General features: G+C 35.2%; 9 protein-coding genes and 2 long non-coding RNA genes across 13 annotated transcripts; 10 read left to right on the top strand and 1 right to left on the bottom strand.

Annotated features, from left to right (window-relative positions):
* Window positions 1-2,142: 2,142 nt before the first annotated feature.
* LOC109055461 ((Lyso)-N-acylphosphatidylethanolamine lipase-like) lies at window positions 2,143-8,136 on the bottom strand. 3 transcript variants are annotated; one of them, XM_019072679.2, is made up of 8 exons: window positions 7,977-8,136; window positions 6,709-6,797; window positions 6,412-6,516; window positions 6,045-6,333; window positions 5,407-5,591; window positions 4,162-4,273; window positions 3,901-4,087; window positions 2,143-3,803 (listed from the first exon to the last, which is right to left on the bottom strand). In XM_019072679.2, exons 1-8 carry the CDS (start codon window positions 8,009-8,011, stop codon window positions 3,714-3,716), a joined length of 1,092 nt encoding a protein of 363 aa, XP_018928224.1. In that variant the 5' UTR covers window positions 8,012-8,136; the 3' UTR covers window positions 2,143-3,713. The 3 variants fall into 3 exon arrangements, with proteins under 3 accessions (XP_018928224.1, XP_042568298.1, XP_042568284.1); XM_042712364.1 differs by having other exon boundaries at window positions 6,045-6,330; XM_042712350.1 differs by having other exon boundaries at window positions 6,045-6,516.
* Window positions 8,137-8,476: 340 nt separating this feature from the next.
* On the top strand, window positions 8,477-12,354 carry LOC109055462 (dolichyl-diphosphooligosaccharide--protein glycosyltransferase subunit dad1-like). Its single transcript, XM_019072680.2, has 3 exons — window positions 8,477-8,777; window positions 9,343-9,475; window positions 12,165-12,354. The coding sequence occupies exons 1-2, from the start codon at window positions 8,567-8,569 to the stop codon at window positions 9,471-9,473; spliced, it is 342 nt and encodes a 113-aa protein (XP_018928225.1). The 5' UTR covers window positions 8,477-8,566; the 3' UTR covers window positions 9,474-9,475; window positions 12,165-12,354.
* Window positions 12,355-24,999: 12,645 nt separating this feature from the next.
* Window positions 25,000-26,253, top strand: LOC122134980. Its single transcript, XR_006153230.1, has 2 exons — window positions 25,000-25,836; window positions 25,920-26,253. It is a non-coding gene; the product is annotated as an uncharacterized LOC122134980 (long non-coding RNA).
* A 1,579-nt stretch (window positions 26,254-27,832) lies between these two features.
* On the top strand, window positions 27,833-30,918 carry LOC109055463 (polymeric immunoglobulin receptor-like). The gene is made up of 7 exons (XM_019072681.2): window positions 27,833-28,105; window positions 28,268-28,582; window positions 28,672-28,996; window positions 29,427-29,512; window positions 29,666-29,718; window positions 30,460-30,519; window positions 30,602-30,918. The coding sequence occupies exons 1-7, from the start codon at window positions 28,045-28,047 to the stop codon at window positions 30,722-30,724; spliced, it is 1,023 nt and encodes a 340-aa protein (XP_018928226.1). The 5' UTR covers window positions 27,833-28,044; the 3' UTR covers window positions 30,725-30,918.
* Window positions 30,919-36,201: 5,283 nt separating this feature from the next.
* On the top strand, window positions 36,202-37,401 carry LOC122134981. The gene is made up of 2 exons (XR_006153231.1): window positions 36,202-36,341; window positions 36,742-37,401. It is a non-coding gene; the product is annotated as an uncharacterized LOC122134981 (long non-coding RNA).
* A 160-nt stretch (window positions 37,402-37,561) lies between these two features.
* On the top strand, window positions 37,562-41,061 carry LOC109106584 (polymeric immunoglobulin receptor-like). The gene is made up of 8 exons (XM_042712301.1): window positions 37,562-37,847; window positions 39,449-39,784; window positions 39,910-40,206; window positions 40,307-40,342; window positions 40,418-40,451; window positions 40,656-40,669; window positions 40,753-40,789; window positions 40,932-41,061. Exons 1-8 carry the CDS (start codon window positions 37,757-37,759, stop codon window positions 40,969-40,971), a joined length of 885 nt encoding a protein of 294 aa, XP_042568235.1. The 5' UTR covers window positions 37,562-37,756; the 3' UTR covers window positions 40,972-41,061.
* A 13,478-nt stretch (window positions 41,062-54,539) lies between these two features.
* On the top strand, window positions 54,540-57,368 carry LOC109106080 (polymeric immunoglobulin receptor-like). Its single transcript, XM_019119396.2, has 5 exons — window positions 54,540-55,301; window positions 55,470-55,781; window positions 55,915-56,223; window positions 56,311-56,329; window positions 57,162-57,368. Exons 1-5 carry the CDS (start codon window positions 55,241-55,243, stop codon window positions 57,196-57,198), a joined length of 738 nt encoding a protein of 245 aa, XP_018974941.1. The 5' UTR covers window positions 54,540-55,240; the 3' UTR covers window positions 57,199-57,368.
* A 3,112-nt stretch (window positions 57,369-60,480) lies between these two features.
* On the top strand, window positions 60,481-76,673 carry LOC109063157 (polymeric immunoglobulin receptor-like). Its single transcript, XM_042712313.1, has 4 exons — window positions 60,481-60,597; window positions 60,781-60,931; window positions 75,294-75,460; window positions 76,137-76,673. The coding sequence occupies exons 1-4, from the start codon at window positions 60,540-60,542 to the stop codon at window positions 76,448-76,450; spliced, it is 690 nt and encodes a 229-aa protein (XP_042568247.1). The 5' UTR covers window positions 60,481-60,539; the 3' UTR covers window positions 76,451-76,673.
* A 3,799-nt stretch (window positions 76,674-80,472) lies between these two features.
* Window positions 80,473-83,407, top strand: LOC122134962 (polymeric immunoglobulin receptor-like). The gene is made up of 5 exons (XM_042712305.1): window positions 80,473-80,616; window positions 81,842-82,159; window positions 82,312-82,620; window positions 82,717-82,735; window positions 83,127-83,407. The coding sequence occupies exons 1-5, from the start codon at window positions 80,547-80,549 to the stop codon at window positions 83,161-83,163; spliced, it is 753 nt and encodes a 250-aa protein (XP_042568239.1). The 5' UTR covers window positions 80,473-80,546; the 3' UTR covers window positions 83,164-83,407.
* A 1,464-nt stretch (window positions 83,408-84,871) lies between these two features.
* Window positions 84,872-88,803, top strand: LOC109110556 (CMRF35-like molecule 1). Its single transcript, XM_042712289.1, has 9 exons — window positions 84,872-84,979; window positions 85,149-85,466; window positions 85,574-85,882; window positions 85,972-85,990; window positions 86,152-86,211; window positions 86,677-86,774; window positions 86,904-86,956; window positions 87,602-87,661; window positions 88,081-88,803. The coding sequence occupies exons 1-9, from the start codon at window positions 84,922-84,924 to the stop codon at window positions 88,198-88,200; spliced, it is 1,095 nt and encodes a 364-aa protein (XP_042568223.1). The 5' UTR covers window positions 84,872-84,921; the 3' UTR covers window positions 88,201-88,803.
* Window positions 88,804-91,405: 2,602 nt separating this feature from the next.
* On the top strand, window positions 91,406-104,337 carry LOC109058158 (polymeric immunoglobulin receptor-like). The gene is made up of 23 exons (XM_042768242.1): window positions 91,406-91,558; window positions 91,744-92,055; window positions 92,905-93,213; window positions 93,298-93,346; window positions 93,653-93,690; window positions 93,962-93,995; window positions 94,101-94,178; window positions 94,320-94,420; window positions 94,844-94,890; window positions 95,007-95,054; window positions 95,333-95,397; window positions 97,523-97,526; window positions 97,656-98,034; window positions 98,142-98,318; window positions 98,419-98,504; window positions 100,671-100,791; window positions 101,400-101,720; window positions 101,803-102,117; window positions 102,266-102,293; window positions 102,459-102,619; window positions 102,845-102,885; window positions 103,396-103,476; window positions 103,684-104,337. The coding sequence occupies exons 1-23, from the start codon at window positions 91,489-91,491 to the stop codon at window positions 103,735-103,737; spliced, it is 2,919 nt and encodes a 972-aa protein (XP_042624176.1). The 5' UTR covers window positions 91,406-91,488; the 3' UTR covers window positions 103,738-104,337.
* The last annotated feature ends 814 nt before the right edge of the window (window positions 104,338-105,151 follow it).

Raw genomic sequence — 105,151 nt, 5'->3', positions numbered from 1 at the left:
CACTTAATTTTGCTATTACAAAGACTGTATACTAACACTATGTCTGTGCACTTCAACTATAAAAGCGTATGAAGTAGGGGTGTGCGATATATATATAGTGTATGATAATATTGTAATTGTTGTTAAAATGATATGCAATTTGACAGTATCAAGTATATCGCAAAAACACACCCAAGAAAGTGCACACTATGAGATGCAGGTTAGACTACTGCATGAGCACATTTAAAGTTCACACTATCACTGCGTGATTTAGTGTATTAATATACATTTAGAATTTTCCCAAAATTCAAGACAAGCGGGCAAATGACTTTTACATGTCTTTTATATTTATATTAGCTGATACAGTTAATATCACAGAGTACAGTTTTTTTTTTCTCCAAATATCAGTATGATTACTAATGTGATATTGATTTGATAAAACAGTCCAATAAACAAGAAGTTAATATTAATTAATGGTTTTTGCTCTATTTCATCAATGAAAATATTTTTTTGTCTCTGAGCAAAGCAACAGTGTTTTTTTTTTTGTGTTTTTTTTAACTGAATCAATCAGCCGTTTGAACGAATCGGTTGAATTAATGACTCACTCGTGCAGTGATTTTAGGTGTATATTTAAAGTATATTTTCCCTTTTCCCCCAGAATCATTTCATATATAAACAACTAACGTTTTGTTTTTAAAACATCAAAACATTATTTATGCATTTGTAACTGCAGGTTAAATGCATTCATGTCCTGCATTAAAGAGTCTGTAAAAATACATCTAAATGCCACTTCAGATGCAGATTCTGTGCCTTGCATTGCAAACACAAATTTTGTTGATATGGATTTCATTTGATTGCTAACAGCCCTATAGTGTCTTATAATTTGAATTTGTTGATTAAATATAAGAATTTGACACAAATGATTAAGCATACATTTAATTAGGTTAGAAAAAAATGCCTTACAAAAGTACAAATGCACATAAAAGGTAAAAATCAATGTAAACGTATGAAAAGTTAATTTCTTGCAGACTAACCACCTCACAGAATATGAAGCTTTGGGAGTCAGCTGTCCACGGTAGTCCTAAATCTGCCAGAATACCAGCACAATAACATGCTGGGCAAAATATACCCAAAATATAGCTATCAAAAAAAACCCAAAAAAAAAAAACACATCAAATTATTGTCATTATCGCACACCCCTAATATAAAGACACTAACACTTTATGGTATATTAGGTTTTTTATGAAGGAGATAAAAGTATAAAAGTAGTTTAAGTATGTTTGGAGATAAAAGGAGATAAAAGTAGTTTAAGTATGTTTGAATTATTTATGTAGTTTTTTATTTTTTTTTTAAACTGCATTTCTTTAACACCATATTCTATTTTCTGTTGTAGTTTTTTGATCATGTTTCTTTTGCCTGCTTGACAAGATTTTTTTTTTATTTGGAAAGAAGTAAAACACTCCCTTAATTGTGTTTGAATTGTAATTTATGCCATCTATGATTAAATGAATTCATTTTCAAATCAATTGATTCATACACAGATAGTTTTAGGTATATATATATATATATATATATATATATATATATATATATATGTATATGTATATGTATATGTATATATGCATATGCATATGTATATGTATATATATATATATATATATATATATATATATATATATATATATATATATATATATATATATATATATATATATATATATGTAATATATATATATATTATATATATATATATATATATATATATATATATATATATGTATATATATATATATATATAAGTATATATATGTATATATATATAATATATATATATATATATATATATATATATATATATATATATGTATGTATATATATATGTATGTATGTATATGTATATATATATATATATATATATATATATATATGTGTGTGTATATATATATATATATATATATATATATATATATATATATATATATATATATATATATATGTGTGTGTGTGTGTGTGTGTGTGTATATATGTATATATGTATATGTATATGGATTTTTAAAATCATGAACCATTTTATATTAATTAGACCGCCATGCTGGCACACAATTCTTTTGAGATACAAAACAATCATATTTGTGGTGTAGTAAAGCCATGCTACTAGTATAGTATAGTTCTGTTTGAAACATTTATTATTGCATACTGCATACTCTTTCATTTGCCATTTTAACAATATCAGGAATTATACTTAATCATTCTCTGATGAAATCAGTTGCATTCTTACCTCAAAAAGCAAAATGGTGCATCCAGCGCCTCATAGTGTCACTTAATTGTAATCACAACATGAATGAGTAAAGCTCCCAGAAACAAAATAACACCCACTGCTATGATTGGCTAACAGTTGCAGAGGCGGGCTTTCGCGGCACTATTACGTCATAAAATGGCACATTACAAAAGCACTCGTTTTCTGAGCTTGGTTTCAATAAAAGCTGTTTTTAAACTAACAAGAAAGTTTTGAGTTTTGAAACTTACAGGATGCTTTTATAGTACAATGACCTCTTATACGTCAAAAGATCAAGGGAAATTTGATTTCTCAGTTCATGACCCCTTTAAGACAAGCTCAAGATACGTTCACCTTTATTCTACAACATAATATACATCAGTGATACTCTATCCCTTATGTTTTTAAGCTTTTCAGCGTCTTTAAAAAGGTGGTTGCTGGTGACTAATTTGAACTGCAGAGACAAGCCGAACAGATAAACTCATCTACTCAGTAGTCGCTTTTACAACCTCATTTGTGTTTATAATCACACTCTTGCAAACTTTTCTAAATGTTTTTAAATAAAGAATGAAAGAGGTTTCGGAAACGTAATGGTTGTGACGTTGAAGTCATGTGACTGTGGTGCAGTTCCTTTAGCTAATTTTGCATTTAGGCTTCAGGATTGATAAAAGTTGTGTTAATTTTTAAAGATTATCATGATAAACAAAACCTGTAAGAATCACAAACTTGGATCAGGGTGATGCCGCACTGATGTGTAAATAATTATATAAATAAAAAGCTTAAATAAATATACAGTACACATAAAAATAATCACTCCAGCAGTATAAAAAGTCTGTAAAGACAAACAAATGCAGACACCTCTCATTAAAGGTACAGCAATAAACTGAGATCTGGACATTCTAAAAACAGACAATCGTTTATAATGCTGAATGAATTATTAACATCTTTTCTTTTAGTCAATATGACTGTCCAAACACTGTCAATGAATTCATGACACAGGTTTAACAGCATGACTTTTTCAGTGCATGACTGAAAAGAAATCTGAATGAAACATCCACCTTATTTTTTCCCCAAGAGCCGACGTGGCCATTTGTGAATTTTATGAGTCTGGTTTCCGGTCTTATCTGCGTCCAGCTATTTTCAGCTGTGCAAAACAGCTTGTTTTACCGTTTACTGCACGTTGTTGTTCTTCTGGTTATTTCCCTACAGCAGCTAATGCTTACTTCCACACTGAAGAATAAGATGGATAGGTTAGATAATACAAACACAACCAGTTTCCATTGAATCCTGTAGTACAATCACAGAGCCTTTCCACAAAAAGTAAAATCAGAATATGAAGCGACAAGTTCTGAGAACAGCTTAGCTTTTAAATTATTCTATCAACCTGATCCCACAAACACGGGACAGACCTCTTTCAAAAATACAGATACATGCACCTACAGACCAATGTGCATCATATTTAGTCTACTGTATTACAAATACTCTCAACTACTCGGTTGAACTCTTCTGGCTGATCGGCGTAGACGTGATGGGAAGCATCTTTGATCAGCTGTAGAGAGAAAAGCCAGTGATTCTATGTCATTTGTCATATTTCCAACCAATGAATTTAAAAAGTGTCCTGCATTGCAAACGCATTCATTTCTCACCGTGATGCTGGTGGGGCTTTTGCCTCTGATCTGAACGACTGTCTTTCCAGTGGATGGGTCCACCCAGGACAGCGTGCCGTACAATATGCTGACGGGCATCGACGGGGGCAGCAGATGAACACGCTGAACCATCGGCCTCTTGGCCCAGCCCATCGACTCAAACATGGCTTTGAAACCCACCTCACCGCTGAGAGGAAAAGACAATTCAATATACAGTTTCTTCTGCATCTTCAGGAGAATGCATGTATAGAACGGCTGTACCTCGGGTTCTGAGCGTTACAGTGGTAAATGTATTGTGTCATGGTGTCGTCATCAAACAGATTCTCAAACTTCCTCTTGAAGTCGGGACGGAATCGGTTCACCAGCCCTGGACCTGCATGAACACATGTGACGTGATGATGTCTTGAATAATATCACCTTCAATCAAAGCAAATCTTCAATTGCTCATCTGCTCATGTCTCCCAAAACCTAGTAAGCTGCCAACACAGACATTATTTTAATACATTAAATTAAGAGAAAAGTAGCATTAGATACCCAGTCTAAGGCATAATCACATATGATTCATGAAGAAGTCAATCCCATAATGCACTGTGATGAGCACAGTAAAAAATTCAAGGTGGCTACTAAATTTTAATTACAAATCAGACTATTTTAATATTTTTAAGTTATGCATTTTTATGATTATTATAGAGCAGTGGTTCTCAATATATATTTAAATTTTAAATATAATTAAAATAAAGCAGCTAGAGCTCTTACTAGAACCAGGAAGTACGACCACATTAACCCGGTTCTGTCAACACTGCACTGGCTCCCTAATAAACATGTACATGTTAAAATCTTGCTTGTTACTTATAAAACTCTGAATGGTTTAGCTTCTCAAGCACCCTTACGTTAAGCTCTAAAATACTGTATTAGGTAGAAAATGCTGCTTGTAAGTAAAATAAATAAATAAATAAATTTAATCACAAACTAGAAAACACTATTTAAAGTAGTAAACCATATTATTTTAGTTAATTTTAATTGTTTTATAATGAATAATTATTATGAAAAATTATGAAACTATTTACATATTTCTAAAACTTAAATGTTTTATCAGGTAGAAAATGCTATTTATGAGTTATTAACACTAAATAATTAACACTAATCACATACAAAATAAAAAGTGTATATCATAAAGAACACTCCATTATTAGATTTACGGAATTTATTATTTATAATTATTTTATTTTATTATTTTGCAATACTGACACTCCTAGTTTTTGTAAAAAAAAAAAATTAAATAAAAAATTAATAGCATAAGTATCAGAAATCTAGGGTTTTTTCATTTATTGTCTTTGACAATGTAGCTTATCAAAGTCTATTGAAATCAGTAGTGAGTTGCATATCCTGTGGAGCTTATGAATATTATTGCAGTTATTATTTCAGTTAGTATGCTAGTTAGTGAACAGTAACACAGCTTACTAGGTTTTGGAACAGAGTCGCTGTCATCATGGTGCTGCTACTCACCCCAGGGTCCGGCTGCTCTGAAGAAGGCCAGCGGGTTGAAGAGGCTGAACACTGACGTCAAAGCTTTCCCCCAGCGAGACGGTGAGAGCCTTTTGACCTCTGACCCTTGACCTCCTGACCCCTCTAACTGAGGCTGAGGTCGCTCAGGGAAACCCCACGCGTCCACCAGGATGAGGTGACTGACTCTAGTGGACAAAAACACAACCGCCGTCAAGATCGTGTCTTCATTATATTAACAATTATAACATGGTCCACAAAGTCTGACAACCAAAAAATGTCCCAAGACTATTTGTCTTCATTTTGAATAATTTATTTGTTGTTTCATATTATCCCTTATATTTATAAATTTTTAATTGTGGCCTAAGTGTCCAAATACATTTCAAGGCAAATATATATATATATATTTTTTTTATTTTTTTTTCAGAAACTATATATATATTTATAAACACATTTTTTTTTACATTTATTGACATACAATTAAACAAATATTTTAAAAGGATCAGTAAACATTCTGCATAATATCATTTGTGTTCCATGAAATTATTTTAAAATGAAGTAAGGCTGAGTAGATGACAGCTATTGTTAGAAACTAATGCTATTATTGCACTATAATTTACTCCATAGGCTTTTTTAGATACCTTTCTGGATATTGGATTGTATAGGATGTTGCTAGGTAACCACCCAAGCTGTGTCCCAATAGGATCATGCGCTCCAGCCCCAGTGATTGTCTCCACTGCTCTATGGAAGTAACAAACTGCTCCTCAGCCAATGAGGCGTCAGACGGGAACGACGGGTGAGAGCTGCGACCGAAGCCCAGCAGGTCAAAGGCGTAGACGGGTCGAGAACGACTCAAAGCATCCAGGTTACGGATCCAGAGACCCACACCTCCTCCAAACCCGTGGATCATCACTAGGGGCGTCTGAGCACCTATAGAGAGGGAGGGAGGCATGTTTAAGTGTGCAAAACTCTTACGCAGCCACTGCACAAGAAGATTAGAGACTCTACCTTCGTCTTTGTGTTTACGTGCTGATTTATTGGTGACTTTAAGGGTCCATATTCTGTTTTGATTTGGCAAAGTCACAAATCTGGACCAAACGTCATTTTGGATATCTGAACAACAGGCGGAATTGGGAAAACTTAAGATAAAATACAATAAAATTAAATATTATTATAGAATAAAATATAATAATAGGACAAAAAATAGATATATTTTAATAAAATATAATCTCAGTTATATTCTGAATAAAATATTATAATAGGATACAATTTCTAAATATCAAAAAGGGACAGTGAGGATCTTACAGGCAAGAATTTTGGCTTCGGCACTTTTCAATAATGTCATGGATGTTGGTCTCCAAGAGGGCCACCAAGACCAGTTCCCAGAGGTCTGCCTGAAGAAAGAGATCATTATAAAGTCAGTGAATGGAAGGACTATGAGACTGTCCATGTCACCCGTCTGTGAACATACAGAGCTACTTCATCTGCCTTTATACACAGAACAAGCCTGTCACCAGCTGCCAATAAAACCAGTATTAATAATGCTTTGAGGGCATAATTCATACACAAGCACAAAAAATAATAAATGTTTTAAACAAAGATTTAAGCAATGTTAGGAGCCTCACTTTAATATATATATCTATATATATATATATATATATATATATATATATATATATATATATATATATATATATACATACTATATATATATATATACTATATATATATATATATATACATACTATATATATACATATATATATATATATATATACATATATTATATATATATATATATATATATATATATATATATATATATATATATATATATATATATATATATATATATATATATACATATATATATATATATATATATATATATATATATATATATATATATATATATAGACACATACACATACATACATACATAGATACATACATATATATATGTATATATATATATATATAAAGTACATATATATATATATATATATATGTATGTATATATATATATATATATATATATATATATATATATATATATATATATATATAACATTCATATGCTCTGTACTGTACATCATATTAATAAGAGGTGCCATTGACATTCAAATTAAAACTTTAATCTTAATTTTAAAGATGGATATTCCTATAAGCAATAATTAGACAGAAAGGTTAAGATGTAAATTATGTTAGGAGCATTGGTTTATTATAATTTTCTATTTATGGACTGTACTGTATACCATATGAAAGGAAAATTTAGTCTTAAATTTACAAATTATCAGTCCTATAAGGAATAATAACACATAAAGGTTAATCTGTAAATTATTGTAATTGTTATTTAGTTAAAAAAAAAAAAACGAGCCATAACTACAGTGATGTAACAGCTCAGAATGACTTTGTCATAATAGAGCATGTATGAATTCAGTTCAATCATTCACTGCAGAGATTTTGAAGTAGTCGCATGTTCAACAGTGTGCTTCATAATAAAAGGAATCTTCGTGTCACATGAGCGATGTGTGTATCGTTATTATGATTGTAAATTCAGATTCAGTACTCACTCTGTGTCAGTCTCGTCTTTCATTGCAGGAGACATGAGTATAAAACATAATACAATAAAAATCCACAACGACAGACTCGTGATACTTTAGATTCGTGTATTCGCTACCGGATCTGTCACACAGAAAGTCACTTTAAAGGCCCGTGTTTGTGTTTTGTAACACTGACGTCAGCGTCTTTAAAGGAGCCGCGCAACAAAAATAAAAGAAATGGGTGCAATGTCACGAAACAACTCTTATCTTAATTTGTAAGCATATTTATATTGAAATATTAATGTTCCAAACCGTCAGTGTACTAATAAGATTATTGTTATATTATATTATTGGGTAATTATGTTTTTTTTTTAAACAATACTTATTTTGTTTCACAATTGTCTCTGGTCGTTCTGAGTGAATTTTACACTGGGAAAATTAAATTGGTGTATTTCATTTATTTGCATTAAACCAAAAGTAACGCTGCACGACTCACGAGCACCGGAACTAAAATTCACTTGCTGTTCCAGTGGGGAACTTTTAGAGGACGCACATCTGTCTCTCTTTTACACGTCATTCATTTCCTCGCTGGGTTTCTGTGCACATTTCCCGCAGAAATCATGTCTAATTCCGTGTTTTCAGTCATATCGCGTTTTGTGGAGGAGTACAGGAGCAGCACACCGAATAAGCTGAAGATGATCGACGCGTATCTGCTGTACATTTTGCTGACCGGAGTGTTCCAGTTCCTGTACTGTGTGTTGGTGGGAACGTTTCCCTTCAACAGCTTCTTATCCGGATTCATTTCGTGCGTGGGATCCTTCATTCTGGCTGGTATGCACACTTACTTAATCATATAAAACAAGTATTCAAACATTATATATGTATTTTATGTTATGTATGTAATATATGTGTGTTTGTTTGTTTGGAATGTATGCAAGTTGTGTGTATAACATCATATTTAAATGTTTTTCAGAATATAATATCACTGTATCTTTAATTTTTCTCTCTCTGTTAGTGTGTGTGTGTGTACACACAATTGTGTTTTATATATATATATATATATATATATATATATATATATATAAATATATATATATATATATATATATATAACAATTATGAATATTTATATAAACATGCATTTTTTTTATTATTTTATACTATATAATATTTGCAATATAGCTAGTTGTTTATTTATTTGAATATTATGTCAAAAGCAGATATAAAACCATTAAAAACTGCATTTGTGCATATATTTGTTTATCAGAAAGCTAAATATTAATTGGTATGGGTCAAACATTATAACAAGCATTGTTCACCAACTTCACCAAACAATGTTCATATTTCCAGGTCTTGTTTGTTGATCATTTGTGTCTCTATGTTCTTCTATCTTCAGTCTGTCTTCGCATCCAGATCAACCCTCAGAATAAAAGAGATTTCCTGACCGTCTCTCCTGAGAGAGCCTTCGCTGATTTCCTCTTTGCTCACACCGTTCTGCATCTAGTGGTCGTCAATTTTGTTGGCTGAAGGTGAGCATCTACAGCAGGTGGATGTGTGTCAGTAATACCTAATCAGTGTTTTAACTTCACTTTCATGTGTCTGATGTTCATGTTCACACAATAGCATGACATCAGTAATTTACTGATTATGTTACAACTTCTCACACTGGAGAATTGCCAGAACGGTTTAATGGTATGTTTTGAAAAAGTCCTGTTCACACTTCACACATGATCTTTTAACTGTAATTTACCAGTTAAGACTGTGTGTGTCAAAGAGGATCATGTCTCATAGTTCAGGCAACAAAAAAAGAAAAGAAAGCCCCAAAATAGCAGATATATGTATCATGCCCGGATCCTTTAAAACAACAACAAAAACAACAATAACTGCTTGCTCAGTATAAACTAGGGCTGTCCAAAAAAAATTAGAATTTCGAATATTAGTCGAATTTAAAATAAAAATCCACATTGCAGAATTTAAGGCGTGCGTTAAGGAGTCAGCCTTATCAGTGGTGCACGAGACGTGATGACGATGTAAGTGTCATTGCATTTTAGTGTTTTTGTTAGCCTGTCCAGTTGAAGCCACTAGATGTGGCACTGCTGCTTTGTTGATTACAAATATTGCGGGAAAAGAGAACATCAATGCGGAGAAGATCTTTTTTTACATCAAAACTGAAACCTAGCCGTTCACACAGAATGCATATTTCGCACATTTTCTAGAGGGACATCTATCACCGTTGCGCTTGCGTCATGCACAAAAGAGCCACATGTTTAGAAAGCCATGTAAAATTAAATTCAACTTTGAAAAAGCATATCTCCGAGACTTAATTGGGTTTTTTTTCCCCCTGATCCCACTGCAACTCTGTTTTTAAATGAAAATGTACTCTGTGATTGGCTTTCGGCCCTTTGCATTAAACTATGAATACATGCATGATGCTGTTTTGTTAACAGTTGTTTAAGCAACTTAATTAATTATAATTGGTTTATAAACATTATTTTAAACATAATGCACTTTTTTTCACTGATAGTCATGTTCTTATGCTCAATGCGCCCTCTTGTGGCCTCAGGAGTAAAGCCAAAAGCTTTTCTTTACCCTAACTGAAATTATGCATTTTAAATTCGAATATAATTCGAATTTTAATAATATTTAAGCACAAAATTCGAATTTAGTTTTTCAGCCATTTTGACAGCCCTAGTATTAACTAATTTTTTGAGAAGCTCTCTAACTGACAGATAATAAACACTCAGCTGCCTAATATAGAAAAGTGATCTGTTACAGTAGTACGTACTTCCTCCTTTGTGTCATATTCATTTTTGAAAATGAAATATGCAGCTGCACAGAATTGCCTGAGGTTAAAGGGTCAGTTCACCCAAAAATGAAAATGATGCACCGCCGAGGCATCCTAGGTGTATATGATAGTGTATATTTTTCGGTGAACTAAACCTTTAACATTCATTGCTTTATTCTGCATTTTGTGTTCATGTTCCTTCAAGATTGAAGGCTTTCAGTTGCCATTCATTTAGAGATTTGTACATCTGATGTAAAGTCATTATAATCATCAAACTGCCAATAAGCTCTTCGATCCCTGCGAAAGACACATATTTGCATAATCAGAGGTGGACTGATGCAAATCGCCAATGCTTATATATATAGTGTGTGTGTGTGTGTGTATGTGTATGTGTATGTATGTGTCAAGCCTGCATTTATTTGATCGAAAATACAGTAATATTGTGAAATATTATTACAACTTAAAATAATAGTTTTCTATTTGAATATACTTTAAAAAAAAAAAAATTATTCCTCTGATACAAAGCTGAATTTTCAGCATCATTACTCCAGCCTTCAGTGTCACATGTAACATCCAGTCTATCACATGATCATTTAGAAATCATTCTAATATTCTGATTTATTAAGAGTGTTGGAAACAGTTCTGCTGTCTAATATATCTGATGAATAAAAGGTTAAAAAAGAACTGCATTTATTCAAAATAAAAAAAAAATTCTAATAATATATATTCTAATAATATATTTTCTTTACTATCACTTTTTATCAATTTAACACATCCTTGCTGAATAAAAGTATTGATTTTATTTAAAAAAAAAGAGAAAAAAAAAAATTACTGACCCCAAATTACTGACCAGTAGTGTATATTGTTATTACAAAATATTTATATTTTAAAAACATAGCTTCTTTTTTTTTTTTTTTTTTTTACTTTTTATTCATCAAAGTATCCTAAAAAAGTATCACATGTTCTGAAAATATATTAAGCAGCAGACTGTTTCCAACTTTGATAATGAATCATCATATTAGAATGATTTCTAAAGGATCATGTGATAATGATCCTAAAAATTCAGCTTTGCATCACAGAAATAAATGATAATTTAAAGTATAATAAATTTAAAAACAATTTTTTTAAATTGTAATAATATATCACAATATTACATTTTTTTCTGTATTTTTGATCAAATAAATGCAGGCTTGATGAGCAGAAGAAACTTCTTTCAAAAACATTAAAAATAGTAATGTTTCCAAAGGGGGCTGCTGTGGCCTAATGGTATATATATATATATATATATATATATATATATTATTGGCCTTGGCCAGTTCATTTTTCTGTTGGGCCGATAAGTGTCGGAGACAGCTTTTATTTTGATAGCGACTTTTATTCTGGCAACAAAATATGTTTGAGCAGCTCTGATGATTCATGTTTGTTTTTCACAGATATGAAGACTAAACGCAGCTCAAGTACAGAACAGCTACAAACAACAGCTGTCTGCAGATCTCTCAATGTTAATATATGTTCTGACACAATTGTCATTTGTGATAAGTTCTTGTCTTGTTCCTTCATTTTTCTACTTTTGTAAAATTCTCTGGAAGATGTTGAAACAAATTAAATGCCTTCAAACATTCAGTGATCCTGTGGTGTTTTATTCTATGTAACAAATCTAGGTAATCACATCTGAAGTAAATCTTTGTGTTTGAGATACTGTTAATTAATATACAAATAAACTGATCCCGTCCTATCTCGTTTCCACCAAAGTTTTCTCAGTCCTCCAGAAGTGTTCACGGCCGTGGGAAGAAAAGGCACAACAGACACAAAATCTGAGTATATCTTCACTTCAAATCTTTATTGTCTTACACAGGGTATATATAAGGATAAAATGAGGGTGGTACAGCCCTTTCAACCAATAGGATACAGATTACATATGGGTTGAGTATGAGCCAAAACAACAAGTTATATAAGTTATACATATGTTCAGGAACTCCTGGCCATATAAGGAATAATGCTGGCAGGGGGACTCTTCAACTTTCAGTAAAGGACAACCTAAACCTGGTAACCTGGGCCCACAAAGGTCCCCCACCATTCTTCACCGATTGAACCCTATGCATCAACTGCGCATGCGGGTATACATTGAGGTAAAGAAATATAGGAATAGAAAAGAACAGAGAGAGCACATAGATGGGAGGAGGGAGAAAACCTAGGGGAAAGAAAGGGAGGGTAGGAGCAAGGCAGCAGATAAGATCTCATATAATAGAAAACATCTGGAAGGGAGTGTATTTTTTCTAACAGATACATTACAAAAATATAATTTGTAATAAATGTAACACTTTTATGAGTGTAAATGAAACCAGAAGCAGAGTTTTGTATAACTCTAAAGGCCACAGTCTCTATATTTAATAGCACTGAACACAATTGCAGTATGGTGCACACATGGTTAAAAACACCCTCCCACATCTGGACATAGTTTAGGCAGAAGGAAGTGGGAGTGAATGCAGAAATCTCCTTCTCACAACAGCGGTCTTTAGGAAAGAGGGCCATATCACACTCAACCTCAGCAATGACTCTTCTTCTTCTAATCGTTCTTGCTCTTGGTGATCTGCCAGGTGAGCTTTACTCATTCCTTTCGCAAAAACAGTTTCTGAAAAACAACTTTGGCTGTTTGAGGACATTTTCCAAGGCTGTGTTTATGGGAGTTTAGAAAGACATTCTGAAGCTAAAATTGGTTATGCGTTAAAAGTTCCTGCTCTGAACATTACATTTGAACAGTTTGCAGTTTTAAAAGCCAGGATGGAAATGTTTCTAACAGAAGCTAGATGAGTTTTCATATGAAGGAAAACACTGTGACCCAAATTTCTCAAAGCATTTTAGAGTGCCGTCTATTAACTTCCAAACGTGTAATGTTTTTCATTTTCAAGATAATTTTTATTTTTGTTATTTGCCTTTTTTGCTTGACTTGTTTAAATGGAAGTTTGATGACCAACAACTGATGTATTTCATTAGTTAAATGAAAAACTGAAAGTAAATAAACTGGCAGTGAAGAGCAGGCCTGTTGGCCACAGTAACACAATCGGCCATTTCTGCCACAAACACATTGTTTAATTATCAATAATTTAAAGTTGCTTAAAGCAAAACACCTGAGTGTTTTAGCTTTTAAAGATAGTTTATTCTACTCTGCAGTACAATGAGGAACACATTATAATTTGATCAGACTTTATTTATTTTTTTTTTTTTTTTGCTCTTATGAGTGTAAATGAAACCAGAAGCATTTTGCCATCATGATTAATGTTATAATAAACAAATGTATTTTTTTAAGCCAGTTTGTAATCTTCCAATGCCAAACATATACAAAATTACATAACCTTCTAAATAATAATAATAAAGTTATTATAATATGCAGTCATTTAGCAGATGCTTTTTCCAAAGTGACTTACAAATGAGGATAATAGAAGCAACCAAAACTAACAAAAGAGCAACAATACATATACAAGGTGTATATATATATATATATATATATAGACACACACACATGTGCTCACATACACACTTAATTAGCTGTTTTGAGTTAATTAGCTGATTAGGGTGTTGCACCAGGGGTGTATTCCAGAAAGCAGGGTTAACTTACCGTGAACTAAACCCTGAACTCTCGGTTGATTAACCCCAAACCTTGCTTACTCGAGGTATGTGGTTCCAAAAATGCGTCCGGGAGTAAGTTCATTCAACTCAGACAGAGTATGTTCCTAGTTAAGACCATAGACTGTAAAAAAATATGGACGTAGTGTCCGTGACGTCACCCATACTGTGCGTTCACACCGCCAGCGTCGAGAGCGTCAAAGTGGCCGGAAGTCATTCATTTTCAATGAGAGCCGGCGTCGAGCAGCGGCGAGGAGCGTCGTGGCGCGACTTCGCCGTTGAGAGCGTCGAGGAGAGTTGAAATCAGGGCAACTTTATGGTAATGAGCTATGACGCGGTTCGGGCAGCAACCAATCAGAACGTAGAAGTCCACCGCTTGAGAGGATTCCAGAGAACGCAGCTCCGAACACATTAGTTCTCAAAATAAAAGGTTGATTATTGCTGTGGCGGGTTTGCAGTAGTCTATGATGTGTCCCTGTTTGCGTACAGGGACATAAAAAAATAAATAAATTAAAAATGATACGTGGACCAAGGTGTCTGAAATTGTTAATTATTCTGGTGAGTTGCTGATGTGCAGTAACGATATAAGAATAATAATCTAATGATATCATAAATAATAGTACAGTAGTCCCAGTTTACTTTTAAACAATTTCCGTGATTATACTTACATTAAGTAATGTTTATACTTGATTATATTTACTTAAGTAACATTTTCAATGCAGGACTTTTAATTGCATCAAAGTATTTTTAGAGTGCTTTATACATTATTAAGTAAAGGATCTTAACACTTCGTCCACAACAATATTTAATGAGGTTAACTTATAACGTTACCCTCATTGTGGTTAGTCTGCACAAGACCAACAAAATTGTTTGCTTTGCGGCCGCATTAAATACAAGATAAGCATTCGATCTACGTCAGAGCGCTCACGAATCTTTCTGCAGCGTTGTGTGCAGAGCGGCCAGAGCGATTTTTGACGCTCCCGACGCAGGCGGTGTGAACGCACAGATAGACTCCTCAATAGCGGTTTTGAAGCTCAAAGTGTGCAGAGCGGGCCGTCGCCATCTTGGCAGCGCGTCACCGCGCGACTCTCCCGGAAAATCGAAAATGGGCAAAAAGGCGGGAGCTGGTTGCTGAAGCCACGCCCACCTAGCGCAACAGCATTGTCAGCAGCGGCAATCCACCTGTCACTCAAGTGGCCACGCCCTTAATTATGCGGAACTTTAAGGCTTAATATAATTTAAACGGATGAGTTAAAAAAAAATTCACCCCCCTCACAGTTGTCATGAAGGGCAAAATTAGCTATATAGACCAAAATCATTTTTTGAACCAGGCTGTAAACATGTTTTTTTCTGCTGTAAAGTTGGGCATTTTAACATGGGGAGTCTATGGGACTGACTCCCTTTTGCAGCCAGCCTCAAGCGGCCAGTCGATGAATTGCAGTTTTAGTCACTTCCTTATTGGCTTCACGAGAGAGAGCGCGAGGTTGCCGCTCGGTTAAGACTCAAGACATTCTCAACAGAGCGACGAATCGACGAGTCACTATGGAAACGGACGCTAAGAAAAAGCGCGCCAAGCTGTTTCTTTCTTCTTCTTTTATTCATTAGTTGTTTACATGGTTAGTGCATATCGCCACCTAATTGATGACCGTGATTTTTTTTCCATGTAATCTTTAATCCTTGAGAATGTGAATTATATTTTTTGTTTTATGCTAATTATATATTAAGTCATATCAGATATGTATTTTGATTTAGAATTTAGACATTATAGAAAATCCATGTGTGAGATAATATAAACATGTAATAAATAAAAATAAATAAATATTTATAAGTTAAACATTACCTTGTCATAATGTTTTATAATTTATACAGATAACTCTTATATATGGCAATAAAAGAAATAATCATATTAGAATAATGTTACCTTATTTATTACTTATATTAGTGCTTCCTCATTAACATATCAAAAAAAAAAAAAAAAAAAAAAATATATATATATATATATATTATATATATATATATACATATATATACATATATATATATATATTAAGCTATATTACATATTGTAATATTATATAATGCTGTGCGCTATCTGTCACGCCCACTGAAGGCTCGCTAAAGTGAACTAACCCTGGAACATAACCTGCTCCGGAGCAGGTTAAGTTCAGAGAGTGGAGTTGCTATGACTACTAACATACCCTGAAAGTTACCTCCATTTTTGGAACCGAAAGTTGAGGTTATCCACTTACTTACTCTTAAACATACCCGGGTATGTCACATAACCTGCTTTCTGGAATACCCCCCAGGTGTCTTCAATATTAAACCTTTTCACAATATTCTAATTTTCTGAGATACTGAATTTGGGCTTTTCCTTAGTTGTCAGTTATAATCATCAAAATTAAAAGAAATAAAGATTTGAAATGTATCGGTCTGTGTGTAATGAATGAATATAATATACAAGTTTCACTTTTTGAATGGAATTAGTGAAATAAATCAACTTTTTGATGATATTCTAATTATATGACCAGAACCTGTATTTGAAAGCTGCAGATCTGATTACTATTGGTACACTTTATTGCTGTATAGGCTTATAATATTATTGCTATTCATTAAATCTAGACTAGAGTATGTATTGAACTGTTCAGGATTATCTTGTCGTGTCGCTCTTTTTAGGTTCTCTCTGCACAGTGAGCACTGTAGGAGATCCGTCTGTGCTGGAGGGTCAGTCTGTCACTGTCCCGTGTCACTATAACCTGGGGCGCTGTAAAGGGGGGGTAGACGATGACGATTCTTGGGGCCCATGACTAAGAGGGGGCCCAGTGAAGCCCCCAATAAAATTGTGGTGCTAAAAAAAATATATATTTGATAGTAAAAATTATTAACTTTAAATTATTCTATTTGCTGTTTCCTGGTGTCAAAATTTTTTATTTGTTTAGGAAACACAAACGTCCGTGGGGCCCTCTCCCCCTCTCGATTATCATAAAATGGTTCAGTCCGCCCAAATTGTATCCAGTAACCAAGGCAACACAAACAGCTTGACTTCACTTATAGCACCGGCAGATTCAACTTGACAGAGGATGTGAAAATGCCTCAAAAATCTGGAAGTCAAAAACGGAAAGAGAAAATAATAAGAGAAGTGAAAGAGGCAAAGAGTCGACAGTATGTTACCGAATATTTCACAAGAAAAGGTGGGTTTGTAAGTAGGCCTAAATTGTTAGTGGACCGCCCGTGACAATGATCGTAGCCTACGGCACTTTTCTGTGCGTACGCACGCTTTGTACATGAGGCCCTAGGTCTCTACAGTAGGATTTTTCGATAAGTTAGAAAGTTTCGATTGAGCAGGGTGCAGCGGGTGCACGGCTTTGCCTCACATGCAGCCGGTGTAGTGCCGAAATTTGCACCCTGCCAGATTATGCACCCCCTGGTATTGGTAGGTTTAGGACCAATCAGGTAGTGAGTTGAACAAAGGTGGGGTGGGGTTGGGATTAGGCAATCAGGTAGCGACTTCAACGAGGGGATGCAGAATCTGGCAGGGGTGAAGAATTCGGCACAACACCGGTGTCAGCATCTTTGTACGAGGCGGCGCCCACTTTCAGCACCCTGCTGCGGTCCACGCTGTTGCACCTGTCTTGCAAGCAGTCTAACTTCATGAACTCTGATAAAAATCCTCTGCCAGCTACTGTACAAACTACTATCAGCTGTTTGTGAGGTTTCAGTGCATCTCTTGAAGATGATGTGGAGTTGTATTACTACAATGTCCCCTATATTATCAAATACAGCATGATTCATCTCTGCCAACCATCTTCACATAATACTTTCACATTATCTGATCCAGACCGTCGGCAAAACTGAATTTAAAAAGCGCAAAATGACTGCCTGTGGACGTTATAGGTAGAAATTATTATATTTCTGTTTTTATTCACACAATAAATATTTAAACTAGTTTTAATGAAAATTCATGTAGTTTTTAGGAAAAGTCAGGCAGCAGCAAGGATTTGTGATTTATTTAGACAAAGTTATTGACTATGCAAATTTCAAAACGGTCAAAATGATGCCTTGTTCATTCTAGTGTTAAAGATAATTACCATAAGTTTAAATGTTGCGGTTAAAATGACTGCTGGTGGCCATTCTAGTGTTAAAAGTGCATGATAAGGGAACTCAATTTTCTCCCCCATGTTAGGTCAAGAAAACGCTGGAAAAAATAACAATACACAGTTTTAGTTAAACGTTCAATGCAGTCAAACGCACTTTGTCAAAATCATGCCTCGTTCCAAACAGAGTCAAATGAACCAGCAGCAGCAACTGGTCCGGCTGTCTCCCAACCCCTAACTCCAGCATCCCCTGAATCAGCCTCACACAAAGATGATTGAGTCTGTTCTTTGTGAGCATGGGATTGACATCAGTGATTGCAGAGGACAGGGATATGACAATGGGGCAAATATGTCAGGGAAGGTAAAGGGAGTCCAAGCTGAAATACTGAGGAAAAACAAGCTAGCTACTTATTCACCTTGTGCCTCTCATACATTAAATCTTGTTGGCGTACATGCTGCACAATCAAGTCCAGATGTATACACCTTTTTTGACTGCATAAATCGCCTGTACACATTTGTAAGTAGCAGCCCAGAGCGCTGGGCAGTCTACAAAGAGCAAACAGGTTCCTCATTGCATCAGCTATCTGATACCCGCTGGAGTGCAAGGACTGAGGCTGTTAAACCTGTGGCAAAGCACCTACCTTCTGTCATCAATGCACTTGATAGCATACTAATGACTTGCAGTCTCACCAATGAAGCAAGATCAGATGCTAATGGTCTCAGAAAATACTTCATGTCATTTGATGCTATTCTTCTTCTCACCATCTGGCTGAAAAGTACTGCAAAGCATTGATGACAGGAATGTTATTCTCCAGTCAGGGAAAATCTCACTTGACATAGAGGCAGCCAATATCAGAGCCTTGACAGAAGAGATGCAGTCTCTGAGAGATGCATGGGGGTCATGGGGGTCCTAGCTGAAGCAAAGTTGATAGCTAGAGAAGCTCATGTTACTCCTCAGTTAAGCAAGGAGTGCAGTCGCAAGAAGAAAAGAAAGAGATTCCATGATGAAACCTGTGAAGAGGAGACAACTCAGGAAGATTCAGAAACAGAGTTTCGGAATACTGTGTTTTACACTGCTATGTATAGTATCATCAGTGACTTAGACACTGGGTTCCAGAGAATTGCTGATATTGTGAACGAGTTTTTGCGGTTCTGAAAGTTGGGCAGATTAGTGAGGAAAAAATCTCTTCTGTGTGCCAACCACTGATCACTAAGTATTCCAGTGATCTAACTCCTGATTTTGAAAATCAAGTAAGACACCTAAACCGTGTATATGCTTCCAACTTCCCCCCTAACCTGTCACCTCTTGAACTCCTAAATGCTATTTGTAAGCTGCAAAGCATCTTTGAAGAAGTGTGCATTGCTTTGCGTTTATTTAGCACACTGCCAGTGACTGTTGCTGGTGGGGAGAGGGCATTCAGCAAATTAAAACTGATTAAAAACTACTTGAGGTTTCCAATGTCGCAAGAAAGGCTTTGCAGTCTTGCTATGCTTTCCATTGAGAGCGAGTTGGCTAGAGAGCTCGACTTCAAAGATTTGATTAATGATTTTGCAGCTGAAAAGGTCAGACGTTGGACTTTTGTTTAGAAATGTTGAGCAAGTACAAGAGATTAGAAATGATGTGGAAAGAGTAACTCAGACTCATCTATGTTATACCTTGGCCATTCTTTGATATAGTATATTATGCAAGTTCTGCTTAAATTATTAGAAATTTTATATGGCCATTTTGTTTTATGGTGGTGTTTTCTTGCTGAGATTTTTTTTTCACCACAGATTGTAATTCCTGTTTTTTTAAATTGAAGAGTTTTATTTTGAAATTTCAGTATCAGTGAAGCAAATAAATATAAATACATTTCATTGCATTAAGAGTGCTCAGTGTTTCCGTTACATTTCAACTGTCATGTTAAAAATATTAGGTTAGATTAGATTAACTTTATTGTCATTGCCAGTGTACAGTACAAATATGTACAGTATATTCATACAAATATAAATATATGTGAATACACTATATGACACATGTACAGCTATGCACAGTATATACATTATACAGTACTGAAGTAGTGCAGTATTACAGAGGACAAAATTACGGGTGTGGACATGGGATGGAGTTCAATTGTCTGATTGACTTAAATATATGAGAATGATAGTCAAAAATACCATAAAAGCGCATGATTTTATGTAAATTAATATGAAAAAACTCTCAGCTGTGTTGAGGGCCCTGTCAAGATTCTTTTCATGGGGCCCAAAATCCTTAGCAGCGCCCCTGGTCATGAGTGAAGTGCATTTAGCCACTGTGAATGTCAATGGTGCAAGAGATTCAAGAAAAAGAACAACAATATATGAAGTAATTAAACAGAAAAATATTGATGTTGCTTTTTTACAAGAAACCCACAGTGATGTGAAAAATGCTGTTGACTGGTTAAGAGAGTTTGATGGCACTGCTGTGCTAAGCCACAATACTTCTGTCAGTGGGGGAGTGGCCATTTTATTTGCAAAGAATTTTAGTCCTGTTTCTTACGTAGTTGATGTAATTGTTAAAGGTAGGCTCTTGAAAGTTCGAGCAGTTTTTGAAAATTATGTGTTGATCTTTATTTGTGTGTATGTTTCAGCTGTACCAGTTGAAAGATTGTTTTTTTAGACACACTATGTTCGACTTTGCAAAACTGTTGCACTGAAGATTTTTTGTTTCTAGGTGGTGATTTTAATTGTACTGAGCTCAATTTAGATAGGAATCACATTGAGCCTCATTTATCTTCACGTAGCCATCTTATATTATTAAGAAATATGAATTATGTGATATCTGGAGATCTTTGAATGGTAGTGAAAGGCAGTACACTTGGGTTCACACATGTGATAATGCTATATATTTGGCCAGACTGGATAGACTTTACAGTTTTTTAATATCATCTTAACATTTTTAGTATGTGTTATATTACGCCAGTAAGTTTTTTAGATCACAGCATGGTGCAATGTAAGTTTATTCTAAATTCAATTAAACACAAAAGTGCATATTGGCATTTTAACACTAAGCTGCTAAATGATAATTTTTTTAAGGAATCTTTCAAGTCTTTTTGGGAAGTTTATAAAACAATGAAGTGTTCTTTTCATTCATTACAGCAATGGTGGGACTTTGGTAAGATCCAGATAAAGCAGTTTACACAACAGTACACTCACAACGTCAACTAAGGAGTTGACTCGGTCCTTAGAACTTTTGGAAAGAGAGATACTTGAATCTCAGAATTTGGCTCACTCTACTGGTGAAGTTCGACACATGGAAGATTGCTCTAAGAAGAAAGCACAGTTAGCAGATCTACTGGGGTATAAAACGCAAGGGGCTCTGGTTTGTTCACACGTTCAAAGCATTGATCAGATGGATGCACCTTCCAAATACTTTTTCAACTTGGAAAAAAAGAATGGGCAGAGGCGTTTTATTTATGCACTGCATTCTGAAAATGTCTTTTTGTTGTCTGACCCTGCTGATATTCGGAGGAGAGCAGTTCTTTTTTATCAAAATCTGTACAGAAGCGAGCTTGAATCAAGGTGTTGTGTGGAAAGTGTCTTCTTTGAAAGCTTACCTAAAGTCTCTGAGGAGGCTAATGTGGATCTTTCAGGAGTGTTGACCCTGGGAGAACTTTTTAAGGCCCTTCAAAGCATGGAGTCTGGGAGGGCACCAGGAGTGGATGGCCTCCCAGTTGACTTTTATAAGACTTTTTGGTTGGAACTGGGAGAGGATCTGCTTGAGGTACTCAGTGCCAGCTTGTTAGAGGGTAGGTTGCCGCTGAGTTGCCGGAGGGCAGTTATCACCCTTATTCCAAAAAAGGAGACCTTACTGACATTAAGAACTGGCGCCCTGTCTCGCTTCTTTGCAGTGACTACAAACTGCTTTCCAAGGTTTTGGCTAATAGATTGGCTGGAGTGTTGGATCAGGTCATCCGGCCGGGCCGGACCAGATGTATTGTATCCCTGGTAGATCTATTTATGATACTGTTTCTTTAATTCGAGATATTTTTCATGTTTCTAAATTGTTAAATCTAGATTGTGGCTTGTTATTGCTGGATCAGGAGAAGGCTTTCGATCGAGTTGAGCATTCTTATTTGTGGAACACTTTAACTGCTTTTGGTTTTTTTCTGTAAAAAAATTGTAGATATGATCAAAGTACTCTATTGTGACGTTGAGAGTGCACTGAAAATTAATGGTGGCTTATGTGCTCCTTTTCGGGTTCTTAGGGGTATCAGACAAGGTTGTTCCTTGTCTGGAATGTTGTACTCTTTGGCTATTGAGCCACTTCTTCAACAGATAAGAATACATTTAAGTGGTTTGTGTTTACCAAATTGTAATAACAATATTCATTTGTCAGCTTATGCTGATGATGTTGTGGTGTTGATTCATAAACAAAGTGATGTACACTCTTTACTTAACTTAATCAAAGATTTTAAAAATTTGTCTTCTGCTAAGGTTAACTGGCAAAAAAAAGTAATGCTTTATTGTTGGGTCAGTGGTCTAATGGGATACCTTGTCTGCCTGATGGGTTGTGTTGGGGCAGGGGAGGCTTAAAATATTTAGGAGTCTATTTGGGAGATGATAGTGTTTTTTTACAGAAAAATTGGGAGGGGGTATTGGAAAAAGTCAAAGGGCGCTTGGATAAATGGAAATGGTTACTTCCAAATATGTCCTACAGAGGGCGGGCTCTTATTGTCAACAATCTAGTCGCTTCCTCACTTTGGCATAGATTGGCTTGTGTAGACCCTTCTTCACAGTTTTTATCTGAAGTTCAAGCCACTCTTGTGAATTTTTATTGGGTTCCCCAGAGTATTTTATACCTCCCCAAAGAAGAAGGTGGACAAGGTTTAATTCATTTACAAAGTAGAGTTGCTGCTTTTCGTTTACAGTTTGTACAAAGATTTTTGGATGGTTCAACAAATTGTAGCTGGTGTTCTGCTACCTGCACAATTCTGCGTACAGTTGGAGGTTCGGGACTGGATAAATCACTCTTTTTAATGGATCCCACAAAGTTGGATTTATCGTAACTGCCTATTTTTTATCAGAATCTCTTCAAAGTGTGGAGTTTTTTTTGTGTCCGTCAGACTGAGAATTTTTTCTCTCTTCACTGGTTATTACTGGAGCCATTGATTCTCGGGGCCCGTTTGGACATTACTGCACGAAGTAACCTACAAGGATTTAGCACCTCTCTTCGGCAATCCAGGATTTTCACTTTGGGACACTTATTGACTATAACTTGGGCCTCACTTTGAACAGGTGGAGGCAACTTCCAAGCGGTTGGGTATTAGATCTATCCGCTTGCTCGCACAGTTTTTAACAAAGTTAAGACTCTGTTTTACAGTTGAAGAAGACCAGATGTTGAAGGATTTTTTTGCAGGGATTAGTGTTCCTGATCCGGAGGATCCCTTTCCCTGTTTATTCGTGCAACCCATTCTTGATGAGAATATAGGCTTTAGTTTTCTTTTAAAATCACATGAATCTTTGGTTTTAGATTTCTTATCATGTGAAGGTAAAAAACTGTATAGAACTTGTGTTTTGGTCTTTATCAAGAAGTCTTTGGTTAGCAGAATCGATACACCATGGCATTCAGTTTTCAGTTTGAAAAATGATGTAAAACCCGAATGGAGATCTTTGTATAAGCCACCATTGTCAAAGAGGGTAGGTGATATACAATGGAGGGTTTTGCATGGTGCCATTGCTGTTAATTCTTTTATCTCAGTGATGAACCCAGAAGTTGATCCTGGATTCCCTTTTTGTCTTCAAAGAGAGACTATTTTTCACATGTTCATGCACTGTTTTAGATTACAGCCTTTATTTGTGAAGCTTAAGGAATTGTTTGGTAGGTTCAATTAAAATTTTTCAACTGAGACTTTTATTATGGGTTCTAAATATTTCCAGAAAAAACGTTTTGTTTGTAAATTGTTGAATTTCATTTTAGGACAAGCAAAGCTGGCTGTGTATATTAGGTGGAAAAATAACATTCAGCAAAGGTCTAGCAATGATGTTTATGTGTGTTTTCTGGCTTTGGTCAAATCGAGGGTATTGATCGACTTTAATTTTTATAGAGCCATGGAAGATCTTTTAACTTTTGAACAAATTTGGTGTAGTCATGGTGCTTTGTGCACAATATCCGAAAATGAGTTCGTGTTTTTCTTATAATCCCATAGTGTTATCTTTTCTTTAATGTGCTTGCTGTATGTTTTAAGTCATTTGTGCAGTGTGTTTTGAGCATTTGTAAATAAAGCTTTTTTCAAAATCAAAAAATCTCTCAAAATCAAATAAAAAATAAACTAACAATTAAACATTTAAACTTTGTGTGCTTTAATCGCTTTCACAGTTCTGTCAAATTAATGGAAGATATAGTAAAAATTTGCACAATCAGTCGCAGTAAATGGAGAAAGTCATCTGCTCAGCCTTAATTATGTCATTCTTAAACATTTTGAGTAAATGTTGTATTAAATTAAAGTAGAGAACCTATTGATCCATATTATACCACTATATTCACAAATCAAATTAGAAACCATAAGTAAAATTTTGATTTGTTGTTGTGATGTGTTAGGTTGCTAGCTGCAAAGTGGCTACTTTGCTCACTTGCTAATGTTGATGTGGTTTAAGGCTATATTTCTGCTCTTCCTCTGAAACAGGAAGAAGCAGAGACACTGCAAGAAGTGACCAGATCCTGTCATGCACATGCACTCTGCTGTAGACATGATTTACCCTCTGATTCTCTCTGGAATTTTACTTCACATCACAGGTCAACTTCTGACAGCCGATGAAAATGGTTGAATATGTAAAATATATTTTTATATCTCAAAATCAACTTATTGTATAACTGATACAACTAGTTTCTCAAAAAGTGAAATGATCATACATAATCTTCTCAAGCAAAGAGAGAAAGAGCTCTAGTGAGCATCAGTGTCAAAATATGCTAATTTGTGATTGATAAAACTTAATACACTTGCCACCCAGATCCCGTTATTAGTGGAACAGAGATGTAAATAAAAGTGTGATGTAACTTAAAGAAGTGTGGAAGTGCATCAGTTACTAACTTTGTGTGTTAAAATGCAGTTATTGTGATTGGTTTGCTCAGTAAACTTTGCTGCTGTCTGGTTGACCAAGGCTTCAACTCTAATGAAACACACCTGAACAAGCTAATCAAGGTCTGAAGGGTTACTAGAAAGCTACAGGCAGGTGAGATTAAATTAAGGTTGGAGTTGAACTCTGCAGGGCTGTGGCTCTCCAGGACCGGAGTTCACGGTTAGTTTATTTAATGAGTGATATGTTGCTTTCTTTATATTTTTTTTCTGTATTGTTTGTGCATAAAATGCAGATCTACTCTAAACCTGAAGATCCACCGATATACAGCACTATAAATGATGAAAACCCAAATGTAAGTAGACCAGACATGCACTGATGTGATGAAATTTCAGACATGAATATATCATGTTTATTATGCAATCCCTTTTTCTACAGGATCTCAACAAGGACATAATCTACTACAGTACTATTGATGATGTTCCTGGGAGTGAAGCAGTGAGGCCTCCAGCAGGCGGAGCGATATACAGCATAATATACAGCACTGTGGATCCACACTGACTGCAACAGTGAAGAACTCAGGAACAGAACCTTCTGACCATGAGAAACAAAATCAGGATCAGAGGACTGTCATCACAACTTTTTTGTAGTTTTTTGTATTATCTGCTTATAATTTCTTCACTGTAAGTTTACTTGTACAGTTTTATGTTGTTTGCATTAATACAAACAAGCATGGGCCTATTTATGATGAAATAAAAGTATTTTGCAGTTGTATGTGTCTTGGTTTCAGGTTGTCCTATCTCTTGTTTTCTAATAAGTATACACATGCAGCCCTGGAAGTATTTTGCAATTTTACTTGTGGATTTAGTATACACACTAATTTTGAATGTCCGTCACCAAAGATGGTCTGCTCATACTGTACATATATATATATATGAAAAAAAGTGAAGGTCCAGTGAAAGTGACATGACATACAGCCAAGTATGGTGACCCATACTCAGAATTCGTGCTTTGAATTTAACCCATCCAAAGTGCACACACACACACAGCAGTGAACACACACACACCCAGAACAGTGGGCAGCCATTTATGCTGCGGCGCCCGGGGAGCAGTTGGGGGTTCGGTGCCTTGCTCAAGGGCACTTCATTCGTGGTATTGCTGGCCAGAGACTCAAACCCACAACCTTAGGGTTAGGAGTCAAACTCTCTAACCATTAGGCCACGACTTCCCCTGTCGTCACACACTTTTAGCACACACTTTGTGGTCAGTGCATATATGTGTGTTTCGGCCTGTGAACAGCACTGTAAGTAGAGCAGAAGTCAGTGTTTCTGCTTGAATGTTTAAGCACTGCTTCTATACTTATGTTTTTGATTTCGGTCCAACACCCACAGTGCAGATTCTCACATTATTTTGTTTTTTGTTCAGCAGTTCAGCACACTCATTACAGAAACCAATGCAACTTTGCTTAAAGAAATCTCTCTCTCTTTCTCTCTCTCGCTCTTTCTTTCTGATATACAGAGAAGAAATGTAGCCTGCATATGCCAAAAAATAAATAGTGGCAAACATGGTATCTACCAACAAACATTTTATTACAAAAACACCTGACATAACTGCATTCACAAAAAAATATAGTTCACTTAGTAACTGCACAAACATATTCATATAGCTTTATAAGAGGAGAGAATAAATCATATATTTTAAAATTTCTGGTGAAAGTTTCCCCATCCATTATTTACTGTCAAATCAATGGGGATTATTTTAATGAAAAAATTTATACTTTTATGTTAGATATTTTTAGATTTTGAACATGCATTTTTATTTTTAAATCAAATTTAGCCTTTTTTTTTAAATCATTTATACCAACACCCACGAACCCCTTCCCTCAACTCCACCCCATTTGAAACATTTTAATTAAAAAATGTAAACAAAATAAAAAATATTTATTTTGTTGTAAAAGAGCTCAAATTATTACATTTGTTGAACAATAATAAAAAATAAACTAACAATTAAACATTTAAACTTTGTGTGCTTTAATCACTTTCACAGTTCTGTCAAATTAGTGGAAGATATAGTAAAAATTTGCACAATCAGTCGCAGTAAATGGAGAAAGTCATCTGCTCAGCCTTAATTATGTCATTCTTAAACATTTTGAGTAAATGTTGTATCAAATTGAAGAAGAGAACCTATTGTTCCTCGAGGACAAATAAGTGTCCGTCTTTTCTATATTCAAAGTATTCCCAAACTGACAACTAACTTGTATTTCGACGTGGGATAGAGATTAGAGATAATGGCCTTTGTCTCTGATGTTGTCTCCGCTGTATGTGTGGGTGGAGCAAGAGAACAGTTAAGTGGAAAGTTGTTGCCTAGGCGCAGGTGAGAGCTGCAGCATTTATTTTCTCCCAATACCATAGATAAGCAAATGTACATGGTATGATAACCGTACATGTTTATATCGTAACAGCCCTAGTGGCGCAATACGTTTTAGTGCTATATGAGAGGAAACAAGGGAAGTTACTACAAACACAGTTAAAACAGCTCAGATACGGGAAGAGAAACTTGCACAATGGTCACATATGAAAAGACAAAAGTATTCTACATTTCAGTAGGGTTTTGGCTTATTTTAGGTGAGTTTTAAATGTGATACTCTGTTTTTAATCAATCCTGTTTATCATTTTGTAATGATATTTTTTTGTGCTTAGTTGTTCATCTCGCTTTTAATGTGTTCTTGTGAAGACAACTTATTGTAAACTCTGAACATTACAACAGTGTGTGTGTGTTGTGTTTAGGTGTTGAATGCTACAGCAGTGGGTCATATAATAGATTAACTGTTAAGACTGGAGGATCTGTCACCATCCCATGTTATTATGACGAGAAATACACACAGCAGAAGAAATACTGGCGTTCAGAAACTGATAACTCCAGAACATACACAAACACAACAGAGGAGAATCTGTCAGTAATTGATCATCCTGATCAGAATCTCTTTACTTTGACTATGAGAAACCTGAAGAACACAAAACATGATGGACGCTATCATTGTGCTGTGAAGATTGAAGGAAAACCGACTGTCATATATGATATTTATCTCCAGGTTCAGTCTGGTATGAGATTTTGTAGTTATTTTAATCAATTATAATGTCAAATATGTGTTTAATCAAATCAAATGATGTGTGTGTGTGTGTGTGTTCAGTTCCTGATGTGTCTGTGGTGAGCAGCAGTGTATCTGGACATGAAGGTGGTGATATCAGTGTTCAGTGTTTCTACACGCTTAGATATAAGAATAACGTCAAGCAGTGGTGCAGATATAAAGATAAGAGGTGTTACACAGTGGGGAGGACTAACACATCCCAGAATTCATCAGTACAGATCAGTGATGATGGGAGAGGATCCTTCACTGTGCTGATGACTGGACTGAGACTCACTGATTCTGGCTGGTACTACTGTTCTGCTGGAGAGGCACTGAATCCTGTTCAACTCACTGTAATCAAGGCAGAACCAGACAAAGAGAAAGACACGTTAGTATTCAAACATTTCTCATTGACATTTCTCAAAATCATCTTCCTAGAATTATTCTAGATTTGTCTGCGTTTTGTTGTCATGCACTATTTCCTCGATTTATTTAGCCTTTTACTCTAACAATCATTTCCTCATTGCCTTTGTGATATTTCTTTTAAAGTTTTTGTGAAACAGGAGATCACAAGAATAATAATGCAACTGAAATCATTGACAAAAAAACAAAAGTACCTCATTATTTAAAAAAAAAAAAATAATCTTAAACCAATTCTTCGGCTATTAGGCTGAAATATATTAACAGAGCTCTGGTGAACATTTATTTCAGATACGGCTCATTTTCTGGTCTCTTTTATGCAGATGAATTAGTCCCACATCTTTTTTTTGGAGCTCTTTAAATAAAAAGATTTCAGAATGTTTCTGTATTTCCCACAGAAATAATGAACTCCTGACTGTGTGGCTTCCGGTTTCAGCTGTACTTCTGCTGTTATTGATTCTGATCAGTGTTTTCTGCTGGAGATGTCAGTTCAACCTACATTTTTATTTGTTTGAAAATTCATTTCATTCAATGTCATGTTATAATTTATTTAATCAGCACAGATTGTACAATTGTACAATTCTGTTAGTCATTAATTATTGTTTCTCTCTCTTTTTTTTTCTTTTTTTAAATGAAGATCAAGACAAACAGCAAATCAGAGAGATAAACGGCAGCAGAACCACTGACATGGTAAGTCATTAGTTTATGAGAATCTATATATGAACATGTTTGTTTGACAGTTTCTTTGGCTTTTATTTTGAAACTTTCTCTAACATCTCTATCATTCTCTAAACTGTAAGTGTAATTTTCTGATCAGTTTTATGAGACTTCAACACTCTGTGCCATGTCTGCATCATGTCTGAAAATGTAGTAACTCACCCAAAACATTTAATTCAGACTTCAAAACTTAGTTATTGTGTCAGTAAATTGGCCAGTGCTCCAAAGTTTATTTGTCATTGTGTGAGCTGCACTGGTCAAAAGCAGACATAATTCACATTCCATGTCATAGATATTTATGAAATATACGTGTAAGTCTGACTGATTTTGATTCCTGAACAAATCATGCTGCATTGGGAATCAAGCAAGCAAATGTGCATTTAGTTGTTGTACAAATTGTAGTAAGTCCAAATTACCCTGTGCACACATGTGCTAAAACGTGTATTTTTCTTAAATGAATAAGAATTTTAAATCTGGTGTGAACAAGAAATGTATTCTCATTCAGCAAGTGCTAAGATCCACCTAGAGAGGTTTCATCATCAAAACCAATCAAAAAAGATTTTAGGTCAAAATAAGACAAGAAAATGCATTTGTTGTTTTTTTCTCCTTACTTCTCATATGCATTAGTTTGGCCATGAAACCTGTAGTTTATTTAATGAGTCATATGTTGATTTCTTGATATTTTTTTCTGTATTGTTTGTGCATAAAATGCAGATCTACTCTAAACCTGAAGATCCTCCGATATACAGCACTATAAATGATGAAAACCCAAATGTAAGTAGACCAGACATGCACTAATGTGATGAAATTTCAGACATGAATATATCATTTTTATTATGCAATCCCTTTTCTACAGGATCTCAACAAGGACATAATCTACTACAGTACTATTGATTTTGTTCCTGGGAGTGAAGCGGTGAGGCCTCCAGCAGGCGGAGCGATATACAGCATAATATACAGCACTGTGGATCCACACTGACTGCAACAGTGAAGAACTCAGGAACAGACCTTCTGACCAAAAGAAACAAAATCAGCAGCAGAGGACTGTCATCACAGCTTTTTTGTTGTTGTTGTTGTATTATATCTGCTTAATTTCTTCACTGTAAGTTTACTTGTACAGTTTTATGTTGTTTGCATTAATACAAACAAGCATATTAAAATGATATAAAAGTATTTTGCAGTTGTATGTGTCTTGGTTTCAGGTTCCTATCCTTGTCCTATGCCTTGTTTTCTAATAAGTATACACACGCAGCCCTGGCAGTATTTTGCGGTTTTACTTGCGGATTTAGTATACACACTAATTTTGAATGTCCGTCAACAAAGATGGTCTGCTCATACTGTATATGCATCACACACTTTGTGGTCGGCTCATATATGTTTCGGCCTGCACTCTGTGGTCTGCTGCTGATCGGCAGTGAATAGTATACATGTTTTTATTTCATCACGTTTAAACTATTGTAATTCTCTCTATTTTGGTGTCAACCAGGCCTCTCTCTAACGCTTGCAGTTAGTGCAAAATGCAGCAGCTCGACTTTTAACACAAACACGTAAACGGGAACGTATTTTGCCTATATCATCATCACTACATTGGCTTCCGGTTCGTTTTAGGATTGATTTTAAGGTTTTACTGTTTGCTTATAAATCCTTAAATGGCCTAGCACCAACTTACCTTTCTGACCTTTTACAATTGCACGTCCTATTAAGGTCTCTGAGGTCTGCTGATCATATGCTGCTGACAGTCCCTAGAGTAAGACTGAAGCACAGGGGTGATCGTGCTTTTGCAGTAGCTGCCCCTAATCTCTGGAACTCACTACCTTTTGTCTGTGAGAATGGCCCCAAATTTAACTGCTTTTAAAACTAGTCTTAAAAACATATTTTTATTCTTTGCCGTTTAATACAGTCTGAGAGCTGTGGGGTTTTTGTTTTTGTTTGTTTTCTGATTTGTAATGTTTTGTATATTACCCCTTTTATTGTTGTTGTTTGTTTTATGACCATTTTATATGTACAGCACTTTGGTCGACTACTGTTGTTTTTAAATGTGCTTTAGAAATGAATTAAACTTGAAACTTGAAACAGCACTGTATTCGGAGCAGAATACCTTTGGATGATATTATGCACTGTAGATGATGATGATAACTTCAATCTCTTTGCAATTTTTCTCTGAGAAACTCCTTTCTGATATTGCTCCACTATTTTTCGCCGCAGCATTGGGGGAATTGGTGATCCTCTGCCCATCTTGACTTCTGAGACACACTGCCACTCTGAGAGGCTCTTTTTATACCCAATCATGTTGCCAATTGACCTACATATACAAACCCGATTCCAAAAAAGTTGGGGCAAATTGTGAGTAAAAAAGGAATGGAATAATTTACAAATCTCATGAACTTATATTTTATTCACAATAGAATATAGATAACTTATATAATGTTGAAAGTAAGACATTTTGAAATGTCATGCCAAATATTGGCTCATTTTGGATTTCAGGAGTGCTACACATTCCAAAAAAGTTGGGACAGGTAGCAATGAGAGGCCGGAAAAGTTAAATGTACATATAAGGAACAGCTGGAGGACCAATTTGCAACTTATTAGGTCAATTGGCAACATGATTGGGTATAAAAAGAGCCTCTCAGAGAAGAGAACCTACTGATCCATATTATACCACCATATTCACAAATCAAATTAGAACCCATAAGTAAAATTTTGATTCGTTGTTGTGATGTGTTAGGTTGCTGGCTGCAAAGTGGCTACTTTGCTCACTTGGTAATGTTGATGTGGTTTAAGCCGATATTTCTGCTCTTCCTCTGAAACAGGAAGAAGCAGAGACACTGCAAGAAGTGCCCAGATCCTGTCATGCACATACACTCTGCTGTAGACATGATTTACCCTCTGATTCTCTCTGGGATTTTACTTCACATCACAGGTAAACAAATATAATACTCTATAAATAGCATTATTAAATTACTATTTTATGATCTTTTTTAACATCTATTGTTAGAATAGTTTAACATGAATTCCTTAAGCTAGTAAATGTTTACTATTGCAACTTTTCCATAATGTGCAGTTTATGGATGTTTACATTTTTCCCTTCACTTAATCTTGTCTACAGATGGTGCATGTGAAATCTGGATCACCTGGCATTATTACATGTCTGTATGATAAAAAACATAAAGAAACATAAATACTGGGTGTGGGGTCACACTGGGTCTCTTGCAGTATATTGGCATATGCATGAAAATATTCCCTCACTGATTATCCAGCCCAGAGTATTTTTACAGTGCAATGGAAGAATATAAAGACCTCAGACTCTGGATATTACTGGTGTGCTGTGGAGATCAGTGACTATAATGCTGCCTTCATGTGCTGTCGGAAATGTGGAGGGCGTTCATGTGCAGTTTTTACCTAGAAAACTCGTATTTGCTCTCCAGTGTTGTACTGTTTTTGTTCATTTTTCCTGTTTTTTTGTTTTGTTTTGTTTCTCAAACATGAGCAGTTTTACCAGGCTTGAACTGCTGAACACACTACAAAATCTTCTACCGGATTTAATTATTCAAACGTTTTGCTGAACGTTGTAGTGGCGGGAGTAGCGGCGCTGATCAAATGCTTCAGGTCACTCAGATGGGGGAAGTGAGCCAGGTGTAACGAAGAAACATGCTACCTATCAGATTGTGCTACCAAAAATATATTTGCATTATTTTAAGGGAAAAGTTTAGGGTATGGGTAAGTTTGGACACAAGAATAAGATGCTGGTATCACTGGACTTGTGTGTGTGTAGGTGATGTAAAAACAGGCATTTGGACCGAAGCACTGTGAGGCAAGTGAGGGGGAGACTCAAAATGTTTCTAAACATAAAAAGCATTTTTCTCCGTTTGTGTTGTTTTACTACTTACACAATTATTTAAAGTATAAAACATTTTTATTAACAATGCACCGTGTGGTACCATTTTTCACTATGGATTTGTGCTACCTATAATTTAATGGGAGGTAGCACAATCTGAGCGGGTAGCACAAATCGTCAGAACACCGGTGCGCTCATGAAGCTCAGACAGCGGAGATTTCGAACACTGTTGCCTAGCATCCATCTGGTGAATCTCCGTTCTCTACCCAACAAAACGGTCAAACTTCTTCTGCTCTCCCAGACAAACAAGGATTTTTTAAACTCTGCTGCTCTGTGTTTCACGGAAACCTGGCTGAATGACGCCATCCCAGACAGCGCGCTAAATCTGTCGGGCGTTAAGCTGTTCACATCGGAACGCGACGCAGAATCAACGGGGAAATTGCGAAGCGGCGGGACATGTTTTTACATCAATGAAAGGTGGTGTACAGACGCAACAGTGCTAAAGAAAACGTACTGTTCTGATCTAGAAGTGCTCTTCATAAACTGAAAACCATTCTATTGGGAAAGTGGACAGAGTCTTGTATAAACAGTTTAAATACACACTGGAAAAGGAGATCAAAGAGCAATTATTCTGGAAAGCTATGGAACCAGTTCTCTTCCAGTGACCCTGCTTCAATGTGGAAAGGTCTGAAAGACATCACCAATTACAAGACTGTGGAGAATCAACAACTGGCACACGATCTGAATGAATTTTATTGCAGGTTTGAAAAAACACCATTCACACCTCCTGCAACCCCCCCTCTCCCCACCTCCTGCACTTCAGATCAGTGAAGATGATGTGCGTCAGGTCTTCAGAAAGAACAAGAGATAAAAGGCACCAGGCCCAGACGGCGTGGCACCAACCTATCTGAAAACCTGCTCTGACCAGCTGGCCCCCATCTTCACACATATCTTCAACACATCACTGGAGCTGTGCGAAGTCCCTTCATGCTTCAAACGCTCCACCAAAGAAACCCAAAATTACTAATGACTACAAACCTGTGGCTCTAAAATCTGTGGCCATAAAATCATTTGAAAGACTGGTTTTGGCTTATCTGAAGGACATCACTGGACCCTTACTGGACCCCCTGCAGTTTGCCTACTGAGCAAACAGGTCTGAGGATGATGCAATCAACATGTGACTGCACTATATTCTGCAACATCTAGACAGACCAGGGTTTTATGTGAGGATCCTGTTTGTGGATTTTAGCTCGGCTTTCAACACCATCATTCCAAACCTCCTCCTGTCCAAACTAATTCAGCTAACTCAGATATCTGTCAGTGGATCACCAGCTTCCTGAAAGACAGGCAGCAGCCAATAAAGCTAGGAAAATTCTCATCCAGCACCCGTACGATCAGCAATCCCAGGGTTGCGTCCTCTCCCCACTGCTCTTCTCCCTCTACACCAGTGACTGCACATCTAAAGACCCCTCTGTCAAGCTCCTGAAGTTTGCAGATGACACTACAGTCATCAGCCTTATCCAGGATGAAGATGAGTCTGCCTACAGACAGGAGGTTAACGAGCTGGCTGTCTGGTGCAGTCTTAACAACCTGGAGCTGAACACGCTCAAAACAGTGGAGATGATAGTGGACTTCAGGAGGAACCCCCTGCTCTCCCCCCAATCACCATCATGAACAGCACTGTAACAACAGTGGAGACATTCAGGTTCCTGGGCACCACAATCTCTCAGGACCTGAAGTGGGACACTCACATTGAGTCTATTGTTTAAAAGGCCCAGCAGAGGTTGTACTTCCTTCACCAGCTGAGGAGGTTCAGCCTGCCAGAGGAGCTGCTGAAACAGTTCTACGTAGAACACACAACACTATTATACATTTATTTATTTAACACACATACTTTTTTACATTTCAAATTTGCACATATCATACCTGTACATACATAATTGTCTATATTATAAATTGTGTTTTTGTACATTGTATATTTTGTATATTATTCTTTTTATTATCTGTGTCCTGTCTTGTCACTATCATTCTGTTGCACTGTGGAGCTTCTGTCACTAAAACAAATTCCTTGTATGTGTAAACATACCTGGCAATAAATTCTGATTCTTATTCTGATTATAGCTGACATCCATACTACAAAAACGTACTTACTCTGTAGAAACGCGAGTGTTGATTACTGATGCCAAAAAAAAGAGAAACCTATTGAAATGGGTTGCTTGTGGCACATTGCTATGTAGTTTCCGCCACGCTGCATCACTGATCTTTTGCATAAAAACATAAAACAACAGTCAGGGATCCATCTGTAATAAACTCAAATGACCCTCACAGGTGACCTCCTGCTCTACACCAGCACTTTCCTGTGTAATTCCTCATGGTTGTGTTCTTGGTATTTGACGAACACATCATGTCTGTTCAGGCGTCCTGTTTGGGAGTCTCCTCTAGTGGTGTGTGGGGTCGTACTGCTGGTCCTGACTGTGTTTTCAGCACTTTGGAAGTTGTGGCAGCTATGAAATAAGTTTCCAAGGTTATTTTTTATTTATTTATTTTTGTGTGTGTGTGTGTCTGTGTGTGTGTGTGTTTGTTTTCTGTCTTATAAATTAATTAAATTAAAAATCATTTGTTTTTCTTAATTTAACCAAATTTGATTTAGAATAAAAAGGATGCATTCTAATGTTTCTGGGCATTTTTTATTTCTTTGTTTCATTTTGCAGAGAAAAAGTAGAAACATCAAGGGGCAAATGAAATGAATGATGATCTCACAGTCAGTGCAGTTATCTTACCATCAACATTAAATCAAAAAAGACCCCATTTACATTCTTAATGTACTGTATGTTCCTCTTCTTTAGTGGAAGTATTATCTGTGTACATTATTCCAAAAACAAAAAAATGTTTATTGAAAGATGATCATTCTTCACTTGGAAATAATGAGAAACGTTAAGCTATCTATGCAATGTAGTGGAATAAAAAGTGAGAAATTATGCTTTTGAATATAATGAAGTAAAAGTTTACTTTTCCCAGAATGAAAATACACTGATGCAATTTACAGATCATTTTTTCCTGACTAAATGTTGTAAAACTGATGCTTCAAAGAAAAAAACAGTACATACAGTTGCTTTAATAAGAAATGACATAATGGAGTGCAATGAAAATCTTTACTGCAGATCCACAACTCATGATGATGGTGTGACTGGTGTCCAAATGGGACGAAATGTTTTCTGCTGAGCTGTTCCAGCTCAGGCCCAGATGCTCAAACAAAGGAGCCTTGTGATGGGAAACACCAAACTCATGGACATTCATGATGAAGAAGATCATAAAGTGAACTGATGGACACTTTAACTCTTTAAGTGTCTTTATGAAGTCTAAGAGAGTCCTGCAGACTGGAGAAACTCAAGACTGGTGTAATATTTGACATTCCTTCACATTTAACAGGAAGATCATATTTCATTGTAATGCATTTTTCATGTCATGTATTTCACATTTATCTGTCTGTAAGTAAGCACAAGCCTTTTGAGTGAATTGTGCTGTGTGAAGATGTTTTTACCATGAGCAGTAATTCTCAGCTAACAGAAACTGTGTGAGAGAAATGTGAATGTTTTAAAAAAAAACATACAGAAGCACCCATATCTCACTGTTTGCCATAATAGAGACAATTTTATCTCTTGTTCTGTGTTTTATCAGCATATAAATGATGAAAAGCTTTTGTCAACTATTAATCTCTGTACAGAAATAGTGCTTCATTCACATCCTGTTTCAAGTCCTATTAAAATTTTTATTTGAAGTTGTTTGTCATGTACTGCATATAAATAAATGTAAGAAACTCACTTCAGCAGTGACCTCTTCTAGTAGTTCTATAATTGTAAAATGAGAACTAGAGAACGAAGTTATACCCAGAAGCCTCAGAGGAAAACACTTTGATATCAACTGCATTGCAAGTAAAATAATTTTTTTTTTTTTTATCAGAATAATCTTACATGCCTCGACCAAGTGATGCATTTGTAACTTGTGATTTTTGCAACATTTGCAATCAAGCATTATGACATTTTATTGTAAATTAAGTTTTTGTGACATAAGCAACTGAAGAGCACAGATGCAGGAAGTGAGAGACTGAGACTGTGAGAACTTAAGATCATATACTTCTCCTTGAGACATAAGCTGTTTCTGTAGCATTATCACACGATGAAGAGGCAGGGAGAAGAAACATTGCAACGATGTAACAAAAGGAATAACAATTTGAAGTTCATTGTGTTTTTCCTTTGGCTCATAACAGGCAAGTGTTCTGTATTTGTAATTTAGTTTATTCATAACATTAGTTGACGTTCTCTGTCTAATTCTTTTATAATTAGACTTTTATTAACAGAGAAATTTATTTGTCATATCACTGGATTATTTAATGTGTTATTATTTAGTGTTGTGGTATTTTTGACTAATTAATTTTGTTGAGGATTTCTTTTTCTTGAAAATGCTAGTTAATGTTATTGCATTGGAACAAACTTATCTACAAGTAATACTTTTTCACTCAAAAACTGGGGGTGGAATTAATTCCAAAATGAAACCTGTGCTAACTGAAAGAAAACAATCTGACAAAACTGATTGAATTTAAGATTTGATGATAATGTAGCTTACTGAAATATTTCAGCAGTATTTAAAAGGCAGTATTTAACACTCTGGGCTTCTTCGGTCAAAAAAAAAAAAAAAAAAAAAAAAAAAAAAAAATAAAAACAAATAAGCAGAAAGGACGGTGGCAAACAGAAAAAAAACCACCAAAACAACAAAAAACAAACACAAAAACAGCAGGTGCTGCAAATGCCAACACGTTTCTTTGTTGTGTTGTGAGCATTTGCAAATGCTCACAACGCAACCAAATAAAGAATTTTATTTGCAGTGTGTTTCTTTATTTGGTTGTGTTGTGAGCATTTACAGCGCATGTGTTGTCAAATTAATGAAGTTGTTTTCTTAATTTGCAGGTGCTTTTTCTATTTGCAGCACGTTTAGCTCTCTCAGCCACCTTAAGAATGTCTTAAAGGTCTACGAACTTTATTTAATATTTGTTTAATGCATCAGATGGCACATAAAAAAATTATTTTAAATGCTTTCATTCTGTTTTAATGTGAAATATTGAATTTATAAAAAAAGTAATAAATAAATAATTAAATAAAAATATATTCATTCTAATGGAAAAATAGCTTATTAAAATTGTATAAATATTGCATAGTATAATAAAATCCCCTCAAAATTCTAAATAATAATCATAAAATATTATTGAACAAAATGTATTACATAGATTTTCCTGAAAAAAAGAAAAAAAGAAAGAAAGAAAAAAATTACATTTCAAGGCTTCGTGAACTTTTGACAGCGAAGGAGCCAAGTGTGTCTTCTAAACGAAGAGGCCCAGAGGGTTAAAAGGCAGTATTTAAAAGGCTGGTAATGTTTTTTGTTGTTGTTGTATGTTTGTTTGTTTTTTACCTCAAATTAGTTACAGGATTTCCAGCTCAGTACAAGGGTTAAGATGAACCTAGTGAAGGTAGAAAAGTGGTTAAAAGGCAAGAATGAATGAATGAATAAATAAATAAATAAATAAAACATTGAAGGAAATAGTGATCAGTCACAGTACACAAAATAATGCATGTTACCTTATACATTCAAATTAATTTTAATCTAAAATCTTGATTTAAAAAAGGTCAAATTATGTGATTTGCATTAGCTACCTGTAAGCTATAAACTTAAATACTAAAAGAAAAACTTTAATTAATTGTGCTAAAAAAAAGTGTAGCATGTATACATGCATCTAAATAAGATTGTTCTATCATTAACACTGACAAAAAACTCAAACTCAAAAGTTGATCTTTTTTTTTTTTTTAATTTATCCAGGTCCTGAATGCAAAACCGTTTCAGCAAGCAGACTGTTAACGGTTCAGACTGGAGGATCGCTCATTATTCCATGTTATTATGACAGAAAATACACTGAACACAAAAAATACTGGTGCTTTGATGCCGGGGAAGCATTCAATTACTGCAGTATTCTGGCATATGCTAACGAAACCAAAGGAAAAGTGTCAGTAATTGATCATCCAGATCAGAGTTTCTTTACTGTGACTATGAGAAACCTGCAGCATGAAGACACTGGAGGTTATTGGTGTGTTGTGGAGATCGGAGGAATATTTCAACCAGATGAGAAAGAGCAGCTTTATCTGACAGTTCAATCAGGTATGAGGCGTGTTTCACATTCAATTGAAAAATTCTACTAATTCCTCAGAAATCACAATCCTAAATGAATGGTGTGTGTGTGTGTGTGTGTGTGTGTGTGTGTGTGTGTGTGTGTGTGTGTTCAGTTCCTGATGTGTCTGTGGTGAGCAGCAGTGTATCTGGACATGAAGGTGGTGATATCAGTGTTCAGTGTTTCTACAGTTCTGGATATAAGAATAAACTCAAACAGTGGTGTAGATATAAAGATCAGAGATGTTACAAAGAGAAGAAGACTGACACATCCCAGGATTCATCAGTTCAGATCAGTGGTGATGGGAAAGGATCCTTCACTGTGCTGATGACTGGACTGAGACTCACTGATTCTGGCTGGTACTACTGTTCTGTAGGAAAACAGGAGGCTCCTGTTCAACTCTATGTCTCTGGTAAAACTCAGTCACTAATCAGATCCACACAGCATTTCTTGATTGAAGAAAAAATACAAAATAAACTAAAATATTGTTTCATCTTTTCCTGTGTCTCTAGAAAATTCACAGGTTTCTGTCACTGAACCAAAACCAGGTAATACAGACTCTTACTGGAGTTTATGACAATTATAATAAATCATTTTAATATCTTCTTAACTTTATTTGACAGAAGTTGTTACCTCTGAAGGATTTGTGAGAAATAGGTTAGTACCTTTTTTAAATGTAAGTAAGATTTAAATTTTCTGTCATGGGATTTATTAGATTTTTATATTTGTTCTGCATTACAGAGTTGAAATTATTGTCTTTCAGATTATTTATTTATTTATTTATTTTGTATTTTTGCATGTGGTGCTGTCTTTGCTTATTTATTTAATAATTTATTTATTTATTCATTTATTTATTTTTAGTTCTCCAAAACCAGGTAATTCAAACTGAATGCATAACATATTTAATATAATTTTGCTTAATTCCCTTTTATTAAAAATAATTTCCCTTTCCTTACAGCAACTGTGAGCACAGACACCAGCACTGAGAAGAACATGTTAGTATTAAGATGGTTTCATTATTCAGATTCTTTTTTTTTTTTAACACTGCGTCCTAAATCTAAATTATGTGACTTGTTCAACACTCATATTTGTATCTTTGTTCTGTTGTCGTATCTTTCTACCTATTCTGTCTTTCAGATGGCACAAAGAGGAGCGTTTCTGTCTGTCACAGAATTAGAGATCGCAGGCTCTTCTCACACTGACCTGGAGGAATTTTGAGTGTCTATAAATAAAAGAGAGATAGTGCTAAACTCACATGAGATTTGAATTTGCTTGATTGGAAGTGACTGTCTGATTGACATGTAAACCAACCAATTTGTTTTCAAAGTCTGTTTAGGGGCGGGATTATCTGAAATCAGTTACTGTGATAATAGAGACCAATGAAGAAAGAATAATTCAAATAGTGGCGCGACAGACTCACATCATAAAAACATCAAAGCACTGATTATTTCACAGACAGACTGGTGGAATATAGAGTTCTGCTTGAGGAGGACGACTAGTTTACTGACTCCAGCTAAACTGCAGTCGTCTGAGACTGAACTCCATCCACCTTATTTTGCAATGTGTAAGTAAACTATTTTCTGTTAATGTGTGAGACTCCTGAATCATTAGCTGCTATACTGTAGGTAAATAACTAGAGGAATAGCAAAGTGCAGTAAACCATAAGACTATTTGTGATACAATCCAGTGTGTTTATGATTATGATAGTAGATTAAAATTATGATAAAAAAAAATACCAGTTTGTCATTTCTCCTAATAAATCCCAATATCAGTCTCTGTGTAAGGACTAGGAGCAGTAGATGAAATGTCAGTATTTGGAGAGTTTTCTTATTGTCCTTTTATGGTCATAGTTCCTGTTTCCTGTTTGGTTGTTAAATTATCATGTGATCACCCATATCTCTCCTTTTGGGTTCTAGGTCTTAAGTTGTGTCAGTGGCATCATTAATTGAATAAGCATAAATCATTTGATAATTAACTTAGCAAAACTGTATAAAAATTAGTTTTTTAGTTGATAGAATTCGTTTGACATAATACCCAAAAAAATATTTTACTTGAAAACACATAAAACAGGGTTCATTATAATTAGTTAATGCATTACTTCAAGTATGCTCAACTTACAATTAATATTTTTTTTTAGTCTATTGTTTTTTTGTTTTTTTTTTATCTTAATGTGTACATTCGCAGAAAATAAGGTACAGAACTGTCACTGAGGCAGTACCCTTTGAAAAACTGTTAATATGTACCATTTAAATTAGATTTAAATAAGGTACAAAGATGTAACTTGTAGATCTTCTGTACCTAAGGTTACCACCCCAGTGACAGCTTTGTACTTTTCTTAGAGTGTTAATATACTGTTCATTGTTAATGTTTGTGTGTAATACATTAATGTTATTTTATACATGCTGTGTATTAGTATATGCAGATTAACCTATAGATGTAGATAACAGTAGTGTTCATCCTTAGTTCATGACACCTGAAGCATTGACTAATGCTAACAAATAGAAACTTTAATACTTTTGATGACTGAACACCCAAATAATGGAAGAAATATTTATTCATATTTTTTTATGAATATGTCTATACACCCCTTAGCCAGAGCATGCAAGATGTGTAAGAGCACTGAGAACAAAACAAAAAACAGAAGTTGGCTAGTTGTGCCACACTATTGCAGTGAAAAACTCATGCAGGAAACATAAGCAAGAGCAAGTGCAATGGCCTCAAAAATATGAAAAAAACAAAACTATTCTACTTTTCAGTCAGGTTTTCGCTTCGCTTAGGGAATGTGAAGATAGAACAAATTAAGAAGTGTTTTATTGATAATCCTGGACATAGTAAAGGTTTTTTTGGTGTTTGTTTACGTGTTGAATGTGATGTCAGTAGGTCAAATCATATTTTAACTATTCAGACTGGAGGATCTGTCACCATCCAGGGGTGGATCTAGAAAATGATGTTTAGGATGGCAAGGGATCATTAGGGTCCAAGCACCAATGGCCCATGATTAGAGATCTAACTGAAATGAATCTCATGATGTGGTTTTTAAAGGAAAGTCCAACCTGAATCTTCACTAAAAGTTAGGGTTTGATGAAACAGATTACATCAACATGCCGTCAAAAGGGCAACTGACTTTCAAAATGAATCGCTCCCTCTTACTATTTAAAGGAGAAGTCAGAAATAACCTTTAAAACATGCTCACTGTCATAAGCTATGAGATCATAATATATGTGTGGACTTCTATTCAATATTTTATTTTTAGACAAACTGCATGTCATAGGATGTCAATTTCATCAGATGGCTCCCTGAAGACCGCGTGGGGCTGCAGAAAAGTTTATTGCTCTTAAATATTTGATAATTCCACCTTTTCATAGTGTGGTATCCGAAGTTACAAAAATACATCAAAAAACATGCAATCAGTGAAATGCCAAAAAACACTTTTATTGTTAGATTTTGAAAAATAAGTAGATGTTGTGAATAATTGTGATTAACTTTACTGGCCAAGCTCAGTGTTTGATACAGGTGGCCAGTTGATTGTCTGTGGTATACGCAGAAGTAGAATTTTCGTCATTCAGTGTAATGTTTTTGTCATTTGATGTCATGGAAATTCTCTGTTACACCAATGACAGTATCACAGTTTAAATAACAATTTCAGCATCTTATTTTATATCACAGATAAATGAGGAATGTTAAACATTGAAAAATGTGTTAAACAATAAATATTAATATTTGAATGCATTTTTGTATTGAGTAATTTGTGTTATTGATTAAATTAAGATGCCCATGAACATAGAGAGCTGCTAGGCACTGTTAAAAGGAAAAGACAAAAAGAGCAAGGAAAAGAGAAAGTTATTGAGGATTGCAATCGTCAGAATAATAGCTTGCCAATATTTCTGAACAGAGTCCCCCCTTAATATCTATCTGTCTGTCTGTCTGTCTATCTCTCTCTCTCTATCTATCTATCTATCATCGTTCTGTCTGTCTGTCTGTCTGTCTGTCTGTCTCTCTCTCTCTCTCTCTCTCTATCTATCTATCTATCTATCTATCTATCTATCTATCATCGTTCTGTCTGTCTGTCTGTCTCTCTATCTATCTATCTATCTATTTAGCTGTCTGTTTTATTTGAGACATTGTATGCATTTTCCATAAAACTCTGCTTTATTGGAATTAATTTATAAAATTCTTCTAATAAATCTCAAATACATCTGTCGCTGTGTAAAGATTAGCAGCAGTCCAAATGCATGAATGGTCAAAATTTATGGTCATTTGTTCCTTTCCTAGACCCCCCACATCTTTCAGTTTGGGTCCTAGATTTGTAAGCTAAGCTGGGTTGTGTAATGTCATGTAAATAAGTAGCAGAGATTTACTAAAAACTAAACTATAAGTTCACCGCTAATTAATGCATTATATATGATAAACTTACAATGACCAACATTTTTTTTTTTTTTTTTATTCCTTAATCTATGCTTATATTAATTTTTAAATATTTTAGGCTCCAAACCCATACTGGACTGAGACGGAGTGATGAATCCTGATTATCTCACGGTCATGTTAGTATTAACAAATTCCCATTACTGAGATTGTTTAGCAAAAATGAAATTTGATATGTTTTAAATGTTACATAATATATTGCTTTGTAAGTTTTATTTTATGAAATATGTGAAGAAAAATATTTTTGTGGCTTTGAACATCAAAAATATACATGATGTGACATCTTCTTGATGGTGTGCTATTGTATTTTATCTTTCAGATGGCATTTCTGTCTATCACAGAACTAGAGGAGGGTCAAATTATTGGAAAAGTGTTGATAATAAGCCTTATATTTTGTAGTTGTTTGACACTTTTGTAACCGATAGATGCTCTCTAACAATAGTGTGATTTCATTATAACTTTTGACCTTAACAGACTAGCAATCTTTATGTCAAATGTTAACGACTTGTAAAATTTTGTTCTGTTAATTATTTAAAAACATCAGTTTACAATACATTTCAAAACAACAGCATGTGAGATGGCAACTATTTATAGGTGCTTTCCAAACACTGCATTGTGAAGCTTTGAAACCTTTGTGAATCATTTGTTTCAAACTAGTGATTCAGACCACAATATATTCAGATCAAAATGCCAAAGTCACAAGATTTCAGTAAATGAGCATTCATTACATCATATTGTTTTTCCATGGGCCCATCCAACTTGTGGTTTTTGCACTTGACCACTGGTCTACTTATATGACGTACTTCCTGTATTTGTCCCAAGTGTTCAGACCTCAAATGTGTGCAGAACTTTTAATAACCAGATGGGACACACTTGTTGTGTTGTAAAAATGCAAGTGTACAGAGGGCTATTTTATTTTGATTTTCAACACTTTGCAGTTCAGAGGTGGAAAGAGTACAAAAATATTCTACTCAAGTAAACGTACCATTACATTAATGAAATTTTACTTAAGTACAAGTAAAAGTACCAGTCTAAAAATCTACTCAAGTAAAAGTAAAAAGTAGCTCATTTAAAATTTACTCAGAGTAAAAGTTACTTAGTTACATTTTAACAGTGGAAGGGAGGTCTCAGTTCCTGGAGGGCCACAGTCCTGCACAGTTTAGATATAACCCTAATTAAACACACCTGATCCAGTTAAATTCTGCAGGGCTATGGCCCTCCAGGAACTGAGTTTGACACCCCTGGGATAGGCCTATTAATCTCAAACTAGTTGTTTTTAATTAAAGGAATCAGTTATTTAGAATAATAAGACATTTGGGCTGTTTCCAGGCAAATCAGTATCAACAAACTCATCTTTTCAATGCAGAGGAAACGCAGAAGCTTCATCGGACATGGCATCGGACATGGCATGTATTTACACACTGTTTAGTGCAGGACAAGAATGCATTTAACCTGCTGTTAGAAATGCATGAATAATGTTTTGATTTACAAGACATAAAATGTTGAATACTCATTTGAAATAAGAAATTAATTATTAAAAAAAAAAAAAAAAGATACTTTAAATGTGAAATTAAAATGGCCAGTATGTGTCAGCAAGTGAGTCATTGCGATTGAACCGAATCATTTAAACGGTTGATTCATTCAGGAACGAAACACTGTCATGTTGCTCAGAGACGCAAAACTGTGCTATGATGGCTGTGTTTGGGATTATTTTTTGTTGTATAAACAGAGCAAAAACAGGCAATATGGTGTCTAAAACGCAAGTCTAACTAGGTAACTTAGTGTACACTTGTTTTTCTGCTTTTCTGCCCCTATTCCCATTTTTTTACTTCAAATAACTGAGGAAAAACAGTGATATGTCCTGGAGTACTCCGTTCTGTGATTCTCCAGATCACACTTGGAGTGGCCATCCTGGGCGCACTGGTAAGCTCATGCTTTGCGAAGGGTTGAATCTATTGTCGAGATTTTATAAGCAGTTTGGTCTCCAAGGAGCACGCTTAATATGGCAGATTCTGTTCCCTCTTTTCTTGCGGTTCAGGCCTTGTTTGTAAAAAATGATATTATTAATGACTAATGACTGACTCACCTGTTGTAAAAAATATAAGATAGCTGTGCTGGATATTATTATATGCGTCACTTTGACATCAAATGACCAGGGGGCAAGGAAGTCGACCGGAAGTTGAAGTCGGCCGCGTGCCGCCATCTTGTAGCAGAACTTCACTTGATAAAGCACCCCATTAACTACAAATAAACTACAATTCACAAAGACATCCAATAACTTTACATCTGAGGCGTTTAAAGACTCCATTTGTCCATTATTTATTTCTAAAGATACACGACAATGTATAAAGGGCTCCATTACCTTCTATGTTACATTATGGCCCCGTATAAACACAGTTTTTGTAAAAATAGGCTAACGATTGCGTCATAACCACTCGACTCTCTGTCGCACAGTAGAGAAATTACCGTACAGACAGGAGGAGAAGCTCGCAGGCAATCGGGGAGACGTCAAGAGATATGGCGTACTGGCGTTACATTTTAAAATACTATACAAAATAATTAATCAGAATACTTACTCCTGCTCACTCACGCCAAAGAACTCCCCGCTCAAGCTCGCCGTCTCTGCAAGATTAACGATGGCAGTTTGCAGGCACAGCTACTAGAAGATTTACATCTGTCAGACAGGTTACTGACGTCATCAAGCTTAGTTTGAGTCTGCGCGTCAGAAACGGAAGTGCTAAAAATCGCTAAAAATGGGCTTCACTTGTCTCAATTGAGTTCCAATGGGGTCGCTGTGTCCATTTCTTTTACTGTCTATGCTCAAAGTGTGCAGAGCGGGCCGTCGCCATCTTGGCAGCGCGTCACCGCGCGACTCTCCCGGATAATCGAAAATGGGCAAAAAGGCGGGAGCTGGTTGCTGAAGCCACGCCCACCTAGCGCAACGGCATTGTCAGCAGCGGCAATCCACCTGTCACTCAAGAGGCCACGCCCTTAATTATGCAGAACTTTAAGGCTTAATATAATTTAAACGGATGAGTTATAAAAAAATTCACCCCCCTCACAGTTGTCATGAAGGGCAAAATTAGCAATGTAGACCAAAATAATTTTTTTGAACCAGGCTGTAAACATGTTTTATTCTGCTGTAAAGTTGGGCATTTTAACATGGGGAGTCTATGGGACTGACTCCCTTTTGCAGCCAGCCTCAAGCGGCCAGTCGATGAATTGCAGTTTTAGTCACTTCCTTATTGGCTTCACAAGTGAGAGCGCGAGGTTGCCGCTCGGTCTGCATCTTTCTTGTGATTTTAGCGCCAGTTTGCCCTGCTGCCCATTATTTACTGACGTAGTTTCCAGGGAGCGATTTTTTTTTTTTTTTTTTTTTTTTTTTTTTTACTCAGTAATTAATGTGTTTTAAAATATAGCGAAGTACAATACTTCAAACAAAATATACTTAAGTAAAAGTAAAATTACAGATTTAAAAAAATACTTAAAAAAGCAGAAGTACACAAAAAAGCTACTCAATTACAGTAACGCGAGTAAATGTAATTCGTTACTTTCCACCTCTGTTGCAGTTTAAAATAAGCTTCTAAATGTCTGTTCAGTAGTCCCTATGTAACAAGATGACACAATTTAGTAATTGTGGAGCTTCTAATTAAGTGGTAAAAAGCAGATGCAAATGTTGTACAAAATACACAATCATCTTGCACAGAATAAAATTTGCAACATGTTTTGTTTTACTACCCAATTATGTGTAATATCTAATTTATATAACTTAGAGTGGAAATTTTTCCTCACCATTTCAAAATTTCAGGGCAAATGAGTTCCTGAACATGATGCATGATGGGATACACTTAGCTCCTGTGATTTAAGGGCACAGAGGTTTGGCATTTTTCTGACCTGGGACAATCTTGGGCACTTCCTGTTTTGTGCACACAGCCTCAAGTGACCAGGACCACAAATGTGGGTATTGTGACAGGCCCAGTGAACTCATAAACCAGTGTCTATGGTTTTTACCATACTTTACTCAGATCAGTTTTATACTTTCATTGCCAATTTATTGACACTTGTAAAATAATGAGTAGTAGTTAGTTAATAGTCTCTTGTTAGCCTGTTTAGCCAAGGTGTTTTTATGCATGTTTGGCCTTTGTTTTTGTTGCATTTAGTTTTTTCCAGCAGGAATCACCAGCATGTGGCATTCTGAGCACTTTGAAACAGTGAATCATTTTGTGAAACAGTTGGTTCAAATGATTCAAAAAAGGTTTTGAAAATGTTTTATTTTTCACATCACTAATGGCATTGCTCATATGACCATAAGTTTCATAGGCTATGTTTACATGGACACCTTGTTTCAACTGGAATGAAATCATTCTGATTGATGAATCTGAATATAGTGTTTATATGAACGCTAAATAAAGTGATCGGGTTGATTTGTACATTTAAATGTCACAAGCTTCAAATCGTATTTAATCTTTTGACAGGCACACACTGCACGAATATACAGTTCCCTTTCAGTCTGTCACGTTCAACGTTACGTGGAGCTGACGAATGGGGTCTCATTTGTCAGTCTCTTTCTGACGTAACGTCTCCATTCCCTCCTTCAGGGAACGAAGGTTACATATGTAACCTAGACGTTACTACACTTTACTAACTTTGCTTGAAATCTAGAGCAGGGTTTCTCAACTCTGGCCCTTGAGGTCCACTTTCCTGCAGAGTTTACTGTAGCTCCAATCTCACCTGCCTGTAACTTTCTAGTAATCCCGAAGACCTTGATTAGCTTGTTAATGTGTGATCTGTGAATCCCTGATCTAGAGTCTATCTTCAGCTTTTAGCCAGGTGGTGCAATACGTTTAAGTGCTATATGAGAGGAAAAAAGGGAAGTGCTGGAGTTACTACAAACACAGTTAAAACAGCTCAGATGCGGAAAGAGAAACTTGCACAATGGTCACACATAAAAATAAAGAAATATTATACTTTTTAATTGGGTTGTGGCTTATTTTAGGTGAGTATTAAATGTTAGACTCTGTTTTTAATCAATCCTGTTTATGATTTTGTAATGATACTTTTTATGCTTAGTTGTTCATGTATTTTTTAATGTGTTTTTTGAAGACTATTTATTGTTAACTCTGAACATGACAACGGTGTGTGTGTGTGTGTGTGTGTATGTGTGTGTGTGTGTGTGTGTGTGTGTGTGTGTGTGTGTGTGTGTGTGTGTGTGTGTGTGTGTGTGTGTTGAATGCTACAGCAGTGGGTCATATAATTTAACTGTTAAGACTGGAGGATCTGTCATTATGATGGGAAATACACACATCAGAAGAAATACTGGCTTTCAGAAATTGATAAGTCCAGTCCATACACAAACAAAACAGAGAAGAATCTGTCAGTAATTGATCATCCTGATCAGAATCTCTTTACTGTGACTATAAGAAACCTGCAGAGCACAAAACATAATAGACGCTATCATTGTGCTGTGAAGATTGAAGGAAAAGTGACAATGGTCACATATGATCTTTATCTGCAGGTTCAATCTGGTATGAGATTTTGTAGTTATTTAATCAATTCTAATGTCAAATATGTGTTTAATCAAATCAAATGGTTGGTGTGTGTGTGTGTTAAGATCCTGATGTATCTGTGGTGAGCAGCAGTGTATCTGGACACAAAGGTGGTGATATCAGTGTTCAGTGTTTCTACAGTCCTAGATATCAGCATAAACTCAAGCAGTGGTGCAGATATGAAGATAAGATGTGTTACACAGTGGGGAGTACTAACACATCCCAGAATTCACTCACTGATTCTGGCTGGTACCTCTGTTCTGCTGGAGAGCCACTGAATCCTGTTCAACTCACTGTAATCAAGGCAGAACCAGACAAAGAGAAAGACACGTTAGTATTCAAACATTTCTCATTGACGATTGTCAAAATCATCTTCCTCAAATTATTCTGTATTTGTCTGCGTTTTGTCATCATGCACTATTTCCTCGATTTATTTAGCCTTTTACTCTAACAATCATTTCCTCATTGCCTTTGTGATATTTCTTTAAAAAAATGTTTTTAGCCTTTGCAGAAGTGAAACAGGACATCAGAAGAATAATAATCCAACTGAAATCACTGACGAAAAAAAAAAAGTACTACATTGTTTGGAAAAAAAAAAAAATCTTAAACCAATTCTTTGACTATTAGGCTGAAATATATTAACAGAGTTCTGGTGAACATTTATTTCAGATATGACTCATTTTTCTGGTGCCTTTTATGCAGCTGAATTAGTCCCACATCTTTTTTGGAGCTTTTTAAATGAAAAGATTTCAGAATGTTTCTGTATTTCCCACAGAAATTATAAACTCCTGACTGTGTGGCTTCCGGGTTCAGCAGCACTTCTGCTGTTATTGATTCTGATCAGTGTTTTCACCTGGAGAGGAGACAGTCAGTTCAACCTACATTTTTATTTGTTCGAAAATTCATTTCATTCAATGCCATGTTATAATTCATTTAATCAGCAAAGATTGTATGTACAGTTCTGTTAGTCATAAATTATTGTTTCTCGTTTTTTTAAATGAAGAGCAAGACAAACAGCAAATCAGAGATATAAACGGCAGCAGAACCACTGACGTCCATTAGTTTATGAGAATCTATATATGAACATGTTTTTTACAGTTGCTTTGGCTTATATTTTGAAACTTTCTCTAACATTTCTATCATTCTCTAAACTGTAAATGTAATTTTCTGATCAGTTTTATGAGACTTCAACACTCTGTGCCGTATCTATATCCAAACTTCCAAAAAAAGTGTTCCCATACTGCCAATTTTAATTTATATTTTGATGTGGGATAGAGATTAGAGATAACGGTCTTTGTCTCTGATGTTGTCTCTGTTGTATGTGTGGGTGGAGTAAGAGAACAGTTGAGTCATTCCACAAAACCTGTACGATTTGGACGTACACCTTTTTAGAATTTTTACCAAAATGTATTACTTTTCTTAACACCCCACAACATTAATGACATTTAACTTCCAGAAAAACACATTTTCCCACCTCAGGCATCAAATCCCTATCATTATTATTATTGGTCCATATTTTACGATATGGACACTATTAGTCTTCAACCCCATTATGAACACTATGGGAGCTCTCTGAGTATGTTTATAAAATGTATTTGTAATGAAATCAACATTCTCCTATTAATAAGATGTCCCTCACAGTCATTCAGTATTTGCAAATATGAAACTTACATAAAATCTCACACTTTTGCTATACTAAAGGCTGAAATTGGCAATTTTTGTGACAGCAACCTCATTATTTTTTACCAAAAAAGTGGCTCAACTTCAGAATTTGAACTAAAATCTATATTCTTATGATTGCTCTGAACATTTCAGACTGAATTTAACAAACATTAAATAGCTTTTTCATAAACCTAAAAAAAGTAAATATTAAAAATGTAGTTTTGACGGGGTTGAGACTAAGGTAATGGGGTTAAAGATGGTGACGGGGTTGAAGAGACAAATACATCTTAACATATACATATTTGTTTTTTACTCATTCACAGTAAGATTTTCTATAAACACTGTATTTCTTTATGTAACCAAAAAAAAAAAAAAAAAAAAAAAAAACTGATATATATTGCAATTGAATAGAGTTTTATTAACCTGACTGCAGGAAAAACAACAATAATATATTATACATCAGGAAAGTATTCACAGCACTTTACTTTTTTTCACATTTTATGTTATAGCCTCAGGGCTCCAAACAAAAAAATCGAGTAAGGAGCCATTGGCTCCTATAAGATAAAAACTTAGGAGCCAAATCATTTTTTTAGGTGCCACAGAATAAACATGTTTTATTTATTTTACTATTATTATTATTTATTTATTTACATTTTAACATTTCAATCATACTGTTATGTGTTTGTCTCATATTTTCTTGACTTTATCAGCATTTTAATCCATCTTGTAGATGACTTGGGAACTAAGGTTCACTTAAAGAAGGAACTAAATGTATTTTCCAACTTGAAATATACAGTCACAAAGAATTGTTTATTACTCAGAATCTGTACCAATATTATGGACCATAAGCATCACTTGGCCACTGAGTGTAGTTTGGGCTCCTCCTCAATGCATCCTGTAAATGTTGTCATACACTCTTACAAAATAAAGTTGCTTCATAATGCAGAAGAACCTTTTTTTGTCTAAATGGTATCATAAAGAACCTTTAACATCTGAAGAACCTTTACATGTCACAAAAGGTTCTTTGTGGTGAAAGAAGGTTCTTCAGATTATAAAACATTGAGAAAGAGATGGACTCAAGGACACTCAAGGACATTCACAGAGTTGTCCCGTACCCATTCCTTTGTTATCTTGGCTGTGTGCTTAGGGTTGTTATCCTGTTGGAAGGTGAACCTTCTGCCCAGTCTGAGGTTCTGAATGCTCTGGACTGGGTTTTATTAAGGCTATCTCTATATGCTCTGTTGAGCTTTCCTTCCTCTCCGATGAGTCCCTCAGTCCCTGCCGCTGAAAAACAACCCCTCAGCATGAGGCTGCTACCAGCACACTTTACTGTTTGGATGTTATTCTGCCAGTGATGAGCAGTGCTTGTTTTCCTCCAAACATGATGCTTGGTATTGAGGTTCATCAGACCAGATAATCTTGTTTCTCCCAATCTGCGGATACTTTAAGTGCTTTTTTGCAAATTCCAAGTGTGTTTTAATGTGTCTTCACTGAGGAGAGGATTGAGTTTTGGCCACACCGGCATAAAGCACAGATCGGTGGAGTGTTGCAGTGGTGTTTGTCCTTCTGTAGGTTTCTCCCATCTGCATATATGATCATGGAGATCAGCTAGAGTGACCATCAGCTTCTTGGTCACCACTCTAACCAAACCCCTTCTTCATCAATTGTTCCATTTGGCCAGGAGGCCATCAGATCTAGGAAGAGTCCTGGGCTGTGTTTCCCAAAAGCATTGTAAACTTAAGTACATTGTAGATGCTTCTGCAAACCTTTAATGCAGCAGAATGTTTTCTGTGTCCTTCCCCAGATCTGTGCCTTGATACAATCTTGTCTCGGAGGTCTACAGACAATTAATTGGACTTCATGGCTTGGTTTGTGTTCTGACATGCACTGTTAAGTGTGGGACCTTATATAGACAGGTGTGTGCCTTTCCAAATCATGTCCAATTAACTGAATGGATTGGAGATGGGCTAAATTTTGAGTGTCATGGCAAAGGCTGTGAATACTTATGTACATGTGATTCCCTCCCCTCAACGTTTTTATTTTTATTTTTAATAACTTTGCAAAGGTTTCAAACAAACTTCTTTCACTTTGTCATTATGGGGTATTGTTTGTAGAATTTTGAGGAAAATAATTAATTTAATCCATTTTGGAATAAGGCTGTAACGCAACAAAATGTGGAAAAATGTGCAGCGCTGTGAATACTTTCCGGAAGCACTGTAGATGGTTTTGAAAAAAGGAATCTGTTTGATGGCTGCCAAAATAGCGAGCAGCCATCAATCGGAGGGTTTTTCAGTCAGTAAACTATCACATACAACCTAAACAACTAATAGAACTTATATTAACTACACTTTTAATTTTCTAACACTTTCTAACACTCAGCCTAGTCATTTTCTTACACTCTTAACTGCTCATTGCTCTACCTTGAAGATCCTGGATATGGATATTGCTCTGGGGAATGATCTGGACTTTGTGGAGGAGTGGTTAAAGGGATACTCCACCCCAAAATTTAAATTTTGTCATTAATCAGTTACCCCCGTGTCGTTCCAAACCGAGTAAACCGAGTTTGGTTCTGTTTGTCTTCTGAACACAATTTAGTTAACACTGAGATGTGAAAGTCTAGGCAGAACAGGTGCACACACACACACACACAGCTTTAACATGGACATTACTACATTTAACATATGCATGTGCTATAAGACACTTGATCAAATATAATAATTAATTTAAATTGCTGGATAACTTCGGAACCAAAGTGTTAAAACACAACCCCATCACAATCTCACAACCCCGTTATGATGAAATACGTAACAGGGTTGAGTGTGACGGGGGTGTGATTCTTTTTCTCAAAATGGCCACTGATCTAAATGTAGTCAATAACAGGAGAGAACATGGCGTGCATGATATTAAGAAATCATGTATATTGTTGAAATAACAAAGATAATTTTCACAAGTAATAGATTTGTATCTTTATTTGATGTTACAGGGTTGAGTCGTTAAGCTTGACAACCACAATATCACAATATTAATAAGTTATAGTTATAAAAGAAGGTGGCAACTTGCCTGTGTCGACTCACAGTGTTGTTCAGAACTTAAATGATGTAACTTCCTGTTAATGATGTCACATAAGGATCGGTTAATTATTTTTATGGGGGGAGAATGATTTGTGTACAGGGGTTAAAGGGGTTACTGAGGTATGGAACTAAATATGATTTCAATGAATAATCATGAATTTACTTAGGAAAAAAAACATTACTAGCAAAAAAGCACAGATAGATATTTATGAGAATGGCAAAATGGATGGACTTATTTCAAATTTTATTATTTATATCCCAAGTACACTTTCATAGAAGGCCATGAGTTACATGACAAAATAGGTGGTGTCAACTGAAAAAAACAATATCATGTCTTATATAAAGATAAAATGTATGTCATGTTTTTAAACCTTAAGGAAACATTTCAATTAATACAAAAAGCTTTTAAAGATAGATTTTGGTGACCCAATAGATAAAATACACTTAAAAAGGTCAGCGGGACTCAAATCGTACTGGTTTTGTGAAATGACTCAGTTCAGTGGAAAGTTGTTGCCTAGGCGCAGGTGAGATTCTGCATCTTTTATTTTCTTCCAATACTGTAGATAAGCAAATGTACACGATATGATAATCAGTTGTACGTGTTTATATCGTGGTATATCGTCATACCGATATATCGTTACAACCCTAATGGCGCAATATGTTTTAGTGCTATATGAGAGGAAAAAAGGGAAGTTACTACAAACACAGTTAAAACAGCTCAGATACGGGAAGAGAAACTTGCACAATGATCACATACGAAAAGAAAGAAATATTTTACTTTTTAATAGGGTTTTGGCTTATTTTAGGTGAGTATTAAATGTTAGACTCTGTCTTAATCAGTCCTGTTTATCATTTTATAATGATACTTTTTATGCTTGGTTGTTCATCTCGCTTTTAATGTGTTTTTGTGAAGACTATTTATTGTTAACGCTGAACATGAAAAAAGTTGGTGTGTGTGTGTGTTGTGTGTTTAGGTGTTGAATGCTACAGCAGTGGGTCATATAATTTAACTGTTAAGACTGGAGGATCTGTCACCATCCCATGTTATTACGACGGGAAATACACACATCAGAAGAAATACTGGTTCTCAGAAGCTGATAAGTCCAGTACATACACAAACACAACAGAGGAGAATCTGTCAGTAATTGATCATCCTGATCAGAATCTCTTTACTGTGACTATGAGAAACCTGCAGAGCACAAAACATGATGGACGCTATTATTGTGCTGTGAAGGTTGAAGGAAATGTGACTGTCACATATGGTCTTTATCTGCAGGTTCAATCTGGTATGAGATTTTGTAGTCATTTTAACCAATTCTTATGTCAAATATGTGTTTAATAAAATCAAATGACGTGTGTGTGTGTGTGTGTGTGTGTGTGTGTGTGTGTGTGTGTGTGTGTGTGTGTGTGTGTGTCCAGCTCCTGATGTGTCTGTGGTGAACAGCAGTGTATCTGGACATGAAGGTGATGATATCAGTGTTCAGTGTCTCTACAATTCTGGATATAAGAATAAAACCAAGCAGTGGTGCAGATATAAAGATAAGAGGTGTTACACAGTGGGGAGGACTGACACATCCCAGAATTCATCAGTCCAGATCAGTGATGATGGGAGAAGATCCTTCACTGTGCTGATGACTGGACTGAGACTCACTGATTCTGGCTGGTACTACTGTTCTGCTGGAGAGGCACTGAATCCTGTTCAACTCACTGTAAATGAGGGAAAACAAGGTTCCTTTTTTTATTATTCATAAATATTTTGCTACTACATATGAAGTAAAACACAACTAAACTTTATTTTTTTTACTTTGTCCACAGGCACTGTCAATGACAAAGTGTAAGTACTTAATCTGTTCTCTGTAAATGGCTTTCCTTTCATAATCATCTTTGTGGAATTATTCTGTATTTGTATCTGTTTCTGTATATTTCATGACTAACAGTCATTTCCTCATTGCGCTGGTGAAATTCTTCCTTCGCACCCCCTTTTTTGTCTTTGCAGAAATTAAACTGTAAATAAGAAGAAGAAGAATGAAACCGATTTAGAGGAACCATAAAAATACTGTATTGTTTAAAATAAAATAGCCTGATTAAGGCTTGATCTAATTCAAAAAAAGTTTAGGCTGAAAATACATTAACAGAAGGTCTTTTAACACTTAATATTCAATCCGCAGACGGAGTCAATCTAAATCCCGGGTGAACTGAATCCTGGGTTATCTTGTTTCACGTTTCACACTGTTCATAATTTAAAATCAGTAAATTATGAGCAGTGTGAAACGTGAAACAACATTTTACACTCTATGCTACATGATTCTTAAACCAAGGACGAATGCAGCACGTGACCTGTTTATGTAATGTCTCTAGCATTGTGTGTGCTATCAAGTTTTTCCTGTATGGTCTTTTCAGTGGATTATAAAGGTCCAAATAAAACCATCTCTTCACTCCAGTTCATGTGCTTTCTGTCAGCATTTGACATTTTTCCTCTCAAACGCTGAAACCACTTTTTATATACGCCTTTTCATAATTTAGTGTAAAAACCATTCTGAACATGCTTTTAAATCTGAAACGTAGCCTATTTCTTCAATGGTTTTTAAACGTATCCAAAATATATGTGATGTGTATGTGTGACATATTTGTCTGTTGATGGTGTGCACTTCTGTTTTATTTTTCAGATGGTACATGGAGCATTTCTGTTTGTCACAGAACTAGAGGAATTTTCTCCACATCGACCTGAAGGATCAAATGATTATAAAAGTGTTGATAATAAGCTTTATATTCTGCATTTGCTTTGTTTATTCAACAGACTACACTTAAAGGGATACTAATCACTAACGTCATTAATCACTTACCCCCATGTCGTTCCAATCCCGTAAAAGCTCTGTTTGTCTTTTGAACACAATTTAAGATCATTTGGATGAAAACCAGGAGGCCTGTGACCGTCCCATAGACTGCCAAGTAAATAAAAGGTTCAATGTCCATAAAAGGTATGAAAGTCAATATCAGAGTATCATCCAGGCCACAAGGAGTTCTTTTTTTTTTTTAAATCAAAGCTAAATACACGTAGAAACAGCGCATCCTTGTGGCTCCAATGATACAGAAGCGCATAAACCGCATACAGTGATATGGAGAGACACAGAGGAGACTGTTGACAAAGGAATTGTTGAATAAAGTCATTATTTTTGTTTTCTTCGCTTATAACAAGTGTTCCCATCGCTTCATATAACCCAGATTGCACATCTGATGGCAGATGGAGTATTCTGACGACGACTTTCATACCTTTTATGCACCTTGACACTGTTATTTACTTGGCAGTCTTTGGGACAGTCACAGGCCTCCCGGTTTTCATCCAAAATATCTTAAATTGTGTTCCGAAGACAAACAGAGCTTTTACGGGTTTGGGACGACATGGGGGTAAGTGATTTATGACAAATTTTTAATTTTGGGGTGGAGTATCCCTTTTAAGGTATCTGTGTGTGGAAGCCATTAGAAATCTGTGTTTGCTAAATGATTAATTTTTTTTTTTTAACGTCATTCCTAATAAAAAGTTTAGAGTCTCTCTCTCTCTCTCTCTCTCTCTCTCTCTAGAATCTATTCTGCTGAGGTTGTCCATTATTATGCACTTTAAATGTGTTATTAAATCAAACTTAAAGGTGCTGTATACAACACTCTCAGAAAAAAAAAGGACAAAAGCTGTCACTAGGACGGGAGACCATCCTTTCAAATGGAACTTGTTTGTACTCTGTATACTCCTAAAGACTGCACCTAAAGTGTACATAGACTAACAGAAATGGTAAATATAAGTACACGGTAAAATGTAACTGATGATCTTACTAATAAAATTAAGTGACGTTTACTTATTTTGAATAAGTTTGTAGACCTTACTAAGTTTAACCAAGTAATCTCAACGTTTTAGCTCATAAAGTTATTAACCTAAATAGATTCAAGTAAGCTGTACTTAAAATAATGAGTATTTTTAATGTTTTCGAGGGGTCATGCACAGTTCCACCAAGAAGTGGAGTCGATCTGCAACATAATTCTGACAGGAGAAGCACATGGAAAGCCATTTTTTAATTGCTCAATTATTATACATAAATCGATCGTATAATAATTAGATTAAACATGGAAGAGATGCACAGCTACATTGGATGTGATGTTATTTTAATCCAATTGTAGGATTGTCTTGGACTGTGCTAATCGAAATCAACAGTCTGGCATCACTGGTCTTTGATGGCAAGTTTTTAATCAATGAAAATTTTTGTTTTATTCATATTTTCTTAATATTTGCTTTACATCTGCTCTCTACCCCCTTTTTTCATGTATAAGGGAGAATTTACTGATATGTTGTAATGTTATTTTGAATGTGTTATACAGGCACTGTTATAATCTATATATTTTAACTTTTAGATTACTTAAGATTAAATGTTTGAACCACACAATGATTTGGAAATAAAAAGATATATAATAAGAGTATAGTTTTCTTTATTTGCAGAGTTTATTGTGAAATTAGTCATGCAATGGAAATGTAAGTATTGGATTTTGTATTTATTTATTTATTTAGCCAAAAGAGAGGTCTCCTTTTGAAGCATTATGAAATTCTTGAGCAAGTTAAATATGTGTTAAGCTTCGATGCTTCTTTCTTAAACTAAACTGTTTTACTGTCATATTAACTAATATATTAACTACTTTGATATTTCATTTCAACATTTTTTCAGAGCACTGTCATTGCATTTTTAAAATACATTTATTCAGACTAATTTGACATTTCATTCTGTGTTTTAACTTTTCTTTCCAGAGCACAGCAGTTCTTCATGGCCTTCCTCTCAGAGAAGAAACCTTTGACGTTTTTCAAAACAATGTTGGCAAGTACCTTTTTCTGTTTCATTCAAAAATCCCACACACATCACATATAGGCTATCAATTACACTTAATTCAACTCTTATCTTGCACCAGATTAGCAACCTCTGATTTTTTTTTTTTTTTTTACATAAGGGTTGTACATTTTGTTATATGCATGTTCTGCCATTATTGTACTATTAATTTTGTCTAAATTTCTACACAGTACTTAATGACCATTGTTTGTCTCTGTTAGTTGTGCATAGAGCATAAGCAAATGGTCGAAATTCTTTTAAATTACATGTACATTTGTGAGATTATTTGAAATGTAACATGAATTGTAATCTTGCTGTTGTTTTTTTAGGACTGTGAGTGTGACAAACCCCAGATTTCCATTGGATTCTGTTGGCAGAAGACAGCCAGGAATCTCCATTTGGATGTTTTTTTTACAGCTCAAGTACAACTTTGATTTTATTCAACTTTGAGTCTTTCTTTCCATTGAACACAAATCTCTGAAACCAAAACTATCTTCACAAAAAAATATGCTGATGATGAAAGTCAAGGCTGTTTGAGATTTAGAAAACCTAAAAATGTTAATTCTGTCATTTTGCACACCCTCATGTCATTCCAAGCCCATAAGAATTTGGTTTGGTTGGACTTTTTGGTCTTTGAAACACAAATCAAGTAATTTGTAATGAAATCTGAGAGGTTTCTGTCCTTTTGTTGACAGTCCAGGTAACCAAAATGTAAAATATATTAAAAAGGTCATTTAAGGTGAAACAAATCATATCCACTCAATTAAAATCTGAAGAAATTAAAATAGTTCAGGTTGTTGCTTTTTGTCTTTACTTAATGTTTTTAGTTCAGCTTACTTGCTAATTTTAAGGCAGTCGGTTTCCTAATATTTCCCAAGTAATGTGAACACTAATAAGAAGTTAACACAACTAATTATTTGAAGTCAACAGTACTTAAGTATACAGAGCTTTATTAACAAGTTTTCTGTAGAAACTGTTTTAAGTTATGCAAACTTAAAATTAACACACTGATCGCTTTCCTCACTTTTTCTAAGTAAAGTCAGCTTATTACATTTTACAGTGTTTTAAAACGTCCCGCCCCGGTGACCGCTTTTATTCGGTTGAAAAATGTTATATGAGGGTAAGAGGGAAGTCAAAATACTCAAGAACAGAACAACTTCAAGATACAGGAAGAGAAACATAATGACCGCATTTGCAAAGAATACATTCTACATTTCAATTGGGTTTGGGCTCATTTTAGGTTAGAGTAGTACATGTATTCCTGTGTTCATTTCTAATAGATTCATAAAATCATTATACAAATACACAAATAAATCTCATCTGATCATCATCTTTTCAATTTGTTTTTAATGTGTTTTATGTGAGGATAGAACAAATTAAGAAGTGACTTAATGTTGGACATATTGGACTGTGTTTTGTTTAGGTGTTGAATGCTACAGTGGTTGGTCAAACCATGAATTAACTATTCAGACTGGAGGATCTGTCACCACCCCATGTCATTATGATGAGAAATACACACAGCAGAAGAAATATAAAATAAAATTCTGGTTCTCAGAAATTGATAGATGTAATACATACAAACTCAACAGAGGAGAATCTGTCAGTAATTGATCATCCTGATCAGAGTCTCTTTACTATGACTATAAGAAACCTGCAGAACAAAGACACTGGTAATTATTATTGTGTTGTTGTAAGGAGTGAAATTATTTCCTTATGAAATGAATTCCTTGTGAAGCCAGAACTCAGGAACTCACACGAAACAGATGCCATGCAACAAAACCTAATCTGGAGAAGGGATCTCCAAAGATAGCAAACAACACCCCTCTCCTTGCTCATTTATGACCCCCTTCTTCCCCCTGCCCTCTCTGCTTCTCCCTTTTTTCCCCAAAAGGTTTCACTCAAAGTTTATTGAGAATATGTTTATACCACATATCATGTATCCTGTGAATCTATTGTTTTTCCCCTTCATGTTTGGTATTGTTCTAAAGGTCTTTGTGTGATTGGTAAATTGGTCTCAATTCCACAGTAGTCACTTATATTATGAGAAAGATTGAACATTTTTATTTTTTAGTATTGTGTTCTTCTGAGGAGGGGGTGTGTTCCCCTTTAGGGGTCTGTGGGAATGTTTATCTATCTCAAACCAGGTGCGACCCTGGAGCACAAGAAACACACACACACAAAAAAAAGGTTAATTTATGTTTGTAAAACTGATTTAAAGATTTCTTTATTTTTGTTCTGGTAGTATTTAAGGGAAAGTTGCAAATCAGTTATGGCGATTCTGTAGCCAGATCAGTAGCCGGTAGTGTAGAGTGTATTTCATATGATCCACACTATGTATCTCTCTGCTGTCAAGAATACACTTCATCTTTTATTTAAAAGTGTAATTGTTCAACACATTGTGCCCATAGAGCACACTGTATAGTGGTTTGTGCTACTAAATGTGCACATAGCCTTGTTAAGTTTATTCTCTAAAACACATGATTGCTTTGCAGTAAGTATTCTTTGAAATACTTAGGTAAAAGTTATCAGTGCTATGCATTTTAGACCGCGTGTCTTAAATTAGGATAACTGTTACGTGTGACTGTTAAATTTGTTTGTCTCCTACAGTACGTGGATCACTTTGCTATTCCCCATATAGCTACAGTGTCTATGTACATGAGCAGGGTTGCCATATGGCTACAATGTGATTCACAATTGCATTATCTTTTCCTAATTGGCTTCTAATTGTATCATTATGTAATTGGCATGATACAATTTTACCTGACAAATAATAAATTGTTATATTTGATTTATTCTAATCTCTTCTGAAATCATTTTTCAAGTAGATTATTGTGTAGTGTAATTTCTGCAAATCTGCGTCCAGGGCAGATCATACAGATCATACCAGGCAGTGGTTAAAGTGGGATTTGGCAGGTGGGGGAACCCTCAAATTTTGTGTAGGTGCAACAGGGAAAAATTACTCGCCGTGGGACAACATATTGAGTATCGTGGTATAGAAATAATTTTTGGGACAAGAGTGTCACTGTGGCACCAAGTATCACAATACTTATTTACTTGATAATTTTCTTCCTGATCTGTTTAGGTAGCATTTCCAGACCAATTCTTACCCTTGGAAATAATCAGTGATCCTTCGTTTGCATCCTCTCTTATTTTCATCCTCCTCCATCTATAAGAATCAAGGTATGAAGAAATTAACATTACCAATAGTGCTGCAAGATTAATCGCGATAAATCGCCAATAAACTGCATGTGATTTGGCAAAGGCTGCATTTTTATTTATGCACAGCTTGTCAGTGCAGTATGGCTCTGTGATCAGTAGTAAATGCTCCGTTTGAAAGCCAGAGGGCGCTCTGGCGCAGAAACTCCAAATATGCCTTGCCGCAGAAGAAGATAATGCACATCACTGCAGGAAATATGGGCATCATACTATTGCTGTGACTGAATAAATAGGAGATTAAAACACTTTGATTGATTAAACATGACTAATAAACACAGACTGCCTTATTCTGTGTAATTAATATTCATGGACATTTTTGTCTCTTTCAATATTGACAAGCTGGAGTGCCAGCCAACCACCTTGCAGTTAACCTTACGTTTGTCACAAGGTTATGATAGTTTTGCATTTTTAAATTAGTTTTTATTTAAATATCGTTTTCAATTTTGTTTTAAATTTCAGTTTAGTTTTAGTTAGTTTCATCAATGGTTTTGTTAGTTTTAGTTTATTTTTTATTTTGCAAACACATTTCTATATAGTTTTTATTTTATTTTATTTAGTTTTAGTTTCAGTTTTAGTAATTATATTATGTTATTTTATTAGTAATTATAGTTTAGCAGAGCAAACAGAACACTTCCAGTGAAGACCAAAGCAAGACATTTAATTTCATCAAAGGCGATTTTTGCAAAACTCATCGGTCTAAAAAGCGAGTTGTGCTCTGATTGGCCAGCTATCCAGTGCATTGTGATTGGCCGAATGCCTCAAGCGTGTGACGGATATGTTACGCCTCTTAACATATGCCGTGTCCTAGGCCAGCAGCACGAGACTCAGTCCAGCTGCTCTGCTCATGTACATCCCACTATCGATTCTCTTTTAGCAGTTTAGTCAATGTACTGTTAGGAGTTACTGAATAACTCGGAACATTGGAGGGAGTGTAAGGCACGTTTATAAACCAAATAACTTAAATAATTTGGAGATTAGTGAGTACTTGAGACGTGAACCATTTTAAACGATTCAGTTCGATTTGGTGAAATGGTTCAACTGGTTCACAAAAACCCCTTTCACACTGTATGTTGGACCCGGAAAATTGCCAGAACATTGCCGGGTCACCTTCTGTGTGAACGCAAACACATCCCGGGATTGATCCTGGGTTGGGGACCTAGTAACATCGCCGTTTTCAGTCCCGGAATGAACTCTGTGTGAACAAAAGCCAGAACTAATGCCGTAAAGGGTGTGTCGTTCGCGACGAAAAAAAATATGTGCAAACTGTAACGAAGCAGAGATCAGGTAGTTCCTCACTTTCCGCGCTGAAGCTGAGATCGTTCGCCAGCTTAAGTGAAAGTTAACGTGCCTAGCGCTTTCGACTCGTACATTACACGTCACACCCTGATGTCACATGTCTTCACGGGACCTTTACGGGTTGTGTGTGAACTCATGCACATATTCCGGATAATCACTAGCAGTGTGAAAGGGGCAAAATCTAGCAACCCGGGAACAATTGCTGGGACAGATTACCCGTGTATTTTCTGGAATCACAGTGTGAAAGGGGCTTAAGAAGATCCGGTTAAATAGAAAGATTCGTTCGCGATCTGGACATCACTAGATGAGGCAAAACAAATAAACCCCATTAGGAACGAGGCATTTGTTGCATCCAGTGGGGACATAATTACTTATTATAATGACTTATACTGTCTTTTTACGTGTTGCGTTGCATATCGCGCTGCATAAACATAAAACCATGTCTGCATTTGTGATCTGAGAAACAACAAGCCTACTCTACTGCTCAAAACTCGCGTTTGAATCATCATTAGCAAATTATTTAAATATAAAAAACGTACCTACCGGCTACTAGTCAGAATTGCCAGACTGTCCTTGGAAAGTTTGAACTGCCCAACTTTATAGAAACACCCTTTGTGCCACAGACGCATTGCAGGCTACTGGTTCAGGAAACTGTCCTCATCCTCCATAAAATGTGCAGCACATATCTGAATATTTGGGTTGAACTGTTCTGGAACAGTGTTGAAATACAACTTAACCACTGATTTCTTGTCATGTCCTCTTTTGGAAGGCCAAACAAAGTTTCACTTCAACGATACACACAGAGACTCCACAACATGACAGCTGCGGCAACCGAGAGAATAATGGCTTCTTTCTTTGCATGAACGTTTGGGCGGCGTTATGCAAATCTTCCCACATAGTGACGTAGAGATTTGGAAGTGTGTTAGAACGAGCCGTTTCGGGGGGTGTGGTTGACCCTTAACTTCTATAAAGAATATCTCTTTGGATTTTGTCTTTGCAACTTCACAGATCTTCTTTATTCACCAAGAGCTTGTAACACTCCAAAGAGAAAGGAAAAATTTCAATCGCATCATATGATCCCTTTAAGTACCAATGAGCAGAGCAGGGGGCTCTCCATTAGGGATCTTCTGATTTCTGTCTGTCACTGGCTTAATAAGTTGCAATTTTCGTGATTATAGAAAAAAAATACACTTTTTGTTATTTTCTAGCAGGGTGCAGCACTTAAATTTACTATAATCGCCCTGTATCCTCTGAGTAAGTTCCAGAACTGGTGATTTTGTGTCCATGCGTTCACTGTTGGCCGAGTGAATTTCTGAGCAATGTTGGGTCCTTAATAAACGAAGAATTGAAAGAATGGGATTTCCAGAATACTCAAATATCTAAATTAATATACAATCGATATTTGTGATCATTAAATTTAGGCAATATTTATAATTTAAAACTGATCACGTGAAAAGGGAGTCAGATTGAACACGGAGCTAGACTAAAATTGAAACTAAATCCTGATAAATTCAAATGCACAAGTAAAAGACCGAATACGCATAAACCTTCAATCAGGCTGCTGGATGGCCAGCAGGTGGATAAATGATTCACGTTTAAGATATGCCTAACAAGATTTTTTGGTATATAAATATTGTTACATTGAATGACATTTCAAGGGTGTCTTCTGTAAATCATAGTAATAAATGCATGATAGTTGTTTTTTGTTGTTGTTGTTTAGAAAAAAATGTAAAGCTGAATTTCACTTTTATTTATTTTTTTGAAACACCCTTTTTGACCTGTGTATATATATATATATATATATATATATATATATATATATATATAGCCATTTTGCTACTTTAAAAAGCATTTTAAAAACATATTTGATGGCATAAGCTCTGTGGTGGTGTGAATTTCCGAGCTGCACTCCACAGCTATATGTGTATGTAATGTAAACTGTGTCATAAGGGATACCAATTTGATGTGCAGAGAAGAAACATTATCACAACGCTTTCACAAAGGATCATCACCGCCATGCAGTTAATTTAGTTTTTTCTTTGGCTCATAATAGGCAAGTGTTCATTTTTTATTCATTCATCTACATCACAAATGTGTAGGGTTTCAGAGATATAATCATAGACAGATGTTCATCATCCTGTCATCATCTTTGCCAAATAAAATAAAATAAAGGTTACGGGTTACTCTATACTATAATCTTCTTATAGGTTCTGAGTGGCAAACAGGATCAGCAGACAGTGTTTATGGTTCATACTGAAGGACCGCTTGTTATTCCCTGTTATTATGTCAGGAAATACATTGCTCACAGAAAATACTGATGCTTTGTTTTAATACGAGCATACTACTCTTGTTCTATTTTGGCATATGCTAATAAAACGAAAGGAAAAGTGTCAGTAATTGATCATCCAGATCAGAGTTTCTTTACTCTGACAATGAGAAACCTGCAGCATGAAGACACTGGGGCCTATTGGTGTGTTGTGGAGATTGGAGGAATATTTCAGCCGGATGTGAAAGATTAGCTTCATCTCACAGTTCAATCAGGTATGAGATGTGTTTCACATTCAAATCAAAAATCATCCTAATCCCTGATAAATCTGTGTGTGTTCAGTTACTGCTGCTCTGTAGGAGCTCAAAGGGCTTTTGTTAACTCACAGTCACTTGTAATACTCATTAATCAGATTTACACAGGTTCTCCTGCTAGATAATTAAGATAAATTATCCGTACTGACATTTGGCACAGGTTTTATGCTGGATTGGTAATATAGTTCCTATCTCAAAAATAAATATTTTTTGTATTTAACAGCAGCTATGAGCACAGACTCAGACACTGAGAAGGACACATTAGTATTAACACAGTTTGATTGAGATATATAAAGATACAGTATGAGTAACATATTACAAAATCTTTTTACAATCTACAGTACATCTAAAGTGATTTTTCAAGACTCAAATTTGCATTTTTCTGCTGTTCATTCAGTTATTGATTTTCTCTTTCAGATGGCAAGTGATGGAGCATTTCTTTCTACAGAGAAGTGTAATGTCTACAGAGAATAGCAGACAGGTTCTGCAAAGCTCATGATTTATTTATTTTAGACATTTTATGTATTTTTCATAAATCTCTTTTCATACAATTACAAAATTCTTCTAATAAATCCTTATCTCAAATACATCTGTCTCTGTGTAAAGATTAGCAGCAGTCCAAATGCATGAATGGTCACAATTTATGGTCATTTGTTCCTGTTCTAGACACCCCACATCTTTCAGTTTGCTTTCCAAACACTGCTTTATGAAGCTTTGAAACCTTTGTGAATCATTTGTTTCAAACTAGTGATTCAGAGCGCAATATATTCAGATCAGACTGCCAAAGTCACAAGATTTCAGTAAATTTGATTCATTACGTCATATTGTTTCTCCATGGGCCCATCTTAACACCCACACTTGACCACTTGTCTACTTACATGATGTATTTGGCCCAAGTGTTCAAACCTCAAATGTGTGCAAAACTTTCAATAACTAGATGGGACACACTTGTTGTGTTGTAAAAATGCAAGTGTACAGAGCACTATTTTGATTTTCAACACTAAAACTATAAGCTTCTAAATGTCTGTTCAGTAGTCCCTTTGTAACAAGATGACACAATTAAGTAACTGTGGCGCTTCTAATTAAAGGGATATTCCACCCCAAAATTAAAATTTTGTCATCATTCACTGATTCAGTGATTCAACCATTATGAAGCGCTGAGAATACTTTTTGTACACGAAGAAAACAAAAATAACAACTTATTCAACAATTCCTCTCCTCTGTGTCTCTCCAAATCAGCATAGTGCCATTTTGGCAATTCTGAGCAGTTACGGTTGAATCACTGATGGCAGATGGAGTATTATGACGATGCTTTTCATACTTTCCTGGACCATGACACTTATTTATTTTATTTATCTGGCAGTCTATGGGACAGTCTCAAGCTGGTTTTCATCCAAAATATCTGAAATTGTGTTCTGTAGACAAATAAAGCTTTAATGGGTTTGCAACGACATGGGGGTAAGTGATTAATGACAAAATTTTCATTTAGGGATGGAGTATCCCTTTAAGTGGCAAAAAGCATTTGCAAATGTTTTGTTTTACTACCCAATTATGTGTAATATCTAATTAATATAACTTACAGTGAAATTGTTTTCTCAACATTTTAAGATTTCTGGGTAAATGAGTTCCTGAACGTGATGCATGATGGGATACGCTTAGCTTTTTAAGGGCACTGCAGGTTTGGCATTTTTCAGACCTGGGACAATCTTTGGCACTTCCTGTTTTGTGCACACAGCCTCAAGTGACCAGGACCACAAATGTGGGTATTGTGACAGGCCCAGTGAACTCAAAAACCAGTGTCTATGGTTTTTACCATACTTTACTCAGATCAGTTTTATACTTCCGTGGCCAGTTTATTGACACTTGTAAAAAGGATGAGTAGTACTTAGTTAATAGTGTCTTGTTAACCTGTTTAGCCAAGGTGTTTTTATGCATGTTGGCCATGTTTTTGTTGCATTTAGTGTTTTCCAGCAGGAGTCACCAGCATGTGGCGTTCTGAGCACTTTGAAACAGTGAATCTTTTTATGAAGCAGTTGGTTCAATTGATTCAAAGTTTTGAAAATTGGAATGAAATTATTCTGATTGATGAATCTGAATGTAGTGTTTACATGAACGCTAAATAAAGTGATCGGGTTGATTTGTATGTTTATATGTCACAAGATTCAAATCGTATTTAATATTTTGACATGCACATACTGCACAAATATATAGTTTCCTGTTGTTTGCACATACTATTCTCCTATCATCACATATTTTCTTTGTTTTAAAGAGCAGACTTAGAATTTATCAATTTATGGTCCTAATTAGGAGATCTAGAGCACCTAGATCAGACTGAAAGGGCATTTTTGCTTTGGCGCTAGGAACATCAAAACTTCTGAGAGCAGATGAAAAATGTTGAATATGTATAATATATTTTTATATCTCAAAATCTACTTATTGTATAACTGATACAACTAGTTCCTCAAAAAGTGAAATGATCACACATCATCTTCTCAAGCAAAGAGAGAAAGAGCTCTAATGAGCATGTGCTGATAGTGTCAAAATATGCTTATTTGTGATTGATAAAACTTAATACACTTGCCCCTAGATCCTGTTACTAGTGAAATAGAGATGTAAATAAAAGTGTGTAAATGAAAGAAGTGTGGAAGTGCATCAGTTACTAACTTTGCTTGAAATCTAGAGCAGGGTTTCTCAACTCCGGCCCTTAAGGTCCACTTGCCTGCAGAGTTTACTGTAGCTCCAATCTCATCTGCCTGTAACTTTCTAGTAATCCCGAAGACCTTGTTTAGCTTGTTCACTTGTGATCTGTGAATCCCTGATCTAGAGTCTATCCTCAGCTTTTAGCCAGGTGGCGCAATAAGTTTTAGTGCTATGAGAGGAAAAATGGTAAGGTCGGGAGTTACTACAAACACAGGGCACTGTTTTTTTTTTTTTTCTAGGCTTGATTGTGTTTATGGGGTGCAATAAAACATGTGTTAATGCTTTGTTAAAAAAAAAACAACAAAACATTATTTTTCACATAATTTACCTATATTCCACAATCCACACCTCTCTGTCCATTCTCTGAGAAATGCGCATAGACAGTAAAAGAAATGGACACAGCGACCCCATTGGAACTCAACTGAGACAAGTGAAGCCCGTTTTTAGCGATTTTTAGCACTTCCGTTTCTGACGCGCAGATTCAAACTAAGCTTGATGACGTCAGCAACCTGTCTGACAGATGTAAATCTTCTAGTAGCTGTGCGTGCAAACTGCCATCGTTAATCTTGCAGAGACGGCGAGCTTGAGCGGGGAGTTCTTTGGCGTGAGTGAGCAGGAGTAAGTATTCTGATTAATTATTTTGTATAGTATTTTAAAATGTAACGCCAGTACGCCATATCTCTCGACGTCTCCCCGATTGCCTGCGAGCTTCTCCTCCTGTCTGTACGGTAATTACTCTACTGTGCGACAGAGAGTCAAAAGGTTATGACGCAATCGTTAGCCTATTTTTACAAAAACTGTTTCTACGGGGCCATAATGTAAAATAGAAGGTAATGGAGCCCTTTATACATTGTCGTGTATATTTAGAAATAAATAATGGACAAATGGAGTCTTTAAACACCTCAGGTTTAAAGTTATTCGCTGTCAAAGTGACGCCAAAATGAATGGGAGTCAATGGGATGCTAACGCAAGTGAAGTTCTGCTACAAGATGGCGGCACGCGGCTGACTTCAACTTCCGGTCGACTTCCTTCCCGCCTGGAAATGCGCTGATCATTTCCTCCTTTTATGAAGCCCCTCCCTTGAAATAGGCGATGGGCTCTGATTGGTTAACTAGCCCAGTGTGTTGTGATTGGCTAAACAGCCTCTAGTGCGCATCTTAACGTCCCGCCCCTCACCTCAGCCGCATGTGCTCTGGTTGTATTGTAAACAATGGCGTCGTTAATATCGCTTGTAAGTTTGAGAGCGATTGAGAAGCAGAGGATATTATTGAAGAGCATCATGCAGAACTTGTACAAGCACAGCTTTTAATGGTAGGCCTATGTTTTTTGGTTTGTTGTTGTCTCGTACACTCTTAGAAAAAAAGGTTCTTTGGGAAACTTTATAGAACCCTCGGGTTCTTTGCTCAACCCCAAAGAACCCTTTATGCCAAAAAGGTTCTATATAAGGAGAAAGAACCATTTTTGGCACAAAAGGGTTCTTTGGGCTAAACCAGGTTTTATGTATTTTTACACACTAGGCTATTTAAAAATAGTATACTACATTATATTTGTTTTTATTTCAATTTTACTTTGACACACCTTTATTCTGAAGAAAATAAACTTAAAATTTACATCTGCACTGTCAAGTTTAATAGAAAATAATTGCCATGAGTTCCTGTGCACTGAAAAAAGGCCAAACATCTAAATTAACTGGATTAATATCACTGAATCAACCTATTAATTTATACCAACAAACTGATCGGGTAGAAATACATATGTATAAGCACTGTATAGCAATCTGGACAGTTTTATCTATTTAATAATAGATAGGCCTACACGCTACAGTCTGCTATTTAATCAGCACACTTACATTATTGTAAGTTAGTTATCATGCCATGTAAGATGCCATACAGCTCTTTTATTGACGAGCACCATGCTCATATTGTATGGAGTTTGAAGTTTCAGTGTTTCATTTAGATTCTAAAAGGCTCTTATAACTCACCCCTCCAAACAGATGCACACAATGATCTCTGACAAAACGGCAAACAACTTGAACGTGTATCTATGAGCTGATCAGTTTTGTCCCGTCTGCACATATTTATCGCATTGTCCAGGCCTGCGCAGTTCTCCGCCGGGAGGTTTGCCATTTTAACATGAATATCTTGATAAAAACTGTTGTGAATTGATCAATAATGCTGGCGAGAGTTCATGTTATATCCTAATATTTTTTTGCCCTGTAGATTGTATTGGACCTATACGTATAGGAAAAGATGAAACAAAGTTTCGGTCAAATCACCGTCAGACAGCCTTTATAAACATGAATTCAAATGAGAGAAGCTGATGGAGATGTTTCTATTTTTTCTGGGGATAACTGTGAGTATTTGGTGTTTGTAGTTATAGTATAGTAAATTATTTGTTTTGCTAAAGTAATTGTATATTATTCTAAACTCTCTCAGAGAGCACTTTTAAAGTTTTACAAACACCTTATCAGTTTGCTGAAAAGTGGAAGTCAGAGGAAACATGACCAACTTGCTACAACACAACACAAAAGGTAGATTATTTAGTTTTCCTCACAGTACCAACTTTGGGAAACTTGTCAATCAGCTAATCAGATATCTTTTTTCTTCTACTTTCCACAATTTATCATGCAGTTTCTTATGAGTGACTGATAAATAAATAAAAATGTTGCACTGTCACTGCAGGTCTGGACTGTGGAGTACAGCATTACTTGTTTGGTCATCTACATTCAGATGAAAACACCACACTCCTCTCTAATTCAATAAGTTTTAAGATTTGATTTAATTGTGAGAGATTCCTTTCTTTTTCCTGTTGTACTGTACTTTCAATAGGTCTAATAAATGTTTCTTGTATCCCCATCTTAGGATGTCAAGCCTACTCATCGCAAGGAGAGTTAGCATCAAAATGGATGTGTCACGTAAGGGATAATGTACATCCAGCTGGTTGTTCTCGCAGAATAAACCCTGACAGGGTGATCAGGACGTGGAGGGGTCTTGATCAGCCTGAAGGTGTTTATTCTGCGAGAACAACCGGCTGGATGTAAATTATCCTGCTTATTACACGGCTACTTGCCACATAAGTAAATAATTAGATGCAAAATATTGATTTGAGTAGAAATATTTGAACGCAAAGCTTCCGTGAAAACAGCAGTTGCGAGCAAGCGGCAAATTTAAACTAAATGGACATGTAAGGGAAATGGTGCAGTCAAACCATGTATTACACAACATTTCACCACAAATGAGCCTGTGTTATTAGCTATTGCAGGTTGTTATCCAGGGATAACATACCTTGGAATGTCGCAACTGACCAATCAGAATCAAGTATTCAAGAGAGCCGTGTAATAATGACCAATAACACAGAGATGCCAAAAGTATCTGTTTGCTGTCTACATTTTATTCAGTACTATGGAGCATCCAAAAGCCATCACTCAGTTAATTTCAATCAGCACTATTTAGCCCTTCCCAGTGCTGAAATTGTCATGGGCCCTTTGTTTTTATTGTTTAAATCTGAATGGAAAATTAACATTTAATGCTTATACATTTAAAAAAAAAATACTACTAGTTAGTCTTTTAGCTCCCTTTTAAGAAACATGTGGTTCACCATCTCTAATGGGTTGCAGAATTGGCAAAAGTTGCAGTATATAAAAAAGTTAGACTACTTGGTTTATAGGAGAATGTGAAGTAAATACTTGACATTTATTTAAGGTAAAGGGTAATGACCTGGTGGTGAGATGCAAAATAAGACTGTCATTAATATACTATTTGACAAACTTTTCACAGTCTCATTTTAATTATTTATTTTTAATTATTTTTGCAAGTTGACTTTCAATTTATTTATTTGTGCAAATTAACATTCAATTGTTGTTGTTTTTGTGGACTCTAGCAATCAACATATATTTGTGACTGACATGCTGGATGGGTGATAAGGTGAAGGGGGTTGAAAAAACAATATTTCTAAAATGGAGAGTGCTATTCTAGAGAGGTAAAAAAGAAAAAGTATGAATAGATAAAGAAAAAATGATTTATCTTAATCCCTGTAACTGTTGCACTGTGAATTGCTGTGTTATATATTGCTTGTCATTGTAAATGCTAATAAAAGTGTCTTTAATGATCACACAGCACCTTGATGTGTTATGCTTATTGTTATTTCAGTTTTTAGTGATAAAATAGCTATATGAGCTGTTTAAGTCTTAAAAATTAATTAAAATAAAACAAAAAATTTAATCCAAAGAATGATCCCATGATGGGAACCCCTAATATAGAACCCTTTTCCTGCCTACAAAGAACCCTAAAGGGTTCTTTTGATTGAACCCTTAAAAGGGTTCTATATGGAACCTTTTAGGGGTTCCATATGGAACCTTTTAGGGGTTCCATATGGAACCTTTTAGGGGTTCCATATATGAAACGCCTGATAGAACCTTTTATGGTTGTATATAGAACCTTTTCTTCTAAGAGTGTACTTTTAGATACGCTGTTATTTGTAAATGCTACTGCTTATGTTAGCTTTTAATATACAGTTTTATCTTGATTAAAGTGTTAATACAGTGTGGCATCTGCACGCTCGTCCATGTTTAACGCTTCTCATAGCTATGTGAAAATAAGTGTATAATTGTAACAGTTTATTGCTGTAGCTGAGCTGAATGAGAGAGAGAGATGCAGAGTGTGTGCAGAGCAGGGGGACGTGAGGAACAGTATAAAGAACCTCTGCTTTAGAACATTGATTTTGAAACTTGTGAATCCATTAGAATCGTTAGAAGACATATATGAATAGATTTTAACGTGCACCTTTAGTTTTCTCTTCCTCTTCTCTAAAGCAGCACAGCATGGCCTCGCCCCCTTTGCTGCCTTTTTCTGGGGGCGGGGTTTATCTGGGTTTGTTATGTCACAAACCCGGGAAGCAACTTGTTGTAGTCCCTACGAGCCGTTTTTGTAGGCATTAAACTGCCATAATTTTAAAAGACAATATCTCTGTTTGCATTGAACTTTCAGCTTCGTAACTTTGTAGATTTTGTTAATGCTCAAACAGCAACATTACACACTAACTAACGTTAAAAAAGTGAAATTGCAACCACCCCTTTAAAACGGGAAGAAAAACTTACACAATGGTCACATATGAAAAGACAGAAATATTCTACTTCCAATTGGGTTTTGGCTTATTTTAGGTGAGTATTATGTGCTAGACTCTTTTTAATCAATCCTGTTTATCATTTTGTAATGATACTTTTTATGCTTAGTTGTTCATGTCGCTTTTAATGTGTTTTTGTGAAGACAATTTATTGTTAACTCTGAACATGACAACGGTGTGTGTGTTGTGTGTTTAGGTGTTGAATGCTACAGCAGTGGGTCACATAACAGATTAACTGTTAAAGGGTTCATATGATGCTTCTAAAAAGAACATTATTTTGTGTATTTGGTGTAATGAAATGTGTTTATGCGGTTTAAGGTTTAAAAAAACACATTATTTTCCACATACTGTACATTATTGTTTCTCCTCCATGCCCCGCCTTCTGAAACACGTCGATTTTTACAAAGCTCATCGGTCTGAAAAGCGAGGTGTGCTCTAATTGGCCAGCTATCCAGTGCCTTGTTACAACCATTAACTTATTGTGATGCCCTGTCCTGCCAGAGCGACGAAACATAAACATAACATAACCATTACAAATGTGATATAAACATGATTTCTAGTTGTGTCCTCTTTTGGAAGGCAAAAACAAAGTAGTTTCGCGTTCTCAACAAAACAGCATCACACACCACTGCCTTGAGTGAGCGGAGACCAGAGGCCTAGAGTGAGCCGCGGTCTAGAGTGAGCGAAGGCGGGGGTGGGCTTGAGAACGGCGCGGCAGGTGGATTCGACGAAGGAGCTTGCTGCAACCACATGTGACGACCCCAGGCTGGAAAGCCGATCCGGCGATCCACAGTGCAAAGTTGATGTATTTCCTCAGCGACCAGCACGGATCAGCTCCAGGCATGACGAAGCGGATATCGTCCTCTTTTGGAAGGCCAATCAAAGTAGTTTCTCTTTCAAAGTGAAACACACAGCGTCTATACGACATGGCGGCGGCGGCAACAAGAATACTACAACGAGAATAAAAGGTACGCCTTCTTACTTTGCTTGAACATCTGGGCGGCGTTATGCAAATACATACACATACACAAACACAACAGAGGAGAATCTGTCAGTAATTGATCATCATGATCAGAATCTCTTTACTATGACTATAAGAACCCTGCAGAGCACAAAACATGATGGATGCTATTATTGTGCTGTGAAGATTGAAGGAAATGTGACACATATGGTCTTTATCCCTAGGTTCAATCTTGTATAAGATTTTGTAGTTATTTTAATCAATTCTAATGTCAAATATGTGTTTTATCGAATCAAATGACTGGTGTGTGTGTTCAGCTTGTGACACTGTACAAAGACATGTTTTTACCGCTCAATATATATTAAGATGGTTTTATATCTATGTATTCAAGTTTTAATGGTTTTACATGTTGTCTTAGCCATTTTAATCCCCTTAATTATTTGATGTGTGTATGTCTTTAAAATCTTCATGGGTCTAGGAATAAGGAAGTAAACCAGTACAAAGCAAGCAGCATGTCAAACAACCAGGGTCATTGACCGAACATTGCATCTGGATTGTGGAGTTGTTTTATGGACTTACCATTCCAGTCTCTCACTTATTTTGGATTATCACTTTCTGTGGATTGTATATACAACGGTGGACACTTTTACCTTGGGACTTCAACACACTAGAATTCTTAAGGACTGTTTTAGGGTATGACTCAAATGGACAATCTGCTTTTAACAGCCTAAGTTATTCTAGTTTTATTGTGTTGTTTTAAGTTCCTTCTGCACTATGTAAATACACTATATTATACTTTTTTTGTTGTCTCATCTTTTTAAAACACTTATTTTACCTCACACAGTTTAATCTGACCACATAATAAATTAATGTAATTCGAGCGATAATGCCGATCGTTCCTAAACAAGCTCCTGATGTGTCTGTGGTGAGCAACAGTGTATCTGGACATGAAGGTGGTGATATCAGTGTTCAGTGTTTCTACAGTCCTAGATATCAGGATAAACTCAAACAGTGGTGCAGATATGAATGTTACCCAGTGGGGAGGACTAACACATCCCAGAATTCATCAGTACAGATCAGTGATGATGGGAGAAGATCGTTCATTGTTCTGATGACTGGACTGAGACTCACTGATTCTGGCTGGTACTACTGTTCTGCTGGAGAGGCACTGAGACCTGTTCAACTCACTGTAGTTAAGGCAGAACCTGTGGCTCAGTAGCAGAGCATTGCGTTAGCAGCACAAAAGGTTTTGGGTTCAATTCCCAGGGAACACATGTACAGGTTAAAAAGCCTGAATACACTATAAGTCATTTTAGATAAAAACGTCTGCTTAATGCATAAATGTAGGAACCAGACAAAGAGAGAGACACGTTAATATTCAAATATTTCTCATTGATGTTTCTCAGAATCATCTTCCTCAAATTATTCTATATTTGTCTGTGTTTTGTCGTCATGCACTATTTCCTCGATTTCTTTTGCCTTTTACAATCATTTCCTCATTGCCTTTTGTGATTTTTCTTTAAACATTTTTTTTTTTAACCTTTGAAAAAGTGAAACAGGACATCACAAGAATAATAATACAACTGAAATCACTGACAAACAGCAAAAGTACTACATTGTTTGAAAAAAAAAAAAAAATCTTAAACCAATTCTTCGACTATTAAGATCAAATATATTAACAGAGCTCTGGTGAACCTTTATTTCAGATATGACTCATTTTCCAATGCCTTTTACGCAGATGAATTCGTCCCACATCTTTTTTGGAGCTCTTTCAATTTAAAACAAATCAGAATGTTTCTGTAGTTCCCACAGAAATAATGGACTCCTGACTGTGTGGCTTCCGGGTTCAGCTGTACTTCTGCTGTTATTGATTCTGATCAGTGTTTTCACCTGGAGATATAGACGGAGACACAGTCAGTTCCACCTACATTTTAATTGGTTTGAAAATTAATTTCATTCCATTTTATAATTTATTTAATTATCACAGATTGTATGTACAATTCTGTTAGTCATAAATTATTAGAAAAGAAAAACAGCAAATCAGAGAAATAAACGGCAGCAGAACCACTGACATGGTAAGTCATTAGTTTATGAGAATCTATATATGAACATGTTTGTTTGACAGTTGCTTTGGCTTTTATTTTGAAACTTTCTCTGACATCTCTATTATTCTCTAAACTGTAAATGTAATTTTCTGATCAGTTTTATGAGACTTCAACACTCTGTGCCATGTCTGCATCATGTCTGCAAATGTAGTAACTCACCCAAAACATTTAATTCAGACTTCAAAACTTAGTTATTGGGTCAATAAATTGGCCAATGCTCTGAAGTGTATGAGCTGCACTGGTCAAAAGCAGACATAATTCACATTCCATATCATAGATATTTATGAAAAAAAGTCTGTTAATATGTTAATTTCCAAATTACTCTGTGCACACATGTGCTAAAATGTTTGCAGTTTTCTTAAATAAGAATTTTAAATCTGGTGTGAACAAGAAATGTACTCTCATTCAGCAAATGCTAAGATCCAGAGAGGTTTCAACCTCTTATTTCGACCAAAAAAAAAAAAACATTTGTTGTTTTTCTCCTTATTTCTCATATTTCACATAGTTTGGCCATGAAACCTGTAGTTTATTAAATTAGTCATATGTTGATTTCTTTATATTTTTTTTCTATATTGTTTGCACATGTACTCTAAACCTGAAGATCCACCGATATACAGCACTATAAATGATGAAAACCCAAATGTATGTAGACCAGACATGCACTGATGTGATGAAATTTCAGACATGAATATATCATGTTTATTATGCAATCCCTTTATCTACAGGATCCCAACAAGGACATAATCTACTACAGTACTATTGATGATGTTCCTGGCAGTGAAGCGGTGAGGCCTCCAGCAGGCGGAGCGATATACAGCATAATATACAGCACTGTGGATCCACACTGACTGCAACAGTGAAGAACTCAGGAACAGACCTTCTGACCAAAAGAAACAAAATCAGCAGCAGAGGACTGTCATCACAACTTTTTTGTAGTTTTTTTGTATTATATCGCTGCTTAATTTCTTCACTGTAAGTTTACTTGTACAGTTTTATATTGTTTGCATTAATACAAACTAGCATATTATAAATGAAATAAAAGTATTTTGCAGTTGTATGTGTCTTGGTTTCAGGTTGTCCTATATCTTGTTTTCTAATAAGTATACACACGCAGCCCTGGAAGTATTTTGTGATTTTACTTGTGGATTTAGTATACACACTAATTTTGAATGTCCGTCAACAAAGATGGTCTGCTCATACTGTATATACATCACACACTTTCTGGTCGGCTCATATATGTGTGTTTCGGCCTGCAATCTGTGGTCTGCTGCTGATCGGCAGTGAACAGCACTGTAAGTGAAGCAGAAGTCAGTGTTTCTTCTTCAATGTTTAAGCACTGCTTTTGTACTTAGACTTAGGCTTCTGTACTTTAAACATGCTTTTTTTTTTTATCAAATTTGGGCTTTTTTAAAATAATTTATACAAATGCCCATGAAGCCCTTTCCTTAACTCCACCCCATTTTATTTGCTAGATTTTAATTAGAAAATGTAAACAGAAAGAATATATATATATATATATATATATATATATATATATATATTATAATATATATATTATATATATATTATATATATATATATATATATATGAAGTGACATGACAAACTCTCTAACCACTAGGCCATATATATGTATATATGCCATATATATATACACATACACATACACACATATATATATATATATATACAGTACAGACCAAAAGTTTGGAAACATTACTATTTTTTATTTTTTTGAAAGAAGTCTCTTCTGCTCATCAAGCCTGCATTTATTTGATCAAAAATACAGAAAAAAAACAGTAATATTGTGAAATATTATTACAACTTAAAATAATAGTTTTCTATTTGAATATACTTTAAAAAAAATAATTTATTCCTGTGATGCAAAGCTGAATTTTCAGCATCATTACTCCAGCCTTCAGTGTCACATGTAACATCCAGTCTATCACATGATCATTTAGAAATCATTCTAATATTCTGATTTATTATGAGTGTTGGAAACAGTTCTGCTGTCTAATATATTTGATGAATAAAAGGTTAAAAAGAACTGCATTTATTAAAAAAAAAAATAAATAAATCTAATAATATATATTCTAATAATATATTTTCTTTTCTATCACTTTTTATTAATTTAACACATCCTTGCTGAATAAAAGGTATTGATTTTATTTAAAAAAAAAAAAAGAAAGAAAGAAAATTACTGACCCCAAATTACTGACCAGTAGTGTATATTGTTATTACAAAATATTTATATTTTAAAAACATAGCTTCTTTTTTTTTTTATTTTATTTTTTTACTTTTTATTCATCAAAGTATCCTAAAAAAGTATCACATGTTCTGAAAAAATATTAAGCAGCAGAACTGTTTCCAACTTTGATAATGAATCATCATATTAGAATGATTTCTAAAGGATCATGTGATAATGATCCTAAAAATTCAGCTTTGCATCACAGAAATAAATGATAATTTAAAGTATAATAAATTTAAAAACAATTATTTTAAATTGTAATAATATATCACAATATTAAATTTTTTTCTGTATTTTTGATCAAATAAATGCAGGCTTGATGAGCAGAAGAAACTTCTTTCAAAAACATTAAAAATAGTAATGATTTCCAAACTTTTGGTCTGTACTGTATATATATATATATATATATATATATTATATGTATATATATATATATATATATATATATATATATATGTATGTATATATGTATAGGTATATGTATATGTATATGTATATATATGTATGTATATATATATATATATGTATATATATAGTTGTAAAATAGCTCGAATTATTAAATTTACTGAACAATAAAAAAAATAATCTAACAATTAAACATCCAGTTTGTGTGCTTTAATTGTGTCAAATTAGTGGCAGATACAGTCAAATTTCATTCAATCAGTCGCAGTAAATGGAGAAAGTCATCTGCTCAGCCTTAATTATGTCATTCTTAAACATTTTGAGTAAACGTTGTATCAAATTGAAGAGAACCTATTGATCCATATTATACCATTATATTCACAAACCAAATTAGAACCCATGAGTAAAATTTTGATTTGTTTTTGTGTTGTGTGAGGTTGCTTGCTGCAAAGTGACTACTTTGCTCACTTGCTAATGTTTATGTGGTTTAAGGTGATATTTCTGCTATTCCTCTGAAACAGGAAGAAGCAGAGACACTGCAAGAAGTGACCAGATCCTGTCATGCACATGCACTCTGCTGTAGACATGATTTACCCTCTGATTCTCTCTGGGATTTTACTTCACATCACAGGTAACAAATATAATACTCTCTAAATAGTGTTATTAGACTATTGTATAAACTAAACAATTTTTTAACTTCAATTGTAATAATGATATTGAAATAATTATAATAATAACTGCTTTGTGAAGTTTTGAAACCTTTGTGAATTATTTGTTTACAACCAGCGATTCGGAGCAGTATCAAACTGCCAAAGTCACATGTTTTCAGTAAAAGGATTTATGACATAATGCTTTAAAATTTCAGTGTTTCTCAGTGGGATCTCATGATTTGGGGGCGCGAGTTCCTTAACATGATGCACGATGGGATACACTTGGCTTCTGTGCATTAAGAGCACTGAGCTTTGGCGTTTTTCAGACCTGGGACAATCTTGCACACTTACTTCCTGTTTTGTGCAAGCACTCTCAAGTGGCCAAGACTGCAAGAGTATTAATTAATAGTCTCTCGTTGGCTTGTTTAGTCAATTAATGGATTACACTTTCAGTAAAACATTTGAAACTTGGTAAAAGTTGTTTCTATGCATAGTCTAAATGAGAAATTAATGAAATGATCACACATCATCATCTCAATGATTGTGACTGATAAAATTTAGTATGCTACAATTGCCCCCCAGATCCCCCTACTAGTTAAAAAGAGGTGTAAACAGAAGTTTGACTGTGACCAGAACATAATTTTGCATGAAATCTAGAGCAGGGTTCTAAACTCCAGCCCTTGAGGTCCCTTTCCTGAGAGTTTAGCTCCAAACTCACCTGCCTGTAACTGTCTAGTAATCCTGAAGACCTTGATTAGCTTGTTCACGTGTGTTTAGCTAAACTCTGCAGGAAAGTGGACCCCAAGGGTGGGCCAGATCTGAGAACCCCTAATCTAGAGTCTATCCTTAACAAGGTAGCTAAGATGTTTAAGTGCTAAATGAGGGTGAAAATGGGAAATGCAGCAGTTACTATAAACACAGTTAAAACAGCTCAGATACAGGAAAAGAAACATGGACAATGGTCACATACACAACAACAAATATATTCTACAATTTAATCGGGTTTTGGCTCATTTTAGGTGAGTGTTAAATGTTGTGCTGTCTTTGTTACTAATGAATCCTGTTTATTATTTTCTATAATGGCACAATTTATGCTTAGCTGTTTGTTTTGCTTTCACTGTGTTTTATGTGAAGGCTGAAAAAATAAAGAAGTGATTTATTGTTAGGCTAATCCTGGACATAACGGTTTGTGTGTTGTGTGTTTAGGTGTTGAATGCTATACTGGTTGGTCAAACCCTACATTAACTGTTAAGACTGGAGGATCTGTCACCATCCCATGTCATTATGATGAGAAATACACACAGCAGAAGAAATTCTTGTTCTCAGGAACTGATAAATCTAATACATTCACAAACACAACAGAGGAGAATCTGTCAGTAATTGATCATCCTGATCAGAGTCTCTTTACTGTGACTATAAGAAACCTGCAGAACAAAGACACTGGAAATTATTATTGTGTTGTGGAGACTGGAGAACAACCACCGATAAAAATGATATATGAGCCTTATCTCAAGATTCAATCTGGTAAGACATTTTGCATTTGTTTCAATCACATACAATGTCAAATTCTCTTTATTTTAAACACTCTCTCATTCCTCCTGTATTATATAATCTCAAATGACGTGTGTGTGTGTGTGTGTGTGTGTGTGTGTGTGTGTGTGTGTGTGTGTGTTCAGCTCCTGATGTGTCTGTGGTGAACAGCAGTGTATCTGGACATGAAGGTGGTGATATCAGTGTTCAGTGTTTCTACAGTCCTAGATATCAGGATACACTCAAGCAGTGGTGCAGATATAAAGATAAGATGTGTTACACAGTGGGGAGGACTAACACATTCCAGAATTCATCAGTTCAGATCAGTGATGATGGGAGAGGATCCTTCACTGTGCTGATGACTGGACTGAGACTCACTGATTCTGGCTGGTACTACTGTTCTGCTGGAGACACACTGAATCCTGTTCAACTCACTGTAAATGAGGCAGAACCAGGTACATTTTTTTTAATAGTTCATATTTTGCTACTACATATGAAATAAAACACAACTAAACTTTATAAAAAACTTTATTTTTTACTTTTGTCCACAGGCACTGTCAATGACAAAGTGTAAGTATTTAATCTATTCTCTGTAAATGGCTTTCCTTTCATAATCATCTTTGTGGAATTATTCTATATTTGTATCTGTTTGTGTATATCTCATGACTAACAGTCATTTCCTCGTTGCTCTGGTGATATTCTTTTTTTAGGCCTACTTCTATTTTTTTCTTTTTTCTTTTTTAGATTTAGAGGAACCACAAAAGTAGGCTACTACATGTGTATTGTTTAAAATAAACTAGCCTAACTAAGGCTTGTCCACTGTGCTATCACGTTTTTACACACATATATAAATATAAAAATATATTAAAAAATATATATGTGATGTGTATGTGTGACAAAGAAACATATTTGGTTCTCATATTTGTCTGTTGATGGTGTGCACTTCTATTTTATTTTTCAGATGGCACATGGAGCGTTTCTGTTTGGCACATAACTAGAGGAATTTTCTCCACATTGACCTGAAGGATCAAATGATTATAAAAGTGTTGATAATAAGCTTTATATTCTGCATTTGCTTTGTTTATTCAGCAGACTAGACTTAAGGTATCTGTGTGTGGAAACCACTAGACATCTGTGTTTGCTAAATGACTTTGTTTGTTTGTTTGTTTGTTTTTTCAAATGTCACTCCTTTCATCCAAAATTCCAGATTTTTCTAATTCCTAATAAAAAGTTTAGAGTCTCTCTCTCTCTCTCTCTCTCTCTCTCTCTCTCTCTCTCTCTCTCTCTCTCTGTCATGATTATTAGAATCTATTCTGCTGAGGTTGTCCATTATTACCCTTACCAAAAAGTAGTATACTTCAAGTTTATTTTATTAAGTATACTTAAGTAAAGTTCAAGTATATTTTTAAGTACACTTTGTGTAGAAAGTATACAAATTTCAGTGTTATAGTAGTATACTTGTAAGTGTACTGTTTCAATACTCCTCGGGACTAAATTAGCCCACTTTCTAGTATATTAAAGTTTACTTTTAAGTATACTTTAAGTATAACAGTAGCAAACTTTGAGTACACAACTAGTTTACCTCTATGTTTGTAGTTTGTACTGCAATTATTTTAAAGTGAACTTATAGGTATACTGACAGTTTACTAATTAAATACTTCGTACACTTTGAAGTATAGTCTCAGTAAACTACTAGTTTAGTAGTTTTATACTGCAAGTATACTCATAAGTTTTCTTTAAGTGAACTTTACATCATACTTTAAGTATACTACTACGTCCCTATTTAGGTTTTAATTTGTATATATTTTGTTATATGAATATCTGAACATCCAAAACATCCAAAGAAAGAAGATGGTATCTGCTTGTAAACAAAAAACATTTTATTAAAGCTTCATGAATTCTTTTTTTAAACACTTTAATGTGGGTAAGTTTCATAAAAATTAAAGAAATAACATTTTGAACAAAAAGCTGAAAAAAGACTATGAATTTGATTCAGAATGATAATCAAAACGAAGATGGAGTCGATCTACACCCCAAAGCTTGACTGTAATTATTACCTCTTCATTGGTCGACATTTTATTCCATAACGTTACAGTTTTGATGCTGTTTCATATCAGATGATTGTGTTAGATTACATGTGTTACCATCTGTTGTTTCTTCTTCTTCTTCTTCACTTGTGTTGTTTTTGGAAATTCTGTACAGAAGATGTGTACTAGCACCCTCTACCATATAACAATGAAAACACGGATTCTAGGAGCACAAGTATAGACTTTTTGTAAGTATAAGTCGAGTATACTTAAATGTCATTTTAAGTATATTTCTGAGGAGTACATAAAGCCCATTTCTGAGAAGTACATAAAAAGTCAACTAAAAGCATACTTTCCTATTTTTAGTTTAAAAGAAGTATACTAATAGCACACTTTAATAAACTTCTTTTTTGTAAGGGTATGCACTTTAAATGTGTTATTAAATCAAACTTAAAGGTGCTGTATACCACACTCTCAGAAAAAAAGTACAAAAACTGTCACTAACACGGGAGGCCATCCTTTCAAAAGGTACCTGTTTGTACTCTGTATACTCCTAAAGAATGCACCTAAAGTGTACATAGGCTAACAGAAATGGTACATATAAATACTTTTTAAAAGGTCCCGCCCCGGTGACAGCTTTTATCCGGTGGAAAAGTATTATATGAGGGTAAGAAGGAAGTCAAGATACTCAAGAACAGAACAACTTCAAGATACAGGAAGAGAAACACAATGACCACATTTGCAAAGAATACATTCTACATTTCAATTGGATTTTGGCTCATCTTAGGTGAGAGTAGTACATGTATTGCTGTGTTCATTTCTAATAGATTCAGTATAACATTTTGCAAAGACAGGTTTTATGCTCATCTGTTCATGTTGTTTTTAATGTGTTTTATGTGAGGATAGAACAAATTAAGAAGTGACTTGTTGGACATATTGGACTGTGTTTTGTTTAGGTGTTGAATGCTATACTGGTTGGTTAAACCCTACATTAACTGTTAAGACTGGAGGATCTGTCACCATCCCATGTCATTATGATGAGAAATACACACAGCAGAAGAAATACTGGTTCTCAGGAACTGATAAATCTAATACATACACAAACACAACAGAAAAGAATCTGTCAGTAATGGATCATCCTGATCAGATTCTCTTTACTGTGACTATGAGAAATCTGCAGAACAAACACACTGGAAATTATTATTGTGTTGTGGAGACTGGAGAACAACCACCGATAAAAACAATATATGAGCCTTATCTCAAGATTCAGTCTGGTAAGACATTTTGCATTTGTTTCAATCACATACAATGTCAAATTATCTTCATTTTAAACACTCTCTCATTCTTCTTGTATTGTGTGTGTGTGTTCGTGTGTGTTCAGCTCCTAATGTGTCTGTGGTGAGCAGCAGTGTATCTGGACATGAAGGTGGTGATATCAGTGTTCAGTGTTTCTACAGTTCTGGATATAAGAATGAAGTCAAGCAGTGGTGTAGATATAAAGATCAGAGCTGTTACACAGTGGGGAGGACTAACACATCCCAGAATTCATCAGTCCAGATCAGTGATGATGGGAGAGGATCCTTCACTGTGCTGATGACTGGACTGAGACTCACTGATTCTGGCTGGTACTACTGTTCTGCTGGAGAGGCACTGAATCCTGTTCAGCTCACTGTAAATGAGGCAGAACCAGGTACAAATTTTTCAATAATTCATAAATGTTTTGCTACTACATATGAAATAAAACAAACTAACTTTGTTATTTTTAACTGTTGTCCACAGGCACTGTCAGTGACAAAGTGTAAGAATTTTATCTGTTCACTGTAAATGGCTTTCCTTTCATAATCATCTTTGTGAAATTATTCTATATTTGTATCTGTTTCTGTATATCTCATGACTAACAGTCACTTCCTCCTTGCTCTGGTGATATTCTTCCTTTTCTCCTCTATTTTGTCTTTGCAGAAATGAAACAGGAATTCTCAATGATAATAATGAAACAGAAGACACAGTAGCAACTCAAAAGTACTACATGTTTATTGTTTAAAATAAAATAATAAGGCTTAATCTAATTCTAAAACCTTTAAGCTAAAATATTACATTAACAGAAGGGCTTTTCACACTGTTCATAATTTACTCGTGATTAACAATTAACCCTGGATATCCATAAACTGACATTTTACACTGTAGGCTAGGCTACATGATTCCTAAACAAAGACTATATAAAGTTTTTCTTGTATGGATAAAGGTGCAATTAAATCTTAACTCCAATTCACTTGTTTTCTGTCACGGTGGACGCTTCTAAATGTGAAACGTAGGCCTACTTCTCTCGTGGTTAAAAGCAGGGTTTAGCCTATAACACCAATAAAATGGGGTTTAAAGCAATGTGAAAAGCCCTAGAGTTTATATGAATAAATAATTTTATATTAAGTTTCTCTTTTGGAGCTCTTTGAATATAAATATTTAAAAATGTTTCATTATTTCCCACAGCAATGAACTCCTGACTGTGTGGCTTCCAGCTTTAGCAGCACTTCTGCTGTTACTGATTCTGATCAGTGTTTTCACCTGGAGATGGAGACGGAGACACAGTCAGTTTCAGCTGCACTACATTTCTATTTTATGCTCTGATATTCTGACATTTATTTTGAGAGCACAGATTCTATATATCTATATTTAGTTAATGTCTGATATTATTGTTTCCCCTTTTTTAAAATGAGAGCAAGATAAACACCAAATCAGAAGGAGAACCAGCAGCATAACCACTGATGTGGTAAGTCCTTTATAAGAAGCAAGTTATGAAAATGTTCATATGATAATATAGGGTTCAACAGGGTATTTTAAGGCAATGTACCCTATCAGTTAATTTTTAGTATACAAGACTGTCTCCCTCTTCTTGGTAACAAAGAGGTTCCTAAGCTTTTTCATGCTAATCAATCTAGACATTGTTTGAGAGTCAAATATGAGAAAAGAAAACGCTTTGTTGTTTTTGTCCAGCCTTCCTTCTAATAGCTTTATATCTTTACGCTGGTTTACCCAAGGAACAGGTAGTTCAGTAAGTAAGTCATATATTTATTTTATCCACTTCATTCATCACATTGATTCAGAACCGATGAGATCATAAGAACAATTTAATAAAAGAATGAGCTCATAAGAGGCATCTTTCCTAAATCAGATGTTCGCCACATAGGAAATTTCCCTTTGATTTGTGCAGCATGTCAAAACTATAAATACAAAGTTATGACCAACAAACTTGGTAATTGAATTTAATGAACTTATTTCATATTATATTTCTAACACTATTAGCATACTTTACTCCACTCACATATTTCCAGAACATGTAGCCTATTCTCTTAGTAGATTTTGGTTTCTTGATGTTTCTCTTTTTTATTGTTTTGTGTGTTTGTATGAAATGCAGATCTACTCTAAAGCTGAAGATCCTGAGATGTACAGCATTATAAATTATGAAAACCCAAATGTAAGTAGACCAGACATTAATATAACTATTTTATGGTGACCATAAATCCTCTTTTTCTCAGGCATGTCCTGGCCAGGATTTCTAAATTGCCTAAAATGTCCAGGTTTTGGCTTTGTTTTGTTATTTGCTTTGTTTTGATGGCTCCCTGCCTTCTCACATGCCCCACAATTGGTCGATTATGTACAATGCCTGCACACTATTGGTCAAACTACTTATGAGTCATTACCTTCAGCAAGTATGCAAATAATAGGAAAACAAAGCCAAAACCCAGATATTTTAGGCAATTTAGAGATCCTGGCCAGGACAGGTCTGAACAAAAAGAGGACGTATGGTCAAGCTAAACTACTTTGATGATTCAAAAATATGATTCATTAATTAGAAGACTTGATCATGTTTAATTACAATCCCTTTCTCCACAGGATCCCAACAAGGACATAACCTACAGTACTATTGATAATTTTCCTGTGCGTGAAGCAGAGAAGCCTCCAGCAGGTGGAGCAATATACAGCATAATATACAGCACTGTGGCTCCACACTGACTGCAACAGTAAGAAGAACACAGGAACAGAACCTTCTGACCAAGAGAAACAAAATCAGCAGCAGAGGACTGTCATCACAACTGTGTGTGTGTGTGTGTGTGTGTGTGTGTGTGTGTGTGTGTGTGTGTGTGTGTGTGTGTGTGTGTGTGTGTGTGTGTGTGTGTGTGTGTGTGTGTGTGTGTGGTGTCTTTGTCAACACACAATTGTCTTTTAGCAGTACATAGTTTTGTATTTTGTGTTATCGAGTCTGTTTAATTACTTCTCCATTTCTCCATTCTGTCACTGATGGAGTTTTGGTTTCTCTGGTTTGCTTAGTTGGGGACACTTCATTTCCAGCGATATCGTCGACTTGATTGCACAGATACTATTTAAACTGAACTGAGCTGGATAATGAAATCACTGAATTCAGTGATGAACTGCCTTTAACTGAAAAAAAATGAGTTTACTATTTAAGTTTACTATAGTTTACTATGAGTTTACCATATGTTTGCTATTGTCATTTTTGCATTATTGACACACTATTTTCCTAATTAATGCTGTACAGTTGCTTTGACACAATCTTTATTGTTAAAACGCCATATTAATAAAGGTAACTTGACTTGACTTCACTGTAAAAATATTTTTTGTTTACTTGTATAATGTTATTTTCTCTGTTAATTGCATTATTACAAACAAGCACATATAAAATGAAATAAAAGTATTGCAGTTTTCTGTGTGAAAAAAAAGAATAATTTGACTCCTCCTTTCCCTCCATGGACACACAACTCTGATGTGTGTTTTGTGGTTGTCGTTCAGCTGTGCAGATGCAGCCACAACACTTATATATACACTGCTCCAAAAAATTAAAGGAACACTTTTTAATCAGAGTATAGCATCAAGTAAATTAAACTTCTGGGATATTGATCTGGTCAGTTACGTAGCAGAAGGGGTTGTTAATTCATTTCAGCTGCTTTGGTGTTAATAAAATTAACAACAGGGTCACTAGATGGGCAACCATTAGAAAACCCCCAAAACAGGAATGGTTTTACAGGTGGAGGTCTCTGACATTTTTTCCCCTACTCATCTTTTCTGATTGTTTTTCACTAGTTTTGTATTTGGCTAGGGTCAGTGTCACTACTGGTAGCATGAGGCGATACCTGGACCCTACAAAGGTTGCACAGGCAGTCCAACTCCTCCAGGATGGCACATCAATATGTGCCATTGCCAGAAGGTTTGCTGTGTCTCCCAGCACAGTCTCAAGAGCATGTAGGAGATTCCAGGAGACAGGCAGTTACTCTAGGAGAGCTGGACAGGGCAGTAGAAGGTCCTTAACCCCTCCAGCAGGACCTGTATCTGCTCCTTTGTGTGCAAGGAGGAACAGGATGAGCACTGCCAGAGCCCCACCAAATGACCTCCAGCAGGCCACTGGTGTGAATGCCTCTGAGAAAACAATCAGAAACAGACTTCATGAGGGTGGCCTGAGGGCCTGATGTCCTCTAGTGGGCTCTGTGCTCACTGCCTCACTGCCATGCATACAAACACGTGGGGGCCATACAAACTACTGAGTACCATTTTGAGTTGCTGCAATGAAATTTCAGCTTAATGGACTAGCCTACTGCATCCTTTTTTCACATTAATTTTGAATGTCTCTTTAATTCAGCCCTCTGTAGGTTGACAACTTTCATTTCCATTAAACAATGTGGCATCTTTTCATTCCTAACAAATTACCCAGCCATATCAGTATAGATATCCTGCATGATATTTTTCCCCATTGAGATCTGATGTGTTTTCAAAGTGTTCCTTTAATTTTTTTGAGCAGTGTATATTAAAGAGACTGGAATTGATGTTTTTTAATCTCAGACTTTGATATAGTGTTTACATATCTCTCTGCTATGAATTCATAATATTAGTATAGAAAGAGTTTACGAAAATAAATTTCTTGGTGTTATTTTAGACCACAAAATTAGCTGGAAACCACATATAAAACACATTGAAGCAAAACTGGCAAAGACTATAGCAATATTAAATAAAACAAGATATATTTTGAATAATAAATCACTCTATATTCTGTATAATACACTCATATTGCCTTACTTAAGTTATTGTGTGGAAATCTGGGGAAATACCTACAAAACCAACCTACAGTCTTTATGCACATTACAAAACAGAGCAATCAGAATTATAAATAATGTAGGATATCTTGAACACACAAATTCACTATTCTTGAAATCATATATACTAAAGTTTATTGATTTGGTTAAATTTAAGACGGTACAACTCATGTTTAAAGCAAGAAATAATTTACTTCCGGGAAATATACAAAAAATGTTTATGGAGAGGCAGGGTGGGTATAATTTGATAGATGAATTAAACTTTAAAAAGCTCAATATAAGAACTACTCTGAAAAGTATGTGCATCACTATATGTGGGGTGAGGTTGTGGAATAAGTTGGAACAGGTGTTAAAATACTGTACAAACTTTAAACAGTTTAAAAAGTTGTATAAAATTGAGTTACTAAAAGGTTATGAGGTGGAACAAGAATAATGAGGGTGGGTTAAAAGATTGATTATAAGATATTTTTTTTTCTAATTTTTTTTTTTTATTTAATGTATTTGTTTAATGGTTGTTGTGCAATAAGGATATGTTGTATGTGGTGGGATAATTCATAGAAGATGGAATTTTGTATGGTTATATAAGGGGTGGGAAAATAACAAGCTTTTTGCTTCAGCCCGCTCCTTTTCGAACACATGTAATTTTATTTTTGATATTGCATTTATGTGGTAACACAATTGTTGTATGTTCATATTTTACTTTATTTTTATTTTTTATTTTATTGGTTGTTGTTCGAAATAAAAAAAAATTAATAAATAAAGAAAGAAAGAAAGAAAGAAAGAAAGAAAGAAAGAATTGTGTTTCAAAATCCTTTGAGGTGTAACATATTTAAAAACATGGACAGTTTAAATTTTGTATGATCATCAGTTAATCGTAAGGTTATTTTATACCAATCCACATGAACCCCTTACCTCAACTGGAAAAATGATTGAACACGATAAAAACTAAAAGTTAAGCTAACAGTTACACACAACAGTTTGTGCGTGTTGATCATTTCACGCTTCTACAATGTAACATTTTGTTCTGTATTTGTCGTTTCAGTAAGTAAGGGGCTAAAACCATTAAGTGTGAGGTATCTAACTGCAAAGTGGCTACTTTGCTCACTTGCTAATGCTTATGTGGTTTAAGGCAATATTTCTGCTCTTCCTCTGAAACAGGAGGAAACCAAAACACTGCAAGAAGTGACCAGATCCTGTCATGCACATACACTCTGCTGTAGACATGATTTACCCTCTGATTCTCTCTGGGATTTTACTTCACATCACAGGTAAACAATTATTATACTCTCTAAATAGCATTATTAAAATACTATTTTATGATCTCTTTTAACATCTATTGTTAGAATAGTTTAACATGAATTCCTTAAGCTAGTAATTGTTCACTATTGCAACTTTCCATAATGTGCAGTTTATGGATGTTTACATTTTTCCCTACATTTAATCTTGTCTGCAGATGGTGCTGGAATTCAGAAAATGAATATAGGAGTGAAATCTGGATCACCTGGCATAATGCCATGTCTATATGATAAAAAACATAAAGAAAACCGTAAATACTGGTGTCAGGGGTCACTATGGTTTTCTTGCAGTATATTGGCATATGCAAATAAGTCTGGAAAATATTCCCTCACTGATTATCCAGCCCAGAGTATTTTTACAGTGCAATGGAAGAATATGAAGACCTCAGACTCTGGATATTACTGGTGTGCTGTGGAAATTGGCGGCAAAATAGACGACGGTTATTATTTGTATCTGACGGTACAATCAAGTAAGAATATCAAGTTTATGCATTTTACTGAAATATAATAATGTACCTATAAGTAACATTATAAGTAATGTAAAAGGTTGTTGTTGGGTTATGTGTGATTGATAGTTATTATTGTACACATAATTAAAGAAAAACTGAAATGTCACTGACATGAAACGGCAATGACTAATGAAAAGCAGCGGTGCACATTATACAGTACAAGTTTAGTTTATGTTTAAGTAAGCATAAGTGTACTTACAGTAATAAATGCAAACTAATAATAATGATAAATAAATATATAAAACATACATACGACTACTTGAGTTTATACCACTACACCAATAAATACTTTTGAGAGATGAACTAAAGATTTTGAGCAAGCTTTTCTGGTGATCCATTGTGTGGTGCTGTTTGTAAGAACTGTTTGAGAAATGGCTTACTGGTTTGCAAATGTTAAGGATGATTCGAGAAGAGACGTACTGAAGCGACTGAGAAAAACTGTAATGCACCGCCTCAGTTTGTTATGGTTTGGATTAATCTGATTAATGATTGTAGAATAAAGTAGGGCTTTTGCAGTAGCAGTGTAGGAGACGCTGTTTGAAGTCAGGATTGCATACTGGCAAAAGGAAATAGTAAGAGTATCATTCTATTTAGACTTCAGCTGCTAGAATCATTCAGTAGGCTGCAATGTTCTGTGGACATCAGCGTAAGAATGTACATTTTTAGTCATATTGTTCGATTCCAGAATTGTTTTAAAACAGAACTGTTTTTAAATAGTTAAGATGTTACAATAATATCATATGTTTGCATTTCATAAACAATAATAAGCAAATTTACTAAAAAATCTTATTGTCTTTTGATGGTTTTCAGTTCCTGATGTGTCTGTGGTGAGCAGCAGTGTATCTGGACATGAAGGTGGTGATATCAGTGTTCAGTGTTTCTACAGTTCTGGATATACGAATAAAACCAAGCAGTGGTGCAGATATAAAGATCAGAGATGTTACAAAGAGAAGAAGACTGACACATCCCAGAATTCATCAGTCCAGATCAGTGATGATGGGCGAAGATCCTTCACTGTGCTGATGACTGGACTGAGACTCACTGATTCTGGCTGGTACTACTGTTCTGTAGGAGATTTACAGGCTCCTATTCAACTCACAGTCACTGAAGCCAAAAGATGTAAGATCACAAACCAATTCCGCCATAAAAATGATGTCTCTCTCAATGCACTAAAATTAACCTCATTTCTTTCTCTTTTTCCAGCATTTACAACTGTTCCTGTGGCTACACCATCTCACTCTAAGACAGACATGTACGTGTAAACATGCTTGACCATTTAAAAAATCAATCACATCCAAATATTTTTCTAGCCAGAATATTTTAATTTAATTTAACTGAATTTTTTTTATTTTTTAGCTAAAATAATTTAGCTCCATTATGTAATTCCAAACACATATTATATTATATTATATTATATTATATTATATTATATTATATTATATTATATTATATTATATTATTATTATATTATATTATATTATATTATAGTAATTATTAATATTAGTAGTAGTATTTTATATATTTATTTATTTATTTATTTATTTTTATTGTTTTGCAGGCACACAACACAGCCAACAACCAACATGAATCCTACAAGTATGAATAAAATAATAAACAGTATGGAACAGCTAAATGGAATTATTTGAAATATTTAGATAAAACTCAAAATTATGACATAAGAAATGTACATTATGAGTTCAAATTTTGAGTCAGAACTATTTAAAAGTATATATATAAGTTTATATAACTATATAATTTTTTTTTTTCTTTCTTGTAAATATGCTTGCATAACAAACAGCTTCTTACATTAATAATAACATTGTGTTCTAACTAAGAAACTTTCTCCATTTCTGTTTTTGGCATGCAGCTATGTCGACTGATTCAAGCCCAGTGACAGACGTGTAAGTGTGAACAGTGTGAACAGTGTGAACGTTTTTCAGTCATTCCTAATAACTGTATAACCAAACTGTTTCATGTCACCATTGAAATGTTATTTTTAATTGCAGAGCTGAAAACCATCCAGCTCTAACAGCAGCCACAGAGACTGTTAATACTGAAATACACAGCAAGGATAAGCAAAACAAGTATTTAAAGCATTTCAATCTGCATTTGCTTGAAACTATATCTCTAAATTACAAACAAAGCTTTACAAGATTAACTTACTTTGCATTAAAAGTGAGAATAGTTCTTTGTTACAAATAGAAATGTCTCTCCGTCACTTACAGGCATGATGTGATTCTGGTCATGTTTCTTCCAGCATTGCTTGTGCTGTTAGTGCTTGTTACTCTTGTTGCAATAGTAACCTGTAGACTGAGAAAGAAACCAGGTGAGTTTTCTCATACTCCTAGATGACTGAAAATGCATTATAGTGCTCCATTTATGGCTACTTAACAAATAAATCAATAAATGGACATATAAAGAATATAGATTTGAGTTTAATTACAGTATGTGAGAAGAAAGAGACCATAAAGTGACTCGAGAGGCATCAAACTAGCACAATATGTAGGAAATCAGGTATTCAGGGACAAAATCAGTCAGATATAAAGTTCAGCTTTGTGATACAAATACATTTGGCCATTCATAAACCCCTGTCATGTTTAATTGTACGGTTCTAAAAATGGGCTTTTCGTAGCAATGCATTATTATTATTTTTTTTTACTATAAAGAATCTTTTGTGTAATTTTGAAGGTTCTAAAGACTGTACATGTAAAATAATATGAGATTTAATCTTCATTTCTCACTCTGACAGAGAGAAGACAAATTAGAGAAGAACATTTTTACAGCACCAGAAATACAGTAAGTATTTTAGAATTAACGTATTGGCGCAATTCAGAAGTCTTTGGAAAAGAACACATTCATCCAAACTCATTAGCTAACAGTACCATCCAATTCTGTGTTTGTGTTTGATGCAGATGCCCTGTGAAAACCAGATGACATCCAACAGTCCAGCAGATGCTGCAGTAAGTCATCAGTTCATATGGTGTGTAACGATGTAGACATTTACTGTGGTGTTGATTGCAAATGAACGATCGTCCGTTGTGTTTATTCACAGTCTTCTGCCTCAGTGTCTCCTCTGAATGTTCTCCATTGAGTTTTTGTAAAAGTGATGTGTGTCACAGCAGTGTTGGCTGGAATGTGGCTGTAAATGACCACTATTTTTGCATGTTACACTAAAATGACATACTAATGGTTGTGATGCAGAAATGAGATTCTCAGTGCTGATCTTGGTTATTCACAGCCTTCTTCATCAGTGAACTCAGAAACTGAAGTGATCTACACATCTGTGAAAAAAGACCCAAGGCTGTGAGTTCTTAACAAGAGGTGTTACTTCTACTACTTCTGAATGAAGTTATGAAAAAGTGAAAGTCAGTAACAGTCAATTAATAGTAAATCTACTTTACAGTTTCAGTTTAAACAGTGTGAAGTTTCGGTGCTTAACGTATGTACCTAAACATGTAAATGTGTCAGTGTTTTTTAAATATAAGCTTGTTGGCAATACTGTGAAAACAAAATAATTAAAGTATTACAGTACGTAGTTATGAAGTACGTTTCTGAAGTACATATGCATATTACAGGTATATTCCAGAATGAATTAATGACCAATCAACACTTTAGAAAGAGCTGAAATATTCTTCAATGTGTCTTCTCATGCTTTAAGTGCAAATATACATAGCATAACGTTTAGGGTTGCATACAGTAAATATAATTTTGTTGTCATTTTAATTATTTTATTTTTAATATTAAATGTAATTTTGATTCATTTTAATTACGCATTGTAAAAAGGAAACAAAACTGTCTGCATTAAATAGTTTATATAGCGTATATTGTCTTCATATGTTATCCATTTTTTGTGTGTGGCGTCATCTGCTGGTGAATTTTAACCCCCAAAGCATGAGCGATATCATTTTTGTGTGTTTCAATAAATTCTGTCAATAATTTTAAAAATAAACAGTTTTCAAAACAGACAATTCGTCCAGCTTTTATGATTTCTAAACACGTTTAGAATTGTCATTGTCACTTTTTAAGGTAAGACACCCCAAGTGAATGCAGGTAAAAAATACAAATAAAAAATAATAATAATAGATATCACCATACTTCCCTAGTCGATTGATTACTTTAAGAATTGCAAACATTTTTGAAATACAAATTTTCTGAAATCTTCTGTCTAAATATGCAAATGATGCGTTCATTAAATATGGACTAATTTGCATAGATTTCTAGAACAAAAATCTGAACATGTCAGGTTAAAAAACTAATTTTGTTGACATAGAAGGGTTTATACAGAGGGTATTTTGGATTTCTCTATTTATCATGACATAAATAAGAAAATACTGTTAACAGTCAGAAAACAATCTTTCATTCCCTTTCCTTTAAATTCTATTTATTTATTAAGGAAATTGATTTTGTATAAAATCCGGTATTTTATATGAACAAACCCCTCTGTAAAAACCTTCAGAATCTAGATAGGAATACAACTGTTCAGTTTGGAGCGGCCATTTATTGAGAGGCTTATTCCGATCATTCTCTTAAAATACAGCTACGCCATTTAGAACTTTTTCTACTGGATAACATCCTGATTGAACTGCCAGATCCAACAAAAGATTACAAGTTCAAGATGCACTGAATCCAGTGAAATGCATTAAAGGTTTGCATAGTTTAATAAAGGAAAAATAACTCGCTACTTACGGAACCGCTTATCATGGGAAATTTAAGTTCACGACCAAAAACAGCGACTGATATGGAGTCTGCACTGTGTCTGCACTGCCCTGTGTGCTACTCCAATACACCTCCAACACGGCGGAGAGCCATCAGACTCATCGGCTCGATAAGGCGCCTGTTGGGGCTGCTGCCACCCTCATTTGTGTATGCAATATTTTACTCATTTATTTGATTTGATACATATTATAGCTCCAAATTCTGAAGTCTGGCCTGCTGCTGAGGAACAGCTGGAGCAGGATGTGGTGGACAAGGGTAAGAATTACAGAGCTATGAGAACTGGAAAATGTTGTTGTAAATTTTGAAATATTATAATTATAAAATAAAATTGTATTTTATATTTAATACAATAGCTTCTCATAATAGGTGACATTCGTAGGCGTTATAATATCGGTGACAAGCTGGGTCAAGGATGATTTGGCTTTGTGTGCCAGGGGAGTCGCTGCAAGGATGGACTTGAGGTCCCTTTTTTTCTTTCTTTTTTTTACCTCTGTGCACATGTTAATTGTTAAATTTTGTTTTGTTGATCAGGTGGTTGTGAAGTTTTCAGTGAAGGGACCGAATGCTCCGGGTGTGTGTTCACTGCTGTGTGTGTGCACTTTGGATGGGTTAAAAGCAGAGCACGAATTCCGAGTATGGGTCACCATACTTGGCTGTATGTCACGTCACTTTCACTTTTTTTCACTTTCACTTTGAATACGCCATATATCAGAGTGGTGAGTAATTATTATAAATTCATGGTAATCACAGACTACAAATGAGTTTTGAATAGGCAAACTGTTTTGATTTGTGGACTATAAGTCATTATTTGGCAAGCCATCTCAGTGTCATTTTCTTTCTTTTAGCCTGGTCATCCTGAAAGCCTCCCAATGGAAATTGGCCTGATGCTCATGGCCAATACTGGCCCCAACGTTCCTCAAATCATTAAACTGCTGGACTGGCAGGACGACACAGACCATTACATCATGGTCATGGAGCGGCCCTCACCTTGCATGGACCTGTCTAGCTTCGTCAAGCTCCACGGAGGAAGCCTCGACGAAGCAATGGCACGACAGGTCATGCAGCAGGTCATTGATGCCGCTATCGTTTGCAGCATGCGTGGTGTCTTCCATCGGGACATCAAACTGGAGAACCTGCTGGTGAACCGGGACACCATGGAAGTCAAATTGATTGACTTCAAGTGTGCTGCAATGATGAAGAAATTTGCCTACAAATTCTTTTGTGGTATGTGTTTGAAATGCTTGGCTAATCAACTCACAGAAATGCATCCTATATATACTCAACATGTTGTAAAGGTGCATTAAATAACAGACATCATCTCTTTCCTCCAGGCACAAGAGCATACTGTCCACCAGAGGTCAATGTGAAGGGCAGGTACCATGCAAAACCGATGACGGCGTGGTCACTGGGGGTCCTATTGTTTAAAATGGTGTGCGGATATTATCCCACAGACCTCGACCTGCACTTGATCAGTGAGAACAACTGGACCAGACCTGACCTGTCAAGAGGTGAGATTTTCAAGGAGGACAATTTGTGCTCTAAATCACACAAAAGTATTTTAGAAAGTATAAGCAAATAATCAAACGTCTCTCTCATCTTTCTGCACAGAATGCTGCCAGATGATTTGCGCGTCTGAGCCTGAGCCACAGCAGAGACTCAGTCTGGAGAAGATGCGTCTCCATGGCTGGTTTAAAGTACTGAGCCTAAGATTAGCTTTTTTTTGTTTGTTTGTTTTGTCATTATTGGTTTTATCATATAATCACCATAAACAAAACAAGTCAAATTTGCACTAAACATAATGTGTTTAGACAAATAATGCTGATTTATTATTTGTTTCAGGTTTTTGAGTAAGGCCGCAAGAACATCAGAAGACAACTCCTGTCACAGCCATGCTGCTATTTTCTGTCTTCAGTCAGCTGACAGGCTGACATGAGTGGCCTCTCCATCTCTCTTTTTTTTTTCACTTTCACTCCTCTTAGGCTTTAGTGTCGTGCTGGGCTGGCAAGTCCGGTAGCATCTGGCACCTAGACTTGAAGCAGCAATACATGTGTCTGTGTATTGTTATATTTATAGTTGTGTGTGTATACACACACACATACACACACACTCAGTAGGTAAATCTATAAAAAGTTAGAAATATATATATATATATATATACTCAAAAAAATCAATAAGAAATTGGCAATTTTGTAAGAAATCGTTATTTTTGTATGAGCTCAATAAGAAAATATATAAGAAATTAAGACTGTTTTGTAAGAAATATAGTTGTATATATTCAATAAGAAAAAATATAAGAAATGAAGACAATATTGTAAGAAAGTTTATAAGAAATGTAATGTCATAGAAATGTAAGTTATTTGTATACATGTTGTTTAAATATTGTAAGAAAAGTCATAAATTATAATAAATTTTGTAAGAATTTCTATAAAAGTTTAAAGAATTGTGTTAGAAAATGTATTTATGATATATTTATATTACACGGTTCCTTTGTGGCAGAATTAGGCAGAATTAGGTTTCAGCAGAATTAAGTCTCTGTCTCCCTCTTCTGGTGGTGTTTGGGATGTTACAGTCCTCTAATGGGCAAATGATGTGGGTTGAGCTAATTAATGGAGGCAGGTGTTTCAGGTTAATTAGAAATTATAAAAAACCTCAGATTCCTGGGGAGGATGAGGAGGGTGTGAAGAGATTTTGTTGGCTTGTTCTGTGTGAGGGGCTGTTGAAAGCATGAGCGTAGCTTTGTTAAGAGAGTTGGATTGTGTGTTTCTGGAAAACAAAAGCATGAAAAGGCAAAGTGGGAGAAAATGCTTTCCTTTGTTCTTTTTAATTTTTATTTCTTTCCATTCTCTTTTGAGAGTTCAAAGACTCAATCTCTTGTGTTGTATGTCTTTTGGCTCCTCTTAAGCCTGGAAATACTTATTTTGATGGGTCCCAAATTTCAGTTTGTCCTTCAGCATGAAAAGCTACTCTTTACGAGTCTGTTTAATGCCTGAACAAATACATGCCCCCTATATAAACCTGACTAGTTAAAAGGAACAGTCTTTCAGCTCAATTTGGTTCAATGTTGCAAAATTCATCAAATATGAAATTAATTTCTGCTATAAGCAGCTCTAAAAAAAAAGTGTCATTCAGTTTAAGTCAATTCAATATTGATTCAGTTCAGTTAAGTGTTAATGTTGCAAAGTTAGTATTATCCAGCTCATTTTAGTTTAAATGTTGTTTCCAATAGTTTCACTGCAGTTAAATCGATAATATTACTGAATATTAATTATCTTTTAAACCTGACTGATTTCTTCCAAAGGCATATACAGTAAGTGAAAAGCAATGGGCTTAATACAGAGCCTTGCAGCACTACATAAATAAAAACATTACCCTAATAAACTGAAAAGTTCTGATCTAGGTGTTTGAAAACACCATAGAAAACTACTGCTAGAGAAAACAACCATTTTTGTCATTGGACTTTTGCAAAACATTGTAGATAATCAGATATACTGTACATGGCCAGTTAATACTAACCCACTTCATCCTACTTGGACTCACTGAATGATTTTAATATGCATCTCTAAACTTCTGTATTTGTTCTGTTCTGTCTAGTTCATATTCACATCAAACAGACCTACAGTATATAAATATATATTAAATGTCCCTTTTTATTATGAATGAATGGTCAATAAGCTAACTAGTCATGTCATTGTTTTGAACATTTATGATACCTTATATATTCTTGCGCACATTTAAACAAATACTCTTGTGTCAGACCATTACTGCAATAAGGATATGATCTAGCAGTGTGTGTGCACAGAGTTTGTCTGTGAGGTTTCTGGCAACATCAGTTTTTATTACATCGGTGAATACAGTAACAGGAACTGCTTATTTCTGTGTGGCAGGAAATGAAATGTTCATTTCAGGTTCTGTCTTGTACTCATTCTAACCGCCACATGGCTTGTCCTCCGATACTCTTTGGAGTTTTACTTTACACCGCAGGTAAGACAGAAAATTCTACCCTCAAAAGATGGTTTTACAGTTGTTTTTATAAACTACCCCGTTTTTCCACTGTTGTTACTTTGTATATTTTGTAAGTTTTACATCCTAAGAACACAACAGGGTCAGTAAATAGAACTGTTTAGAGTTTAGAGTGTGGTTCAGTTTATATCCAGCTGTGTAAGACGTCAGTACAAAGAAAATTCAATTTCACATAACATAAGGACCTTTCAACAGCTTTTACAAATGTTTTGGTAACCACACGATTGCAACACTGATTTTTGTCAAATGGGAAAATGTGTCCTATACCTTTTCCTGCACTTATTATTGTTATTATTATTAATTTAACAGCTGTATTGTTTAAAAATAAATCAGAGAATACTTGATACATAAACCTTTATTATTATTTTTTTTTGTGTGTTTTGATCTGTTTGTTTTACTGAAGTCATATTGCAGCAATAGCTTGAAAAATTACGAAATGTTCTTTTCTATTTGGAACCCAAAAGAGAATTTTGGTGGTGATGAGGTGTGTGTGTGTGTGTGTGTGTGTGTGTGTGTGTGTGTGTGTGTGTGTGTGTGTGTGTGTGTGTGTGTGTGTGTGTGTGTCGCAGGAACTTTGAGCATGAAGACCTTGGATCATGTGACTGTAAGAGAAGAAGGAACCATTACAATCCCATGTCTGTATGATAATCAGTATAAACTAAACACAAAATACTGGTGTAAAGGGTATCTTTGGCATTCTTGCGAAATTACAGCCTCCGCAAATGCTATAGGAAAATGGACAATAACTGATTATCCAGCACAGAATATTTTTACTGTGAAACTCAACAATCCGACGATTTCAGACTCTGGATCTTATTGGTGTGCTGTGGAGATCGGAACTCATGCAGAGCCAGATGACAGAAAATATTTGTATGTAACTGTTAAAAAAGGTAAATACATCATTTGTATTTCCATTAAATTTCCATTACATTTTTTTGTTTAATATTGAATATTTTTGCTGTCTGCGTTCAGACCCTGATGTGTCTGTGGTGAACAGCAGTGTATCTGGACATGAAGGTGGTGATATCAGTGTTCAGTGTTTCTACAGTTTTGGATATAAGAATAAACTGCAGAAGTGGTGCAGATTTAAAGATAAGAGGTGTTACACAGTGGGGAGGACTAACACATCCCAGAATTCATCAGTACAGATCAGTGATGATGGGAGAAGATCCTTCACGGTGCTGATGACTGGACTGAGACTCACTGATTCTGGCTGGTACTACTGTTCTGCTGGAGATCAGAAGGTTCCTGTTCACCTCTATGTTCAGAGCGACAATGAATATAAAGGTATGTGTAAATCCAGTAATACTTTGAAATAAACATTTAATTTATATTAGACTTAATCCATTTATTTATATTTGAAGTGTGTTCTTTACATTTATAATATTTATTTTAAAAAAAATAGATCTTTTTCTTTTTTGTCTTCTGATCTCAGCCGAAAGTGATAATGCTGTTCTATTTCCGTAAGTAAATCCTAAATTTATCAAATCAGATTACCAGGGGTATCAGTAAACATAATCTCATATTTAGTTAAAGGTAAAATATTTACCTGATTTAAAAGCAACTTTGCTTAATTATGTTTATATTCACATTTTAAACCCATTAATATATTCCATTTTTAATAACAGCTCCATATGCAGAAACCAAACAGCAAGCAAAGATACGGAGGACAACAAGTGCTCTCCTGATGACCAGATGAACTGGATTTTTCTCCTCCTCTATACTGCTGTGCCGCTACTTCTGTTACTGATGCTGGTTTTAGTAATTTGGAGGCTTGTACAAAAACACAGTCAGTTCTAACACATATATATTCAATTCAATGCACTGAATTCAATGCATTTCACTGCTAATGCCTCAAATCCAATTTCACAAGATTTATTGCACTGTCGCATTACATTGGTGAAAACTCCCAATGAAAATCACTTTTTTTATTTCCTCATTTGTATATTATTTTGAATAGGGGAACTTTTTTAGATTTCTTGTGGTTTTATAATACAATTCTTCCTGTTTTAAGATGGGGCTTTGACCAAACGAGAACCAGACATCTGTTCAGTGGTATGTGTTTAGGCCTTAAATTTTCCACGTCAGACTACAGACCCGTTCTCACCATGGACGAAATAAGTTCACACGACAACTACAAAGATTACAACACAGAGGAATTACTTTCAAAATGATAAAAAGACATTTTCAGCCAAGTGTTGCCAAGTCCACGGTATTAGTGAGGAATTGGGCTAAGTTTAGACTGTTGGCGTGGGCTGTTTTTTAGACTGTGGGTTAAAGCCATCTCAAACGCAAATTCGACTAAAGGGACCCCGACAGAGGGGAAAACATAGAAACCTAGAAGACACGATTGGGCTAGTTTTGATTATCAACTGGGGGGGATTTTCCCCACACCTGGCAATCCTTAACTACAGCCGCATGGTTATAATAAACGTTATTGTGCATGGTGTGGAGTGTGTACGTTAATATAGTTATCTTTCTTGGTGTTAACGGGCCTGTGCACTGTTACTTAACACTCATTCCTTCTAAATAATCTTTTAAAGATGTGTTTTCTCTCTTTCACAGGCAGAAGGTCCAATGACTGTCACGTATGACACTGTGGTCTTTAAGAAAGCAAAAAACCATGAACCAAACCAGGTCTCCATTGTAAGCATTTACATTGCTGATACTACTAATGCACATAAAACTATATATTTCCTTATGCAAGATTATGATGTAATGTATTTATACTGGAGCCGGTGATCTCATGAATTTATCTGTGGAAATGCATAATGTAGTGGTCTCTTTGCTTTTAATCACTGACTTATTGAAATTCATCTCACTCTGTCTTGTGTTTTATTAAATAATTTTCAGAGCCGCTCTCCTGAACAAGTTGAAGTGATCTACAGCACTCCGAAACTTCACTAATAACAGATGATCTCTGGCCATTCACATTATGAATATTACAGTCTGAAGTAATGGCATCTTTGCCTGTTTTACATCATGCCGTTTCTTTTAAAGCTGCAAAAGACGTCACATGAGACAGAAAAAAGGAACCTCCGGAACACATTTTAAAGTGTTGCATGAGGGTCATGGTTCAGCAGATTATTATTTTGCTATTAAGATTTTTGCCACATCTGTAAAAGTGTCACCTATTAATAAGCACCTAATGTTTTTTTTTTTCTTTTTTTCTTTTTCACTTTTATTCTTAGTCAATGCGAGAAGCAAAACTGAAACATCATTTCCTCATCAGAGGCTGACACAATGAGTTCAGGTCAGCTTTTAGGTCAATGATTAGTTTGACCACTTCAGAGAACCTGAAAAAAAAAATGCTCATTTGAAATCGAATTGTTTTTGCATAAATAACTGTTCTGTTTTGTTTTCTGAGCTGCTAAATACCTTTGCATTATTATTTTTGATTGTATAAGATTTAGTTGTAAAACTGTATAAGTGCTTTCATTTATAGTTTAGAGAATAGTTTAATGGCTTTGCAAGTAAAAGTATTATAAATGTTATAACTTAAAAAAATGTCTATATGGCTTTCATTCAGTGTAATTTTATGGCATTTATCTCTCTCTATATATACATATAGAGAGATAAATAATGATATGACATTTAAGGGTTAGTTAACTAAAACTAAAACCATAAAAAAATTTAGTGCCTTGCAATAAAAAAAACTTTAAGTGAAATAAAATATTAAATAAAAAAAACTAAGTTAAAGTTTCTCTTTTCCATTTAGTTTAACCTGATGTAATAAAATAACTGAAATTAAAACTGAAATAACAATTAATGAAAACATCTCAGGTTACATATGTAACCATGGTTCCCTGAGAAGGGAACGAGACACTGCATCCTCTAATGTTCGCTATGGGGGACGCCTTCAGCGTGACCGGTGTCTGAAGCACACATCTAAACAAGACAATAATATTGGCCGGTGACAGCCTACATGACAACATTACCGGCACGACCACAGTATAAAAGGGCATTGGGAGAACACGTCATCCGCTTCTTCATCTGAAGCTTGCGTCCAAAGCATGGCAAGACATCTAGAGGACGCAGTGTCTCATTCCCTTCTCAGGAACCATACATAACCTGAGATGTTCACTTTCGAGGGAACATCGAACTGTATCCTCTAGTGGTCACTATGGGGAACGGTATACCCACGGCGTCATGCAGAGGGGAGTGCATGCCAAGCACTACGGCAAGCACTAAATGCCAACTCTACCAAGCCATGGGAGTTGCCCCTAGGATGCCTCGACGGCTGTCATTGACATTGTCCCCTTCGGCCAAAGGCCTGAGTTGCATACCCTAAAACTTACCTGTTAAGGGCTGGGCTGGAAAG

This window comes from Cyprinus carpio, chromosome A2 (genome assembly GCF_018340385.1).
Source record: "Cyprinus carpio isolate SPL01 chromosome A2, ASM1834038v1, whole genome shotgun sequence".
NCBI lineage: Eukaryota > Metazoa > Chordata > Actinopteri > Cypriniformes > Cyprinidae > Cyprinus > Cyprinus carpio.
The sequence above is the reverse complement of the archived record's forward strand: the minus strand, read 5'-3'. Positions and strand labels throughout refer to the sequence as shown.

What these genes read in the sequence shown, in the direction of transcription:
- LOC109055461 (XM_042712350.1), bottom strand. Translation starts at nt 8,011, where the DNA reads ATGTCTCCTGCAATGAAAGACGAGACTGACACAGA. An exon ending in AAAGACGAGACTGACACAGA is followed by an intron (nt 6,798 to 7,976) that starts GTGAGTACTGAA and finishes CTCTTTCTTCAG; the next exon opens with GCAGACCTCTGGGAACTGGT. An exon ending in AAAGCCCCACCAGCATCACG is followed by an intron (nt 3,804 to 3,900) that starts GTGAGAAATGAA and finishes TTCTCTCTACAG; the next exon opens with CTGATCAAAGATGCTTCCCA.
- LOC109055462 (XM_019072680.2), top strand. Translation starts at nt 8,567, where the DNA reads ATGTCTAATTCCGTGTTTTCAGTCATATCGCGTTTTGTGGAGGAGTAC. An exon ending in GGGATCCTTCATTCTGGCTG is followed by an intron (nt 8,778 to 9,342) that starts GTATGCACACTT and finishes TTCTATCTTCAG; the next exon opens with TCTGTCTTCGCATCCAGATC.
- LOC109055463 (XM_019072681.2), top strand. Translation starts at nt 28,045, where the DNA reads ATGGTCACATATGAAAAGACAAAAGTATTCTACATTTCAGTAGGGTTT. An exon ending in CAGTGTTTTCTGCTGGAGAT is followed by an intron (nt 29,513 to 29,665) that starts GTCAGTTCAACC and finishes TTTTAAATGAAG; the next exon opens with ATCAAGACAAACAGCAAATC. An exon ending in TAAATGATGAAAACCCAAAT is followed by an intron (nt 30,520 to 30,601) that starts GTAAGTAGACCA and finishes CCTTTTCTACAG; the next exon opens with GATCTCAACAAGGACATAAT.
- LOC109106584 (XM_042712301.1), top strand. Translation starts at nt 37,757, where the DNA reads ATGAAGAGGCAGGGAGAAGAAACATTGCAACGATGTAACAAAAGGAAT. An exon ending in TTATCTGACAGTTCAATCAG is followed by an intron (nt 39,785 to 39,909) that starts GTATGAGGCGTG and finishes GTGTGTGTTCAG; the next exon opens with TTCCTGATGTGTCTGTGGTG. An exon ending in TGTTCAACTCTATGTCTCTG is followed by an intron (nt 40,207 to 40,306) that starts GTAAAACTCAGT and finishes CTGTGTCTCTAG; the next exon opens with AAAATTCACAGGTTTCTGTC.
- LOC109106080 (XM_019119396.2), top strand. Translation starts at nt 55,241, where the DNA reads ATGATCACATACGAAAAGAAAGAAATATTTTACTTTTTAATAGGGTTT. An exon ending in AGGGTTTTGGCTTATTTTAG is followed by an intron (nt 55,302 to 55,469) that starts GTGAGTATTAAA and finishes TTGTGTGTTTAG; the next exon opens with GTGTTGAATGCTACAGCAGT. An exon ending in TTATCTGCAGGTTCAATCTG is followed by an intron (nt 55,782 to 55,914) that starts GTATGAGATTTT and finishes GTGTGTGTCCAG; the next exon opens with CTCCTGATGTGTCTGTGGTG.
- LOC109063157 (XM_042712313.1), top strand. Translation starts at nt 60,540, where the DNA reads ATGACCGCATTTGCAAAGAATACATTCTACATTTCAATTGGGTTTGGG. An exon ending in TGGGTTTGGGCTCATTTTAG is followed by an intron (nt 60,598 to 60,780) that starts GTTAGAGTAGTA and finishes TGTTTTGTTTAG; the next exon opens with GTGTTGAATGCTACAGTGGT. An exon ending in GAAATTGATAGATGTAATAC is followed by an intron (nt 60,932 to 75,293) that starts ATACAAACTCAA and finishes AAATACATACAC; the next exon opens with ATACACAAACACAACAGAGG.
- LOC122134962 (XM_042712305.1), top strand. Translation starts at nt 80,547, where the DNA reads ATGCACATGCACTCTGCTGTAGACATGATTTACCCTCTGATTCTCTCT. An exon ending in GATTTTACTTCACATCACAG is followed by an intron (nt 80,617 to 81,841) that starts GTAACAAATATA and finishes TTGTGTGTTTAG; the next exon opens with GTGTTGAATGCTATACTGGT. An exon ending in TTATCTCAAGATTCAATCTG is followed by an intron (nt 82,160 to 82,311) that starts GTAAGACATTTT and finishes GTGTGTGTTCAG; the next exon opens with CTCCTGATGTGTCTGTGGTG.
- LOC109110556 (XM_042712289.1), top strand. Translation starts at nt 84,922, where the DNA reads ATGACCACATTTGCAAAGAATACATTCTACATTTCAATTGGATTTTGG. An exon ending in TTATCTCAAGATTCAGTCTG is followed by an intron (nt 85,467 to 85,573) that starts GTAAGACATTTT and finishes GTGTGTGTTCAG; the next exon opens with CTCCTAATGTGTCTGTGGTG. An exon ending in TAAATTATGAAAACCCAAAT is followed by an intron (nt 87,662 to 88,080) that starts GTAAGTAGACCA and finishes CTTTCTCCACAG; the next exon opens with GATCCCAACAAGGACATAAC.
- LOC109058158 (XM_042768242.1), top strand. Translation starts at nt 91,489, where the DNA reads ATGCACATACACTCTGCTGTAGACATGATTTACCCTCTGATTCTCTCT. An exon ending in AACCAACATGAATCCTACAA is followed by an intron (nt 93,691 to 93,961) that starts GTATGAATAAAA and finishes TTTGGCATGCAG; the next exon opens with CTATGTCGACTGATTCAAGC. An exon ending in CAGACCTGACCTGTCAAGAG is followed by an intron (nt 98,319 to 98,418) that starts GTGAGATTTTCA and finishes CTTTCTGCACAG; the next exon opens with AATGCTGCCAGATGATTTGC.